The following is a 144179-nucleotide window of genomic DNA, read 5'->3' as shown; positions in this document are numbered from 1 at the left end:
ATACAGAGAGAGATAATTCCAAAAAGTATCTGAGATTTTTAAGGATTTTAAACTCTTTTAGTTTTTTATTTTTTGGGTTTTGTAATCATCGGAAGAGGGTGGACGGTGGGGGAGGGGGGTGGGGAGGTATTTTTTTCTGAGTGATGACTCCCAAATGATTAGTCATAACAAAAATTATAGTCGTTACACATCATTAATCGATCAAAATATTTACGATGATCTATGATTGTTAGGTGCGCTTTTTGTAAGATAGACAAAAAGTGTGTTGTTTGGCTCTGGTAAATATCCCACTGCATGTTAACTGGAGAATTTAATATTTTCTACTCCTTGAAATTTTTTTATCTTTAGGTCATTTGCATCTTCAACATGTTTCAGGCAAGCATATCCACCACATTTTAAACATGTTAGGATCAATTAGAAATCTCTTTCTTATTAAATTCCACCAAGCTATTAGGGGTTGTACTAGTGGAATTTCCCAAAAATGGATAACAAAACTTGTGTGTTCATTTTTAGTGTGTGAAATAATTTTCTTCACGTATATTTATTATATTTTCAAATTTTTTTGCATCCATAAACTCTAAAATTTTCATTTTGATGTGATCTATTTGCCTTATCTTTTTGTTTTTGATAAAAATGGGAGTGTCAAAACTCAAGTTTGGATTTGAAAAAAAATTGAACATCCAAAGTGGATATGCACAAATGCTGAGAGAGATAATTCCAAAATGTATCTGTCATTTTTAAGGATTGTAAACTATTTTATTTTTTTATATATAGGGTTTTGCAATCATCGGAAGAAGGGGAGAGGGTGGGGGGGGGGGGGGGGGGGGGGGGGGTGGAGGCATTTTTAACTGAGTGATGTCTCCCAAACCATAAGTCATTTCTAACAAAAATTGTAGCCGTTACACATCATTAATTGATTAAAATTATTTACGATGATCTATGATTGTTAGGTCGTCTTTTTGCAAAATAGGCAAAAAGTGGGTTGTTTGGTTCTGGTAATTATCACACCTCACATTTACTAGAAAATTTATTTTTTTCTACTTCTTGAAATTTTTGGATCATTAGGTGATTTGCATCTTCAACATTTTTCAGGCATGTATGTCCACAACATTTAAAACATGTCTGGATAAATTCGAAAACTCTTTTTTATAAAATTCCACCAAGCTATTAGGGGTTGTACTAGCGAAATTTCCCAAACATGGATTGCAAAACTTTGGTTTTCATTTTTAGTGAGTGAAATAATTTTATTCACTTAAATTTATTATAATTTTAAATTTTTTGCATACTTAAACTCTAAAATTTTCTTATGTTTTTTATCTAGTTCCCTTTTCTTTTTGTTTACGAGAAAAATGGGAGAGTGAAAACTCAAGTTTGAATTTGAAAAAAAATTGAACATTCAAAATTGAAATGCACAAATGCTGAGAGAGATAATTCCAAATAGTATCTATGATTTTTAAGGATTGTAAAGTCTTTTAGTTTTTTTTTATATATTGGGTTTTGCAATCATTGGAAGAAAGGGGGGTGAGGCATTTTTAACTGATTGTTGACTCCCAAACCATAAGTCATTTCTAACAAAAATTATAGCTGTTACACATCATTAATCAATCAAAACATTTACGATGATCTATGATTGTTAGGTCCGCTTTTTGTAAAATAGGCAAAAAGTGGGTTGTTTGGCTCTGGTAAATATCCCACCGCACGTTAAGTTGAGAATTTAATTTTTCTACTCCTTGAAATTTTTCGATCATTAGGTCATTTGCATCTTCTACATGTTTCAGGCATGCATATCCACCACATTTAAAACATATTAGGATCAATTTGAAATCTCTTTCTTATTAATTCGACCAAGCTATTAGGGGTTGTACTAGTGGAATTTCCCAAACATGGAGAAAAAACCTTTTGTGTTCATTTTTAGTGCTTGAAATAATTTTTTTCACTTACATTTATTATAGTTATCAAATTTTTATGCATACATAAACTCAAAAATTTCATTTTGTTGTGATCTGTTTGCCTTATCTTTTTGTTTACGAGAAAAATGGGACAGAGAAAACTCAAGTTTGGATTTGAAAAAAAATTGACCATCCAAAATGGAAATGCACAAATGTTGAGAGAGATAATTCCAAAAAGTATCTGTGAATTTTAAGGATTGTAAAGTCTTTCAGTTTTTTATATATTGGGTTTTGCAATCAACGGAAGAGGGAGGGGGGGGGGGGGGGGGGTGGGGGCATGGAATTTTTTACAGAATGATGACTCCCAAACCATAAGTCATAAAAAACATTATAGCCATTACACATCAATAATCGATCAAAACATTTACGATGATCTATGATTGTTAGTTCCACTTTTTGTTAAACAGACAAAAAGTGGGTCGTTTAACTTTTGTAAATATCCCACCGCACGTAACTGGAGAATTTAATATTTTCTACTCCTTGAAATTTTTGGATCATTTGGTCATTTGGATCTTCGACATGTTTCAAGCATGCTTATCCACCACATTTAAAACATGTTAGGATCAATAAGACATCTCTTTCTTATAAAATTCCATGAAGCTATTAGGGCTTCTACTAGTGGAATTTCCCAAACAAAGATAACAAAACTTTAGTGTTCATTTTTTGCGCTTCAAATAATTTTCTTCACTTACATTTATTATAGTTTTCAAATTTTTTTGCATACATAAACTCTAAAATTTTCAATTTGTTGTGATCAATTTGCCTTATAATTTTTTAACGAGAAAAATGGGTGAGTGAAAACTCAAGTTTGGATTTGAAAAAACATTGAACATCCAAAATGGAAATGCGCAAATGCTGAGAGAGAATTCCAAAATATATCTGTGATTTTTAAGGATTTTAAACTCTTTTAGTTTTTTTATATTGAGTTTTGCAATCATTGGAAGAGGGGGGTGAGGCATTTTTAACTGAGTGTTGACACCCAAACCAAAAGTCAATTCTACAAAAAATTATAGTCGTTACACATCATTAATCGATCAAAAAATTTACGATGATCTATGATTTTTAGGTGCGCTTTTTGTAAAATAGGCAAAAAGTGGATTGTTTGGCTCTTGTAAATATCCCACCACACATCAACTGGAGAATTTAATTTTTTATACTCCTTGAAATTTTTGGATCATTAGGTTATTTGCATCTTCAATGCGTATCCACCACATTTAAAACATGTTAGGATCAATTAGAAATCTCTTTCTTAAAAAATTCCACCAAGCTATTAGGGGTTGTACTAGTGGAATTTCCCAAACATGGATAACAAAACATTGGTGTTCATTTTTAGTGCGTGAAATAATTTCCTTCACTTACATTAATTATAGTTTTCAAATTTTTTTGCATACATAAACTCTAAAACTTTCATTTTGTTGTGATCTATTTGCCTTATCTTTTTGTTTACGAAAAAAATGGGAGAGTGAAAACTCAAGTTTGGATTTGAAAAAATATTGAACATCCAAAATGGAAATGCAAAACTTCTGAGAGAGATAATTCCAAAAAGCATTTGTGATTTTTAAGGATTGTAAACACTTTAAGTTTTTTTATATTGTCTTTTTCGATCATCGGAAGAGGGGCGGTGAGGCATTTTGAACTGAGTGTTGACTCCCAAATCACTTGTCAATTCTATAAAAAATTATAGCTGTTACACATCATTAATCAATCAAAACATTTACAATGATCTATCAATTGTAGGACCGCTTTTTATAAAATTGGCAAAAAGTGGGTTGTTTGGCTCTGGTAAATTTCCTACCTCTCGTTAACTTGAGAATTTAATTTTTTCTACTCCTTGAAGTTTTTGGATCATTAGGTCATTTGCATCTGCAACATATTTTAGGTATGCATATCCACCAGATTTAAAACATGTTAGGATCAATTAGAAATATCGTTCTTATAAAATTCCACCAAGCTATAAGGGGTTGTACTAGTGGAATTTCCAAACCTCGATATCAAAACTTGTGTGTTCATTTTTAGTGCGTGAAATAATTTTCTTCACTTACATTTATTATAGTTTTCAATTTTTTTTGCATACATAAACTCTAAAATTATCATTTTGTTATGATCTTTTTGCCTTATCTTTTTGTTTATGAGAAAAATGGGAGAGTGAAAACTTAATTTTGGATTTAAAAAAAATTAGAACAGCCAAAATGGAAATGCACAAATGTTGAGAGTGATAATTCCAAAATGTATCTTTTATTTTAAGGACAGTAAACTCTTTTAGTTTTTTATATAGTGGGTTTTGCAATCATCATAAGAGGGTGGGCGAGGCATTTTTAATTGAGTGATGACTCCCAAACCATAAGTCATTTCTAAAAAAAATTATAGTCATTACACATCATTAATGGATCAAAACATTTAAGATGATCTATGATTGTTAGGTCCGCTTTTTGTAAAATAGAAAAAAAGTCGGTTGTTTGGCTCTGGTAAATATCCCACCGCACGTTAACTTGAGAATTTAATTTTTTCTACTCCATGAAGTTTTTGGATCATTAGGTCATTTGCATCTTCAATATGTTTTAGGCATCCATATTCACCACATTTAAAACATGTTAGGATCAATTAGAAATCTCGTTCTTATAAAATTCCACCAAGCTATAAGGGGTAGTAGTAGTGGAATTTCCTAAACATGGATATAAAAACTTCTGTGTTCATTTTTAGTGCGTGAAATAATTTTCTTCACTTACATTTATTATAGTTTTCAAATTTTTTTTCTTACATAAAATCTAAAATTTTCATTTTTTTTTGTGATCTTTTTGCCTTATCTTTTTGTTTATGAGAAAAATAGGAGAGTGAAAACTTAATTTTGGCTTTAAAAAAATAGAACATCCAAAATGGAAATGCACAAATGCTGAGAGAGATAACTCCAAAAAGTATATTTTATTTTTAAGGACTGTCAACTCTTTTACTTTTTCATATAGTGGGTTTTGCAATCATCAAAAGAGGGAGGGCGAGGTATTTTTAACTGAGTGATGACTCCCAAACCATAAGTCATTTCTAACAAAAATTATAGCTGTTACACATCATTAATCGATCAAAACATTTAAGATGATCTATGATTGTTAGGTTCACTTTTGGTAAAATAGAAAAAAAGTGGGCTGTTTGGCTCGTGTAAATATCCCACCGCACGTTAACTTGAGAATTTAACTTTTTCTTCTCCATGAAGTTTTTGGATCATTAGGTCATTTGCATCTTCAACATGTTTTAGGCATCCATATCCACCACATTTAAAACATGTTAGGATCAATTAGAAATCTCGTTCTTATAAAATTCCACCAAACTATAAGGGGTAGTACTGGTGGAATTTCCTAAACATGGATATCAAAACTTGTGTGTTCATTTTTAGTGCGTGAAATAATTTTCTTCACTTACATTTATTATAGTTATCACATTTTTTTGCTTACATAAACTATAAAATTTTCATTTTGTTGTGATCTTTTTGCCTTATCTTTTTGTTTATCAGAAAAATGGGAGAGTGAAAACTTAATTTTGGATTTGAAAAAAAATAGAACATCCAAAATGGATATGCACAAATACTGAGAGAGATAATTCCAAAAAGTATCTTTTATTTTTATGGACTGTAAACTCTTTTAGTTTTTTATATATTGGGTTTTGCAATCATCGGAAGAGGAAGGGCGAGGCATTTTTAACTGAGTGATGACTCCCAAACCATAAGTCATTTCTAACAAAAATTATTGTCGTTACACATCATTTATCGATCAAAACATTTACAATGATCTATGATTGTTAGATCCGCTTTTTGTAAAATAGACAAAAGTGGGTTGTTTGGTTCTGGTAAATTCCCACCGCACGATAACTGGAGAATTTTATTTTATTACTCCTGGAAATTTTTTAATCATTAGCTCATTTGCATCTTGAACATGTTTCAGGCATGCATATCCACCACATTTAAAACATGTTAGGATCAATTAGAAATCTTTTCTTATAAAATTCCTCGAAGCTATTAGAGGTTGTACCAGTGGAATTTCCCAAACATGGATAACAAAACTTTGGTGTTCATTTTTAGTGCGTTAAAAGACTTTCTTCACTTAAATTTATTATAGTTTTCAAATTGTTTTGCTTACATAAACTCTAAAATTTTTATTTTGTTGTGATCTATTTGCCTTATCTTTTTGTTTACAAGAAAAATGGGAGAGTTAAAACTCAAGTTTGGATTTGAAAAAAAATTGAACATCCAAAATGGAAATGCACAAATGCTGAGAGAGATAATTCCAAAAAGTATCTATGATTTTTAAGGATTGTAAACTCTTTTAGTTTTTTTTATTTTGAGTTTTGCGATCATCGGAAGAGGGGGGTCGAGGTATTTTTAACTGAGTGTCGAGTCCCAAACCATACGTCATTTCTAAAAAAACTTATTGCCGTTACAAATCATTAATCGATCAAAATATTTATGAAGATCTATTATAGTTGGGTCCGCTTTTTGAAAAATAGGCAAAAAGTGGGTTGTTTGGTTTCGGTAAAGATCCCACCTCTTTTTAACTTGAGAATTTAATTTTTTCGAATCCTTGAAATTTTTAGATCATTAGGTCATTTGCATCTTCAACATGTTTCGGGCATGCATATCCACCACATTTATAACATGTTAGGATCAATTAGAAATCTCTTTTTATAAATTTCCAGGAAGCTATTAGGGGTAGTACTAGTGGAATTTCCCAAACATGGATAACAAAACTTTGGTGTTCATTTTTAGTGCATGAAAAAACTTTCTTCACTTACATTTATTATAGTTTTCAAATTTTTTTGCATACATCAACTCTAAAATTTTTATTTTGTTGTGATCTATTTGCCTTATCTTTTTGTTTACTAGAAAAATGGGAGAGTGAAAACTCAAGTTTGGATTTGAAAAAATATTGAACATCCAAAATGGAAATGCACAAATGCTGAGAGAGATAATTCCAAAAAGGATCTATGATTTTTAAGGATTGTAAACTCTTTTAGTTTTTTATAGATTGGGTCTTGCAATCATCGGAAGAGTGGGCGAGGCGAGGGGGCAAGGCGTTTTTAACTGCGTGTTGACTCCCAGACCTAAGCCATTTCTAAAAAAAATTATAGTCGTTGCACATCATGATTCGATCAAAACATTTCCGATGATCAATGATAATTAGGTCCGCTTTTTGTAAATAGACAAAAAGTGGGTTGTTTGTCTCTGGTAAATATCCCACTGGACGTTAACTGGAGAATTTAATTTTTTCTACTGCTTGAAATTTTTGGATCATTAGGTCATTTGCCTCTTCAACATGTTTCAGGCATGCATATCCACCACATTTAAAACAAGTTAGGATCAATTAGAAATCTCTTTCTGATAAAATTCCACCTAGCTATTAAGGGTAGTACTAGTGGAATTTCCCAAACATGGATAACAAAACTTTTTTGTTCATTTATAGTGCGTGAAATAATTTTCTTCACTTACATTTATTATAGTTTTCAATTTTTTTTGCATACATAAACTCTAAAATTTTCATTTTGTTGTGATCTTTTTGCCTTATCTTTTTTTTTTTGTGAGAAAAAATGGGAGATTGAAAACTCTAGTTTGGATTTGAAAAAATATTGAACATCCAAAATGGAAATGCACAAATACTGAGAGAGATGTTTCCAAAAAGTATCTGTGATTTTTAAGGATTGTAAACTCTTTTTGTTTTTTTATATTGAGCTTTGCTATCATCGGAAGAGGGAGAGCGAGGCATTTTTAACTGAGTATTGACTCCCAAACTACATGTCATTTATAACCAAAATTATAGCCGTTACACATCATTTACGATGATCTATGATTTTTAGGTCCATTTTTTGTAAAATAGGCAAAAAGTGGGTTGTTTCGCTCTAGTAAATATCCCATAGCACGTTAACTTGAGAATTTTATTTTTTCTACTCCTTGAAATTTTTGGATCATGAGGTCATTTGCATCTTCACATGTTTCAGGCATGCATATCCACCACATTTAAAACATGTTAGGATCAATTAGAAATCTCTTTCTTATAATATTCCACCAAGCTATAAGGGGTTGAACTACTGGAATTTCCAAAACCTGGCTAATAAAACTTGAGTGTTCATTTTTAGTGCGTGAAAATATTTTCTTCACTTTCATGTATTATAGTTTTCAATTTTTTTTCGATACATAAACTCTAAATTTTTTTTTTTGTGATCTATTTTCCTTTTCTTTTTGTTTACAAGAAAAATGAGAGAGTGAAAACTCAAGTTTGGATTTGAAAAAAAATTGAACACCTAAAATGGAATTTCACAAATACTGAGAGAGATAATTCCAAAAAGTATATGTGATTTTTAAGGATTGTTAACTCTTTTAGTTTTTTATATATTGGGTTTTGCAATCATCGGAAGAGGGAGGGCAAGGCATTTTTAACTGAGGGATGACTCCCAAACCATAAGTCATTTCTAAAAACAATTATAGCCGTTACACATCATTAATCGATCAAAACATTTACGATGATCTATGATTGTTAGGTCCGCTTTTTGTAAAATAAGCAAAAAGTAGGTTGTTTGGCTCTGGTAAATATCCCACCGCACATTAACTGGAGAATTTAAGTTTTTGTGCTCCTTGAAATTTTAGGATCATTAGGTAATTTCCATCTTCAACATGTTTTAGACATGCATATGCACGACATTTAAAACATGTTTGGATCAATTAGAAATCTCTTTCTTATAAAATTCCACCAAGCTATTAGGGGTTGTACTAGTGGAATTTCCTTAACATGGATAACAAAACTTTGGTGTTCATTTTTAGTGCATGAAATAATTTTCTTCACGCACATTTATTATAGTTTTCAAATTTTTTTGCATTCAAAACTCTAAAATTTTCATATGTTTTTGATCTATTTTCCTTATCTTTTTGTTTACGAGAAAAATGGGAGAGTGAAAACTCATATTTGGATTTGAAAAAAAATTGAACATCCAAAATGTAAATGCACAAATGATGAGATAGATAATTCCAAAAAGTATCTGTGATTTTTAAGCATTGTAAACTCTTTTAGTTTTTTTTTATATTGAGTTTTGCTGTCATAGGAAGAGGACAGGTGGGGTGTGGCGTGGCTTTGTTAACTGAGTGGTAACTCCCAAACCATAAGTCAATTCTCACAAAAATTATAACCGTTACACATCATTAATCGATCAAAATGTGTACGATTATCTATGATTGTTAGGTCGGCTTTTTGTAAAATAGGCAAAAAGTGGGTTGTTTGTCTCTGGTAATTATCCGACCACACGTTAACTGGACAATTTAATTTTTTCTACAATTTTAATTTTTTGAATTGTTAGGTGATTTGCATCTTCAACATGTTTCATGCATGCATATCCACCACATTTAAAACATGTTAGGATCAATTAGAAATCTCTTTCTTATAAAATTCTGCGAAGCTAATAGGGGTTGTACTAGTGGAATTTCCCAAACATGGATAACAAAACTTTGGTGTTTGTTTTTAGTGCGCGAAATAATTTTCTTCAGTTACATTTATTATAGTTTTCAAATTTTTTTGCATACATAAACTCTTAAATTTTTATTTTTTTGCTGTGTATTTGCCTTATCTTTTTGTTTACAAGAAAAATGGGAGAGTTAAAATTCAAGTTTGGATTTGAAAAAAAATTGAACATCCAAAATGGAAATGCACAAATGGTGAGAGAGATAATTCCAAAAAGTAGCTTTGATTTTTAAGGATTGTAAACTCTTGAAGTTTTTTTTTAGTTTTAGTTTTGCGATCATCGGAAGAGTGGGGGTGAGGCATTTTTAACTGAGTGTCGAGTCCCAAACCATAAGTCATTTCTAACTAAACTTATAGCTGTTAAACATCATTAATCGATCAAAAAATTTATGAAGATCTATTATAGTTAGGTCCACTTTTTGTAAAATAGGCAGAAAATGGGTTGTTTGGCTTCAGTCAATATCCCACAGCTCGTTAACTTGAGAATTTAATTTTTTCTACTCCTTGAAATTTTTAGATCATTAGGTCATTTGCATCTTCAATATGTTTTAGGCATGCATATCCACCACATTTAAAACATGTTAGGATCAATTAGAAATCTCTTTCCTATAAAATTCCACGAAGCTATTAGGGGTTGTACTAGTGGAATTTCCCAAACATGGATAGCAAAACTTTGGTGTTCATTTTTAGTGCGTGAAAAAACTTTCTTCACTTACATTTATTATAATTTTAAATTTTTTTTGCATACATAAAATCTAAAATTTTCATTTTGTTGTGATCTATTTGCCTTATCTTTTCGTTACTAGAAAAATGGGAGAGTGAAAACTCAATTTTGGATTTGATAAAATATTGAACATCCAAAATGGAAATGCACAAATGCTAAGAGAGATAATTCCAAAAAGGATCTATGATTTTTACGGATTGTAAACTCTTTTAGTTTTTTATTTATTGAGTTTTGCAATCATCGGAAGAGGGGACAAGGCGACGGGGCGAGGCATATTTAACTGAGCGTTGACTCCCAAACCATAAGTCATTTCTAACAAAAATTATAGCCGTTACACATCTTTATTCAATCAAAACATTTACGATGATCAATGATTGTTAGGTCCACTTTTTGTAAATAGGCAAAAAGTGGATTGTTTGTCGCTGGTAAATATCCCACCGCACTAACTGGAGAATTTAATTTTTTCTATTCGAAAATTTTGGATCATTAGGTCATTTGCATCATCAAGATGTTTCAGGCATGCATATCCACCACATTTAAAACAAGTTAGGATCAATTAGAAATTTTTTTCTTATAAAATTCCATCTAGCTATTAAGGGTAGTACTAGTGGAATTTCCCAAACATGGATAACAAAACTTTGGTGTTCATTTATAGTGCGTGAAATAATTTTCTTCACTTACATTTATTATAGTTTTCAAATTTCTTTCCATACATAAACTCTAAAATTTTCATTTTGTTGTGATCTTTTTGCTTTATCTTTTTGTTTACGAGAAAAATGGGAGATTGAAAATTCAAGTTTGAATTTGAAAGAATATTGAACATCCAAAATGGAAATGCACAAATACTAAGAGAGATAATTCCAAAAAGTATCTGTGATTTTTAAGGATTGTAAACTCTTTTAGTTTTATTTTATATTGAGTTTTGCAATCATCAGGAGGGGGGGGGGGTGACTTTTTAAACTGAGTGTTGAATCCCAAACCACATGTCATTTCGAACAAAAATTATAGCCGTTACACATCATTAATCGATGAAAACATTTACAATGATCTATGATGGTTAGGTCCGCCTTTTTTAAAATAGGCAACAAGTGGGTTTTTTCGTTCTGGTAATTATCCCACCGCACAAATGCTGAGGGAGATAATTCCAAAAAGTATCTTTGATTTTCATGGATTACAATATCTTTTAGTTATTTATATATTGGGTTTTGCAATCATCGGAAGAGGGGGCGAGGCATTTTTAACTGAGTGTTGACTCCCAAACAATAAGTCATTTTTAAAAAAAAATATAGCCGTTACACATCATTAATCGATCAAAACATTTACGATGATCTATGATTGTTTGGTCCACTTTTTGTAAAATAGGCAACAAGTGGGTTCTTTGGCTATGGTAAAGATCAGATCACACGTTATCATGAGAACTTTATTTTTTCTACTCCTAGAAATTTTTGGATCATTAGGTCATTTGCATCTTCAACATGTTTCAGGCATGCATATCCACCTCATTTAAAACATGTTAGGATCAATTAGAAATCTCTTTTTTATAAAATTCCATCAAGCTATTAGGGGTTGTACTAGTGGAATTTCCAAAACATGGATAACAAAACTTGCGTGTTCATTTTTACTGCGTGAAATAATTTAATTTCTTACTTTTACTATAGTTTTAAATTTTTTTTCATACATAAACTCTAAAATTTTCATTTTGTTCTGATCTATTTGCCTTATCTTTTTGTTTAAGAGAAAAATTGGAGAGTGAAAACTCAAGTTTGGATTTGAAAAAAAATTGAACATCCAAAATGGAAATGCACAAATGCTGAGAGAGATAATTCCAAAAAGTATCTGTGATTTTTAAGGATTGTAAACTCGTTATTTTTTTATATATTGGGTTTTGCAATCAACGGAAGAGGGGGAGGGCGAGGCATTTTTAACTGAGTGATGACACCCAAACCATAAGTCAGAACAAAAATTATAGCCATTACACATCATTTATCGATCAAAACATTTACGATGATCTATGATTGTTAGGTCCGCTTTTTCTAAAATAGGCAAAAAGTGGGTTATTTGGCTCTAGTTAATATCCCACCGCACGTTAACTTGAGAATTTAATATTTTCTATTCCTAGAAATTTTTGGATCATTAGGTCATTTGCATCTTCAACATGTTTCAGGCATGCATATCCAGAAATCTATTTCTTATAAAATTTCACAAAGTTATTAGGAGTCGTACTAGTGGAATTTCCCAAACATGGAAAATAAAACTTTGGTGTTCATTTTTAGTGCGTGAAATAATTTTCTTCACTTACATTTATTATAGTTTTAAAATTTTTTAGCATCCATAAACTCTAAAATTTTTATTTAGTAGAGATCAATTAGCCTTATATTTTAGTTTAAGAGAAAAATGGGAGAGTGAAAACACAAGTTTGGATTTGAAAAAATATTGAACATCCAAAATGGAAATGCACAAATTCTGAGAGAGATAATTGCAAATAGTATCTGTGATTTTTAAGGATTTTAAACTTTTTTAGTTTTTTATATATTGGGTTTTGTAATCATCAGAAGAGCGAGGCATATTTAACTGAGTGTTGACTCCCAAACCATAAGTCATTTCTATCAAAAATTATAGTTGTCACGCATCATTATTCAATCAAAACATTTATGATGATCTAAGATTGTTAGGTCCGCATTTTTTAAAATATGTAAAAAGTGGCTTGTTTGGCTTTGGTAAATATCCCACCGCACGTTAATTTGAGAATTTAATTTTTTCTACTCCTTGAAATTTTTAGATCATTAGGTCATTTGCATCTTCAACTTGTTTCAGGCATACATATCCACCACATTTGAAACATGTTAGGATCAATCAGAAATCTCTTTCTTATAAAATTCCACCAAGCTATTAGGGGTTGTACTAGGGAATTTCCCAAACATGGATAACAAAACTTGTGTGTTCATTTTTAGTGCGTGAAATAATTTTTTTTACTTACATTTACTATAGTTTACAAATTTTTTTGCTTCCATAAACTCAAAAATTTTCATTTTGCTGTGATCTATATGCCTTATCTTTTTATTTACGAGAAAAATGGGAGAGAGAAAACTCAATATTGGATTTAAAAAAAAATTGAACATCCACAATGGAAATGTACAAATACTGAGAGAGATAATTCCAAAAAGTATCTCTGATTTTTAAAGATTGTAAACTCTTTTAGTTTTTAATATATTGGGTTTTGCAATCAACGGAAGAGGGGGGGGGGGGGGGGGGGGGGGCAAGGAATTTTTAATTGAGTGATGACTCCCAAACCATAAGTTATTTCTAAAAAAAATTATAGCCGGTAAAAATCTTTTATTGATAAAAACATTTACGATGATCTATGATGTCTAGGTCTGCTTTTGGTAAAATAGGAAAAAAGTGGGTTGTTTGGCTTTGGTAAATATCCCACCACACGTTAACTTGAGAATTTTTTTTTTTCTAGTCCTTTAAATTTTTGGATCTCTAGGTCATTTGCATCTTCAACATGTTTCAGGCATGCATATCCATCACATTTAAAACATGTTAGGATCAATTTGAAATCTCTTTCTGATAAAATTCCACCAACCTATTAGGGGTTGTACTAGTGGAATTTCCCAAACATGGATAACAAAACTTATGTGTTCTTTTTTAGTGCGTGAAATAATTTTCTTCACTTACATTTATTATAGTTTTCAAATTTTTTTGCATACATAAACTCTAAAATTTTCATTTTCTTGTGATCTATTGTCCTTATCTTTATGTTTACGAGAAAAATGGGTGAGTGAAAACTCAAGTTTTGATTTGAAAAAAAATTGAACATCCAAAATGGAAATGCACAAATGCTGATAGAGATAATTCTAAAAGTATCTGTGGTTTTTAAGGATTCCAAACTGTTTTAGTCTTTTATATATTGGGTTTTGCAATCATCGGAAATGGGGGGGCGATGTATTTTTAACTCAGTGATGACTCCCAAACCATAAGTCATAACAAAAATTATAGCCGCTACACATCATTAATCAATCAAAACATTTACGATGATCTATGATTGTTAGGTCCGTTTTTTTTAAAATAGGCAAAAAGTGGGTTGTTTGGCTCTGGTAAATATCCTACAGCACGTTAACTGGAGAATTTAATATTGTCTACTCCTTGACATTTTTTGATCAATAAGTCATTTGCATCTTCAACATGTTTCAGACATGCATATCCACCACATTTAAAACATGTTAGGATCAATTAGAAATCTCTTTCCTATAAAATTCCACGATCCTATTAGGGCATGTACTAGTGGAATTTCTCAATCATGGAAAACAAAACCTTGGTGTTCATTTTTAGTAAGTGAAATAATTTTCTTCACTTACATTTATTATAGTTTTCAATTTTTTTTTCATCCATAAACTCTATAATTTTCATTTTGTTGTGATCTATTTGCCTTATGTTTTTTGTTGACGAGAAAAATGGGAGAGTGAAAACTCGAGTTTGGATTTGAAAAACAATTGAACATCCAAAATGGAAATGCACAAATGCTGAGAGAGATAATTGCAAAAAGTATCTGTGATTTTTAAGGATTGTAAACTCTTTAATTTTTTATATATTGGGTTTTGCAATCATCAGAAGAAAGGGGGGACGGGGGGGGGGGCTACCGGGCTAGGCTTTTTTAACATAGTGTTGAGTCCAAAACCATAAGTCCTTTCGAAAAAAAATTATAGCCCTTACACATCATTAATCGATCCTAACATTTACGATAATCTTTGATTTTTAGGTCCATTTTTTTTGTAAAATAGTCAAAAAGTGGGTTGTTTGGCTCTGGTAAATACCCCACCGCACGTTAACTTGAGAATTTAATTTTTTCGACTCCTTGAAATTTTTTGATCATTAGGTCATTTGCATCTTCAACATGTTTCTAGCATGCATATCCACCACATTTAAAACATGTTAGGGTCAATTAGAAATCTATTTCCTATAGAATTCCACAACTATTAGTGGTTGTACTAGTGGAATTTCCCAAACATGGATAACATAACTTTGGTGTTCATTTTTAGTGTGTGAAATAATTTTCTGCACTTATTTTTATAATAGTTTTCAATTTTTTTTGCATACATAAACTCTAAAATTTTAATTTTGTTGTGATCTATTTGCCTTATCTTTTTTTTTACGAGAAAAATGGGAGAGTGCAAACTCAAGTTTGGATTTAAAAAAAATTGAACATCCAAAATGGAAATGCACAAATACTGACAGAGATAATTCCAAAAAGTATATGTGATTTTTAAGGATTGTAAACTCCGTTACTTTTGTATATATTGGTTTCACAAACATCGGAAGAGGGGGGGCGAGACATTTTTAACTGAGTGTTGACTCCAAAACCATAAGTCATTTCTAACAAAAATTATAGCCGTTACACATCGTTAATTGATCAAAACATTTACGATGATCTATGTTGTTAGGTCCGCATTTTGTAAAATAAGCAAAAAGTCGGTTGTTTGGCACTGGTAAATATCCCACTGCACGTTAACTTGAGAATTTTAATTTTTCTACTCAAAAATTTTGGATCATTAGGTCATTTGCATCTTCAACATGTTTCTGGCGTGCACATCAACCACATTTAAAACATGTTAGGATCAATTAGAAATCTCTTTCTAATAAAATTCCACCAAGCTATTAGGGGTTGTACTAGTGGAATTTCCCAAACATGGACAACAGAACTTAGGTGTTCATTTTTAGTGCGTGAAATAATTTTCTGTACTTACATTTATTATAGTTTTATAATTTTTTTGGATGCATAAACTCTAAAATTTTCATTTTTTTGTGATCTATTTTCCTTATCTTTTTGTTTACGAGAAAAAAGGGAGAGTGAAAACTCAAGATTGGATTTGAAAAAAAATTGAACAACAAAAAAGGAAATGCACAAAAGCTGACAAAGATAATTCCAAAAAGTATCTGTGATTTTTAAGGATTGTAAACTCTTTTAGTTATTTATATAATGGGTTTTGCAATCAACGGAAGAGAGGGGAAGGGGGGGTGGAGGCATTTTTAATTGAGTGTTGACTCCCAAACCATAAGTCATATCTTATAAAAATTATAGCCGTTACACATCATTAATCGATCAAAACATTTACAATGATCTATGATTCTTACGTCCGCTCTTTGTAAAATAGGAAAAACGTGGGATGTTTGGCTCTGGTAAATATCCCACCGCATGTTAACTTGAGAATTTAATTTTTTCTATTCTTTGAATTTTTTTTATCATTAGGTCATTTGAATCTTCAACATGTTTCTGGTATGCATATCCACCACATTTAAAACATGTTAGGATCAATTATAAATCTCTTTCTTATAAAATTCCACCAAGCTATTAGGGGTTGTACTAGTGGAATTTCCCAAACATGGATAACAAAACTTTGGTGTTCATTTTTAGTGCGCGAAATAATTTTCTTCACTTACATTTATTATAGTTTTCTAATTTTTTTCATATATAAACACTAAATTTTCATTTTGTTGTGATCTATTTGCCTTAACTTTTTGTTTACAAGAAAAATGGGAGAGTGAAAACTCCAGTTTGGATTTGAAAAAAAAATTGAACATCCAAAATTCAAATGCACAAATGCTGAGAGATAATTCCAAAATGTATCTGAGATTTTTATGGATTGTAAACTCTTTTATTTTTTTATTAATTGGGTTTTTGCAATCATCAAAGGAGGACGGGCGGGGGGAGGGGGGGGGGGGGGGGGGGGGGGGGGGGGGGTGGGAGGTGTTGTTGTATTTTTCTACTGCTTGAAATTTTTCGATCATTTGATCATTTGCATATTCAACATGTTTCTGGCATGCATATCCACCAGATTTAAAACATGTTAGAATCAATTAGAAATATCTTTCTTATAAAATTCCACCAAGCAATTAGGGGTTATACTAGTGGAATTTCCCAAACATGGATAACAAAACCTTAGAGTTCATTTTTAGTGCGTGAGATAATTTTCTTCACTTACATTTATTATAGTTTTCAAATTTTTTTGCATACATAAACACTAAAATTTTCATTTTGTTGTGATCTATTTGCCTTATCTTTTTGTTTACAAGAAAAATGGGAGAGTGAAAACTCCATTTTGGATTTTAAAAAAAATTGAACATCCAAAATGGATATGTGCAAATGCTGAGAGATATAATTCTAAAAATTATCTGTGATTTTTATGGATTGTAAACTCTTTTAGTTTTTTATATATCTGGTTTTTCAATCAACCAAAGAGGAGTGGGGCGGGGGGGGTGGCGAGGCATTTTTGACTGAGTGTTGACTCCCAAACCATAAGTCATTTCTTACAAACATTATAGCCATTACACATCATTAATCAATCAAAATATTTATGATGATCAATGATTGTTAGGGCTGCTTTTTGTAAAATAGGCAAAAGTGGGTTGTTTGGCTCTGGTAAATATCCCACGTTAACTTGAGAAATTAAAATTTTCTACTCCTTGAAATCTTACGATCATTAAGTAATTTGCATCAACATGTTTCTGGCATTCATATCCACCACAGTTAAAACATGTTTGGATCATTTAGCAATCTCTTTCTTATAAAATTCCACCAAGCTATTAGAGGATGTACTTGGAATTTCCCAAACATGGATAAAAAAACTTTGGTGTTCATTTTTAGTGCGTGAAATAATTTTCTTCACTTACATTTATTTTAGTTTTCAATTTTTTTTGCATACATAAACTCTAAAGTTTTCATTTTGTTGTGATCTATTTACCTTATCTTTTTGTTTACGAGAAAAATGGGAGAGTGAAAACTCAAGTTTGGATGAAGTGCACAAATGCTGAGATATTTAAATCCAAAAAGTATCTGTGATTTTTAAGGGATGTAAACTCTTTTATTTTTTCATATATTACGTTTTGTAATCATCAGAAGAGGGATGAGGCATTTTTAACTGAGTGTTGACTCCCAAACCTTAAGTAATTTCTAAAAAAAATTATAGCCGTTACACATCATTAATCAATCAAAACATTTATGATGATCTATGATTTTTACGTCCGATTTTAGTAAAATAGGCAAAAAGTAGGTTATTTGGCTCTGGTTAATATCCCACTGCACGTTAACTTAAGAATTTAATTTTTTCTACTCCTTGAAATTTTTGGATCATTAGGTCGCTTGCATCTTCAACATGTTTCTGGCATGCATATCCACCACATTTAAAACATGTTTGGATCAATTACAATTCTCATTCTTACAAAATTGCACCAAGCTATTAGGGGTTCTACTAGTGGAATTTCCAAAACATGGATAACAAAACTTTGGTGTTCATTTTTAGTGAGTGAAAATAATTTTCTTCACTTACATTTATTATAGTTTTCTAATTTTTTTGCATACATAAACTCTAAGCTTTTCATTTTGTTGTGATCTATTTGCCTTATCTTTTTGTTTACGACAAAAATAGGAGAGTGAAAACTGAAGTTTGGAATTGAATAAAAATGGAACATCCAAAATGGAAATGTTCAAATTTTGAGAGAGATAGTTCCAAAACATATCTGTGATTTTGAAGGATTGTAAACTCTTTTAGTTTTTTATATATTGGGTTTTGCAATCATCGGAAGAGGGGGGGGGTGCATGGGATTTTGAACTGAGTGTTGACTCCCAATCCATAATTTATTCATCAATCGACCAAAATATTTACAATGATCTATGAATGTTAGGTCCGCCTTTTATAAAATAGGCAAAAAGTGGGTTGTTTGGCTCTGGTAAATATCCCACCGAAACTTGGATAACAAACCTTTGGTGTTCATTTTTAGTGCGTGAAAAAAGTTTCTTCACTTACATTTGTTATAGTTTTTGAAATTTTTTTGCTTACATAAACTCTAAAATTGTCATTTTTTTGTGATTTATTTGCCTTATCTTTTTGTTTACGAGAACATTGGGAGAGGCGGGGTGCGGCGGCGGTGTATCATTTTTAACTTAGTGTTGACTCTCAAACTATAATTCATTTCTAAAAAAACCTTTTAGCCGTTACACAACACACATCATTAATCGATCAAAACATTTACGATGATCTATGATTGTTAGGTCCGGTTTTTGTAAAATAGGCAAAAAATGGGTTGTTTGGCTTTGGTAAATATCCCACCACACGTTAACATGAAATTTTAATTTTTTCTACTCCTTGACATTTTTGGATCATTTGGTCATTTGCATCTTCAACATGTTTCTCACATGCATGTCCACCAATTAGAAATCTCATTCTTATAAAATTCCTCAAGGCTATTAGAGGTTGTACTAGTTGAATTTCCCAAACATGGATAACAAAACTTTGGTGTTCATTTTTAGTGCGTGAAAAATTTTCTTCACAAACATTTATTATAGTTTTAAAATTTTTTTGTATACATAAACTCTAAACTTTTCATTTTGTTGTGATCTATTTGCCTTATCATTTTGTTTATGAGAAAAATGGGAGAATGAAAACTAAAGTTTGGATTTGAAAAAAAATTGAACATCCAAAATGGAAAAGTACAAATACTGAGTGAGATAATTCATAAAAGTATCTGTGATTTTTAAGGATTTTAAAACTTTTTAGTTTTTTATATATTGGGTTTTGCAATCATCGGAAGAGGAGGGGGCGAGGCATTTTTAACTGAGTGTTGACTCCCAAACAATAAGTCATTTCTAACAAAAATTATAGCCATTAAACATCATTAATCGATCAAAAAATTTACGATGATCTATGATAGTTAGGTCCAATTTTTGTAAAATAGGCAAAAAGTGGGTTGTTTGGCTCTGGTAAATATCCCACTGCATGTTAACTTGAGAATTTAATTTTTTTCTACTCCTTGAAATTTTGGGATCATTAGGTCATTTGCATCTTCATCATGTTTTTGGCATGCATATCCACTAAATTTAAAACATGTTTGGATTAATTAGAAATCTCATTCATATAAAATTTCTCCAAGCTATTAGGGGTTGTCCTAGTGGTATTTCCCAAACATGGATAACAAAACTTTGGTGTTCATTTTTAATGCGTGAAATAATATTCTACACTTACATTTATTATAGTTTTCTAATTTTTTTGCATACATAAACTCTATGATTTTCATTTTGTTGTGATCTATTTGCCTTATCTTTTTGTTTACGAGAAAAATGAGAGAGTGAAAACTCAAGTTTGGATTTGAAAAAAAATTGAACATCCAAAATGGAATGCACAAATGCTGAGAGAGATAATTCCAAAAAGTATCTGTGATTTTTAAGGATTGTAATCTCTTTTAGTTTTTTATATATTGGGTTTTGCAATCATCGGAAGAGGGGGGGGGGGTGAGGGGCGTGGCATTTTTTACTGAGTGTTGACTCCCAAACCATAAGTCATTTCTAACAAAAATTATTATCGTTACACATCATTAATTGATCAAAACATTTACGATGATCAATGATTGTTAAGGTCGCTTTTTGTAAAATAGGAAAAAAGTGGGTTGTTTGGCTCTGGTAAATATCCCACCACATGTTAACTTGAAAATTTATTTTTTTTACTCCTTGAAATTTTTTGATCATGAGGTCATTTGATTCTTCAATATGTTTCTAGCATGCATATCCACCTCATTTAAAACAAGTTAGGATCAAATGATAAATCTCTTTCTTATAAAATTCCACCAAGCTATTAGGGGTTGTACAAGTGGAATTATCCAAACTTGGATAACAAACCTTTGGTGTACATTTTTAGTGCTTGAAATAATTTTCTTCACTTAAATTTATTATAGTTTTTAATTTTTTTTGCAAACATAAACTCTAAAATTTTCATTTTGTTCTGATTTATTTGCCCTATCGTATAGTTGATGACAGAATGGGAGAGAGAAAACTCAAGTCTGCATTTGAAAAAATTGATAATCCAAAATGGAAATGCACAAACATTGAGGGAGATAATTCCAAAAAGTTTCAGTGATTTTTAAGAATTTTAAACTCTTTTAGTTTTTTAAATTTGGGGTTTTGCAATCATCGAAAGAGGAGGGGGGGGGGGGGGGGGGGGGGGGTGCGAGGCGTTTTTAACTGAGTATTTACTCCCAAACCATAAGTCATTTCGAAAAAAAATTATAGCCATTGCGCATCATTAATTGATCAAAACATTTACAATGATCTATGATTGTTAGGTCCGCTTTTTGTAAAATAGGCAAAAGGTGGGTTGTTTGGCTCTGGTAAATATCCCACCGCACGTTAAGTTGAGAATTTAATTTTTTCTACTCGAAATTTTCCGATAATTGGGTCATTTGAATTTTCAACATGTTTCTGGCATGCGTATCGACCACATTTAAAACTTATTAGGATCAATTAGAAATCTCTTTCTTATAAAATTCCACCAAGCTATTAGGCGTTGTACTAGTGGAATTTCCCAAACATGGATCACAAAACTTTCGTGTTCATTTTTAGTGAGTAAAATAATTGTCTTCACTTATATTTATTATAGTTTCCAAATTTTTTTGCATACATTAACTTTAAAATTTTCTTTTTTTGTGATCTATTTGCCTTATCTTTTTGTTTACGAGAAAAATGGGAGAGTGAAAACTCAAGTTTAGATTTGAAAAAATATTGAACATCCAAAATGGAAATGCTTAAATGCAGAGAGAGATAATTCCAAAAAGTATCAAGGATTTTGTAACATTTTAAAGTCTTTTAATTTTTTATATATTGGGTTTTGCAATCAACAGAAGAGTGGGGGTGAGGTATTTTTAACTGAGTGTTGAGTCCTACACTATAAGTCATTTCTAACAAAAATTATAGCCATTACTGATCATTAATCGATCAAAACCTTTACGATGATCTATGATTGTTAGGTCTGTTTTTAGTAAAATAGGCAAAAAGTGGGTTGTTCGGGTCTTGTAAATATCCCACCGCACATTAACTTGAGAATTTAATTTTTTTTACTCGTTGAAATATTTGGACCATTAGATCATTTGCATCTTCAATAATTTTTTGGCATGCATATCCACCACATTTAAAACATTTTAGGATCAATTAGAAATCTTTTTCTTATAAAATTCCACTATGCAATTACAGGTTGTATTAGTGGAATTTCCGAAACAATGCTAAGAAAACTTTGGAGTTCATTTTTAGTGCATGAAATAATATCCTTCACTTACATTTATTATAATTTTAAAACTTTTTTGCATACATAAACTCTAAAATTTTCATTTTTTTGGTGATCTATTTGCCTTATCTTTTTGTTTACGAGAAAAATGGGAGAGTGAAAACTCAAGTTTGGATTTGAAAAAAAATTGAACATCCAAAATAAAAATGCAAAAATGCTGAGAGAGATAATTCCAAAAAGTATCTGTGATTTTTAAGGATTGTAAACTCTTTTAGTTTTTTATATATTGGGTTTTGCAATCATCGGAAGAGCGGGGGCGAGGCATTTTTAATTGAGTGTTGACTCCCAAACCATAAGTCATTTCTAACAAAAATTATTGCCGTTACACATCATTAATCGATCAAAACATTTATGAAGATCAATGATTGTTAGGGTCGCGTTTTGTAAAATTGGCAAAAAGTGGGTTGTTTGACTTTGATAAATATCCCACTTTCTTATGTGGGTTTAGGGGTTGAACAAGTGGAATTATCCAAACATGGATAACAAACCTTTGGTGTTCATTTTTAGTACGTGAAATAATTTCTTCACTTACATTTATTATAGTTTTAAATTTTTTTTGCCAACATAAACTCTGAAATTTTCATTTTGTTCAGATCTATTTGCCTTATCGTTTAGTTTACGACAAAACAGGAGAGTGAAAACTCAAGTTTAGATTTGAAAAAAATTGATAATCCAAAAAGAAAATGCACAAACACTGAGGGAGATAATTCCAAAAAGTATCAGTGATTTTTAAGGATTATAAACTCTTTTAGTTTTTTAAATATTGGGTTCTGCAATCATCGAAAGAGGGGGGGGGGGGGGGGGTGCGGGGTGCGAGGCATTTTTAACTGAGTATTTACTCCCAAACCATAAGTCATTTCTAAAAAACATTATAGCCGTTACACATCATTAATCGATCAAAACATTTACAATGATCTATGTTATGGTCCCTAGCCATGGATCTAGTAACTCGGCGAGTCAAATAAGGATCCAGCACTGTTAGAGGGTTTCTTAACACGTTTTTTGTGAAAAGAAACTCTCTTTTTCTTCCCTCACACGTTATAATTGAAAAGGAGTTTCCTTTTCTCAATTATAGATGCAACCAGCAAGTTAAAGGACTGTTTAAGCACTCAGATATGAAACCCCTCTTTTATGATTCATGTGAAGAGGGTTTTACTTGCTGTAATTACTCAAGAACAACCCCTTTCCCTTTACTGAATTCATTCCCCTTGAAAAGGAGTTTCCTTTTCTTAATTATGAATCCACCAATTCCAGCAAGAGACTGTTTTAAGGATCCAATTATGAAACCCCACTTTATACCTCACGTCAATGAGTAGGGTTTCTGAATTCATGCAACTACCAATGCTGAATGTAAAGAGGGCAGTCTCTAGCTCTTCTAAACTCGAAAAAGATAGATAAAAATACCTCTTGAAGACCTCCTTCAATTCAGCAACTCGAAAATCCCTTTCTTGATGCTAAGGCTCACACAAATCCTCCTTCCCTCACTGCTGGTTCGTGGAAGAGATGGATGACTATTGCAGCATGGAAGAGAAGGCTGATTCCTCCTCCTTTTCCTTCCAAGATCTCCTCAAAGACTCCCCAATGGATGCAGCAAACCCCCAAGATAGTTCACACCAAGAACCCTAGAATAGAGAGCCTAGAAGGAACCTAAATTACCCTAGTTTATGCTAATTCCGAACTTGCTTTATTTCTCAATCCTTACCCCTTAAATAGGGTAATTAACATCAACATAGGTTAGGGTTATAACACCCAATTCTACCCCTACCTTTAAGTCTTATTACAAATCAATAAAATTCGAAATTAAAAGCAACATAAATAATAAAAGTAAAGTAGATGCCTCAGTCTTATTGAGTCCATAACAATCTATGATTGTTAGGTCCGCTTTTTGTTAAATAGCCAAAAAGTGGGTTGTTTGGCTCTGGTAAATATCCCACCACACGTTAACTTGAAAATTTAATTTTTTCTACTGCTTGAAATTTTTGGATAATTAGGTCTCTTGAATCTTCAACTTGTTTCTGGCTTGCATATCGACCACATTTAAAACATATTAGGATCAATTAGAAATCTCTTTCTTATAAAATTCCAGCAAGCTATTAGGCGTTGTACTGGTGGAATTTCCCAAACATGGATAACAAAACTTTCGTGTTCATTTTTAGTGTGTAAAATAATTTTCTTCACTTACATTTATTATAGTTTCTAATTATTTTTGCATACATAAACTCTAAAATTTTCATTTTTTTGTGATCTATTTGCCATATCTTTTTGTTTATGAGAAAAATGGGAGAGTGAAAACTCAAGTTTAGATTTGAAAAAATATTGAACATCCAAAATGGAAATACATATATGCAGAGAGAGAGAATTCCAAAAAGTATCTATGATTTTGAAAGATTGTAAACTCTTTTAGTTTTGTATATATTGGGTTTTGCAATCAACCGAAGAGTGGGGGCGAGGTATTTTTAACGGAGTGTTGACTCCTAAACCATAAGTCATTTATAACAAAAATTATAGCCGTTAGTCATCATTAATCGATCAAAACATTTACGATGATCTATGATTGTTAGATCTGTTTTTAGTAAAATAGGCAAAAAGTGGGTTGTTCGGCTTTTGTAAATATCCCACCGCACGTTAACATGAGAATATAATTTTTTTTACTCGTTGAAATATTTGGATCATTAGGTCATTTGCATCTTATCGTATTTCTCCAGCACGCATATCCACCACATTTAAAACATGTTAGGATCAATTAGAAATCTTTTTCTTATAAAATTCCACCAAGCTATTACGGGTTGTACTAGTGGAATTTCTGAAATATTGATAAGAAAACTTTGGATTTCATATTTAGTGCGTGAAATAATTATCTTCACTTACATTTATTATAATTTTCAAACTTTTTGCATACATAACCTCTAAAATTTTCTTTTTTTTTGTGATCTATTTGCCTTGTCTTTTTGTTTACGAGAAAAATGGGAGAGTGAAAACTCAAGTTTGGATTTGAAAAAAAATTGAACATCCAAAATGAAAATGCACAAATGCTGAGAGAGATAATTCCAAAAAAGTATTTGTAATTTTTAAGGATTGTAAACTCTTTTAGTTTTTTATATATTGGTTTTTGCAATCATCGGAAGATTGGGGGCAAGGCATTTTTAACAGTGTGTTGACTCCCAAACCAGAAGTCTTTTCTAACAAAAATTATAGTCGTTACACAAAACATTTAAGATGATCTATGATTGTTCAGTTTACTTTTCGTAAAATAGGCAAAAAGTGGGTTGTTTGGCTTTGGTAAATATCCCACCGCACGTTAACTTGAGAATTTAATTTTTTCTACTCGAAATTTTTTGATCATTAGGTCATTTGCATCTTCAACATGTTTCTCCCATGCATATCCACCACATTCAAAACTTGTTAGGATCAATTAGAAATCTCTTTCTTATAAAATTCCACCAAGCTATTAGGGTTGTACTACTTGAATTTCCCAAACATGGATAACAAAACTTTGGTGTTCATTTTTAGTGCGTGAAAAATTTTCTGCACATACATTTATTATAGTTTTCAAATTTGTTTGCATGCATAAACTCTTAAATTTTCATTTTTTTGTGATCTATTTGCCGTATCTTTTTTTTTTTACGAGAAAAAAGGGAGAGTGAAAACTCAAGTTTGGATTTAAAAAAAAATTGAACATCCAAAATGGAAATGTACAAATGCTGAGAGAGATAATTCCAAAAAGTATATGTGATTTTTAAGGATTGAAATTTTTTTATTTTTTATATATTGGGTTTTGCAATCAGCGGACGAGGAGGGGGTGAGGCATTTTTAACTGAGTGTTGACTCCCAAACCATAAGTAATTTCTAACAAAAAATACAGCCGCTACACATCATTAATCGATCAAAACATTTATGATGATCTATGATTATTAGGTCCAATTTTTATAAAATAGGCAAAAAGTGGGTTGTTTGGCTCTGGTACATATCACACCGTATGTTAACTTGAGAATTTAATTTTTTCTACTCCTTGAAATTTTTGGATCATTAGGTCATTAGCATCTTCAACATATTTCTGGCATGCATATCCACCACATTTAAAACATGTTTGGATCAATTAAAAATCTCATTCTTATAAAATTTAACCAAGCTATTAGCTCCTAGTGGAATTTCCCAAACATGGATAACAAAACTTTTGTGTTCATTTTTAGTGCGTGAAATAATTTTCTTCACTTACATTTATTATAGTTTTCTTATTGTTTTGCATACATAAACTCTAAAATTTTCATTTTGTTGTGATCTATTTGCCTTATCTTTTTGTTTACGAGAAAAATGAGAGAGTGAAAACTCAAGTCTGGATTTGAAAAACAATTGAACATCCAAAATGGAAATGCACAAATGCTGAGAGAGATAATTCCAAAAAGTATCTGTGGTTTTTTAGGATTGTAATCTCTTTTAGTTTTTTATATGTTAGGTTTAGCAATCATCGGAAGAGGGGGGCGAGGCATTTTTTACTGAGTGTTGAGCCCAAACCATAAGTCATTTCTAACAAAAATTATTGTCGTTACACATCATTAATCCATCAAAACTTTTACGATGATCAATGATTATTAGGTTCTCTTTTTTTAAAAGAGGCAAAAAGTGGGTTGTTTGGCTCTAGTAAATATCCCACCGCATGTTAACTTGAGAATTTAATTTTTTATACTCCTTGAAATTTTTGGATCATTAGGTCATTTGCATTTTCAACATGTTTCTGGCATGTGTATCCACCACATTTAAATGTTAACTTGAGAATTTAATTTTTTCTACTCCTTGATATTTTTGGATCATTGGGTCATTTGCATCTTCAACATGTTTCTGGCATGCATATCCACCATATTTCAAACAAGTTAGGATCAAATGATAAATCTCTTTCTTATAAAAATCCACCAAGCTATTAGGGGTTGTACAAGTGGAATTATCCAAACATGGATAACAAACCTTTGGTGTTCATTTTAAGTGCGTGAAATAATTTTCTTCGCTTACATTTATTATAGTTTTCAATTTTTTTTGCAAACATAAACTTTTAAATTTTCATTTTGTTGTGATCTATTTTCCTTATCTTTTTGTTTAGGAGAAAAATGGGAGAGTGAATACTCATGTTTAGATTTGAAAAAGAATTGAACATCCAAAATGGAAATGCAGAAATGCTGAGAGAGATAATTCCAAAAAGTATCTATGAGTTTTTAAGATTGTAAACTCTTTTAGTTTTTTATCTATTGGGTTTTGCAATCATCGGAAGAGTGGAGGGCGAGGCATTTTTCACTGAGTGTTGACTTGAAAACCACAAGTCATTTCTAACAAAAATTATAGCCGTTACTCATCAATAATCGATGAAAACATTTATGATGATCTATGATTGTTAGGTCCGTTTTTAGTAAAATAGTCAAAAAGTGGGTTGTTCGGCTATGGTAATTATCCCACTGCACGTTAACTTGAGAATTAATTTTTCCACTGCAAGAAATATTAGGATCACTAAGTCATTTTCATCTTCAACATGTTTCTAGCATCACCACATTTAAAACATGTTAAAACATGTTAGGATCAAGTAGAAATATCTTTCTTATAAAAGTCCACCAAGCTATTACGGCTTGTACGAGTGGAATTTCCCAAACATGGATCACAAAACTTTGAAATTCATTTTTAGTGCATAAAATAATTTTCTTCACTTACATTTATTATAGTTTTAAAAAAAAATTCATACATAAACTCTAAAATTTTACTTTTGTTGTGATCTATTTGCTTTATCTTTTTGTTTACGAGAAAAATGGGAGAGTGAAAAGTCAAGTTTAGATTTGAAAAAAAATTGAACATCCAAAATGGAAATGCAGAATTGCTAAGTGAGTTAATTCCAAAAAGTATCTGTGATTTTTAAGGATTGTAAACTCTTTTAGTTGTTTATATATTGTGTTTTGCAATCATCGGAAGAGGGGGATTGAGGCTTTTTTAATTGAGTGTTGACTCCCAGACCATAAGTCATTTCTAACAAAAATTAGAGCCGTTAGATATCATTAATCGATCAAAACATTTACGATGATCTATGATTGTTAGGTCCGCTTTTTGTAAAATAGGAAAAAAGTGGGTTGTTTGGGTCTGGTAAATATCCCACCACACATTAACTTGAGAATTTAATTTTTTCTACTCCTTGAAAATTTTGGATCGTTAGGTCATTTGCATCTTCAACTTGTTTCTGGCATGCATATCCACCGGATTTAAAACATGTTAGGATCAATTAGAATCTCTTTCTTATAAAATTCCACCAAACTTTTAGGGGTTGAACTAGTGGAATTTCCCAAACATGGATCACAAAACTTTGGTGTTCATTTTTAGTGCGTGAAATAATTTTCTTCACTTACATTTAATATAGTATTCAAATTTGTTTGCATACATAAACTCTAAAATTTTCTTTTTGTTGTGATCTCTTTGCCTTATATTTTTATTTACGAGAAAAATGGGAGCGTGAAAACTCAAGTTTGGATTTGAAAAAAAATTAAACTTCCAAAATAGAAATGCAAAAATGCCAAGAGAGATAATTCCAAAAAATGTCTGTGATTTTTAAGGATTTTGCAATCATGGGAAGAGGCATTTTTCACTGAGTGTTGACTCCCAAACCATAAGTCAATTCTAACAAAAATTTAGCCGTTACACATCATTAATCGATCAAATCATATACGATGATCTATGATTGTTAGGTCCGCTTTTAGTAAAATAGGCAAATAGTGGGTTGTTTGGCTAAGGTAAATATCCCACCGCATGTTAACTTGAGAAATAAATATTTTCTACTCCTTGATATTATTGGATGACTAGATCATTTGCATCTTCAACATGTTTCTGGCATGCACATCCACCACTTTTAAAACATGTTAGGATCAACTAGAAATTTCTTTCTTTTAAAATTCCACCATGCTATTAGGGGTTGTACTAGTGGAATTTCCCAAACATGGATAACAAAACTTTGGTGTTCATTTTTAGTGCATGAAATAATTTTCTTCTCTAACATTTTTATAGTTTTTTAATTTTTCTGTATATATAAACTCTAAAATTTTTATTTTTTTGTGATCTATTTGACTTATCTTTTTGTTTACAAGAAAAATGGGAGAGTGAAAACTCAAGTTCGGATTTGAAAAAAAATTGAACTTCCAAAATGGAAATATACAAATGCAAAGAGAGATAATTCAAAAAAAATATCTGTGATTTTTAAGGATTGCAAACTTTTTTAGTTGTTTATATATTGGGTTTTGCAATCATCGAAAGAGGCATTTCTCACTGAGTGTTGACTCCCAAACCATAAGTCATTTCTAACAAAAATTATAGCCGTTACACATCATTAATCGATCAAACCATTTATGATAATCTATGATTGTTAGGTCCGCTTTTTTTTAAATAGGAAAAAAGTGGGACGTTTGGCTCTGGTAAATATCCCACCGCACATTAACTTGAAAATTTAATTTTTTCTACTCCTTGAAATTTTTGGATCATTAGATCATTTTCATCTTCAACATGTTTCTGGCATGCATATCCACCACATTTAAAACATGTTAGGATAAAGTAGAATCTCTTTCTTATAAAATTCCACCAAGTTATTAGGGGTTGTACTAGTGGAATTTCCTAAACATGGATCACAAAACTTTGGTGTTCATTTTTAGTGCGTGAAATAATTTTCTTCACTTACCTTTATTATAGTTTTCAAATTTGTTTACATAAATAAACTCTGAAATTTTCTTTTTGTTCTGATCTATTTGCCTAATCTTTTTGTTTACGAGAAAAGAGGGAGAGTGAAAACTCAGGTTTGGATTTGAAAAAAAATTGAACACCCAAAATGCACAAATGCTGAGAGAGATAATTCCACAAAAATATCTGTGATTTTTAAGGATTGTAAACCCTTTTAGTTTTTGTATATATTGATTTTTGCAGTCATCAGAAGAGGGGTGAGGGACGAGACATTTTTCACTGAGAGTTGACTCCCAAACCACAAGTCATTTCTAACAAAAATTATAGCCGTTACACATCATTAATTGATCAAAATATTTATGATGATCTACGATTGTTAGGTCCGCTTTTTTTTAAATAGGCAAAGTGTGGGTTGTTTGGCTCTGGTAAATATCCTTCCGCACGTTAACTTGAAAATTTAATTTATTCTTCTCCTTGAAAATTTTGGATCATTACGTCATTTGCATCTTCAACATGTTTCTAGCATGCAAATCCACCACATTTAAAACATTTGAGGATACATAAGAAATCTCTTTCTTATAAAATTCCACCAGGCTATTAGGGGTTGTACTAGTGGAATTTCCCAAACATGGATAACAAAACTTTGGTGTTCATTTTTAGTGTGTGAAATAATTTTCTTCACTTACATTTATTATTGTTTTCTAATTTCTTTGCATTCATAAACTCTAAAATTTTCATTTTGTTGTTATCTTTTTTACTTATCTTTTTTTTTACGAGAAACATAGGAGGGTGAAAACTCATGTTTGGATTTGAAAGAAAATTGAACTTCCAAAATGGAAATGCACAAATGCTGATAGATATAATTCCAATAAATGTCTGTAATTTTTAAGGATTGTTAAATCATTTAGTTGTTTATATATTGGGTTTTGCAATCATCGGAAGAGGCATTTTTCACAGAGTGTTGACTCCCAAACCATAAGTCATTTCTAAAAAAAATAATAGCCATTACACATCATTAATCGATCAAATCATTTACGATGATCTACGATTGTTAGGTCCGCTTTTTGAAAAATAGGCAAATAGTGGGTTGTTGGGCTATGGTAAATAGCCCACTGCACGTTAACTATAAAATTTAGTTTATTCTTCTCCTTGAAATTTTTAGATCATTAGGTCATTTGCATCTTGAACATGTTTCTGACATGCATATCCACCACATTTTAAAACATGTTAGGATCAATTAGAATCTCGTTCTTATAAAATTCCACCAAGCTATTAGTAGTTGTACTAGTGGAATTTCCCAAACAAAGATAACAAAACTTTGGTGTTCATTCTTAGTGCATGAAATAATTTTATTCACTTACATTTATTATAGTTTTCAAATTTCTTAGCATACATAAACTCTAAAATTTTCATTTTGTTGTGATCTATTTGCCTTATCTTTTTTTTTACGAGAAACGAGGGAGAGTGAAAACTCAGGTTTGGATTTGAAAAAAAATTGAACACCCAAAATGCACAAATTCTGAGAGAGATAATTCCACAAACATATCAGTGATTTTTAAGTATTTTAAAATCTTTTAATTTTTCATATATTTGGTTTTGAAATCATCGAAAGAGGAGTGGGGGCGAGGAATTTTTAAATGAATGTTGACACCTAAACAATAAGTCTTTTCTAAAAAAAATTATAGCCGTTACATATCATTAATCGATCAAATCATTTATGATGATCTATGATTGTTAGGTCCCCTTTTTGTAAAATAGGCATAAAGCGGGTTGTTTGACTCTGGTAAATATCCCACCGCACGTTAACTTGATAATTTAATTTTTTATTCTCCTTGAAAATTTTGGATCATTACGTCATTTGCATCTTCAACATGTTTCTAGCATGCAAATCCACCACATTTAAAACATTTTAGGATTCACAAGAAATCTCTTTCTTATAAAATTCCACCAAGCTATTAGGGGTTGTACTAGTGGAATTTCCCAAACAAGGATAACAAAACTTTGGTGTTCATTTTTAGTGCATGAAATAATTTTCTTCACTTACATTTAATATAGTTTTCTAATGTCTTTGCATTCATAAACACTAAAATTTTCTTTTCGTTGTGATCTAGTTGCCTTTTCTTTTTGTTTACGAGAAAAACGGGAGAGTGAAAACTCAAGTTTCGATTTGAAAAAAATTGAACTTCCAAAATGCAAATACACAAATGCTGAGAGAGATAATTCCAAAAAAATGTCTGTGATTTTTAAGTATTGTAAACTCTTTAAGTTGTTTTTATATTGTGTTTTGCAATCATCGTGAGAGGCATTTTTCACAAAGTGTTGACTCCCAATCCATAAGTCATTTCTATAAAAAATTATAGCCCATTACACATCATTAATCAATCAAATCATTTACGATGATCTATGATTATTTGGTCCGCTTTTTTTGTAAAATAGGCAAAAAGTAGGTTGTTTGGCTCTGGTAAATATCCAACCGCACGTAAACTTGTCAATTTAATTTATTCTACTTCTTGAAATTTTAGGATCATTAGGTCATTTGCATCTTCAACATGTTTCAGGCATGCATATCCACCACATTTAAAACATGTTTGGATCAATTAGAACCTCTTTCTTATAAAATTCCACCAAGCTATTAGGGGTTGTACTAGTGGAATTTCCCAAACATGGATAAAAAAAACTTTGGTGTTCATTTTTACTGCGTGAAATAATTTTCTTCACTTACATTTATTATAGTTTTCAAATTTGTTTGCATGCATAAACTCTAAAATTTTCATTTTGTTGTAATCTACTTGCCTTATCTTTTTGTTTACGAGAAAAGAGGGAGAGTGAAAACTCAGGTTTGGATTTGAAAAAAAATATAACACCCAAAATGCCCAAATACTAAGAGAGATAATTCCACAAACGTATTTCTGATTTATAAGGATTGTAAACTCTTTTATTTTTTTATATATTGGGTTTTGCAATCATCAGAAGAGGGGTGGGGGCGAGGTATTTTTAGCTAATTGTTGACTCCCAAACCATAAGTCATTTTAAAAAAAAATTCTAATCGTTACACATCATTAATCGATCAAAACATTTATGATGGTCTATGATCGTTAGGTCCGCCTTTTGTAAAATAGGCAAAAAGTGGGTTGTTTGGCTCTAGTAAATACCCCATTGCGTGTTCATTTTTAGTGCGTGAAATAATTTTCTTCACTTACATTTATTTATAGTTTTAAATTTTTTTTGCAAACATAAACTCTAAAATTTTCATTTTGTTGTGATCTATTTGGCTTATCTTTTTTTTTACGAGAAAAAGGGGAGAGTGAAAACTCATGTTTAGATTTGAAAAAAAATTGAACACCCAAATTTCACAAATGGTGAGAGAGATAATTCCACAAACGTATCTGTGATATTTAATTATTGTAAACTCTTTTAGTTTTTCATATATTGGGTTTTGCAATCATCGGAAGAGGGGTGGAGGGCGACGCATTTTTAATTGAGTGTTGACTCCCAAACCATAAGTCATTTTTAACAAAAATTATAACCGTTGCATATCATTAATTGATCTAAACATTTACGATGATCTATGATTGTAAGGTCCGCCTTTTGTAAAGTAGGCAAAAAGTAGGTTGTGGTAAATATCCCACTGCACGTTAACTTGAGAATTTAATTTTTTCTACTCCTTGAAATTTTTGGATCATTAGGTTATTCGCATCTTCAACATGTTTTTGGCATGCATATCCACCACATTTAAAAAATGTTAGGATCAACTAGAAATCTCTTTCTTATAAAATTCAACTAAGCTATTAGGGGTTGTACTAGTGGAATATACCAAACGTGGATAACAAAACTTTGGTGTTCATTTTGAGTGCGTGACATAATTTTCTTCACTTACATTTATTATAATTTTCTATTTTTTTGCTTACATAAACTCTAAAATTTTCATTTTGTTGTGATCTATTTGGTTTATCTTTTTTTTTTACGAGAAAAATTGGAGAGTGAAAGTTAGAGTTTGGACTTGAAAAAAATTTGAACCTCCAAAATGGAAATGCACAAATGCTGATAGAGATAATTCCAAAAAATGACTGTGATTTTTAAGGATTGTAAACTCTTTTATTTGTTTATATTTTGGGTTTTGCAATCATCGGAAGAAGCATTTCTCACTGAGTGTTGACTCCCAAACCATAAGTCATTTCTAACAACAATTATACCCGTTACACATCATTAATCAATAAAAATATTTATGATGATCTATGTTTGTTAGGTCCGCTTTTTGTGAAATAGGCAAAAAGTGGGTTATTTGGCTCTGGTAAATATCCCCCCGCATGTTAACTTGAGAATTTAATTTTTTCTACTCCTTGAAATTTTTGGATCATTAGGACATTTGCATCTTCAACATGTTCCTGACATGCATATCCACCATATTTAAAACATGTTAGGATCAACTAGAAATCTCTTTCTTATAAAATTCCACCAAGCTATTAGGGGTTGTAGTAGTGGAATTTCCCAAACATTGATAACAAAACTTTGGTGTTCATTTTGAGTGCGTGAAATAATTTTCTTTACTTACATTTATTAGAGTTTTCTAATTTTTTTGCATACATAGACACTAATATTTTCATTTTGTTGTAATCAATTTTCTTTATCTTTTTGTTTACGAGAAAAATGGGGAGAGAAAACTTAAGTTTGGATTTGAAAAAATATTGAACTTCTAAAATGGTAATGCACAAATGTTGAGAGAGATAATTCCAAAAAAAAGTCTGTGATTTTTAAGGATTGTAAACTCTTTTAGTTGTTTATATAATGGGTTTTGCAATCATTGGAAGAGCCATTTTTAACTGAGTGTTGACTCCCAAACCATAACTCATTTCTAACAAAAATTATAGCCGTTACACATCACTAATCAATCAAAACATTTACGATGATCTACGATTGTTAGGTCCGCTTTTTGTAAAATTGGCAAAAAGTGGGTTGTTTGGCTCAGGTAAATACCCCACCGCACGTTAACTTGAGAATTTAATTTTTTGTACTCCTTGAAATTTTTGGATCATTAGATCATTTGCATCTTCAACATGTTTCTGGCATGCATATCCACCACATTTAAAACACGTTAGGATCAATTAGAATCTCTTGCTTATAAAATTCCACAAAGCTATTAGGGGTTGTACTAGTGGAATTACCCAAACATGGATCACAAAACTTTGGTGTTCATTTTTAGTGCATGAAATAACTTTCCACACTTACATTTATTTGTAGTTTTCAGATTTTTTTCCATTCATAAACTCTAAAATTTTCATTTTTTTGTGATCTATTTGCATTATCTTTTTGTTTACGAGAAAAAACAAGAGAGTGAAAACACAGGTTAGAATTTGAAAAAAATTGAACACCCAAAATGCACAAATGTTGAGAGAGATAATTCCACAAACGTATCTGTGCTTTTTAAGGATTGTAAACATTTTTAGTTTTTCATATATTGATTTTGCAATCATCGGAGGAGGAGTGGGGGGCGAGGTATTTTTAACTGAGTGTTGACTCCCAAAATATAAGTGATTTTTAAAAAAAATTATAACCGTTACACATCATTAATCGATCAAAAAATTTATGATGATCTATGATTGTTAGGTCCTCTTTTGGTAAAATAGTGAAAAAGTGGGTTGTTTGGCTCTGGTAAATATCCCTCAACACGTTAACTTGAGAATTTAATTTTTTCTACATCTTCAAATTTTTGGATCTTTAGGACTTTTCATCTTCAACATGTTTCTGGCATGCATATCCACCACATTTAAAACATGTTAGGATGAACTTGAAATCTCATTCTTATAAAATTCCGCGAAGCTATTAGGGGTTGTACTAGTGGAATTTCCCAAACATAAATAACAGAACTTTGGTGTTCATTTTGAGTGTATGAAATAATATTCTTCACTTAAATTTATTATAGTTGTCTAATTTTATTGCAAACATAGACTCTAATATTTTCATTTTGTTGTCATCTATTTGTCTTATCTTTTTGTTTTCGAGAAAAATTGGAGAGAGAAAACTTAAGTTTGGATTTGAAAAAAAATTGAACTTCCAAAGTAGAAAAATTGAAGAGAGAAAACTTAAGTTTGGATTTGAAAAAAATTGAACTTCCAAAGTGGAAATGCACAAATGCTGAGAGAGATAATTCAAAAAAATGTCAGTGATTTTTAAGGATTGTAAACTTTTTTAGTTGTTTATATATTGGGTTTTGCAATCATTGAAAGAGGCATTTTTCACTGAGTGTTGACTCCCAAACCATAAGTCATTTCTAACAAAAATTTTAGCCGTTTCACATCATTAAACGATCAAAAAATTTACGACAATCAATGATTGTTAGGTCCTCTTTTTTTAAAATACGCAAAAAGCGGGTTGTTTGGCTCTAGTAAATATCCCTCTGCACATTAACTTGAGAATTTAATTTTTTTGACTCGAAATTTTTTGATCATTGGGTCATTTGCATCTTCAATATGTTTATGGGATGCCTATCCACCACTTTTAAAACATGTTAGGATCAATTGGAATCTCTTTCTTGTAAAATTCCACCAAGCTATTACGGGTTGTACTAGTGGAATTTCCCAAACATGGATAACAAAACTTTGGTGTTCATTTTTAGTGCGTGAAATAATTTTCTTCACTTACATTCATTTATTTTTTTCTAATTTTTTTGCATACATAAACTCTAAAATTTTCATTTTATTGTGATCTATTTGCCGTATCTTTTTGTTTACGAGAAAAAAGGGAGAGTGAAAACTCAGGTTTGGATTTGAAAACTAATGGAACACCAAAAATGCACAAATGCTGAGAGAGATAATTCCACAAACGTATCTGTGATTTTTAAGGATTGTAAACTCTTTTATTTTTTCATATATTCAGTTTTGCAATAATCGGAAGAGGGGTTGGGGTAAGGCATTTTTAACTGAGTGTTGCCTCCCAAACCATAAGCCATTTTTAGCAAAAATTATAACCGTTACACATCATTTAGCGATCAAAACATTTACGATGATCTATGATTGTTAGGTCCGCTTTTTCAAAAATAGGCAAAAAGTGGGTAGTTTTGCTCTGGTAAAAATCCCATTGCATGTTAACTTGAGAATTTAATTTTTTCTACTCCCTTAAATTTTTGGATCATTAGGTCATTTGCATCTTCAACATGTTTTCTAGCATGCATATCCACCACATTTAAAACATGTTACGATCAACTAGAAATCTCTTTCTTATAAAATTCCACCAAGCTATTAGGGGTTGTACTAGTGGAATTTCCCAAACATGGATAACAAAACTTTGGTGTTCATTTTGACTGCGTGAAATAATTTTCTTCACTTACATTTGTTATAGTTTTCTAATTTTTTTGCATACATAGACTCTAATATTTTCATATTGTTGCGATCTTTTTGCTTTATCTTTTTGTTTACGAGAAAAATGGGAGAGAGAAAACTCATGTTTGGATTTGAAAAATAATTGAACTTCCAAAAGGTAATACACAAATGCTGAGAGAAATAATTCCAAAAAATTTCTGTGATTTTTAAGGATTGTAAGTTGTTTATATATTGGGTTTTGCGATCATCGGCAGAGGTATTTTTCACTGAATATTGACTCCCAAACCATAAGTCATTTGTAACAAAAATTATTTTCGTTACACATCACTAATCAATTAAAACATTTACGATGATCTATGATTGTTAGGTCTGCTTTTTATAAAATAGGCAAAAAGTGGGTTGTTTGGCTCTGGTAAATATCCCACCGCATGTTAATTTGAGAATTTAATTTTTTCTACTCCTTGAAATTTTTGGATCATTAGGTCATTTGCATCTTCAAATGTTTCTGGCATGCATATCCACCACATTTAAAACATGTTAGGATCAACTAGAAATCTCTTTCTTATAAAATTCCACCAAGCTATTACGGGTTGTAGTAGTGGAATTTCCCAAACTTGGATAACAAAACTTTGGTGTTCATTTTGAGTGCATGAAATAATTTTCTTTACTTACATTTGTTAGAGTTTTCTAATTTTTTTGCATACATTGAATCTAATATTTTCATTTTGTTGTTATCAATTTTCCTTATCTTTTTGTTTACAAGAAAAATGGTAGAGAGAAAACTTAAGTTTGAATTTGAAAAAAAATTGAACTTCTAAAATGGTATTGCACAAATGCTGAGAGAGATAATTCAAAAAAAAGTCTGTGATTTTTGAGGATTTTAAACTCTTTTAGTTGTTTATATATTGGGTTTTGCAATTATCGGAAGAGGCATTTTTCACTGAGTGTTGACTCCCAAACCATAAGTCATTTCTAACAAAAATTATAGCCATTACACATCACTAATCAATCAAAAGATTTATGATGATCTATGATTGTTAGGTCCGCTTTTAGTAAAATTGGCAAAAAGTGGGTTGTTTGGCTCTGGTAAATATCCCACCGCACGTTAACTTGAGAATTTAATTTTTTGTACTCCTTGAAATTTTTGGATCATTAGATCATTTGCATCTTCAACATGTTTCTGGCATGCATATCCACCACATTTAAAACATGTTAGGATCAATTAGAATCTCTAGCTTATAAAATTCCACAAAGCTATTAGGGGATGTACTAGTGGAATTTCCAAAACATAGATCACAAAACTTTGGTGTTCATTTTTAGTGCAAGAAATAATTTTCCACACTTACATTTATTTGTAGTTTTCAGATTTTTTCCATACATAAACTCTAAAATTTTCATTTTGTTGTGATCTATTTGCATTATCTTTTTGTTTACGAGAAAAAAAGGAGAGTGAAAACACAGGTTGGGATTTGAAAAAAAATTGAACACCCAAAATGCACAAATGTTGAGAGAGATAATTCCACCAACGTATCTGTGCTTTTTAAGGATTTAAACACTTTTAGTTTTTCATATATTGGTTTTGCAATCATCGGAGGAGGAGTGGGGGCGAGGCATTTTTAACTGAGTGTTGACTCCCAAACTATAAGTGATTTTTAACAAAAATTATAACCGTTACACATCATTAATCGATCAAAACATTTACGATGATCTATGATTGTTAGGTCCTCTTTTGGTAAAATAGTGAAAAAGTGGGTTGTTTGGCTCTGGTAAATATCCCACAGCACGTTAACTTGAGAATTTAATGTTTTCTACATCTTCAAATTTTTGGATCTTTAGGACTTTTGCAATTTCAACATGTTTCTGGTATGCATATCCACCACATTTAAAACATGTTAGGATGAACTGGAAATCTCATTCTTATAAAATTCTGCGAAGGTATTAGGGGTTGTACTAGTGGAATTTCCCAAACATGGATAACAGAACTTTGGTGTTCATTTTGAGTGTATGAAATAATATTCTTCACTTAAATTTATTATAGTTCTCTAATTTTATTACAAACATAGACTCTAATATTTTCATTTTGTTGTGATTTATTTGTCTTATCTTTTTGTTTTCGAGAAAAATTGGAGAGAGAAAACATAAGTTTGGATTTGAAAAAAAATTGAACTTCCAAAATGGAAATGCACAAATGCTGAGAGAGATAATTCCAAAAAATGTCTGTGATTTTTAAAGATTGTAAACTCTTTTAGTTGTTTATATATTGGGTTTTGCAATCATCGAAAAAGGCATTTTTCACTGAGTGTTGACTCCCAAACCATAAGTCATTTCTAACAAAAATTATAGCCGTTTCACATCATTAATCGATGAAAAAATTTACAATGATCTACGATTGTTAGGTCCTCTTTTTTTAAAATACTCCAAAAGCGGGTTGTTTGGCTCTGGTACATATCCCACTGCACATTAACTTGAAAATTTAATTTTTTTGACTCAAAATTTTAGGATCATTAGGTCATTTGCATCTTCGATATGTTTATGGGACGCCTATCCACCACTTTTAAAACATGTTAGGATCAATTGGAATCTCTTTCTTGTAAAATTCCACCAAGCTATTACGGGTTGTACTAGTGGAATTTCCCAAACATGGATAACAAAACTTTGGTGTTCATTTTTAGTGCATGAAATAATTTTCTTCACTTACATTCATTTATATTTTTCTAATTTTTTTGCATACATAAATTCTAAAATTTTCATTTTGTTGTGATCTATTTGCCGTATCTTTTTGTTTACGAGAAAAAAGGGAGAGTGAAAACTCAGGTTTGGATTTGAAAAATAATTGAACACTTAAAATGCACAATTGCTAAGAGAGATAATTCCACAAACGTATCTGTGATTTTTAAGGATTCTAAACTCTTTTAGTTTTTCATATATTCGATTTTGTAATTATCGAAAGAGGGGTTGGGGTAAGGCATTTTTAACTGAGTGTTGCCTCTCAAACCATAAGCCATTTTTAACAAAAATTATAACCGTTACACATCATTAATCGATCAAAACATTTACGATGATCTGTGATTGTTAGGTCCTCTTTTTTAAAAATAGGCAAAAAGTGGGTAGTTTGGCTCTGGTAAAAATCCCATTGCATGTTAACTTGAGAATTTAATTTTTTCTACTCCTTTAAATTTTTGGATCATTAGGTCATTTGCATCTTCAACATGTTTTCTAGCATGCATATCCACCACATTTAAAACATGTTACGATCAACTAGAAATCTCTTTCTTATAAAATTCCACCAAGCTATTAGGGGTTGTACTAGTGGAATTTCCTAAACATGGATAACAAAACTTTGGTGTTCATTTTGACTGCATGAAATAATTTTATTTACTTACATTTATTATAGTTTTCTAATTTTTTTGCATACATAGACTTTAATATTTTTATTTTGTTGCGATCTTTTTGCTTTACCTTTTTGTTTACGAGAAAAATGGGAGAGAGAAAACTCATGTTTGAATTTGAAAAAAAATTGAACTTCCATAATGGTAATGTACGAATGCAGAGAGAAATAATTCAAAAAAATTTATGTGATTTTTAAGGATTGTAAGATGTTTATATATTGGGTTTTGCGATCATCGGAAGAGGCACTTTTCACTGAGTGTTGAGTCCCAAACAATAAGTCTTTTCTTACAAAAATTATAGCCGTTACACATCACTAATCAATCAAAACATTTACGATGATCTATGATTTTTAGGTCCGCTTTTTGTAAAATAGGCAAAAAGTGAGTTGTTTGGCTCTGGTAAATATCCCACCGCACATTCACTTGAGAATTTAATTTTTTGTACTCCATGAAATTTTTGGATCATTAGATCATTTGCATCTTCAACATGTTTCTGGCATGCATATCCACCACATTTAAAACATGTTAGGATCAATTAGAATCTCTTTCTTATAAAATTCCACCAAGCTATTAGGGGTTGTACTAGTGGAATTTCTCAAACATGGATCACAAAACTTTGGTGTTCATTTTTAGTGAATGAAATAATTTTCCACACTAACATTTATTTGTAGTTTTCAAATTTTATTTCATATATAAACTCAAAAATTTTCATTTTGTTGTGATCTATTTGCCTAATCATTTTGTTTACGAGAAAAAAGGGAGAGTGAAAACACAGGTTTGGATTTGAAAAAAATTTGAACACCCTAAATGTACAAATGCTGAGAGAGATAATTCCACAAACGTATCTGCAATTTTTAAGGATTGTAAACTATTTTAGTTTTTCATATTTTGGGTTTTGCAATCATCGGAGGAGGAGTGGGGGGCGAGGCATTTTTAACTGAGTGTTGACTCCCAAACTATAAGTCATTTTTAACAAAAATTATAACCGTTACACATCATTAATCGATCAAAATATTTATGATGATCTATGATTGATATGTCGGCTTTTGGTAAAATAGTGAAAAAGTGGGTTGTTTGGCTCTGGTAAATATCCCACAGCACGTTAACTTGAGAATTTAATTTATTCTACATCTTGATATTTTTGGATCTTTAGGTCTTTTGCATCCTCAACATGTTTCTGGCATGCATGCGTATCCCCCACATTTAAAACATGTTAGGATGAACTGGAAATCTCATTCTTATAAAATTCCACGAAGCTATTAGGGGTTGTACTAATGGAATTTCCCAAATGTGGATAACAAAACTTTGGTGGTTATTTTGAGTGCGTAAAATAGTTTTCTTCACTTACATTTATTATAGTTTTCTAATTTTCTTGCATACATAGACTCTAATATTTTCATTTTGTTGTGATCTATTTGTCTTATCTTTTTGTTTACGAGAAATATTGGAGAGAGAAAACTCAAGTTTGGATTTGAAAAAAAATTGAACTTCCAAAAAGGAAATGCACAAATGCAGAGAGAGATAATTCCAAAAAATGTCTGTAATTGTTAAGGATTGTAAACACTTTTAGTTGTTTAAATTTTGGATTTGGCAATCATCGAAAGAGGCATTTTTCACTGAGTGATGACTCCCAAACCATAATTCATTTCAAACAAAAATTTTAGCCGTTCCACATCATCAATCGATCAAAACATTTAAAATGATTTAATATTGTTAGGTCCTCTTTTTGTAAAATACGCAAAAAGCAGGTTGTTTGGCTCTGGTAAATATCCCACTGCACGTTAACTTGAGAATTTAATTTTTTCTACTCCTTGAAATTTTTGGATCATTAGGTCATTTGCATCTTCAACATGTTTCTGGGATGCATATCCACCACATTTAAAACATGTTAGGATCAATTAGAATCTCTTTCTTATAAAATTCCCCCAAGCTATTACGGGTTGTACTAGTGGAATTTCCCAAACATGGATAAAAAAACTTTGGTGTTCATTTTTAGTGCGTGAAATAATTTTCTTCACTTACATTCATTTATTATTTTCTAATTTTTTTGCATACATAAACTCTAAAATTTTCATATTGTTGTGATTTGTTTGCCGTATCTTTTTATTTACGAGAAAGAAGGGAGAGTGAAAACTCAGGTTTGGATTTGAAAAATAATTGAACACCCAAAATGCACAAATGCTGAGAGAGATAATTCCAAAAACGTATCTGTGATTTTTAAGGATTGTAAACACTTTTAGTTTTTCAAATATTCGATTTTGCAATCATCGGAAGAGGGGAGGGGCTAAGGCATTTTTAACTGAGTGTTGACTACCAAACCATAAGTCATTTTTAACAAAAATTATAATCGTTACACATCATTAATCGGTCAAAACATTTATGATGATCTATGATTGTTAGGTCCGCTTTTGGTAAAATAGTGAAAAAGTGGGTTGTTTGGCACTGGTAAATATCCCACAGCTTTAACTTAAGAATTTAATTTTTTCTACATCTTGAAATTTTTGGATCTTTAGGTCTTTTGCATCTTCAACATGCTTCTGGCATGCATATCTACCACATTTAAAACATGTTAGGATGAACTAGAAATCTCCTTCTTATAAAATTAGAATAAACTATTAGGGGTTGTACTAGTGTAATTTCCCAAACATGGATAACAAAACTTTGGTGTTCATTTTGACTGCGTGAAATAATTTTCTTCACTTACATTTATTATAGTTTTCTAATTTTTTTGCATACATAGACTCTAATATTTTCATTTTGTTGTGATCGATTTTCCATATCTTTTTGTTTACCAGAAAAATGGGAGAGAGAAAACTCAAGTTTGGATTTGAAAAAAAATTGAACTTTTAATATGGTAATGCACAAATGCTGAGAGAGATAATTCCAAAAAATTTCTGTGATTTTTAAGGATTGTAAACTCTTTTATTTGTTTATATATTGGGTTTTGCAATCATCGGAAGAGGCATGTTTCACTGAGTGTTGACTCCCAAACAATAAGTCAATTCTAACAAAAATTATAGCTGTTACACATCACTAATCAATCAAAACATTTACGATGATCTATGATTGTTAGGTCCGCTTTTTGTAAAATAGGCAAAAAGTGGGTTGTTTGGCTCTGGTAAATATCCCACCGCACGTTTACTTGAGAATTTTATTTTTTGTACTCCTTGAAATTTTTGGATCATTATATCAATTGCATCTTCAACATGTTTCTGGCATGCATATCCACCACATTTAAAACATGTTAGGATCAATTAGAATCTCTTTCTTATAAAATTCCACCAAGCTATTAGGGGTTGTACTAGTGGAATTTCCCAAACATGGATCACAAAACTTTGGTGTTCATTTTTAGTGCATGAAATAATTTTCCACACTTACATTTATTTGTAGGTTTCAATTTTTTTTGCATACATAAACTCTAAAATTTTCATTTTGTTGTGATCTATTTGCCTTTTCTTTTTTGTTTATGAGAAAAAAGGGAGAGTGAAAACACGGGTTGGGATTTGAAAAAAAATTGAACACCCAAAATGCACAAATGCTGAGAGAGATAATTCCACAAACGTATCTGTGATTTTTAAGGATTATAAACTCTTTTAGTTTTTCATATATTGGGTTTTGCAATCATCGGAGGAGGAGTGGGGGACGAGGCATTTTTAATTGAGTGTTGACTCCAACACTATAAGTCATTTTAAACAAAAATTATAACCGTTACACATCATTAATCGATAAAAAACATTGACGGTGATCTATGATTGTTAGGTCCGCTTTTGGTAAAAGAGTGAAAAAGTGGGTTGTTCGGCTCTGGTAAATATCCCACAGCACGTTAACTTGAGAATTTAATATTTTCTACATCTTGAAATTTTTGGATCTTTAGGTCTTTTGCATCTTCAACATGTTTCTGGCATGCATATCGACCACATTTAAAACATTTTAGGATGAATTGGAAATCTCCTTCTTATAAAATTCCACGAAGCTATTAGGGGTTGTACTGGTGGAATTTCCCCAAACATGGATAACAAAACTTTGGTGTTCATTTTGAGTGCGTGATATAATTTTCTTCACTTACATTTTTTATAGTTTTCTAATTTTATGGCATACATAGACTCTAATATTTTCAATTTGTTCTGATCTATTTGTCATATTTTTTTGTTTACGAGAAAAATTGGAGAGAGAAAACTCAAGTTTGGATTTGAAAAAAAAATGAACTTCCAAAATGAAAATGCGCAAATGTGGAGAGAGATAATTTCAAAAAATGTCTTTGATTTTTAAGGATTGTAAAATATTTTAGTTGTTTATATATTGGGTGTTGACACCGAAACCAAAAGTCATTTGTTACAAAAAATTATAGCCGTTTCACATCATTAATCGATCAAAACATTTACGATGATCTATGATTGTTAGGTCCTCTTTTGGTAAAATACGCAAAAAGCAGGCTGTTTGGCTCTGGAAAATATCCCACTGCACGTTAAGTTGAGAATTTAATTTTTTCTACTCCTTGAAATTTTTGGATCATTAGGTCATTTACATCTTCAACAAGTTTCTGGCATGCATATCCACCACATTTAATACATGTTAGAACCAATTAGAATCTCTTTCTTATAAAATTCCACCAAGCTATTACGGGTTGTACTAGTGGAATTTCCCAAACATGGATAACAAAACTTTGGTGTTCATTTTTAGTGCATAAAATAATTTTCTTCACTTACATTCATTTATTGTTTTCTAATTTTTTTGCATACATAAACTCTAAAATTTTCATTTTGTTGTGATCTATTTGCCGTATCTTTTTGTTTACGAGAAAAAAGGGAGAGTGAATACTCAGATTTGGATTTGAAAAATAATTGAACACCCAAAATACAAAAATGCTGAGAGAGATAATTCCACAAACGTATCTGTGATTTTTAACGATTGTAAACTCTTTTAGCTTTTCATATATTTTGTTTTGCAATCATCGGAAGAGGGGTGGGGGGTGAGGCATTTTTAACTGAGTGTTGACCCCCAAACCATAACCCATTTTTAACAAAAATTATAACCGTTACACATCATTAATCGATCAAAACATTTACAATGATCTATGATTATTAGGTCCTCTTTTTTTAAAATAGGCAAAAAGTGGGTTGTTTGGCACTGGTAAAAATCCCATTGCACGTTAACTTAACAATTTAATTTTTTCTACTCCTTCAAATATTTGGATCATTAGGTCATTTGCATCTTCTACGTGTTTCTGGCATGCATATCCACCACATTCAAAACATGTTAAGATCAACTAGAAATCTCTTTCTTATAAAATTCCTCCAAGCTATTAGGGGTTGTACTAGTGGAATATCCCAAACATGGATAACAAAACTTTGGTGTTCATTTTGACTGCGTGAAATAATTTTCTTCACTTACATTTATTATAGTTTTTTAATTTTTTTGCATACATAGAGTCTAATATTTTCATTTTTTTGTGATCTATTTGCCTTATCTTTTTGTTTACGAGAAAAATGGGAGAGAGAAAACTCATGTTTGGATTTGAAAAAAACTTTTACTTCCAAAATAGTAATGCACAAATGCTGAGAGAAATAATTCCAAAAAATGTCTGTGATTTTTAAGGATTGTAAGTTGTTTATATATTGGGTTTTGCAGTCATTGGAAGAGGCATTTTTCACTGAATGTTGACTCCCAAACCATAAGTCATTTGTACCAAAAATTTATAGCCGTTACACATCACTAATCCATCAAAATATTTACGATGATCTATGATTGGTCGGTCTGCTTTTTGTAAAATAGGCAAAAAGTGGGTTGTTGGGCACTGGTAAATATCCCACCGCACGTTAACTTGAGATTTTAATTTTTTCTACTTCATGAAAATTTTGGATCATTAGGTCATTTGCATCTTCAACATGTTTCAGGCATGCATATCCACCACAATTAAAACAAGTTAGGATCAATTAGAATCTCTTTCTTATAAAATTCCACCAAGCTATTAGGGGTTGTACTAGTGGAATATCCCAAACATGGATCACAAAACATTGGTGTTGATTTTTAGTGCATGAAATAATTTTCTACTCTTACATTTATTTGTATTTTTCAAATTTTTTTGCATCCATAAACTCTATAATTTTCATTTTGTTTTTGCCTTATCTTTTTGTTTACGAGAAAAAAGGGAGAGTGAAAACACATGTTTGGATTTGAAAAAAAATTGAACACCCAAAATGCACAAATGCTGAGAGAGATAATTCCACAAATGTATCTGTGATTTTTAAGGTTTGTAAACTCTTTTAGTTTTTCATATATTGGGTTTTGCAATAATCGAAAGAGGGGTGGGAGGAGAGGTGTTAACTCCCAAACCATATGTCATTTTTATCAAAAAATATAACCATTACACATCATTAATCGATAAAACCTTTTATGATGATCTATGATTGTTAGATTCTCTTTTTGTAAAATAGGCAAAAAGTGGGTTGTTTGGCTCTGGTAAATATCCCACTGCACGTTAACTTGAGAAATTAATTTTTTCTTCTCCTTGAAATTTTTGTATCATTAGGTCATTTTCATCTTCAACATGTTTCTGGCATGCATATCCACCACATTTAAAATATGTTAGGATCAATTAGAATATCTTTCTAATAAAATTCCATAAAGCTATTACGGGTTGTACGAGAGGAATTTCCCAAACATGGATCACAAAAGTTTGGTGTTCCTTTTTAGTTCGTGAAATAATTTTCTTCACTTACATTTATTTATAGTTTTCTTTTTTTTGCATACATAAACTCTAAAATTTTCATTTTGTTGTGATCTATTTGCCTTATCTTTTTGTTTACGAGAAAAAAGGAAGAGTGAAAACTCAGGTTTGGATTTGAAAAAAAATTGAACTCCCAAAATGCACAAATGCTGAGAGAAATAATGTCACAAATGTCTCTGTGATTTTTAAGGATTGTAAACTCTTTTAGTTTTTAATATATTGGGTTTTGCAATCATCGGAAGATGGGTGGGGGGCGAGGCATTTTTAATTGAGTGTTGACTCGCAAACCATAAGTCATTTTTTACAAAAATTATAACCTTTACACATCATTAATTGATCTAAACATTTACGATGATCTATGATTGTTAGGTCCGGTTTTTGTAAAACAGGCAAAAAGTGGGTTGTTTGGCTGTGGTAATCCCACAGTACGTTAACATGAGAATTTAATTTTTTCTACTCCTTGAAATTTTTGGATCATTAGGTCATTTGCATCTTCAACATGTTTCTGGCATGCATATCCCCCACATTTAAAACATGTTAAGATCAACTAGAAATCTCTTTCTTATAAAATTCCACCATGCTATTAGGGGTTGTACTAGTGGAATTTCCCAAACATGGGTAACAAAACTATGGTGTTCATTTTGACTGCGGGAAATAATTTTCTTCACTTACATTTATTATAGTTTTCTAATTTTTTCCATACTTAAACTCTAAAATTTTCATTTTGTTGTGATCTATTTGGTTTATCTTTTTTGTTTACGAGAAAAATGGGACAGTGAAAACTCAAGTTTGGATTTGAAAAAAAAATTGAACTTCCAAAATGGAAATGCACAAATACTGAGAGAGATAATTCAAAAAAATGTCTGTGATTTTTAAGGATTGCAAACTCTTTTAGTTGTTTATATATTGGGTTTTGCAATCATCGGAAGAGGCATTTTTCACTGAGTGTTGACTCCCAAACCATAAGTTATTTCTAACAAAAATTATAGCCGTTACACTTCATTAATCGATCAAAACATTTATGATGATCTATGTTTGTTAGGTCCGCTTTTTCTAAAATAGACAAAAACAGGGTTGTTTGGCTATGCTAAATATCCCACCACAGATTAACTTGAAAATATAATTTTTTCTACTCCTTGAAATTTTTGGATCATTAGATCATTTGCATCTTCAACATGTTTCTGGCATGCTTATCCACCACATTTAAAACATGTTAGGATCAATTAGAATCTCTTCCTTATAAAATTCCACGAAGCTATTAGGGGTTGTACTAGTGGAATTTCCCGAACAGGGATCACAAAACTTTGTTGTTCAATTTTAGTGTCTGAAATAATTTTCTTCACTTACATTCATTATAGTTTTCAAATTTTTTTGCATACATAAACTCTGAAATTTTCATTTTGTTGTGATCTATTTGCCTAATATTTTTGTTTACGAGAAAAGAGGGGTAGTGAAAACTCAGGTTTGGATTTGAAAAAAAATTGGACACCCAAAATGCACAAATGCTGAGAGAGATAATTCCACAAACATATCTGTGATTTTTAAGGATTTTAAACTCTTTTATTTTTTCATATATTGGGTTTCGTAATCATCGGAAGAGGGGTGGGGGGGGCGAGGCATTTTTAATTGAGTGTTGACTCTCAAACCATAAGTCATTTCTAAACAAAATTATAGTCGTTACACATCATTAATTTATCAAATCATTTACGATGATCTATGATTGTTAGGTCCGCTTTTTGTAAAATACGCAAAAAGTGGGTTGTTTGGCTCTGGTAAATATCCCACTGCACGTTAACTTGATAATTCAATTTTGTATAATCCTTGAAAATTTTGGATCATTATGTCATTTGCATCTTCAACATGTTTCTAGCATGCATATCCACCACATTTAAATCATGGTAGGATCAACTAGAAATTTCTTTCTTAAAAAATTCCACCAAGCTATTAGGGGTTGTACTATTGGAATTTCCCAAACAAGGATAACAAAACTTTGGTGTTAATTTTTTTTTTTGTGAAATAATTTTCTTGACTTACATTTATTATAGTTTTCTAATTTCTTTGCATTCATAAACTCTAAAATTTTCATTTTGTTGTGATCTTTTTTCCTTATCTTTTTTTTTACAAGAAAAATGGGAGAGTGAAAACTCAAGTTTCGATTTGAAAAAAAATTGAACTTCCAAAATGGAAATGCACAAATACTGAGAGAGATAATTCAATAAAATTTCTATCATTTTTAAGGATTTTAAACTCTTTTAGTTGTTTATATATTGGGTTTTGCAATCATCGGAGAAGGCATTTTACCGTAAGTGTTGACTCCCAAACCATAAGTCATTTTTATAAAAATTTATAGCCATTACACATCATTAATCAATCAAATTATTTACGATGATCTATGATTGTTAGGTTATTTTTTGTAAAATAGGCAAAAAGTGGGTTGTTTGGCTCTCGTAAATATCCCACCGCACGTAAACTTGAGAATTTAATTTATTCTACTCCTTGAAATTTTTTCATCATTAGGTCATTTGCATCTTCAACATGTTTCTGGCATGCATATCCACCACATTTAAAACATGTTAGGATCAATTAGAATCTCATTTTTATCAAATTCCACCTAGCTATTAGGGGTTGTTCAAATGGAATTTCCCAAACATGGATAAAAAAACTTTGGTGTTCATTTTTAGTACATGAAATAATTTTCTTCACTTAAATTTATTATAGTTTTCAAATTTGTTTGCATACATAAACTCTAAAATTTTCATTTGGTTGTGATCTATTTGCCTTATCTTTTTGTTTACGAGAAAAAAGGGAGAGTGAAAACTCAAGTTCGGATTTGAAAAAAAATTGAACACCCAAAATGCACAAATGCTGAGAGAGATAATTCCATAAAAGTGTCTGTGATTTTTAAGGATTGTAAACTCTTTTAGTTTTTCATATATTGGGTTTTGCAATCATCGGAAGAGGGGTGGGGGGTGAGGCATTTTTAACTGAGTGTGAACTCCCAAACCATAAGTCATTTTAACAAAAATTTTAACCTTTACACATCATTAATCGATCAAAACATTTACGATGATCTATGATTGTTAGGTCCGCTTTTTAGTAAAATAGGGAAAAAGTGGGTTGTTTGGCTCTGGTAAATATCAGACTGCACGTTCACTTGAGAATTTAATTTTTTCTCCTCGAAATTTTTGGATCATTAGGTCATTTTCATCTTCAACATGTTTCTGGCATGCATATCCACCACATTTAAAACATGTTAGGATAAACTAGAAGTCTCTTTCTTGTAAAATTCCACCAAGCTATTAGGGGTTGTACTAGTGGAATTTCCCAAACATGGATAACAAAACATTAATGTTCATTTTTAGTGCGTGAAATAATTTTCTACACTTACATTTATTTATAGTTTAAATTTTTTTTTTGCATACATAAACTCTAAAATTTTCATTTAGTTGTAATCTATTTGCCTTATCTTTTTGTTTACGAGAAAAAGGGAGAGTGAAAACTCAGGTTTGGATTTGAAAAATAATTGAACACCCATAATGCACAAATGTTTAGAGAGATAATTCCACAAATGTACCTGTGATTTTTGAGGATTGTAATCTCTTTTAGTTTTTCATATATTGGGTTTTGCAATCATCGGAAGAGGGGTGAGGGGCAAGGCATTTTTAACTGAGTGTTGACACCCAAACCATAAGTCATTTTTACAAAAAATTATAACCGTTACACATCATTAATCGATCAAAACATTTATGATGATCTATGATTGTTAGGTCCGCTTTTTGACAAATAGGCAAAAAGTGAGTTGTTGGGCTCAGGTAAATATCCAACTGCACGTTAACTTGACAATTTAACTTTTTCTACTCCTTGAAATTTTTTGATCATTAGGTTATTTGCATCTTCAACATGTTTCTGGCATGCATATCCACCGTATTTAAAACATGTCAGGATCAACTAGAAATCTCTTTCTTAGAAAATTCCACCAAGCTATTAGGGATTGTACTAGTGAAATTTTCCAAACATGGATAACAAAACGTTGGTGTTCATTTTGACTGTGTGAAATAATTTTCTTCACTTACATTTAGTATAGTTTTCTAATTTTTTTGCATACATAGACTCTAATATTTTAATTTTGTTGTGATCTATTTGCCTTGTCTTTTTGTTTACGAGAAAAATGGGAGAGAGAAAACTCTAGTTTGGATTTGAAAAAAAATTGAACTTCCAAAATGTTAATGCACATATGCTGAGAGAGATAATTCCAAAAAATATTGGTGATTTTTAAGGATTTTAAACTCTTTTAGTTGTTTATATATTGCGTTTTTCAATCATCGGAAGAGGCATTTTTCACTGAGTGTTGACTCCCAAACCATAAGTCATTTCTAACTAAAATTATAGCTGTTGCACATCACTAATTGATCAAAACATTTACGATGATCTATGATTGTTAGGTCCACTTTTTTTAAAATAGGCAAAAAGTGGGTTGTTTGGCTCTGGTAAATATCCCACCGCACGTTAACATGAGAATTTAAGTCTTTCTACTCCTTGAAAATTTTGGATCATTAGGTTAATTGCATCTTCAACATGTTTCTGGCATGCATGTCCACCACATTTAAAAAGTGTAAGGATCAATTAGAATCTCTTTCTGATAAAATTCCACCAAGCTATTAGGGGTTGTACTAGTGGAATTTCACAAACATGGATCACAAAACTTTGGTTGTCTTTTTTAGTTCGTGAAATAATTTTCTACACTTACTTTTATTTATAGTTTTCTAATTTTTTTGCATACATAAAATCTAAAAATTTTATTTTTTTGTGATCTATTTGTCTTATCTTTTTGTTTACGAGAAAAAACGGAGAGTGAAAACCGAGGTTTGGATCTGAAAAAAATTTGAACACCCAAAAAACACAAATGCTGAGAGAGATAATTCCACAAGCGTATCTGTGATTTTTAAGGATTGTAAACCCTTTTAGTTTTTCATATATTGGGCTTTGCAATTATTGGAAGAGGGGTGGAGGGCGAGGCATTTTTAACTGAGTGTTGACACCCAAACCATAAGTCATTTTTAACAAAAATTATAACCGTTACACATCATTAATCGATCAAAACATTTACGATGATCTATGATTGTTAGGTCCGCTTTTTATAAAATAGGCAAAAAGTGGGTTGTTTGGCTCTGGTAAATATCCCACTACACGTTAACTTGAGAATTTAATTTTTTCTAATCCATGAAATTTTTGGATCATTAGATCATTTGTATCTTCAACATGTTTCTAGCATGCATATCCACCACATTTAAAACATGTTAGGATCAACTAGAAACCTCTTTCTTATAAAATTCCACCAAGCATTTAGGGGTTGTACTATTGGAATTTCCCAAATATGGATAACAAAACTTTGGTGTTCATTTTGAGTGAGTGAAATAATTTTCCTCACAAACATCTATTATAGTTTTAAATTTTTTGCTAACAAAAATTCTAAAATTTAGTTTTTGTTGTGATCTGTTTTCCTTTTATTTTTGTTTCCAAAAAAAATGGGAGAGTGGAAACTCATGTTTGGATTTTAAAAAAAAATTGAACATCCAAAAAGGAAATGCACAAATGTTGAGAGAACTAATTCCAGAAAGTATTAGTGATTTTTATGGATTGTAATCTTTTAGTACTTAATATATTAGGTTTTGCAATCTTCGGAAAAGGGGGGCGAGGCATTTTCAACTTAATGTTGTCTCCCAAACCAAAAGTCATTTCAAACAAAAATTATAGCCATTACACAATTTAATTGCTCAAAACATTTACTTTGATCTATGATTGTTAGGTCCGCTTTTTGTGAATTGGCAAAAAGTGGGTTGTTTGGCCCTGGTAAATATCCCACTGCAACTTAACTTAAGAATTTAATCTTTTCTACTCCTTGAAAGTTTTGGATAATTTGGTCATTTGCATCTTTAACATGTTTCAGGCATGCATATCCATATTTAAAACATGTTAGGATCAATTAGAAATCTCTTTCTTATAAAATTCCACCAAGCTATTAGGGGTTGTAATAGTGGAATTTCCAAAAAATGGATAACAAAACTTTGGTGTTCATTTTTAGCTCATGAAATAATTTTCTTCTCTTAAATTTATTATATTTTTCAATTTTTTGCATACATAAATTCCAAAATTTTTATTTTTTTGTGATCTATATGCCTTATCTTTTTGTTTACGAGAAAAATGGGATAGTGAAAACGCAAGTTTGGATTTGAAAAAAAATTGAACATCCAAAATGGAAATGCAAAAATTCTGAGAGAGATAAATCCAAAAAGTATCTGAGATTTTTAAGGATTGTGCACTCTTTTAGTTTTTGCAATCATCGAAAAGGGGGGGGGAGGGGGCGGCGAGGCATTTTTAATTGAGTGTTGACTCCCAAACCATCAGTCATTTCTTACAAAAATTAAAGCCGTTACACATCATTAGTAGATCAAACATTTACGATGATGTATGATTGTTAGGTCTGCTTATTGTAAAAAGGCAAAAACTGGGTTGTTTGGCTCTGTTAAATATCCCACCGCACGTTAACTTGAGAATTTAATTTTTTCTACTGCTTGAAATTTTTGGATCATTAGGTCATTTCCATCTTCAACTTGTTTCAGGCATGCATATCAATTTTTAAAACATGTTAGGATTAGTTAGAAATCTCTTTCTTATAAAATTCCGCCAAGCTATTAGGGGTTGTAATAGTGGAATTTCCCATACAATGGTAACAATACATTGGTGTTAATTTTTAGTATGTGAAATAATTTTTTTCACTTAAATTTATTATAATTTTAAATATTTCCATACTGAAATTTTTAAATTTTCATTTTGTTGTGATCTATTTGCCTTATCTTTTTGTTTACGAGAAAAATTGGATAGTGAAAATTCATGGAAATGAACAAATGGTGAGAGTGATAATCCCAAAAAGTTTGTGTGATTTTTATGGATTGTAAACTCTGTTAGTTTTTAATATATTAGGTTTTGCAATCATCGGAAAAGGGGGGGCGAGGCCTTTATAATTGAGTGTTGACTCCCAAACCATAAGTGATTTCTAAGAAAAATTATAGTCGTTACATATTATTAATCAACAAAAACATTTACGATGATCTATGATTTTTCGGTCCGCCTTTTGTAAATAGGCAAAAAGTGGGTTGTTCGGCTCTGGTAAATATCCCAACACATGTTAACTTGAGAATTTAATTTTTTTCTACTCCAAATTTTTGGATCATTAGGTCATTTGCATCTTCAACATGTTTTAGGCACGCATATCCATATTTAAGACTTGTTAGGATCAATTAGAAATCTCTTTCCTATAAAATCCCACCAAGCTATTAGGGGTTGAACTAGTGGAATTTCCCAAACATGGTTAACAAAACTTTGGTGTTCATTTTTAGTGGGTCAAATAATTTTCTTCACTAACATTTATTATACTTTTCAATTTTTTTCATACATAAACTGTAAAATTTTCATTCTGTTGTGATCTATTTGCCATATCTTTTTGTTTACAAGAAAAATGGCAAAGTAAAAACTCATGTTTGGATTTTAAAAACAAATGTAATATCCAAAATGGAAATGCACAAATGATGAGAGTGATAATTCCAATAAGTTTCTGTGATTTTTAAGGATTGTAAACCTTTACAATGATCAATGATTGTTAGGTCCGCTTTTTGTGAATTGGCAAAAAGTGGGTTGTTTGGCCCTAGTAAATATCCCACCGCACATTAACTTGAGAATTTAATTTTTTCTACTCCTTGAAATTTTTGGATTATTAGGCCGTTTGCATCTTCAACATATTTTAGGCATGCATATCCATATTTAAAACATTTTGGGATCAATTAGAAAACCCTTTCTGATAAAATTCCACCAAGATATTAGGGTTATACTAGTGAAATTTCCCAAACAAGGACAACAAAACTTTGGTGTTCATTTTTAGTGCGTGAAATAATTTTCTTCACTTACATTTATTATATTTTTCAATTCTTTGCATAAAAAACTCTAAAATTTTAATTTTGTTGTGATCTATTTGCCTTATCTTTTTTTGTTTATGAGAAATATGAGTGAGTAAAAACCAATGTTTGGATTGGAAAAAAATATTGAACATCCAAAATGAAAATGTACAAATGCTGAGAGAGATAACTCCAAAAAGTATCAAAGATTTTTATGGATTTTAAAATCTTTTTGTTTTTTATATATTAGGTTTTGCAATCTTCGGAAAAGGGGGGGCGAGGCATTTTCATCTGAGTGTTGTCTCCCAAACCAAAAGTCATTTCTAACAAAAATTATAGCCATTACACAATTTAATTCATCAAAACAGTTATGATGATCTATTATTGTTAGGTCCGCTTTTTGTGAATAGGCAAAAAGTGGGTTATTTGGCTATGGTAAATATCCCACCGCACGTTAACTTAAGAATTTACTTTTTTTTACTCCTTGAAATTTTTGGATCATTAGGTCATTTGCATCTTCAACATATTTAAGGCATGCATTTCCATCTTTAAACCATGTTAGGATTAATTAGAAATCTCTTTCTTATAAATTCCACTGAGCTATTAGGGGTTGTACTAGTGGAATTTCCCAAACATTGATAACAAAACTTTGGTGTTCATTTTTAGTGTTTGAAATAATTTTTATGACTTACATTTATTATAGTTTTCAATTTTTTGCAGACATAAACTCTAAAATTTTCTTTTTGTTGTGATCTCTTTGACTTATCTTTTTGTTTTCGAGAAAAATGGGTGAGTAAAAACTCTGGTTTGGTTTTCAAAAAAAATTGAACATCCAAAATGGATTTGCACAAGTGTTTAGAGAGATAATTACAAAAAGTATCTGAGATTTTTAAGGATTTTAAACTCTTTTAGTTTTTTATGTATTAGGTTTTGCAATAATCGGAAAAGGGGGGCGTGACATTTTTAACAGAGTGTTGACTCCCAAACCATCAGTCGTTCCTAAAAAAAATTGTAGTCGTTACAAATCATTAATCTATCAAAATATTTACGATGATGTATGATTGTTAGGTCCGCATTTTTCTAAAAAGGTAAAAACTGGGTTGTTTGGCTCAGGTAAATATCCCACCCAACGTTAACTTGAGAATTTAATTTTTTTCTACACCTAGAAATTTTTGGATCATTAGGTCATTTGCATCTTCAAAATGTTTCAGGCATGCATATCCATATTTAAAACATGTTAGGATCAATTAGAAATCTCTTTCTTATAAAATTCCACCAATTTATTAGGGGTTGTAATAGTGGAATTTCCCAAACATGGATAACAAAACTTTGGTGTTCATTTTTAGTGAGTGAAATAATTTTCTTCACTTATATTTATTATAGTTTTCAATTTTTGCATACTTAAATTCTAAAATTTTCTTTTTGTTTTGATCTTTTTGCCTTATCTTTTTGTTTACGTAAAAAAAATGGGAGAATAAAAATTTATGTTTGGATTTAAAAAAAAATTTGAACATCCAAAATGGAAATGCACAAATGCTAGGAGAGATAATTCCAAAAAGTATCAATGATTTTTATAGATTGTAAAATCTTTTATTTTTTTATATATTAGGTTTTGCAATCTTCGTAAAAGGGGGGGGGGGGGGGGGGGGGGTGATGCATTTTTAGTTGTGTTGACTCCCAAACCATAAGTCATTTCCAACAAAAATTATAGCCATTACAAACATGTGGAAATCTCATTCATGTAAATTCCACCAAGCTATTAGGGGTTGTACTAGTGGATTTTTCTAAACTTGGATATCAAAACTTTGATGTTCATTTTTCGTGCGAGAAATAATTTTCTGCACTTACATTTGTTATAGTTTAAAATTTTTTACATACCTAAATTCCAAAATTTTCATTTTGTTGTGTTCTATTTGCCTTATCTTTTTTTTTACGAGAAAAATGGGATAGTGAAAACTCATGTTAGGATTTGAAAAAAAATTGAAGATCCAAAATGGAAATGCACAAATGCTGAGAGAGATAATTCCAAAAAGTATCAGTGATTTTTATGGATTGTAAACTCTCTTAGTTTTTTTATATATTACGTTTTGCAATCTGCGGAAAAGGGGGGGCGAGGCGTTTCCAACTAAGTGTTGTCTCCCAAACCAAAAGTCATTTCTAACAAAAATTATAGCCGTTACACATTATTAATCAATCAAAACATTTACGATGATCTATGATTGTTTGGTTCGGTTTTTGTAAATAGGCAAAAATTGGGTTGTTAGGCTCCGGTAAATATCCCAACACACGTTAACTTGAGAATTTAATTTTTTCTACTCCAAATTTTTGGATCATTAGGTCATTTGCATCTTCAACATGTATTAGGCATGCATATCCATATTTAAAACTTGCTAGGATCAATTAGAAATCTCTTTCTTATAAAATTCCACAAAGGTATTAGGGGTTGTACTAGTGGAATTTCCCAAACATGGATACAAAACTTTGGAGTTCATTTTTAGTGCGTGAAAATATTTTCTTCACTTACATTTATAAGAGTTTTCAATTTTTACATTTATCATAGCTTTCAATTTTTTGCATACATAAAGTCTAAAATTTTCATTTTGTTGTGATATATTGACCTTATCTTTTTGTTTATGAGAAAAATGGGGGAGTAAAAACTCATGTTTGGGTTTTAAAAAAAAATTGAACATTCAAATTGGAAATGCGCAAATGCTGAGAGTGATAATTCCAAAAAGTATCAGTGATTTTTATGGATTGTAAACTCTTATATTTTTTTATATATTAGGTTTTGCATTCTTTAGAAAAGCAGGGGCAAGGAATTTTCAACTGAGTGTTTTCTCCTAAACCAGAAGTCAGTTCTAACAAAAATTATAGCCATTATACAATTTAATTGATCAAAGCATTTATGATGATCTATGATTGTTAGGTCCGCTTTTTGTGAATAGGCAAAAAATGGGTTGTTTAGCTCAGGTAAATATCCCACCGCATGTTAACTTCAGAATTTAATTTTTTCTACTCCTTGAAGTTTTTGGATCATTAGGTCATTTGCATCTTCAACATATTTCAAGCATTCATATCCATATTTAAAACATGTTAGGATCAATTCGAATTATCTTTCTTATAAAATTCCACCAACCTATTAGGGGTTGTACTAGTGGAATTTCCCAAAATGGATAACAAAACTTTTCTGTTCATTTTTAGAGCGTGAAATAATTTTCCTCTCTTACATTTATTATATTTTTCAATTTTTTGTATACATAAACTCTAAAATTTTCATTTGGTTTTGATCTATTTGCCTTATCTTTTTGTGTACGAGAAAAATGGAAGCGTGAAAACTCAAGTTTGGATTGTAAAACAAATTGAAGATCCAAAATGGAAATGCACAAAGGCTGAGAGAGATAATTTCAAAAAGTATCTGTGATTTTTAAGGATTTTAAAGTCTTTTAGCTTTTTATTAATTAGATATTGCAATCATCAGAAAAGGGAGGGGGGGGGGGGGGGGGGGGGGGGGGGGGGGGGGGGGGGGGACGAAAAATCTGAGTGTTATCTCCCAACCAAATGTCATTTCTAACAAAATTTTAGCCATTACATAATTTAATCGATCAAAACGTTTATGATGATCTATGATTGTTAGATCCGCTTGTAAAAAGGCACAAAGTGGTTTGTTTGGCTCCAGTAAATATCCCATCGCACGTTAACTTGAGAATTAAAACTTTTCTACTTTTTAAAATTTTTGGATCATTAGGCAATTGCATCTTCAACATGTTTCTGGCATGCATATCCATATTTAAAACATGTTAGGATCAATTAGAAATCTCTTTCCTATAAAAATCCACCAAGTTATTAGGGGTTGTACTAGTGGAATTTCCCAAACATGGATAAAAAACTTTGGTGTTCATTTTTACCACGTGAAATAATTTTCCTCACTTACATTTATTATAGTTTTCAATTGTTTCCATACATAAACTCTAAAATTTTCATTTGGTTGTGATCTATTTGTCTTTCATTTTGTATACGAGAAAAATGGGAGAGTGAAAACTCAAGTTTGGATTTGAAAAAAATTGAATATCCAAAATAGAAATGCACTAATGCTGAGAGAGATAATTCAAAAAAGAATCTGATATTTTAAGGACTATAAACTCTTTTAGTTTTTTATATATTAGGTTTTGCATTCATCGAAAATGGGGAGCGAGGCAATTTCAACTGAGTGTTGTCTCCCAAACAAAAAGTCATCTCTAACTAAAATTATAGCCGTTACACAATTTAATTGATCAAAGCATTTTCAATGATCTATGATTGTTAGTCCGCTTTTTTGTGAAAAGGCAAAAAGTGGGTTGTTTGGCTCTGGTAAATATCCCACCGCACATTAGCTATAGAATTTAATTTTTTCTACTCGAAATTTTTGGTTCATTAGGTCATTTTCATCTTCAACATGTTTCAGACATGCATATCCATATTTAAAACATGTTAGGATCAGTTAGAAATCTCCTTCTTTTAAAATTCCACCAAGCTATTAGGAGTTGTACTAGTGGAATTTCACAAACAAGGATAACAAAACTTTGGTATTCATTTTTAGTGCGTGAATTAATTTTCTTCACTTAGATTTCTTATAGTTTTAATTTTTTTGCGTACATAAACTCTAAAATTTACACGTTGTTGTGATCTACTTGACTTATCATTTTGTTTACCAAAAAAATGGGAGAATGAAAACTCAAGTTTGGATTTCAAAAAAAATTGAACATCCAAAATAGAAATGCTCTAATGCTGAGAGAGATAATTCAAAAAAGAAACTGTTATTTTTAAGGATTGTAAATTGTTTTAGTTTTTTATATATTAGGTTTTGCATTCTTCGGAAATGGGGAGCGAGGCATTTTCAACTGAGTGTTGTCACCCAAACCAAAAGTCATTTCTAACTAAAATTATAGTCGTTAAACATCATTAATCGATCAAAACATTTATGATGATGTGTGATTGTTAGGTCCGCTTTTTGTAAAGTCAAAAACTGTGTTGTTTGGCTCTAGTAAATATCCCACCGCAAGTTAACTTGAGAATTTAATTTTTTCTACTCCTTGAAATTTTTCGATCATGAGGTCATTTGCTTCTTCAACATGTTTCAGGCATGCATTTCCATATTTAGAACATTTCATGATCAATTAGAAATCTCTTTCTTATAAAAATCCACCAACCAATTAGGGGTTGTACTAGTGGAATTTCCCAAACATGGATAATAAAACTTTGGTATTCATTTTTAGTGCGTGAAATAATTTTCCTCACTTACATTTATTATAGTTTTCAATTTTTTGTATACATAAACTCTGAAATTTTCATTTGGTTGTGATCTATTTGCTTTATCATATTGTTTACGAGAAAAGTGAGAGAGTGAAAACTCAAGTTTGGACTTGAAAATAAAATTGAACATCGAAAATTGAAATCCACTAATGTTGAGACAAATAATTCAAAAAAGAATCTGTTATTTTAAAGGATTTTAAACTCTTTTAGTTTTAAATAGAATAGGTTTTGCATTCTTCGGAAATGGGGAGCGAGGCATTTTCAACTGAGTGTTGTCTCCCAAACCAAAATTCATTTCTAACTAAAAGTATAGCCGTTAAACAATTTGATTGATCAAAGCATTTACGATGATCTATGATTGTTAGGTCCTCTTTTTGTGAATAGGCAAAAAGTGGGTTGTTTGGCTCTGATAAATATCCCACCGTACTTTGACTTGAGAATTTAATTTTTTCTACCACTCAAAATTTTTGGATCATTAGGTCATTTGTATTTTCAACATGTTTCAGGCATGCATATCCAAATTTAAAACATGTTAGGATCAATTAGAATTCTCTTTCTTGTAAACTTCCACCAAGCTATTAGGGGTTGTACTAGTGGAATTTCACAAACATGGATAACAAAAGTTGGGTGCTCATTTTTAGTGCGTGAAATAATTTTCTTCACTTAGATTTATTGTAGTTTTAAATTTTTTGCATACATAAACTCTAAAATTTACATGTTGTTTGATCTATTTGCCTTATCATTTTGTTTACGAGAAAAATGGGAGAGTGAAAACTCAAGTTTAGATTGTAAAAAAAGTTGAACATCCAAAATGGAAATACAACAATGCCGAGAGAGATAATTCAAAAAAGTATTTGTGATTTTTAAGGATTGTAAACTCTTTTAGCTTTTTATATATTAGGTTTTGCAATCATTAGAAAAGGGGGGGGCGAGGCATTTTTATCTGAGTGTTGTCTCCCAACCAAAAGTCATATCTAACAAAAATTATAGCCGTTACATAATTTAATCGAATAAAACTTTTACGATGATCTATGATTGTTAGGTTCGCTTTTTGTAAATAGGGAAAAAGTGGGTTGTTTGGCTCCTGCAAATATCCCACCGCATGTTAACTTGAGAATTTAATTTTTTCTACTAGAAATTTTTGGTTCATTAGGTCATTTGCATCTTCAACATGTTTGAGGCATGCATACCCTTTTTTAAAACATGTTAGGATCAATTAGAAATCTCTTTCTTATAAAATTCCACCAAGCTATTAGGAGTTGTTCTAGTGGAATTTCCCAAAGATACATAACAAAACTTTGGTGTTCATCTTTTGTGCGCGAAATAATTTTGTTCACATACATTTATTATAGTTTTCATTTTTCTACGTACAAAAACTCTAAAATTTTCATTTGGTTGTCATCTATTTGCCTTATGATTTTGTTTACTAGAAAAATGGGAGAGTGAAAAACTCAAGTTTGGATTTGAAAAAAAATTGAACATCCAAAATGAAATGCACTAATGCTGAGAGAGATAATTCCCAAAAGAATCTGTTATTTTTAAGGATTGTAAACTCTTTTAGCTTTTTATATATTAGTTTTTGCAATCATCGGAAAAGGGGGTGTGACACATTTTTAACTGAGTGCTGACTCCCAAACCATCAGCCATTTCTAAAAAACATTATTGCCGTTACACCTCATTAATCGATCAAACCATTTACGATGATCTATGATTGTAAGGTCTGCTTTTTGTAAATAGGCAAAAAGTGGGTTGTTTGGGCTCTGGTATACATCCCACAGCACGTTAAGTTGAGAATTTAATTTTTTCTACTCCTTGAAATTTTTGAATCATTAGGTCATTTGCATCATGAACATGTTTCAGGCATGCATATCCATATTTCAAACATGTGAAGATCAATTAGAAATATATTTCTTATAAAATTCCGCCAAGCTATTAGGGGTTGTACTAGTGGAATTTTCCAAACATGCATAACAAAACTTTGGTGTTCATTTTCAGTGCGTGAAATAATTTTCTTCACTTACATTTATTATAGTTTTCAATTTTTAGCATACATAAATTCTTAAAATTTTATTTTGTTGTGATCTATTTGCCTTATCTTTTTTTTACGTAAAAAATGGGTGAGTGAAAAATCAAGTTTGGATTAAAAAGGAAATTGAACATCCAAAATAGAAAAGCACAAAATCTGAGAGAGATAATTCCAAAAAAGTATCTATGATTTTTAAGGATTTTAAACTCTTTTAGTTTTTTATATATTTGTTTTCGCAATCATCTGAAAAGAGGGGGCGAGGCATTTTTATCTGAGTTTTGTCTCCCAACCAAAAGCCATTTCTTACAAAAATTATAGCCGTTACACAATTTAATCGATCAAAACATTTACGCTGATCTATGATTGTTAGGCCCGCTTTTTGTAAATAGGCCAAAAGTGGGTTGTTTTGCTCTGGTAAATATAGCACCGCACATTAACTTGAGAATTTAATTTTGTCTACGACTTGAATTTTTTGGTTCATTAGGTCATTTGCATCTTCAACATGTTTCAGACATGCATATCCATATTTAAAACATGTTAGGATCAATTAGAAATCTCTTGCTTAGAAAATTCCTCCAAGCTATTAGGGGTTGTACTAGTGGAATTTCCCAAACATGGATAACAAAACTTTGGTGTTCAATTTTAGTGCGAGAAGTAATTTTCTTCACTTACATTTATTATAGTTTTCAAGTTCTTGCATACATAAACTCTAAAATTTTCACATCGTTGTGGTCTACTTGCCTTATCTTTTTGTTTACGAGAAAAATGGGAGAGTAAAAACTCAAGTTTGGAATTGAAAAAACACTGAACATCCAAAATGGAAATGCACAAATGTTTAGAGAGAGAATTCCAAAAAGTATCTGTGATTTTTAAGGATTGTAAACTCTTTTAGTTTTTTATATATTAGGTTTTGCAATCATCGGAATAGGCGGGGCGAGAAAATTTTAACTGAGTGTTGTCACCCAGACCATCAGTCATTTCTAACAAAAATTATAGTTGTTGCACATCATTAATCGATCAAACCATTTACTATGATCTATGATTGTAAGGTCTGCTTTATGTAAATAGGCAAAAAGTGGGTGGTTTGGCTATGCTAAATATCCCACCGCATGTTAACTTGAGAATATGACTTTTTTACTCCTTAAAAATTTTGAATCATTAGGTCATTTGAATCTCCAACATGTTTCAGGCATGCATATCCATATTTGAAACATGTTAGGATTAGTTAAAAATCTCTTTCTTGTAAAATTCCTTCAAGCTACTAGGGGTTGTACTAGTGGAATTTCCCAAACATAGATAACAAAACTTTTGTGTTCATTTTTAGTGCGTGAAATAATTTTATTCACTTAAATTTATTATAGTTTTCAATTTTTTGTAGACATAAACTCTAGAATTTTCATTTTTTAGAGACCTATTTGCCTTAACTTTTTGTTTACGAGAAAAATGGAAGAGTGAAAACTCATGTTTGGATTTAAAAAAAATCGAACCTCCAAAAAGAAAATGCACAAATGCTGAGAGAGATAATTACAAATGGTATCTGAGAATTTTAAGGATTTTAAACTCTTTTAGTTTTTTATATATTAGGTTTTGCTATCATCGAAAAAGGGAGCGAGGCATTTTTAACTGAGTGTTGTCTCCCAAACCACTAGTCATTTATAACAAAAATTATAGCCGTTAAACATCAGTAATCGATCAAAATATTTACGATAATCTATGATTGTTAGGTCCTCTTTTTGTACATAGGCAAAAATTGGGTTGTTGGGCTCTGCTAAATACCCACCGCATGTTAACTTGAGAATTTAACTTTTTCTACTCCTTGAAATTTTTGGATCATTAGGTCAGTTGCATCTTCAACATGTTTCAGGCATGCATATCCATATTTAAAACATGTTAGGATCAATTAGAAATCTCTTTCTTATAAAATTTCACCAAGCTATTAGGGATTGTACTAGGGCAATTTCCCAAACATGGATAAAAAAACTTTGTTGTTCATTTTTATTGCATGAAATAATTTTTTTCACTTACATATCTTTTGGTTTTCAATTTTTTACATACATAAACTATAAAATTTTCATTTGGCTGTAATCTATTTGCCTTATCATTTTGTTAATGAGAAAAATTGGTGAGTGAAAACTCAAGTTTGGATTTTAAAAAAAATTGACCATCCAAAATGGAAATGCACAAATGCTTAGAGAGATAATTCCAAAAATTATCGGTGATTTTTATGGATTGTAAAATCTTTTAGTTTTTTATATATTCGGTTTTGCAATCATCCAAAAAGGGGGGGGGGGAGGTATATTCAACTGCGTGTTGTCTCCCAAACCAAAAGTCATTTCTAATTAAAACTTATAGCCGTTATACAATTTAATCGATCAAAATATTTACGTTGATCTATGATGGTTAGGTCCGCTTTTTGTGAATAGGCAAAAAGTGGGTTGTTTGGCTCTGGTAAATATCCCACCGCAAGTTAACTTGAGAATTTAATTTTTTCTACTCAAAATTTTTGGATCATTAGGTCATTTGCATCTTCAACATGTTTTAGGCATGCATATCCATATTTAAAACATGTTAGGATCAATTAGAAATCTTTTTCTTATAAAATTCCTCCAAGCTATTAGGCGTTGTACCGGTGGAATTTCCCAAACGTGAATAACAAAACTTTGGTTTTCATTTTTAGTGCATGAAATAATTTTCTTCACTGACATTTATTATAGTTTTTAATTTTTTGCATACATAAACTCTAAAATTTTCATATCGTTGTGATTTATTTGCCTTATCTTTTTGTTTACGAGAAAAATGGGAGAGTTAAAACTCAAGTTTGAATTTGAAAAAAAATTGAACATCCAAAATGGAAATGTACAAATGCTGAGAGAGATAATTCTAAAAAATATCTATGATTTTTAAGGATTGTAAACTCGAGAGAGGGGGGGGGGCATTTTTAACTCTGTGTTGTCTCCCAAACCATCAATCATTTCAAACAAAAATTATAGCCGTTACACATCAGTAACTGATCAAAATATTTATCATGATGTATGATTGTTAGGTCCGCTTTTAGTAAATAGGCAAAAAGTGGGTTGTTTGGCTTTGTTAAATATCCCACCGCACGTTAACTTGAGAATTTAAGTTTTTCTACTCCAAATTTTTGGGTCAGTAGGTCATTTGCATCTTCAATATGTTTTAGGCATGCATATCCATATTTAAAACATGTTAGGATCAATTAGAAATCTCTTTCTTATAAAATTCCATCAAGCTATTAAAGGTTGTAAAAGTGGAATTTCCCAAACATGGATAACAAAACTTTGGTGTTCATTTTTAGTACGTGAAATAATTTTTTTAACTCATATTTATTATAGTTTTCATTTTTTTTGTTTTGTTGTGATCTATTTACCTTATTTTTTTGTTTCTGAGAAAAATGGGAGAATGAAAACTCAAGTTTGGATTTTGAAAAAAATTGAACATCAAAAATGGAAATGCACAATTGTTGAGGGAGATAATTCCAAAAAGTATCTTTGATTTTTAATGATTAGAAACTCTTTTAGTTTTTTGTATATTATGTTTTGCAATCATCGAAAAAGGGCGGTGTGAGGCATTTTCAACTGAGTGTTGTCTCCCAAACCAAAAGCCATTTTTAACAAACATTATAGCCATTACACAATTTAATCGATCAAAACATTTACGATGATATATGATTGTTACATCCGCTTTTTGTGAATAGGCAAAAAGAGGGTTATTTGGCTATGGTAAATATCCCACCGCACGTTAACTTGAGAATTTAATTTTTTCTACTCCTTGAAATTTTTGGATCCTTAGGTCATTTGCATCTTCAACATGTTTCAGCCATGCATATCCATATTTAAAACAGGTTAGGATCAATTAGAAATCTCTTTCTTATAAAATTCCTCCAAGCTATTACGGGTTATACAGGTGTAATTTCCAAAACATGGATAACAAAACTTTGGTGTTCATTTTTAGTGTGTGAAATAATTTTCTTCACTTACATTTATAATAGTTCTCCATTTTTTGCATACATAAGCTCAAAAATTTTCATATCGTTGTGATGTATTTGCCTTATTTTTTTGTTTACGAGAAAAATGGGAGAGTGAAAACTCAAGTTTGGATATGAAAAAAAATTGAACAAACAAAATGGAAATGCACAAAATCTAAGAGAGATAATTCAAAAAAGTATATGTGATTTTTAAGGTTTGTAAACTGTTTTAGTTTTTTATATATTACGTTTTTCAATCATCGAAATAGGGGGAACGAGACATTTTTAACTGAGTGTTGTCTTCCATACCATCAGTCATTTCTAACAAAAATTATAGTTGTTACACATCATTAGTCCATCAACATATTTCAGGCATTCATATCCATATTTAAAACATGTTAGGATCAATTAGAAATCTCTTTCTTGTAAAATTCCTCCAAGCTATTAGGGGTTGTACTAGTGGAATTTCCCAAACATGGATAACAAAACTTTGGTGTTCATTTCTAGTGCAGGAAATAATTTTCTTCACTTATATTTATTATAGTTGTCAATTTTTACATAGATAAACACTAAAATTTTCATTTCATTGTGATCTATTTGCCTTATCTTTTTGTTTATGAGAAAAATGTGAGAGTGAAAAATCAAGTTTGGAATTTAAAAAAAGTTTAACTTCCAAAATGGAAATGCACAAATTCTGAGAGAGATAATTCCAAAAAGTATCTGTGATTTTTAAGGATTGTAAACTCTTTTAGTTTTTTATATATTATGTTTTGCAATCATCGAAAAAGAGGGCAAGGCATTTTCAACTGAGTGTTGACTCCCAAACCATCAGTCATTTCTAACAAAAATTATAGTCGTTAGACATCATTAATCCATCAAAACATTTACGATGATCTATGATTGTTCGGTTCGCTTTTTGTAAATAGGCAAAAAGTGGGTTGTTTGGCTCTGGTAAATATCCCACCGCACCTTAACTTGAAAATTTAATTTTTTTTACTCCAAATTTTTGAATCATTAGGTCATTTGCATCTTCAACATGGTTCAGACATGCATATCCATATTTAAAACATGTTAGGATCAATTCAAAATCTCTTTCTTATAAAATTCCACGGAGCTCTTAGGGGTTGAACTAGTGGAATTTCTCCAAGATGGACAACAAAACTTTGGTGTTCATTTTTAGTGTGAAATAATTTTCTTCACTTACATTTATTATATTTTTCAATTTTTAACATACATAAACACTAAAATTTGTTTTTTCTTGTGAATGTTTTGCCTTATCTTTTTGTTTACAAGACAAATGGGAAAGTCAAAACTCAAGTTTGGATTTGAAAAAAAATTGATCATCCAAAATGGAAATTGACAAATGCTGAGAGGGATAATTCCAAAATGTATATTTGATTTTTAAAGATTGTAAACTCTTTTAGTTTTTATATATTAGGTTTTGCAACCATCAAAGAAGAGGGGTTGCGGCATTTTTAACTGAGTGTTGACTCCCAAACCATAAGTCATTTCTAAACAAAATTATAGCCGTTACACATCATTAATCGATCAAAACATTTACGATGATCTATGATTGTTAGGTCCGCTTTTTGTAAATAGGCAAAAATTGGGTTGTTTGGCTCTGGTAAATATCCCACCGCAAGTTAACTTGAGAATTTTATTTTTTCTACTCCTTGAAATTTTTGGATCATTAGGTCATTTGCATCTTCAACATGTTTTGAGGCATGCAAATCCATATTTAAGACAAGTTAGGATCAACTATAAATTTATTTCTTATAAAATTCCTCCAAATAATTAGGGGTTGTACTAGTGGTATTTCCCAAACATGGATAACAAAACTTTGGTGTTCATTTTTAGTGCGTGAAATAATTTTCTTCACTTAAATTTTTTATAGTTTTCAATTTTTTGCATACATAATCTCTAAAATATTTTATTTTTTTGTGATCTATTTGCCTTTTTTTTTTTTTGTTTACGAGAAAAATGGGAGAGTGAAAATTCAAGTTTGTATTTGAAAAAAAATTGAACATCCAAAATAGAAATGCAAAAATTTTGAGAGAGATAATTACAAATAGTATCTATGATTTTAATAGATTGTAAACTCTTTTAGTTTTTTATATATTAGGTTTTGCAATCATAGGAAAAGGGGGGTGAGGCATTTTTAACTGAGTGTTGACTCCCAAATCATCAGTCATTTCTAACAAAAATTATAGTCGTTACACATCATTAATCCATCAAAACATTTATGGTGATCTCTGATTGTTAGGTCCGCTTTTTGTTAATAGGCAAAAAGTGGGTTGTTTGGCTCTAGTAAATATCCCACCACACCTTTACTTGAGAATTTTATTTTTTCTACTCCTTGAAATTTTTGGATCATTAGGTCATTTGTATCTTCAACATGTTTCAGGCATGAATATCAATATTTAAAACATGTTAGGATCAATTAGAAATCTCTTTGTTATAAAATTCCACAAAGCTATTAGGGGTGGTACTAATGGAATTTCCCTAACATGGATAAAAAAACTTTGGTGTTCATTTTTAGTGCGTGAAATAATTTTCTTCAGTTACATTTAGTATATTTTTAAATTTTTTGCATATGTAAACTCTAAAATTTTGATTTGGTTGTGATCTATTTGCCTTATATTTTTGTTTACGAGAAAAATGGGAGAGGGAAAACTCAACTGTGGATTTGAAAAAAAATTGAACATCCAAAATGGAAATGCACAAATGCTGAGAGGGATAATGCCAAATAGTATATGTGATTTTTTAGGATTGGAAACTCTTTTAGTTTTTTATATATTAGGTTTTGCAATCATCGAAAAAGATGGGGCGAGGCAGTTTTAACTGAGTATTGACTCCCAAACCATAAGTCATTTTTAACAAAAATTATACCCGTTACACTTCATTAATCGATCAAAACATTTACGATGATCTATCATTGTTAGGTCCGCTTTTTGTTAATAGGCAAAACGTTGGTTGTTTGGCTCTGGTAAATATCCCACCGCACCTTTACTTGAGAATTTTATTTTTTCTACTCCTTGAAATTATTGGATCATTAGGTCATTTGTATCTTCAACATGTTTCTGGCATGCATATCCATATTTAAAACATGTTAGGATCAAATAAAAATCTCTTTCTTATAAAATTCCACCAAGTTATTAGGGGTTGTACTAGTGGAATTTCCCAAACATGGATAACAAAACTTTGGTGTTCATTTTTAGTGCGGGAAATAATTTTCTTCACTTAAATTTATTATTGTTTTTAAATTTTTTCATTCATAAACTCTAAAATTTTCATTTTGATGTGATCTATTTGCCTTATCTTTTTGTTTATGAGAAAAATGGGAGAGTGAAAACTCAAGTTTGGATTTGAAAACAAATTGAACATCCAAAATTGAAATGCACAATGAAATACTCTAATTACAAAAAGTTATTGATGTAAATGAAGTATTTCACTTTTACATAAGTTCAACTTGGTATCAGAGCAGGTTCTGTGAGTTGACTTGGTCAACTTACGGAGGTAATGTGATCCTTTTCTCTAAACCCTAAAACCTAGGTCTAGGTTCGTAGTTATTTTTTTTAGTACCTACACTCGTAGATTCCTTTAAGTGTTTTACCTCCATATGGAGTTTTTAATATTTAAAATTATATATTGAAGGAAATATATTTGAGTATACTTTCCAAAGAATAACAATTTCTTCCAATCGGAGGTATATACAATGACTTATCGATATTTGAATAAGAGAAGGACAGATTGCAAAAAGGTTCGAGTAGTAGCAGCAATCTTCAGATTCCGATGTATTTTTTGCTAATAAGAACTAGATTTTATATGAAGAAATATATATCAACAAAATATCTATAAGTCTATTCTTTTACCTATTTAACCAATTTTTTATCTGAGTTATGTACAAAGAGAAATCGATATTTGAAGGAGCAAAGGTCAGATTCAAAAAGAGGTTCGATCGGCAGCAGAAAGCCTCAACTTCCGAGGTATTTTAAGCTATCAAGAAAAAGATTTTATATGGATAATTATAAATCAAGAGAAATATATGTAAGTCTATTTTCTTACCTATTCAACCAATTCTCGATACGATTTTTTTATAAGGAGATATTTATCTTGGAAGAGTTAATGGTCGTTCTGAAAAAACAAGAGAAACGGAACTTAGATTGGCCAGATGACAAAGACTGAAACCTATCAGATTATTTATCTTCTGATATTTATATTTTATGAAGAGATGTTATATTATGATAAAATTTATTTAATTCTAACTTCATAAGGAAAAAATTTCATGTTAATCTGATCTATAATCAAAGATATATTTGAATTGGAAGAATCAAAGGTCATGCTAGTATTCTGTTGTATTGAAAAATCCGAATTTATGCCAATTGTTTTGCGTCACTTCTCCCTGGTTTGAGGGCTTATTTATAAATCTCTTTTATTTTGGTTTATAGCTACATCTATGATATTTCGTTCAAGTTGGGATCATTGCCATTACCTCCCATCTTGAGAGGGAGAAGTAGAACAAGAACAAGAAAGAGGTATTTTATTCCTTATGTTGTGGATAAGTTTATGAGACCAAAATATTCAAGAAAGGGGGAGCACAAAAGATGAAGCCTGTGCATCAAAGAAGAAATTTTTATATCAGATTATTTCATGGGTTATTTGACAAAGTTTACTATCTGGTTCGTGTTATATGTGTTGGAAGATGCTCGTGTTATATTCGGTTGCAGATATTATGTCTCATTGGGAACATTATTATTGAATAAGAGGTGGCCTCATGTCATCATTTATTTGACCCCGTCAAAACGATCAAAAATTTTTGTGGTTGGGAGTCCACAATAGAGGAACTTCATCCCCATCAAAAAGATGAAAATTATTTGTGGTTGGAAGTCCATGACGAAGGAACTTCATCCCCGTTAAAAAGATGAAAATTGTTGGTGGTTGGGAGTCCAGGACGGAGGAACTTCATCCTAGTCAAAATAGATGAAAATTATTTGTGGTTGGGAGTCCATGATGGAGGAACTTATGATTACATCTTTTTTATCCTCACCACCCCACCCCCCCCCCCCCCTGTAATGGCTTTTATGTCTCCTACTGATAGATGCTATATTCTGACATGAGAACTAAGTTAATTATAATAGAATAACCTTTATAATTGTGTTATAGGTGGTTATTTATCGGTTTTCAAATGAAATGAGCATTTATTGAATTTGGCATTAATCACAGTCGATATTGCATATTTTTCTCTCCTGAATTATATTTCATTGTTTTTAAGGTTTATTTCTTTCTGAAATGCTTTTTATAGATTTAATTATGGAATTTTAGGAGAATTATGGTGGAAAATGAGATATTTACCAAAATGCCCTTAGTGAAATGGAGATGATTTTTAGGTCAAATCGTTTTAAAGTAAATAAGATGGTATTTAAAGCAAAAGGGGGGCGTCGAAAGAGAGGGGTCGAAAGGGGACCCGAGAGGGGAGACCCGAAGGGAGAGGAGCGTGAAGAGAAGAGAAACAGAGACCAAAAGAGAGGACTTTGACCGGAAACAGGGGAGGACCCGAGAGGAGTTCCCCACCGCTGTTCGCCGGCCAATACCTTTCGCCGCCCCACCGTCGTCCACCGCCGTCCACCGCCGTCCACCGCCGTCCAGCAACTGAGAACAAACCCGAGGAGAGCTCGAGACAATCTCCGTCGAGGTGAGTTCGACAGTCGCTCGCCAGGCCGAGAAGTGATCCGAGAGGGCTTCTCCGGTGCCACTTCCGCTTTCCGACCATCTTCCGGCGTCGTTTACATATTCCGACCAGTCCCGGAGCTATTCCGACTCCAACCGAGACTCGAGAGAGCCGGTTAGAGAACGTCAGCTCTGTTTCGCTCTTCGCCGGACATTACCTTCGGCCGTCGGCTTCTAACCGTCGTCGTCGGCGTCGTCTCTACCTCCGGCCATTCACTATTGCTACCCGACGCCACCAATTTCCGGAAATTGCAGCACCCGTGAGAACGAGTTGCTGCCCGAGCGAGAGGAGGAAGAAGGGGAGTAATTCGTCATTATTGAATTTAATTTTTCATATAGTTTGAACTTAAGTTTTGAATGTTAATTGAATCTGATTTGATAATTAAGGTTTATTTAAGATTTGTTTTCTTGATATTTGATTAAATTAGCTAATTAGGTAAGATTATAATTGAGGTTGGATTTTGGTATTTTAATCCGATTTCTGTCTTTAACTCTAGGCGCCCGAGAGGGGCTAGACGTAAGGATTGAGAATCCGGATTCGTGATTACGTGGCGCTCAAGAGAGGCACGAATCACGGTAAAATCCAAAGTTGATAATTTTAGCATCATCACAATAGGAAATTGATTCTATGCATTCTATTGTAATCCGATCTTTGTCATTAACTCTAGGCGCCCGAGAGGGGCTAGACGCAAGGATTGAGAATCCAGATTCGTGGTTACGTGGCGCTCGAGAGAGGCACGAATCACGATAAAATCTAGAGTTGACGTTTCCTGTTGTGCAAGTAGTTAATTAAATTATTGCTTGATAATTTAGGAAGTAGTTAATTAGATTATTGTTTGATAATTTAGGATATAATTAGTGTTTAGTTCAGATTAATTCATCATATTTGGTTAGGCTAGTTGACTGAAGAATACACAAAATTCAATCCTCCCTGTGGATATGACCCTCGCTTACTGCTAAATTACATGAACGATTTGTACGCTTGCGAGGTATTAAAGCCGATGTAACTAAATTCTACATCAAGTTTTATGTGACCAAAATATTCAAGAAAGGGGGAGCACAAAAGATGAAGCTTGTGCATCAAAGAAGAAATTTTTATATCAGATTATTTCATGGGTTATTTGACAAAGTTTACTATCTGGTTCGTGTTATATGTGTTGGAAGATGCTCGTGTTATATTCGGTTGCAGATATTATGTCTCATTGGGAACATTATTATTGAATAAGAGGTGGCCTCATGTCATCATTTATTTGACCCCGTCAAAAAGATCAAAAATTTTTGTGGTTGGGAGTCCACAATAGAGGAACTTCATCCCCATCAAAAAGATGAAAATTATTTGTGGTTGGAAGTCCATGACGAAGGAACTTCATCCCCGTTAAAAAGATGAAAATTGTTGGTGGTTGGGAGTCCAGGACGGAGGAACTTCATCCTAGTCAAAATAGATGAAAATTATTTGTGGTTGGGAGTCCATGATGGAGGAACTTATGATTACATCTTTTTTATCCTCCCCCCCCCCCCCCCCCCCCCCCCCCCCCCCCCCCCCCGCTGTAATGGCTTTTATGTCTCCTACCACTTGAGATTCGTTGTCCTGTGGAGGGACACGGTGGTGGACTCTTCAAAGCAATGCCGATAGACACACTACCGATAGCAGTGGATTGTGCCCTACATCCGGCATTAAGACTGGAGTATGAAGCAATGGCTTACCAGCTAGGAGTGATTTTTAATCTCACTTATAATGCTGCAGGGCCTCATGGAAGGACGCAACAGTGTGAGGGGGAATGTTGGAAGATGAAGGCATATTGGAAGATGTGACATTTTATACAAAAAATATTTTTTACATCATTTGCAGCAAGCAGGAAGTTCATGTTATTATCTCACCCCCAATTGAGGGGGAGTGTTGGAAGAAAAGATCAAGCCCAAAAAACCAATGAAGGCCCACATATGTTAGATTATTATAAGATGGGCCACATGACTAAGGATTGCCCACAAGATGGGCCCAAGCCCACAAGAAGTAGGACCCACAATGATTACCAAGAGCAGGCATCCTTATCATATCAGTTAGAAGATCAAGAAGGACTCACAAAAGTATCTTTATCTTAAGGTCACGACCGAGAAGAGTTTTAGTTTAAGTAATATTTGTCTTTTATCAATATTGAGTTACCTAATTATGTTAGGACTTACCTTAAGTGTTAGAGTTTGGGTGTAATTGGGACAAGGGTAGTTTTATTGTAATTGGACTCTACTACCTTCCTCTATTATAAATAGAGGTTCAAGTACTCTGATTACAATAAGTTATTGAAGTCAATGAAGTATTTCACTTTTCCATAAATTCAACATTTACAAAAAGCGGACCTAACAAATATAGATCGACTTTTGATCGATTAATGATGTGTAACGACTATAATTTTTGTTAGAAATTACTTATGGTTTGGGAGTCTACACTCAGCTAAAATGCCTCCCCCCCCCCGCCCTCTATTTACCGATGATTGCAAAACCTAATATATAAAAAACTAAAAGTGTTTACAATCCTTAAAAATCACAGATACTTTCTGGAAATATCACTCTCAGCATTTGTGCATTTCCTTTTTGGATGTTCAATTTTTTTTCAAATCCAAACTTGAGTTTTCATTCTCCCATTTTTCTCGTAAACAAAAAGATAAGGTAAAAAGATCACAAAAAAATGAAAATTTTGGAGTTTATGTATGCAAAAAATTGAAAACTATAATAAATGGAAGAGCAGAAAATTATTTCACGCACTAAAAATGAACACCAAAGTTTTGTTATCCATGTTTTGGAAATTCCACTAGTACAACCCCTAATAGCTTGGTGGAATTTTATGAGAAAGTGATTTCTAATTGATCCTAACATGTTTTAAATAAGGATATGCATGCTTGAAACATGTTGAAGATGCAAATGACCTAATGATCCAAAAATTTCAAGGACTAGAAAAATTAAATTCTCAAGTTAACGTGTGGTGGGATATTTACCAATGCCAAACAACCCAATTGTTGCCTATTTACAAAATGAGGATATAACAATCATAGATCATCATAAATATTTTGATCGATTAATGATGTGTAATGGCTAAATTTTTTGTTAGAAATGACTTATGGTTTGGGAGTCAACACTCAGTTAAAAATGCCTCACTTCTCCTTTTCCAATGATTGCAAAACCTTATATATAAAAAACTAAAAGAGTTTACAATCCATAAAAATCACAGATACTTTTTGGAATTATCTCTCTTAGAATTTGTACATTTCTATTTTGGATGTTAAATTTTTTTTTCAAATCCGAACTTGAGTTTTCACCCTTCCAATTTTCTTGTAATAAAAAACATAAGGCAAATACATCACAACAAAATGAACAGTTTAGATTTTATGTATGCAAAAAATTGAAAAAAATAATAAAATGTAAGTGAAAAAAATTATTTCATGCACAAAACATGAACACCAAAGTTTTCTTATCCATGTTTGGGAAATTCCACTATTACAACCCTTAATGGCTTGGTGGAATTTTAAAGAAAGAAATTTCTAATTGATCCTAACATGTTTTAAATATGAATATGCATGCATGAAACATTTTGAAGATGCAAGTGACCTAATGATCCAAAAATTTCAAGGACTAGAAAAATTAAATTCTCAAGTTAACGTGCGGTGGGATATTTACCAGAGCCAAACAACTCACTTTTGCCTATTTACAAAAAGAGGACCTAACAATCATAGATAATCGCCAATGTTTTGACCAATTAATGATGTGTAACGGCTATAATACTTTTTATAAATGACTTATGGTTTGGGAGTGAACACTCAATTAAAAATGCCTCACTTCTCCTTTTCCAATGACTGCAAAACCTTATATATAAAAAACTAAAAGAGTTTACAATCCATAAAAATCACAGATACTTTTTGGAATTATCTCTCTCACCATTTGTACATTTCTATTTTGGATATTAAATTTTTTTTTCAAATCCAAACTTGAATTTTCACCCTTCCAATTTTCTCGTAATAAAAAACATATGGCAAATACATCACAACAAATTGAACAGTTTAGATTTTATGTATGCAAAAAATTGAAAACAATAATAAAATGTAAGTGAAGAAAATTATTTCATGCACAAAACATGAACACCAAAGTTTTCTTATCCATGTTTGGGAAATTCCACTGTAAACTCTTTTAGATTTTTATATATTAGGTTTTGCAATCATCGAAAAAGGGGAGGCGAGGCATTTTTAATTGAGTGTTGACTCCGAAGCCATAAGTCTTTTCTAACAAAAATTATAGCCGTTACACATCATTAATCGATCAAAATGTTTACAATGATCTATGATTGTTCGGTCAGCTTTTTCTAAATGCGCAAAAAGTTGGTTGTTTGGCTCGGTTGAATATCCCAGTTTTTAGTTCATTAAGTCATTTGCATATTAACATGTTTCAGGTATGCATATCCATATTTAAAACATGTTTGGATCAATAACAAATCTCTTTCTTATAAAATTTCAAGCTATTTGGTGTTGTGCTAGTGGAATTTCCCAAACATGGATAACAAAAACTTTGGTGTTCATTTTTAGTGCGTGAAAAAAATTTCTTCACTTACATTTATTATAGTTTTAAATTTTTTACATATATAAACTCTAAAATTTTCATTTTGTTGTGATCTATTTGCCTTATCTTGTTTACGAGAAAAAAGGGACAGTGAAAACTCAAGTTTTGATTTGAAAAAAAATTTAACATCCAAAATGGAAATGCACAAATGCTGAGTGAGATAATTCCAAAAAGTATCTATAATTCTTATGGATTTTAAACTCTTTTAGTTTTTTATATATTAGGTTTTGTAATCATCGAAAAAGGGGGGCGAGGCATTTTTAACTGAGTGTTGACTCCCAAACCATAAGTCATTTCTAACAAAAATTATAGCCGTTACACATCGTTAATCGATCAAAATCTTTACGATGATCTATGATTGTTACGTCAGCTTTTTGTAAATAGGCAAAAAGTGGGTTGTCTGGCTCTGGTAAATATCCCACCGCACATTAACTTGAGAATTTAATTTTTTCTACTCCTTGAAATTTTGGATCATTAGGTCATTTGCATCTTCAACATGTTTCAAAATTGCATATCCATTTATAATACATGTTAGTATCAATTAGAAATCTCTTTCTTATAAAATTCTAAGCTATTAGGGGTTGTACTAGTTGAATTTCCCAATCATGGATAACAAAACTTTGGTGTTCATTTTTACTACTTGAAAAAAAAATTCTTCATTTAGTTTCTATTTGCCTTATCTTTTTGTTTACGAGAAAAAAGGGAGAGTGAAAACTCAAGTTTGGATTGGAAAATAAATTGAACAACCAAAATGGAAATGTAAAAATGCAAATAAAGATAATTTGAAAATGTATTTGTGATTTTTTGGGATTGTAAACTCTATTAGTTTTTTTATATAAAAGGTTTTGCAATCAACGGAAAAGGGGGGTGAGGGATTTAAACTAAGTGTAGACTCTCAAACCATAGGTCAGTTCTAACAAAAATTATAGCCGTTACACATCATTAATCGATTAAAACATTTATGATTATCTATGATTGTTTGGTTAGCTTTTTGTAAATGGGTAAAAAGAGGGTTGTTCGGCACAAGTAAATATCGCACCGCACATTAACTTGAGAATTTAATTTTCTCAACCCCTTGAGATTTTTGGATCGTTTGGTTATTTGCATCTTCAATATGTTTTAGGGATGCATATCCATATTTAAAACATGTTAGGATCAATTAGAAATCTATTTCTTATAAAATTCCAAGCTATTAGGGGTCGTAATAGTGAAATTTCCCAAACATGGATAACAAAACTTTGGTGGTCATTTTTACGGGGTGAAAAATTTTTCTTCACTAACATTTATAATAGTTTTCAATTTTTTCCATACATAAACTCTAAAATTTTCATTTTGATGTGATCTATTTGTCATATCTCTTTGTTTACGAGAAAAAAGGGAGAGTGAAAACTCAAGTTTGGATTTGAAAAACAATTGAACATCCAAAATGGAAATGCGCAGAAAGATAATTCGTCAAAGTATCTTTGATTTGTGTGGATTGTAAACTCTTTTAGTTTTTTATATATTAGGTTTTGCAATCATCGAAAAAGGGGGGGCAAGGGATTTTTAACTGAGTGTTGACTCCAAAACCATAAGTCATTTCTAAAAAAAATTATAGCCATTACGCATCATTAATCGATCAAAACATTTACGATGAATAATGATTGTTAGGTCTGCTTTTTGTAAATGAGCAAAGAGTGGGATGTTTGGCTCGGACGAATATCACATTGCACGTTAACATGAGAATTTAATTTTTTCTACTCCTTGAAATTTTATGGCCATTAGGTCATTTGCATCTTCAACATGTTTCAGGCATGCATATCCAAATTTAAAACATGTTAGGATCAATTAGAAATCTCTTTCTTATAAAATTCCAAGCCTTTAGATGTTGTGCTAGTGGAACTTCTCAAACATGGATAACAAAAACTTTGTTGTTCATTTTTAGTATGTGAAAATTTTTTCTACATTTACATTGATAATAGTTTTCAATTTTTTGCATACATAAACTCTAAAATTTTAATTTTGTTGTGATTTATTTGCCTTATCTTTTTGTTTACGAGAAAAAAGGGACAGTGAAAACTCAAGTTTCGATTTGAAAAAAAATTGAACATCCAAAATGGAAATGCTCAAATGCTGAGAGAGATAATTCCAAAAAGTATATGTGATTTTTAAGGATTTCTAACTCTTTTAGTTTTTTATATCTTAGGTTTTGCAATCATCGGAAAAGGGTGGGCGAGGCATTTTTAACTGAGTGTTGACTCCCAAACCATAAGTCATTTCTAACAAAACTTATAGCCGTTACACATCATTAATATATCAAAATCTTTATGATGATCTATGATTGTTAGGTCCACTCTTTTTAAATAGGCAAAAAGTGGGTTGTTTGGGTTTGGTAAATATCCCACCACACGTTAACTTGAGAATTTAATTTTTTCTACTCCTTGAAATTTTTGGATCATTAGGTCATTCGCAATTTCAACATGTTTCAGGCATGCATATCCGTATTTAAAACATGTTAGGATCAATTAGAAATCTCTTTCTGCTAAAATTCCACCAAGCTATTAGGTTTTGTACCAGTGGAATTTCCCAAACATGGATAACAAAACTTTGGTGTTCATTTTTAGTGCGTGAAATAATTTTCTTCACTTACATTTACTATAGTTTTCAATTTTTTTCATACATAAACTCTAAAATTTCCTTTTTGTTGTGTTCTATTTGCCTTATCTTTTTCTTTACGAGAAAATAGGGAGAGGGAAAACTCAAGTTGGGATTTGAAAAAAAATTGAACATCCAAAATGCAAATGCACAAATGCAGAGAGAGACAATTCAAAAAAGTATCTACGATTTTTAGGGGTTGTAAACTCTTTTAGTTCTGTATATATTAGGTTTTGCAATCATCGAAAAGGGGGGGTGACGTATTTTTAACTGAGTGTTGACTTCCAAATCATAAGTCATTTCTAACAAAAATTATAGCCATTACACATCATTAATCTATCAAAATGTTTATGATGATCTATGATTGTTAGGTCAGCTTTTTTTAAATGCACAAAAAGCGGGTTGTTTTGCTCGATTGGATATCCCACCACACGTTGAAATTTTTATTTTTTATACTCCTTGGAATTTTTGGATCATTTGGTCATTCGCATCTTCAACATGTTTCAGGCATGCATATCAAAATTTAAAACATTTTAGGATTAATTAGAAATCTCTTTCTTATAAAATTCCAAGCTATTAGGGGTTGTACTAGTGGAATTTCCCAAACACGGATAACAAAACTTAGGTGTTCATTTTTAGGGCGTCAAAAAATTTTCTTTACTTACATTTATTATAGTTTTCAATTTTTTGCATACATAAACTCTAAATTTTTCTTTTTGTTGTGATCTATTTACCTTATCTTTTTGTTTACAAGAAAAAAAAAAAGGAGAGTGAAAACTCAAGTTTGGATTTGAAAAAAAAATTGAACATCAAAATGCAAATGCACAAATGCAGAGAGTGAGAATTCCAAAAAGTATCTGCGATTTTTAGGGGTTGTAAACTCTTTTAGTTTTTTATATATTAGGTTTTACAATCATCGAAAAAGGGGGGGCGAGGCATTTTTAACTGAGTGTTGACTCCCCAACCATAAGTCATTTCTAAAAAAAATTATATCCGTTACACATCATTAATCGTTCAAAACCTTCACGATGATATATGATTATTAGGTCCGCTCTTTGTAAATAGGTAAAAATTGGGTTGTTTGGGTCTGGTAAATATCTCATAGCACGTTTACTTGAGAATTTAATTTTTTCTACTCGAAAATTTTGGATCATTAGGTCATTTGCATCTTCAACATGTTTCAGCCTTGCATATCTATATTTAAAACATGTTAGTATCAATTGGAAATCTCATTCTTATAAAATTCCAAGTTATTAGGGGTTGTACTAGTGGAATTTTCCAAACATGGATACAAAACTTTGGTGTTCAGTTATAGTGCATGAGAAAAAATTCTTCACTTACATTTGTAATAGTTTTCAATTTTTTGTATACATAAACTCTAAAATTTTCATTTTGTTGTGCTCTATTTGCCTTATCTTTTTGTTAACGAGAAAAAATGGAGAGTGAAAACTCAATTTTGGATTGGAAAATAAATTGAACATCCAAAATGGAAATGCACAAATGCAGAGAAAGATAATTCCAAAATGTATCTGTGATTTTTAGGGATTGTAAACTCTATTAGTTTTTATATATTAGGTTATGCAATCAACGGAAAAGGGGGGCGAGGGATTTAAACTGAGTGTTGACTCTCAAACCATAAGTCAGTTCTAACAAAAATTATAGTCGTTACACATCAATAATAGATCAAAACCTTTCCGATTATCTATGATTGTTAGGTTAGCTTTTTGTAAATGGGCAAAAAGTGGGTTGTTTGGCTCGAGTAAATATCCCACCGCATTTTAACTTGAGAATTTAATTTTATCTACTCTTTGAAAATTTTGGATCATTTGGTCGATTGTATCTTCAATATGTTTCAGGGATGCATATCCATACTTAAAACATGTTAGGATCTATTAGAAATTTATTTCTTATAAAATTCCAAGCTATTAGGGGTTCTAATAGTGGAATTGCCCAAACATGGATAACAAAACTTTGGTGGTCACTTTTAGTGGGTCAAAAAAATTTATTCATTTACATTTATAATACTTTTACATTTTTGCATACATAAAATCTAAAATTTTAATTTTGTTGTGTTCTATTTTCTTTATCTCTTTGTTTACGAGAAAAAAGCGAGAGTAAAAACTCAAGTTTGGATTTGAAAAAAAATTGAACTTCCAAAATGGAAATGCACAAATGCTGAGAGAGATAATTCCAAGAATGTTGAATTTATGGAAAAGTGAAATACTTTATTGACTTCAATAACTCTTTGTAATCAGAGTACATGAACCTCTATTTATAATAGAGGAAGGTTGTAGAGTCCAATTACAATAAAACTACCCTTGTCCCAATTGCACCCATACTCAGACACTTAAGGTAAGTCCTAACATAATTAGGTAACTCAATATTGATAAAAGACAAATATAACTTAAACTAAAACTCTTCGTGGTCTTGATCCTAAGATAAAGTTACTTTTGTGAGTCCTTCTTGATTTTCCAACTGATGTGATAAGGATGCCAGCTCTAGGTAATCATTGTGGGTCCTACTTCTTATGGGCTTGGGCCCATCTTGTGGGCCTTCCTTGGTCATGTGGCCCATATTATAATAATCTTATATATGTGAGCCTTCCTTGGTCGTTTGGGCTTGATCTTATCTTCTAACACTCCCCCTCAAGCTGGGTGTTAGAGAACAACAGGAACTCCCAACCTACTGCAAACGATGTATAAAATATTTTTGTATAAAATGGCACATCTTCCAATATGTCTTGATCTTCCAACATTCCTCTCATGCTGTTGCATCCTTCTATGAGGCTCTGCGGCATTATAAGTAAGAGTAAAAATCACTCCTAGCCGGTAAGCCATTGTTTCATACTCCAGTTTTAATGCTAGATGTAGGGAACACTCCACTGCTATCGGTAGTGTGTCTATCGGCATTGCTTTGAAGTGCCCACCATCGTGTCCACCCATAGGACAACGACATTGATGTAATCATAAGTTGCTCCATCATGGACTTCCAACCACAAATAATTTTCATCTTTTTGATGGGGTTGAAGTTCCTCCGTCATGGACTTCTAACCACAAATAATTTTCATCTTTTTAACGGGGATGAAGTTCCTCCGTCGTGGACTCCCAACCATAAACAATTTTGATCTTTTTGACGAGGTAAAATAAATGATGACATGAGGCCACCTCTTATTCAATAACAATGTCCCCAAAGAGACATAATAGTTGCAACTGAATATAACACGACTATCTTCCAACACATATAACACAAACCAAATAATAAACTTTGTAAAAGAACCCATGAAAAAATCCGATATAAAATTTTTGTCATTGATGCACAAGCTTCATCTTTTGTGCTTCACCTTTTCTTGAATATTTTGGTCACATAAACTTATCAACAACATAAGGAATAAAATATCTCTTTCTTGTACTTCTTGTACTTCTCCCTTCAAGCTGGGAGGTAATAGCAGTGATCCTAGCTTGAACCAAATATCAAAGATGTAGCAATAAGCCCAAATAAAAAAGATGTATAAATAAGCCCTCAAACTAGGGAGAAGTGAGATATTTTCTTGATATATCAACTCAAAAAGTGATGCAAAAAATTGGCATAAATTCGAATTTTTCAATATAATAGAATACTAGCATGACCTTTGATTCTTCCAATTCGAAAATATCTTTCAATATAGATCAGATTGACATGATATTTTTCCATATTAAAGTAGAATTAAATACATTTCATCCAAGTATCATTTAACTTCATAAAATATAATTTCAGAAGATAAATAATCTGATATATTTCGGTCTCTGTCATCTGACCGAACTAAATACTATTTTTCCAGAATGATCATTGACTCTTCAAAGATCAATTTATCCTTATAAAAAGATCATATTGAGGATTGGTTGAATATTTAAGAAAATAGATGTACGTATCTTTATTTTGATATATAATTATCCTTATAAAGTCTTTTTCTTTATAGCATCAAATACCTCGGAATTTAAAGCTTTCTGCTGCCGCTCAAACCTCTTTTTCAATCTGACCTTTGCTACTTCAAATATCAATTTCTCTTTGTAGATACCTCAGATAAAAAATTGGTTGAATAGGTAAAAGAATATACTTACAGATATTTCTTTTGATATATTTTTCTCCATATAAAGTCTAGTTCTTGATAGGAAAAAATACCTCATAATCCAAAGATTGTTGCTGCTGCAAGAACCTTTTTTTTAATCTGACATTTGCTTATTCAAATATTGATATCTCTCTATAGATAACTTCGATTGAAACAAATCCTTTTGCTTTGGAAAGTAGACTCAATTTTATTTCCGTAAATATATATATTGCAATATGAAAACTATGTATAGAGGTGAAAATCGCAAATAAAACTACAGGTGTAGGGACTAAAAAAAAAAACTACGAACCTAGACCCAGGCTTTAGGGTTTAGAGAAAAGGATCACATTACCTCGGTGAGTTGACCAAGTCAACTCACAGAACCTTCTCTGATACCATGTTGAATTTATGTAAAATTCAAATACTTCATTGACTTCAATAACTTGTGTAATCAGAGTACATGAACCTCAATTTATAATAGAGGAAGGTTGTATAGTCCAATTACAATAAAACTATCCTTGTCCCAATTACACAAGAACTCTAACACTTAAGGTAAGTCCTAACATAATTAGATAACTCAATATTGATAAAAGACAAATATAATTTAAACTAAAACTCTTCTTTGTCGTGACCCTAAGATAAAGTTACTTTTGTGAGTCCTTCTTGATCTTCCAACTGATGTGATAAGGATGCCAATTGGGTCCTACTTCTTATGGGCTTGGGCCCATCTTGTGGGCCTTCCTTGGTCATGTGGCCCATCTTATAATAATCTTACATATGTGGGCCTTCCTTGGTCATTTGGGCTTGATCTTATCTACTCCAAAAAGTATATGTGATTTTTAAGGATTGTAAACTTTTTTAGTTTTTATATATTAGGTTTTGCAATCATCGAAAAAGGCGGGGCGAGGGATTTTGACTCAGTGTTCACTCCCGAACCATAAGTCATTTCTAAAAAAAATTATAGCCATTATGCATCATTAATCGATCAAAACCTTTACGATGATCTATGATTGTTAGGTCTGCTTTTTTTAAATGGGCAAAAAGTTGGTTGTTTGGCTCGGGTGAATGTCCCACTGCACGTTAACTTGAGATTTTAATTTTTTCTACTCGAAAATTTTTAGTCATTAGGTCATTTGTATCTTCAACATGTTTCAGGCATGCATATCTATATTTAAAACATCTTAGGATCAATTAGAAATCTCTTTCTTATAAAATTCCAAGCTATAAGGTGTTGTGCTAGTGGAATTTCCCAAACATGGATAACAAAAACTTTGGTGTTCATTTTTAGTGCGTGAAAAAATTTTATTCTCTAAAATTTAGTAGAGTTTTCTATTTTTTGCATACATAGATTCTATAATTTTCATTTTTGTGCTATTTATTTGCCTTATCTTTTTGTTTACGTGAAAAATGGGAGAGTGAAAACTCAAGTTCGGATAATAAAAAAATTGAACATACAAAAAGGAAATGCACAAATGCTGAGAGAGATAATTCCATAAAGTATGTGTGAATTTTAAGGACTGTAAACTCTTTTAGTTTTTATATATTAGGTTTTGCAATCACTGAAAAAGGTGGGTGTAGGGGGGGTTGCGAGGCGTTTTTAACTGAGTTTTGACTCCCAAACGATAAGTCATTTCTAACAAAAATTATAGCCGTAACACATCATTAATCGATCAAAACCTTTACGATGATCTAGGATTGTTAGGTCCATTTTTTTTAAATAGCTAAAAAAGTGGGTAGTTTGGGTCTAGTAAATATCCCACCGCACGTTATCTTGAGAATTTAATTTTTTCTACTCGAAATTTTTGGATCATTAGGTCATTTTCTTCTTCAACATGTTTCAGGCATGCATATCCATCTTTAAAACATGTTAGGATCAATTAGAATCTCTTTCTTATCAAATTCCACCAGGCTATTAAGGGTTGTACTAGTAGAATTTCCTAAACATGGATAACAAAACTTTGAAGTTCATTTTAGTGCGTGAAATAATTTTCTTCACTTACATTTATTATAGTTTTCAATTTTTTGCATACATAATATATTAGGTTTTGCAATCATCAGAAAAGGGGGGGCGAGGAATTTTTAACTAAGTATTTAATCCCAAACCATAAATCATTTTAAAAAAAATTATAGCCATTACGCATCATTAATCGATCAAATCTTTATGATGATCTATTATTGTTAAGTCCGCTTTTGTAAATGCGCAAAAACTGGGTTGTTTGGCTCTGTTGAATATCCCACCGCACGTTAACTTGAGAATTTAATTTTTTATACTCCTTGAAAATTTTGGATCATTAGGTCAATTACATCTTCAACATGTTTGAGGCATGCATATCCATATTTAAAACATGTTACGATCAATTACAAATTTCTTTCTCATCAAATTCCAAAGGTATTAGGGATTGTACAAGTGGAATTTCGCGAACATGGATAACGAAACTTTGGTGTTCATTTTTAGAGAGATAAAAAATTTCTTCACTCACAGTTATTATAGTTTTCAATTTTTTACATACGAAAACTCTAAAATTTTCATTTTGTTGTGTTTTATTTACCATATCTTTTTGTTTTCGAGAAAAAAGGAGAGTGAAAACTCAAGTTTGGATTGGAAAATAAATTGAACATCCAACATGGAAATGAACAAATGTAGAGAAAAATAATTCCAAAAAGTATATATGATTTTTAGGGATTGTAAACTCTATTAGTCTTTTAAATATTAGGTTTTGTAATCAACGAAACACGGGAGCGAGGGATTTAAACTGAGTGTTGACTCTCAAACCATAAGTCAGTTCTAACAAAAATTATAGCCGTTACACATCATTAATCAAGCAAATCCTTTACGATTATCTATGATTGTTAGGTTGAATTTTTGTAAATGGGCAAAAAGTGGGTTGTTCGGCTAGAGTAAATATCCCACCGCACGTTAACTTCAGAATTTAATTTTTTTTACTTGAAATTTTTGGATCTTTTTGTCATTTGCATCTTCAATATGTTTCAGAGATACATATCCATATCTAAAACATGTTAGGATCAATTAGAAACCAATTTCTTTTAAAATTCCAAGCTCTTAGGGGTTGTAATAGTGGAATTTCCCAAACATGGATAACAAAAGGTCATTGTTAGTGGGTGAAAAAAATTTCTTCACTTACATTTATAATAGTTTTCAATTTTTTGCATACATAAACTCTAAAATTTTCATTTTGTTGTGATCTATTTGCCTTATCTCTTTGTTTACGAGAAAAAAGGGAGAGTGAAAACTCAATTGAACATCCAAAATGGAAATGCACAAATGCTGAGAGAGATAATTCAGAAAAGTATCTGTGATTTTTAAAGATTGTAAACTCTTTTAGTTTTTTATAGGTTAGGTTTTGCAATCATCGGGGGGGGATTTGATATATTTTTAACTAAATGTTGACTCCCAAACCATAAGTCATTTCTAACTAAAATTATAGCTATTACGCATCATTAATCGATCAAAACCTTTACGATGATCTATGATTGTTAGGTCTGCTTTTTGTAAATGGGCAAACAGTGGGTTGTTTGGCTCGGGTGAATATCCCACTACATGTTAACATGAGAATTTATTTTTTCCTACTCCTTGAAATTTTTTGGTCATTAGGTCATTTGCATCTTCAACATGTTTTAGGCATACATATCCATATTTAAAACATGTTAGGATCAATTAGAAATCTCTTTCTTATAAAATTCCAAGCTATTAGGTGTTCTTCTAGTCGAATTTCCCAAACATGGATAACAAAAACTTTGGTGTTCATTTTTAGCGACTCAAAAAATTTTCTTCACTTACATTTATTATAGTTTTCAATTTTTTACATACATAAACTCTGAAATTTTAATTTTTTTGTAACCTATTTTCCTTATCTTTTTGTTTACGAGAAAAAACGGAACATGAAAACTCAAGTTTGGATATGAAAAAAAATTGAGCATCCAAAATGGAATTGTATAAATGCTGAGAGAGATAATTCCAAAAAGTATCTGTGATTTTTAAGGATTGTAAACTCTTTTAGGATTTTTATATTGTAGGTTTTGCACTCATCGGAAAAGGGGGGCGAGGCATTCTTAACTTAGTGTTGACTCCCAAACCATAAGTCATTTCTAACAAAAATTATAACCATTACACATCATTAGTAGATCATAACGTTTACGATGATCTATGATTGTTAGGTCCGCTTTATGTAAATAAGTAAAAATTGGGTTGTTTCTTCTCTGGTAAATATCCTACCGCACGTTAACTTGAGAATTTAATTTTTTCTACTCCTTGAAATTTTTGGATCATTAGGTCATTTGCATCTTCACCATGTTTCAGGCATGCATATCCATATTTAAAACATGTTAGGATCAATTAGAAATCTCATTCTTATAAAAATTTCACCAAGCTATTAGGGGTTCTACTAGTGGAATTTCCCAAACATGGATAACAAAACTTTGGTGTTCAATTTGAGTACGTGAAAATTTTTTCTTCACTTACTTTTATTATTGTTTTCAATTTTTTGCATACATAAACTCTAAAATTTTCATTTTGTTGTTATATATTTGCCTTATCTTTTTGTTTACGAGAAGAAAGGGAGAGTGAAAACTCAAGTTTGGATTTGAAAAAAAATTGAACATCCTAATTGCAAATGCACAAATACAGAGAGAGATAATTCCAAAAAGAATCTGTGATTTTTAGGGATTGTAAACACTTTTAGTTTTTTATATATGAGGTTTTGAAATCATCGAAAAAGGAGGGGCGAAGCATTTTTAATTGAGTGTTGACTCCCTATCCATAAGTCATTTCAAACAAAAGTTATAGCCATTCACATCATTAATCGATCAAAACCTTTACGATTATCTATGATTGTTATGTCAGCTTTTAGTAAATGGGCAAAAAGTGGGTTGTTTGGCTCTGGTAAATATCTCACCTCACGTTAACTTGAGAATTTAATTGTTTCTACACCTTGAAATTTTTGGATCATTTGGTCATTTGCATCTTCAAAACGTTTCAGCCTTGCATATGCATAATTAAAACATGTTAGTATCAATTAGAAATCTCTTTCTTATTAAATTCCATGCTATTAGGGGTTGTACTAGTGGAATTTCCCAAACATGGATAACCAAACTTTGGTAGTCATTTTTAGTGGGTGAAAAATTTTTCTTCACTTACATTTATAAAAGTTTTCAATTTTTTACATATAAAAACTCGAAAATTTTCATTTTGTTGTGATCCATTAACCTTATCTCTTTGTTCAGGAGAAAAATGGGAGAGTGAAAACTCAAGTTTGGATTTAAAAAAAAATTGAACATCCAAAATGAAAATGCACATATGTTGAGAGAGATAATTTCAAAAAGTATCTGTGATTTTTAAGGATTGTAAACTCTTTTAGTTTTATATATATTAGGTTTTGCAATCATCGGAAAAGGAGGAGCAAGGCATTTTTAACTGAGTGTTGACACCCAAACCATAAGTCATTTCTAACAAAAATTATAGCCATTACACATCATTAATTGATCAAAACATTTATGATGATCTATGATTGTTAGGTCCACTTTTTGTAAATAGGCAAAAAGTGGGTTGTTTGGCTCTGGTAAATATCCCACCACACGTTAACTTGGGAATTTCATTTTTTTCTACTCCTTGAAATTTTTTGGATCATTAGGTCATTTGCATCTTCAACATGTTTCAGGCATGCATATCCATATTTAAAACATGTTAGGATCGATTAGAAATCTCTTTCTTATAAAATTCCAACAAACTATTTGGGGTTGTACTAGTGGAATTTCCCAAACATGGATAACAAAACTTTGGTGTTCATTTTTAGTGTGTGAAATAATTTTCTTCACTAACATTTATTGTAGTTTTTAATTTTTTGCTTACATAAAATCTAAAAATTTCATTTTGTTGTGATCTATTTGTCTTATCTTTTTGTTTATGAGAAAAAAAGGGAGTAAAAACTCAAGCTTGGATTTGAAAAAAAATTGAACATCCAAAATGGAAATGCACAAATGCAGAGAGAGCTAATTCCAAAAAGAATCTATGATTTTTAGGGATAGTAAGCTCTTTTAGTTTTTTATATATTAGGTTTTGCAATCATTAAGGAGGGGCGGGGCATTTTTTACTGAGAGTTGACTCCCAAACTATAAGTCATTTCTATAAAAAATTATAGCTGTTAGACATCATTAATCGATCAAACCTTTACGATGATCTATGGTTGTTCCGTCAGCTTTTTGTAAATACACAAAAAGTGGGTTGTTTGGCTCTGGTAAATATCCCACCACACGATAACTTGAGAATTTAATTTTTTTTACTCCTTGAAAATTTTGGACCATTAGGTCATTTGCATCTTCAACATGTTTCAACCTTGCATATCCATATTTAAAACATGTTAGTATCAATTAGCAATCTCTTTCTTATAAAATTCCAAGCTATGAGGGGTTGTACTAGTGGAATTTCCCAAACAAGGATAACAAAACTTTGGTAGTCATTTTTAGTGGGTGAAAAAATTTTCTTCACTTATATTTATAATAGTTTTCATTTTTTGCATACATAAACTCTAAAATTGACATTTTTTTGTGGTCGATTTGACTTGTTTACGAGAAAAAAGGGAGAGTGAAAACTCAAGTTTAGATTTGAAAAAAAATTGAACATCTAAAATGGAAATACACAAATACTGAGAAAGATAATTCCAAAAAGTATCTGTGATTTTTAAGGATTGTAAACTCTTTTAGTTTTTTATATATTAGGTTTTACAATCATCGAAAAAGGGGGGGGGGGGGGGAGGGTTGTGGGATTTTTAGCTGAGTGTTTACTCCAAAACCATAAGTCATTTCTAACAAAAACTTTTGCCATTACGTATCATTAATTGATCAAAACCTTTATGATGGTCTATGATTATTAGGTCTGCTTTTTTGTAAATAGGCCAAAAGTGGGTTGTTTGGTTCGGGTGAATATCCCACTGCATTTTAACATGAGAATTTAATTTTTTGCCTTATCTTTTTGTTTGAGAGAAAAATGGGAGAGTCAAAAGTCAAGTTTGGATTTGAAAAAAAATTGAACATCCAAAATGGAAATGCCCAAATGCTGAGAGTGATATTTCCAAAATGTATCTATGATTTTTAAGGATTGTAAACTCTTTTAGTTTTTTATATATTAGGTTTAGCAATCATCGGAAAAGGGGGGTCGAGGCATTTTTAACTGAGTGTTGACTCCCAAATCATAAGTCATTTCTAACAAAAATTATAGCCGTTACACATCATTAATCGATCAAAACCTTTTCGATGATCTATGATTGTTAGGTCCGCTTTTTGTAAATAGTCAAAAAGTGGGTTGTTTGGGTCTGGTAAATATCCCTTTGCACGTTAACTTGAAAATTTAATTTTTCTACTCCTTGAAAATTTTGGATCATTAGGTCATTTGCATCTTCAATAAGTTTCAGGCATGCATATCCATATTTAAAACATGTTTGGATCAATTAGAAATTTCTTTCTTATCAAATTCCACCAAGCTGTTAGGGGTTGTACTAGTGGAATTTCCCAAACAAGGATAACTAAACTTTGGTGTTCATTTTAAGTGCGTGGAATAATTTTCTTCACTAACATTTATTAAAGTTTTCAATTTTTTCATACATAAACTCTAAAATTTTCATTTTTTTATGATCTATTTTCCTTATCTTTTTGTTTACGAGAAAAAAGGGAGAGTGAAAACTCAAGTTAGCATTTGAAAAAAAACTGAACATCCAAAATGCAAATGCACAAATGCAGAGAGAGATAATTCCAAAAAGTATCTACGATTTTTAGGGATTGGAAACTCTTTTAGTTTTTTATATTTTAGGTTTTGCAATCATCGAAAAAGGGGGCTGATGCATTTTTAACATAGAGTTGACTCCCAAACCATAAGTCATTTCTAATAAAAATTCTAGCAGTTACACATCATTAATCGATCAAAACCTTTACGATGATCTATGATTTTTACGTTAGCTTTTTTTAAATAGGCAAAAGGTGGGTTGTTTGGCTTCCGTAAATATCCCACCGCACGTTAACTTGAGAATTTTATTTTTTCTACTCCATGAAATTTTTGGATCATTAGGTCATTTGCATCTTCAACATGTTTCAGGCATGCATATCCATATTTAAAACATGTTAGGATCAATTACAAATCTCTTTCCTATAAAATTCCACCAAGCTATTAGGGGTTATACTAGTGGAATTTCCCAAACAAGGATAACAAAAAAATAGTAGAAGAGAACGATTGATTTAGCCTTGGCTGAGAAGGAAGAGGAGAAAAAAAAAGAGAAAAAAAAATGAATGACTGTTTCCCTGTTCGTTCAGTTGCCGAAGAAGGAGGTTCTTCTGCGCCATTGCTGAAGAAAAAAAAAAAGAAAGAAAGATGACTCTGTTGTTGAGGCTCATGAAAGAGGAGTGGAGTTTAGCTGCTCTCTGTTTGTACATTTTCGAAGAAGTAGAAGTCTTCACGACGCCGTCGCCAGAGAAGAAGAAGCTCTTTTCGGCACCGTTACCGAAGAAGACAAAGAAAAAAAAAACTTTATGCCGATGAAGACGACGGCCTCTAAGCACATTGGATTATCACCGAGCTTTTGGGAAGCAAGACTGATGTTCATTTATCATCGAAAAACCACTGGGGGTGCGGTCTTTGGTTTTGGTGCGTGAGGAACATGAAGACCGTCTCGGTGCCATGAGGAAGACGAGGACTGCTCTGTTCGGTGCATGAGGAAGATGAAGACTGTCTCGGTGCCGTGAGGAAGACGAACACCTCTCTGTTTGGTGCCGTGAGAAAAAAAGACAACCATCGCCGGCCATATTCGGTGCCGTGAAGGAAGGATCAGCTGTTGACAAGGATTCCAAACTTACCGACGCCCGCATTGTTTGGAATCAGCAGAAGGAAAAGGTTGCCGATTAAAATTTTTTCGAACTAAACAACGCCTACACTGTTCAGGATTGGCAAAAGGAAGAAGGTTGTCAATTAAAAAAATTTCCTAAGTTAGTAAAAGTTAATCAGCGCCGGGTCACGCCTCTTCAACTCAGTGAGCTGAGTTTCACGCTAGACAGAGGCGACTGAACCGAGTCAACCCAGGCCAATTCGGACTGGGCCCACTCGGCTAAAAAAAAAAAGGAGTGCTGGACCCAGTCTTTTTTCCATATTATTCTAACCTTGTTTGCAGATTTTTAATCATGTCACATGATCAAGAGATTCCATCATCCTGTGTTCCGAATCTGCAATTGCAAGCATTAATGGGGGAGATGAGATGGATGATGAGGGAGGAGTTAAAAGAAATACTTGGGAGGTTGGATAGGGCAGAAAAGGGAGCACAACGGGTAGAACTATCATTTGTTCCGAATATCCCAAGGAGGAACAAGTTGTACAAAAGGGAAGTTGAGGATATGGGCAAACATGACGATTTCGAGGAGTATGATAGGATGTAAGTGGCCAGCCATAGGAGATATGACCGAAATCAAGAAGCTAGGAACTGGGTAGATAACAACTTGAGAAGTATGAAGATGAAAATTCCTACGTTTCAAGGAAGAAGTGATCCTGAAGCATACCTCGAGTGGGAAAAGAAGATGGAGTTGGTTTTTGATTGTCACAACTACTTCGAATTCAAGAAGATAAAACTTGCTACGATTGAATTTACTGATTATGCTATTGTGTGGTAGGACCAGTTGTGCATCAACAGGAGATGGAATGGAGAACGTTCTATTGAAAATTGGATGAGATGAAGAAAGTGACGAGACGACGATATGTGCCAAGTCATTACTATCGGGATCTATACCTCAAACTGCAGGTCTCTATCAAGGTAATCGAAGCCTTTATTATTATTATCAAGCGATGGAGATCGCTATGATTGGAGCCAATGTGGAGGAGGATCTGGAGGTGACAATGGCTAGATTTTTGAATGGAAAAAATCGAGATACACCATTATGTGGAATTGGCTGATTTGGAGCATATGGCAATCAAAGTTGAGAGACGACTTAAGAGGGGTGGTATACGGCCAAGACCGGCTCCACAGAATTCAAGTACAACACCTTGGAGGTCAACCTACCCAAATAAAGAAGAAACTTCATCCACCTTCATGGCCAACCATGAGCCCAACATAGACACCACTACCATGGATTATCAAGGTAAGTCAGCCCCAATTTTGACTCGTTCTAGTGAGATTAAATGTTTCAAATGTCAGGAGAGAGGACACATAGCTAGCCAATGTCCAAACCAGCAAGTTATAAAGATCCAGGAAAATGGTGACATTGATTCCGAAGACAAACTGATATAGATGACATGCCACCATTGGAGGACGCTCCTGTTATGGACTCAATAGCCGAATGAGTCATCCAAAGGCGACGTGGTGGAAGGGCGACGCAGATCACTCAATTAATTAGAACTTATGTTTGGTTTATTTCAGAAATTACTAATAACTTATGTTTGAATTATTTCAGCTCATTGAGCGTGTAAGCCATAATGGCACTTTTGTAAAACTATTTTGGTCCTCAGCGAACAGCTTAAGAGGAGCAGCAAAAATGAAAATGGGTATGTCGAATTTGAAAACAGAATACGGTTAAGGTTCTCCTCCGATGAACCTAGGTTGCGGACTCCCTCAGAGCCGTAGGTTACGGTCTCCTTCAGAACCGGGTTATCATCTACCCCCTTCATCCATTTCCGATCACTCTTCTTTTCCCCTTCTCTCTCGTCATTCACCCTGAATTCAGAAACATAGGCAGGCCAAGACGTCAACAGCACCCTGGTGCTGAACCTGAGCTGGATGCAGATGTCTAATTCCATCGGATTACTCGGTCCATGGTCAAAGACCATAACACATTTGGTATCAGAGTGGGGAAATATGGGAGAGACATCAGGCTAGGAAGAGTGGTTTGAAAGGTTCAGGTAAGAGATGCAAATCAGGCAGGACGAAGCAGAGGGTCTCTTGGTAAAAACTTGATGTGAAATTTAATTACACCGGCTTTTATACCTCGCAACCGTACGAATCATTCCTGTAATCTAGTGGGAAGTGAGGGTCATATCCACAAGGAGGACTGAATTTTGTGTATTCTTCAGTCAACTAGCCTAACCAAATATGATGAATTAATCTGAACTAAACACTGATTATATCCTAAATTATCAAGCAATGATCTAATTAACTACTTGCACAACAAGAAACGTCAACTCTGGATTTTACCAGGATTCGTGCCTCTCTCGAGTGCCACGTAACCACGAATCTAGATTCTCAATCCTTGCATCTACCCCCTCTCGGGCTCCTAGAGTTAAAGAAAAAGATTGGATTATAATACCAGAATCCAACCTAAATTATAATCCTGCTCTAACTAGAAAATTACTTAAAAAATTCAGAAAAAAATATTCGATAAACATTAATTCTCAAATCAAATTTAATAAACATTCAAACCTAAGTTCAAACTATAGGAAACTAATTAAATTAAAAAATGATGGATTACTCCCCTTCTTCTTCCTCTCGCTCAGGCAGCAATTATGTTCTCATGGTTGCTGTAATTTCCAAAAATTAAAGGCTTCGGGTTGCAGGAGCAAGCAGCCGAAAGTGGAGGCGACGTCGGCGAAGAGGAATTGAAATCGGCATAAGTGGAGGTGGTACGGCGGAAGACGAGATGAAAGCAAAATCCTCTGACCGGCTCTCTCAAGCTTCGGTCGGAGTCAGACTAGGCTCAGGAAGTGGTCGGAAATCGGTAATTGACGTCGGAGGATGGTCGGAATACGGAATCGGCACCCGAGGAGCCCTCTAGGCTCACCTCTCGGCCTGGAGAACAGAAAATGACAGTGTCAAACTCACTGCAATGGAGACTCTCTCGAGCTCTCCTCAGGTATGTTCTCGGTTGCCGGACGGTGGTGGACAACGGTGGCGCGATGAACGATGGCTGGAAATCCTCTCAGGTCTCCCTTCTTTCGGTCGACGGCCTCTCCCCTTCTCCCCCCCCTGGAGCTCCCTCTTCTATTGATCGATTTTGCCCTAAAAGTCCCTCTCTTTCACTAATGGAATTTTTGTAAATATCTCATTCTCTACCAAAATTCTCCTGAAGTTCCATAATTGAATCCATAAAAATCATTTCTGGAAGAAATAAACCCTAAAAGCAATAAAATATAATTCAAGAGAGAAAAATATACAATATAAGCAGTGATTAATGCCAAATTCAATAAATGCACGTTTCATTTGAAAACCGATAAATAACCACCTATAACACAATTATAAGGATTATTCTATTATAATTAACCAGTTCTCATGTCAAAATCTAGCATCTATCACACCCCCAAACCTAATCTTTGCTAGTCCCTAGCAAAACAACAACATAACCAAAATTAAGCCTAAGAAAACAAAATGTCACTTTCGTAGGGAACACGATTGCATTTAGCGTATGCAACAAGCCATTAAACCCCTACTTTACGGTAGTGGACGAGTTGTGTCTCGTGAGGGTTTGCATGGAATTTACCCACAAAATTCATCTAAATCAACAATATAAAAAGAAAACTAAAAAAAATCTACTCGTCATTAGCATATGGCTAACACTTAGTATCGTAAAATGTCTTAAAATCATTTGCAACCCTGCTCAATTTGAAAACCTGTGTAAAATATAACACATTATCAATACAAATACACTCACCGGTACTCCACCTAAACCAATGTGACCCATAAACAATTACTTCAACATAACAAAGAGGCAACAGATAACAATAAAATCCTGGTCACATCACAATTAAGAGAAAATAGTAGAGTAAGCCTGTTGTATAACAATCTCACAAAAGAAGTATACATATTTCAATCTTGACCTGCAACTTTCTTCAACTTACAATTCATCATCAAAGTTAAGGAAACTCATTGCTTCCAGATTTAAACCCATTTTTCGCTATTACCAGCATAATAATTGTTTTTCACTGAATTCTTTTGGTATTACCACCATTTTGTATTCGTCCTCACTGCACATGCACTTATTTTTTAAGTAACAGACTATTCCGGTGCATGTCCTTGGGTTTGCCCAGGCTGTTTATGAGGTTATCTGTCTTTTGAAAGCAAAGGCATTTCAATTTGCATTCATACATTACAACAAAGAATTTCACTGAGATGTAAAAAAGAATAAGATCAAATAGGCATACAAGACTATTCAGACTAACATAGATCGACACTAGATTTACATGTTCTCTTTTGAAAATAAGTTCCAAGTCTAATGCAATAGTAAGTTATCCCACTGAATTCTCATGGATCACAACAAATGATATCAGATTTCTAATATGCATATTCTACACAGTTTTTTCCACATACTAAGAACCACATTTGAGCAACTTATTTTAACTCGACTAAAGTTAACCACATACTCAGAGGAGTAATTTGAAAACCACAAACAAAAATAAAATCATTTATAAGACATAAAAGAATTGTTGTCTAGCCCCCCCCCTCCCCCCCCCCCCCCCCCCCCCCCCCCCCTCGCCAAACCTAAACCTGACATTGTCCTCAATGGGGAAAAGTTAAAACACCAAAAAAACCAACTAATAATCACTAAAATATCTGATTATACTCCAGTTGACTCACAACTTAGCTGGTTATACTCCAGCAGAGTAAGGGTTAAGCTCCCTCAAGGCTCCTAAATCCATAGGTGGGTCCATATGTGTTTGGTCATCAACAATAATACCGAAGAGTCAATAAAGACCCCCGGGAATGATACATAGTCTCCTTCGAAGAAGGTTTACTCATATCAGCCGTACCCGTAGGTAAGCCGTAGATGAAACCGCTATCCCACATCACACTTTGAAGAAATCTCCATGTGACTGGCCACTGAAGGCAGCATGAATCACGCGCTGAATACAAGTCCTTGAGTTACTCACCATAAGGTTTTCATTCAATACATCAAGATCGAACTAGTCAATCCTAGAATAGTTGTTTAAGTACAGACCGCTCAAACTAGGGACCAAAAGTCTGGTCATCGACTACCGGAACCATATATGCTCTTGGCCGACAGGAGAGTACCCTGAGTCCATGATGGGGTCGGCATCGCCGAGGGACCTCCAATCAATCAAGACCAGAGTACACCAAAGGTTATCCCAATAAGAATGAATAAACCAAAAATAAAAACTGTAATGTACAAAGGGATAGAAACGTGGGGATTGCCCACAATGTACTAAGCTTATAGTCGTAAGCAAGACTCTGACGCCGTCAAGATGAATAGACAGGTTCCTCCAAGAAAATCACCATCACCTCCTCCGGTGTGGGGACATTCCCAAGATACGGTTTCAGCCTCTGACCGTTAACTTTGAAGACCATCCCATCTCCATGATTGCGGATATCAACAGCGCCATGAGGAAACACCTGTGTAACCTCAAATGGACCTGACCACCTGGATCTCAGCTTCCCTGGAAACACATGCAATCATGAGTTATAACGTAAAACATTCTGCCCAACAGTAAAAGACTTGCGAAAAATAGATTTATCATGTAAAAGCTTTGTTCGCTCCTTATACAGTTTGGCATTATCATAAGCATCATGACGTATCTCCTCCAACTCATTTAATTGCAATTTCCTCTCCTCACCCACTTGAGTCAAATCAAAATTCAAAGCCTTAATGGCCCAATAAGCTCTATGCTCAAGCTCAATAGGTAGATGAAATGCTTTGCCGAACACTAGGCGAAATGGAGACATCCCAATAGGAGTCTTATAAGCGGTTCGATAGGCCCATAAAGCATCGTCCAATTGAGTGGACCAATCTTTCCTATCAAAGCGAACCGACTTCTCCAAAATCCGTTTGATCTCCCTATGAGAGATTTCCACTTGACCACAAGTTTGCGGGTGGTACGGAGTGGACACCCGATGAGTGATGGAGTATTTCTTCAACAAGGTCTCAAATGCTCTGTTACAAAAATTAGATCCCCCATCACTGATGATCGCTCTCGGGGTACCAAACCGATTAAAGATTTTTTATTTTAAAAACTTTACCACCACTTTGTGATCATTTGTCTTACATGCAATAGCTTCAATCCATCTAGAGGCATATTCAACAGCAACAAGGATGTATTGATAGCCGAACGAGACAGGAAAATGACCCATGAAGTCAATACCCCACACATCAAACAATTCAACAATAAGAATGGGGTTAAGAGGCATCATGTTCTTCCTAGACAAACAACCAGCCCGTTGGTATCTATCACACACACGACAAAACTCATGGGCATCTCTAAATAATGAAGGCTAATAGAAACCACATTGCAAGACGTTAGCCACGGTCTTTCTAGCACCAAAATGTCCACCACATGCGTGGGAATGACAAAATTTAAGAATGTTGGCAAAGTCTTGCGCAGGTACACAACGCCTAATGACTTGGTCAGGACACACCTTGAACAAATAAGGGTCATCCCAAAAAAAATATTTGACTTGGGAAAAGAATTTCAACCGATCTTGTTTACTCCAATAATCAAGAATCTTACAAGTTACAAGATAGTTGACTATGTCAACAAACCAAGGCAACTGGGATACTTGGAGAAGTTGTTCATCAGGGAAGGAATCATTTAAAGGAAGGGATCCTTCCTGAGGTGCTACACAGATCCTAGATAGATGATCAGCAACAACATTCTCACAACCCTTCTTATCTCGAATCTCAACGTCAAATTCTTGCAATTGCAAGATCCATCTAATCAAGCGAGGTTTAGTGTCCTTGATGGATAATAAGTACTTCAAAGCAGAATGATCAGTGAACACTATAACCTTTGACCCTAACAAATATGATCTGAATTTGTTAAAGGCAAACACAACAGCTAGCAACTCCTTCTCAGTGGTAGTGTAATTCAATTTAGCATCATGAAGAGTGCGGCTAACATACTGAATGACACAGGGAATTTTATCCATCTTTTGTCCCAAAACAGCCCTCAATGCATAATCAGAGGCATCACACATCAACTCAATGTTTCAGCCTCTCATATCCATCTATAAAACATGTTAGTATCAATTAGAAATATTTTGCTTATAAAATTCCAAGCTATTAGGGGTTGTACTAGTGTAATTTCCCAAACATGGATAACAAAAATTTGGTAGTCATATTTAGTGGGTGAAAAAATTTTCTTCACTTACATTTATAATAGTTTTCGATTATTTGCATACTTACACACTAAAATTTTCATTTTGTTGTGATCAATTTGCCTGATCTCTTTGTTTATGAGAAAAAAGGAAGACTGAAAACTCAAATTTGGATTGGAAAAATAATTGAAAGTCCAAAATGGACATGCACAAATGCTGAGAGTGATAATTCCAAAAAGTATATGTGATTGTTAAGGCTTGTAAACTCTTTTAATTTTTTATATATTAGGTTTTGCAATCAACGGAAAAGGGGGGCGAGGGATTTTTAACTGAGTGTTACCTCCCAAACTATTAGTCATTTCTAACAAAAATTATGGTCGTTACACATCATTAATCGATCAAAACCTTTTACGATGATCTATGATTTGTACGTCAGTTTTTTGTAAATAGGCAAAAAGTGGGTTGTAAATATCCCACCACACGTTAACTTGAGAATTTAATTTTTTCTTCTCCTTGAAAATTTTTGTTCATTAGGTCATTTGCATCCTCAACATGTTTCAAACATGCATATCCATATTTAAAACATGTTAGGATCAATTAAAAATCTCTTTCTTATAAAATTCCACCAAGCTATTAGTCGTTGTACTAGTGGAATTTCCCAAACATCGATAACAAAACTTTGTTGTTCATTTTTATTGTGTTAAATAATTTGCTTCACTTACATTTATTACAATTTTTTATTTTTTGCATACATAAACTCTAAAATTTTCATTTTGTTGTGATCTATTTGCCTTATCTTTTTGTTTACGAGAAAAAAGGGAGAGTGAAAACTCAAATTTGGATTTGAAAAAAAATTGAACATCCAAAATGCAAATACACAATTGTAGAGAGAGATAATTCCAAAAAGTGTCTGCGATTTTAAGGGAATTTAAACTCTTTTAGTTTTTTATATATTAGGTTTTGCAATCATCGGAAAAGGAGGGGGGGAGGCAATTTTAACTGAGTGTTGACTCCCAAACCTTAAGTCATTTCTAACAAACATTATAGCCATTACGCATCATTAATCCATCAAAATGTTTACGATGATCTATGGTCGTTAGGACAGCTTTTTGTAAATGCGCAAAAGGTGGGTAGTTTGGCTCGGTTGAATATCCCACCGCACGTTAACTTGGGAATTTAATTTTTTCTACTCCTTGAAATTTTTGGATCATTAGGTCATTTGCGTCTTCAACATGTTTTTGGCATGCATTTTCATATTTAAAACAAGTTAGGATCAAGTAGAGATCTCTTTCTTATAATATTCCAAGCTATTAGGGGTTGTACTAGTGGTATTTCCCAAACATGGATAACAATACTTTGGTGTTCATTTTTAGTGCGTCAAAAAATTTTCTTCACTTATATTTATTATAGTTTTCAATTTTTGGTGTACATAAACTCTAAAATTTTCATTTTGTTGTGATCTATTTGCCTTATCTTTTTGTTTACGAAAATCAAGGGAGAGTGAAAACTCAAGTTTGGATTTGAAAAAAAATTGAACATTGAAAATACAAATGCACAAATGCAGAGAGAGATAATTCCAAATAGAATCAGTGATTTTTAGGGATTGTAAACTCTTTTAGTTTTTTATATATTAGGTTTTTCAATCATTGGAAAAGAGAGGGTGAGGCATTTTTAACTGAGTGTTGACTCCCAAACCATAAGTCAATTCTAACAAAAATTATGGCCGTTACACATCAACAATCGATCAAAACATTTACGTTGATCTATGATTGTTAGGTCCGATTTTTTTAAAATAGGCAAAAAGTGGGTTGTTTGGCTCTGGAAAATATCCAACTGCACGTTAACTTGAGAATTTAATTTTTTCTACTCCTTGAAATTTTAGGGTCATCAGGTTATTTGCATCTTCAACATGTTTTTAGCATGCATATCCATATTTAAAACATGTTACGATCAATTAGAAATCTCTTTCTTATCAAATTTTAGGCTATTAGGGGTTATACTAGTGGTATTTCCAAAACATGGATAACAATACTTCGGTGTTCATTTTTAGTGTGTCAAAAAAATTTCTCACTTACATTTATTATAGTTTTCAATTTTTGGCATACTTAAACTCTAAAATTTTCGTTTTTTTTTATCTTTTTGCCTTATCTTTTTTGTTTACGAGAATAAAGGGAGAGTGAAAACTCAAGTTTGGATTTGAAAAAAAATTGAACATCTAAAATGCAAATGCTGAAATGAAAATGCTCAAATGCAAAATGAGATAATTCCAAATAGAATCAGTGATTTTTAGGGATTGTAAACTATTTAGGTTTTGCAATCATCAGAAAACGGGGGGCGATGCATTTTTAACTGAGTGTTGACTCCCAAACCATAAGTCATTTCTAACAAAAACTATGGCCGTTACACATCATTAATCGATCAAAACCTTTACGTTGATCTATGAGTGTTACGTCAGCTTTTTGTAAGTAGGCAAAAAAGGGGTTGTTTGGCTCTAGTAAATATCCCATCGCACATTAACTTGAGAATTTAATTTTTTCTACTCCTTGAAATTTTTGGATCATTAGGTCATTTACATCTTCAACATGTTTCAACCTTTTTTATTCATATTTAAAACATGTTAGTATCAATATGAAATTTATTTCTTATTAAATCCTAAACATGGATAACAAAACATTGGTAGACATTTTTAGTGGGTGAAATTTTTTTCTTCACTTACCTTTATAATAGTTTTCAATTTTTTGCATACATAAACTCTAAAATTTTCATTTTGTTGTGATCTATTTGCCTTATCTCTTTATTTTCAAGAAAAAAGGGAGAGTGAAAACTCTTGTTTTGATTTGAAAAAAATTGAACATCCAAAATGGAAATGTACAAATGCTGAGAGAGATAATTCCAATAAGTATCTGTGATTTTTAAGGATTGTAAACTATTTTAGTTTTTTATATATTAGGTTTTGCAATCATCGGAAAAAGGGGGGGGGGGGGGGGGGGGGGTGGGGGGGAGGGGTGAGGGATTTTTAACCGAGTGTGACTCCCAAACCATAAGTCATTTCTAAAAAAAATTATAGCCATTATGCATCGTTAATCAATCAAAACCTTTACAATGATCTACGATTGTTCGGTCTGGTTTTTGTAAATGGGCAAAAAGTTAAGTTGTTTGGCTAAAGTGAATATCCCACTGCACGTTAACATGAGAATTTAATTTTTTCTACTCCTTGAAATTTTTTGGTCAGTAGGTGATTTGAATCTTCAACATGTTTCAGGCATGCATATCCATATTTAAAACATGTTAGGATCAATTAAAAATCACTTTCTTATAAAATTCCAAGCTATTAGGTGTTGTGCTAGTGGAATTTCCCAAACATGCATAACTAAAACTTTGGTGTTTATTTTTAATGCGTGAAAAAAATGTTCACTTTCATTTATTATAGTTTTCAATTTTTTGCATACATAAACTCTTAAATTTTCATTTGTTGTGATCTATTTGCCTTATCTTTTTGTTTACGAGAAAAATGGGAGAGTGAAAAATCACGCTTGGATTTGAAAAAAAATTGATAATCCAAAATGGAAATACAAAAATGATGAGAGAGAAAATTCCAAAAGGTATCTGTGATTTTTAAGGATTGTAAACTCTTTTAGTTTTTTATATATTAGGTTTTGCAATCATCGGAAAAGGGGGGCGTGGCATTTTTAACTGAGTGTTGATTCCCAAACCATAAGTCATTTCTAACAAAAATTATAGCCGTTACACATCATTAATCGATCAAAACCTTTAGGATGATCCATAATTTTTAGGTCCACTTTTTGTAAATAGGCAAAAAGTGGGTTTTTAGGGTCTTGTAAATATCCCACCGCACGTTGACTTGAGAATTTAATATTTTTTACTCCAAATTTTTGGATCATTAGGTCATTTGCATCTTCAACATGTTTCAAGCATGGATATCCGTATTTAAAACATTTTAGGATCAATTAAAAATCTCTTTCTTATAAAATCCTTCAAGTTATTACGAGTTGCACTAGTAGAATTTCCCAAATATGAATAATAAAACTTTGGTGTTCATTTTTAGTGCGTTAAATAATTTTCTTCACTTGCATTTATTATAGTTTTCAATTTTTTGCATCCATAAACTCTAAATTTTTTATTTTGTTGTGATCTATTTGCCTTATCTTTCTGTTTACGAGAAAAAAGGGAGAGTGAAAACTCAAGTTTGGATTTTAAAAAAAATTGAACATCCAAAATCCATACACACAAATGCAGAAAGAGATAATTCCAAAAAGTATCTGCGATTTTTAGGGATTGTAAACTCTTTTAGTTTTTTATATATTAGGTTTTGTAATCATCGGAAAAGGAGGGCGAGGCATTTTTAATTGAGTGTTGACTCCCAAACCATCAGTCATTTCTAACAAAAATTATAGCTGTTACACATCATTAATCGATCAAAACCTTGACGATGATCTATGAGTTTTAGGTCTGCTTTTTGTAAATAGGCTAAAAGTAGGTTGTTAGGGTCAGTTAAATATCCCACCGCACTTTAACTTGAGAATTTAATTTTTCTTCTCCTTCAAATTTTGGATCATTAGGTCATTTGCATCTTCAATATGTTTCAGGCATGCATATCCGTACTTAAAACATGTTAGGATCAATTAAAAATCTCTTTCTTATAAAATCCACCAAGCTATTACTGGTTGTACTAGTAGAATTTTCCAAATATGGATAACAAAACTTTGGTGCTCATTTTTAGTGCGTGAAATAATTTTCTTCACATACATTTATTATTGATTTCAACTCTTTGCATACATAAACTCTAAAATTTTTATTTTATTGTCATCTATTTGCCTTATCTTTTTGTTTACTAGAAAAAAGGGAGAGTGAAAACTCAAGTTTAGATTTGAAAAAAAATTGAACATCCAAAATGCAAATGTACAAATGCAGAAAGAGATAATTCCAAAAAGTATCTGCGATTTTTAGGGATTGTAAACTCTTTTAGTTTTTTATATATTAGGTTTTGCAATCATCGGAAAAAGGGGGGCGAGGCATTTTTTACTGAGTATTGACTCCCAAACCATAAGTCATTTCTAACAAAAATTATAGCCGTTACGCATCATTAATCGATCATAACATTTACTATGATCTATGATTGTTAGGTCAGCTTTTTGTAAATGTGCAAAAAGTGGGTTGTTTGGCTTGGTTGAATATCCCACCGCATGTTAACTTGGGAATTTAATTTTTTTCTACTCCTTGAAATTTTTGGATCATTAAGCCATTTGCATCTTCAAAATGTTTCAAGAATGCATATCCATATTTAAAACCTGTTAGGATCAATTAAAAATCTCTTTCTTATCAAATTCCAAGCTATTTGCTACTAGTGGAATTACCCAAACACCGATAACAAAACATTGGAGTTCATTTTTTGTCCGTGAAAAACTTTTCTTCACTTACATTTATTATAGTTTTCAATTTTTTTCATACATAAACTGTAAAATTTTCATTTTGTTGTGATCTAGTTCCCTTCTCTTTTTGTTTACGAGAAAAAAGGGAGCATAGAAACTCAAGTTTGGATATGAAAAAAAATTGAACATCCAAATTGCAAATGCACAAATGCAAAGAGAGATAATTCCAAAAAGAATCTGTATTTTTTAGGGTTTGTAAACTCTTTTTTTTTTTATATATTAGGTTTTGCAATCATCGAAAAAGTGGGGGCGAGGCATATTTAATTGAGTGTTGACTCCCAAACCATAAGACATTTTTAACAAAAATTATAGCCGTTATACATCATTAATTGATCAAAACATTTACGATGATGTATGATTGATAGGTTAGCTTTTTGTAAATGAGCACATAGTGGGTTGTTTAGATCGGTTGAATATCCCACCGCACGTTAACTTGAGAATTTAATTTTTCTTCTCCTTCAAATTTTGGATCATTAGGTCATTTGCATCTTCAATATGTTTCAGGCATGCATATCCGTACTTAAAACATGTTAGGATCAATTAAAAATCTCTTTCTTATAAAATCCACCAAGCTATTACTGGTTGTACTAGTAGAATTTTCCAAATATGGATAACAAAACTTTGGTGCTCATTTTTAGTGCGTGAAATAATTTTCTTCACATACATTTATTATTGATTTCAACTCTTTGCATACATAAACTCTAAAATTTTTATTTTATTGTCATCTATTTGCCTTATCTTTTTGTTTACTAGAAAAAAGGGAGAGTGAAAACTCAAGTTTAGATTTGAAAAAAAATTGAACATCCAAAATGCAAATGCACAAATGCAGAAAGAGATAATTCCAAAAAGTATCTGCGATTTTTAGGGATTGTAAACTCTTTTAGTTTTTTATATATTAGGTTTTGCAATCATCGGAAAAAGGGGGGCGAGGCATTTTTTACTGAGTATTGACTCCCAAACCATAAGTCATTTCTAACAAAAATTATAGCCGTTAAGCATCATTAATCGATCAAAACCCTACGATGATCTATGCTTGTGTGGTCAGCTTTTTGTAAATGCGCAAAAAGTGGGTCGTTTGGCTCGGGTTAATATCCCACAACAAGTTAACCTGAGAAATTAATTTTTTCTACTCCTTGAAATTTTTTGATCATTAGGTCATTTGCATCTTCAACATGTTTCAAGCATGCATATCCATATTTAAAACATGTTAGGATCAATTAGAAATCTCTTTCTTATTAAATTCAAAGTTATTACTACTACTTGAATTTCCCAATCGATAACAAAACTTTGGTGTACATTTTGAGTGCGTGAAAATTTTTTATTCACTTACATTTATTATAGTTTTCAATTTTTTTCATACATAAACTCTAAAATTTTCATTTTGTAGTGATCTATTATCCTTATCTTTTTGTTTACGAGGAAAAAGGAAGAGTGAAAACTACAGTTTGGATTTGAAAAAAATTGAACATCCAAAATGCAAATGCACAAATTCAGAGAGTGATAATTCCAAAAAGAATATGTTATTTTTAGGGATTGTAAACTCTTTTAGTTTTTTATATATTAGGTTTTTCAATCATCAGAAAAGGGGGGCGAAGCATTTTTAACTGAGTGTTGATTCCCAAGCCATAAGTCATTTCTAACAAAAATTATAGCCGTTACACATCATTAATCGATCAAAACCTTTACGATGATCTATGATAGTTACATCAAATTTTTGTAAATAGGCAAAAAGTGGGTTGTCTGGCTCTGGTAAATGTTCCACTACACGTTAACTTGAGATTTTAATTTTTTCTACTCCTTGAAATTTTTGGATCATTAGGTCATTTGCATCTACAACATGGTTCAGCCTTGAATATCCATATTTAAAACATGCTAGTATCAATTAGAAATCTCTTTCTTACAAAATTCCCAGCAATTAGGGGTTGTACTAGTGGAATTCCCAAACATGGATAACAAAACTTATGTAGTCATTTTTAGTGGGTGAAAAAAGTTTCTTCACTTACATTTATAATAGTTTTCAATTTTTTGCATACTTAAACACTAAAATTTTCATTTTTTTGTGATCTATTTGCCTGATCTCTTTGTTTGTGAGAAAAATGGGAGAGTGAAAACTCAAGTTTGGATTGAAAAAAAAATTAAAAATCCAAAATGGACATGCACAAATGCTAAGAGAGATAATTCCAAAAAGTATCTGTAATTTTTAAGGCTTGTAAACTCTTTTAGTTTTTTATATATTAGGTTTTGCAATCATCCAACAAGGAGGGGGGGGGGGGGGGGGGGGGGGGGGGGGGGTGTGATTTTTAACTAAGTGTTGACTCCCAAACAATGAGTCATTTCTGAAAAAAATTATAGCCATTACACATCATTAATCGATCAAAAACTTTACGATGATCTATGATTGTTAGGTCTGCTTTTTTGTATATAGGCAAAATATGGGTTGTTTGGCTCGGTTGAATATCGCACCGCACGTTAACTTGAGAATTTAATTTTTTCTACTCCTTGAAATATTTGGATCATTATGTCATTTGCATCTTTAACATGTTTCAGGCATGTATATCCATTTTTAAAACATGTTAGGATCAATTAGAAATCTCTTTCTTATCAAATTCCAAGCTATTAGGGGATGTACTAGAGGAATTTCCCAAACATGGATAACAGAACTTTGGTGTTCATTTTTTGTTCATCAAAAAATTTTCTTCACTCACATTTATTATAGTTTTCAATTTTTGGCAAACATAAACTCTTAAATTTTTATTTTGTGGTGATCTATTTGCCTTATCTTTTTTTTACGAGAAAAAAGGGAGCGTGAAAACTAAAGTTTGGATTTGAAAAAATTGGACTTCCAAAATGCAAATTCACAAATGAAGAGAGAGATAATTACAAAAATAATCTGTGATTTTTAGGGATTTTAAACTCTTTTAGTTTTTTATATATTAGGTTTGCAATCATCGGAAAAGGGGGGGCGAGGATTTTAACTGAGTGTTGACTCCCAAACCATAAGTCATTTCTAACAAAAATTATAGCCGTTACACATCATTAATCGATCAAAACCTTTACGATGATCTATGATTGTTACATTAACTTTTTGAAAATTGGCAAAAAGTGGGTTGTCTGGCTCTGGTAAATATCCCACCGCACGTTAACTAGAGAATTTAATTTTTTCTACTACTTGAAATTTTTTTTATCATTAGGTCATTTGCATCTTCAAATTGTTTCAGGCATGCATATACATATTTAATATTGTTGAACTTTGAAAAAGTGAAAATACTTCATTGACATCAATAACTTGTTGTAATCATAGTACATGAACCACTATTTATAATAGAAGAAGGTAGTAGACTCCAGATCTTGGTAATCATAGTGGGTCCTACTTCTTATGGGCTTGGTCCCATCTTATCTTCTAACACTCCCCCTCAAGCTAGGGGTGAGAGAACAACATGAACTCCTAGTTTGTTGCAAATGAGGTATAAAATAATTTTGTATAAAACGGCACATCTTCCAATAAGCCTTCATCCTCCAACATTCCCCCTCACGCTGTTGCGTCTTTCCATGAGGCCCTGCGACATTATAAGTGAGAGTAAAAATCACTCCTAGCCTGAAAGCCATTGCTCCATACTCCAGTCTTAATGCTGGATGTAGGGCACACTCCACTGCTATCGGTAGTGTGTCTATGAGCATTGCTCTGAAGTATCCACCACCGTGTCCCTCCACAGGACAAGGACTCTCAAGTGGTAGGACACATAAAAGCCATTATAGGGGGGTTGGGGGGATAACATAGATGTAATCATAAGTTCCTCCATCATGGAATTCCAACCACAAATAATTTTCATCTTTTTGACGGGGTTGAAGTTCCTCCGTCGTGGACTCCCAACCAAAAATAATTTTTATCTTTTTGATGGGGATGAAGTTCCTCCGTCATGGACTTCCAACCACAAATAATTTTCATCTTTTTGACGGGGATGAAGTTCCTCCGTCGTGCAATCCTAATCACAAATAATTTTCATCTTTTTGATGGGGATGAAGTTCCTCCTTTGTGGACTCCCAACCACAAACAATTTTGATCTTTTTGACGAAAACAATTTTGATCTTTTTGACAGGGTAAAATAAATGATGACATGAGGTCACCTCTTATTCAATAATAATGTCCCCAAAGAGACATAATAGCGGTAGCTGAATATAACATGACCATCTTCCAACACATATAACACGAATCAAATAGTAAACTTTGTCAAAGAACCCATGAAATAATCCGATATAAAAATTTCCTCTTTGATGCACAAGCTTCATCTTTTTTTCTCCCCTTTTCTTGAATATTTTGGTCACATAAACTTATCCACCACATAAGGAATAAAATACCTCTTTCTTGTTCTTCTTCTACTTCTCCCTCTCAAGTTGGGAGGTAATGGCAGTGATCCCAGCTTGAACCAAATATCATAGAAGTAGCAATAATCCTAAATAATAGAGATTTGTAAATAAGTCCTCAAACCAGGGAGAAGTGAGATATTTTCCTGATATATTAACTCAAACAGTGACGCAAAACAATCGGCATAAATTCGGATTTTTCAATACAACAGGATACTAGCATGACCTTTGAATCTTCCAATTCGAATATATCTTTCAATATAGATCAGATTGAAATGAAATATTTTCCTTATGAAAGTAGACTTGAATAAATTTCATCAAATTATAACATCTCTTCACAAAATATAATTATCATAAGATAAATAATCTGATAGGTTTTGGTCTTTGTCATCTGGCCGAACTAAGTTCTGTTTCTCCTTCTTTTCCAGAACGACCATGGACACTTACAAGATCAATATCTCTTTATAAAAAAATCATACCGAGAATTGGATGAATAGGTCAGAAAATAGACTTACATAGCTTTATCTTGATATATAATTATCCATATAAGGTCTCTTTATTGATAGCTTAAAATACTCGGAAGTTGAGGCTTTCTGATGCCACTCAAACCTCATTTTCAATCTGACCTTTGCTGCTTCAAATATCGATTTCTCTTTGTACATAACTCAGATAAAAAAATATTTTGAATAGGTAAAATAATAGACTTACATATTTTTCGTTTTATATATATTTATCCATATAAATTCTAGTTCTTGATAGCAAAAAATACCTCAGAATCTGAAGATTGCTGATGCTGCTTGAAAATTTTCACAATCTGACTTTCTCTCATTCAAATATCGATATCTCTCTGTAGATAACTCTGATTTGAACAAATCGTTCTTCTTTGGAAAGTAGACTCAAATATATTTCCATTAATATATAACTTACAATATTAAAAACTACTATAGAGGTTAAAATCCAAACAAAAACTATGGGTGTAGGGACTAAAAAAAATAACTTCGAACCTAGACCTAGGGTTTAGGGTTTAGAGAAAAGGATCACATTACCTCCGTGAGTTGACCAAGTCAACTCACAAAACCTGCCCTGATACCATGTTGAATTTATGGAAAAGTGCAATACTTCATTGACATCAATAACTTGTTGTAATCATAGTACATAAACCTCTATTTATAATAGAGGAAGGTAGTAGATTCCAAAATAAAACTACTCTTGTCCCAATTACACCCAAACTCTAACACTTAAGGTAAGTCCTAACATAATTATGTAACTCAATATTGATAAAAGACAAATATAACTTAAACTAAAACTCTTCTTGGTCGTGACCCTAAGATAAAAATACTTTTGTGAGTCCTTCTTGATCCTCCAACTGATGTGATAAGGATGCCAGCTCTTGGTAATCATTGTGGGTCCTACTTCTTATGGGTTTGGGCCCATCTTGTGGGCCTTCCTTGGTCATGTGGCCCATATAATAATAATCTTACATATGTGGGCCTTCCTTGGTCGTTTGGGCTTGATCTTATCTTCCAAAAAAAATATGTTAGGATCAATTAGAAATGACTTTCTTATAAAATTCCACCATGCTATTAGGGGTTGTACTAGTGGAATATTCCAAACATGGATAACAAAACTTTGGTGACCATTTTTGGTGCGTGAAATAATTTTGTCCTCTTACATTTATTATAGTTTTCGATTTTTTGCATACATAAACTCTAAAATTTTCATTTTGTTGTGATCTATTTGCCTTATCGTTTACGAGAGAAAACTCAAGTTTGGATTTGAAAAAAAATTGAACATCGAAAAAGAAAATGCACAAAAGCAGAGAGAGGTAATTCCAAGGATTGGAAACTCTTTTAGTTTTTTATCTATTAGGTTTTACAATCATCAGAAAAGGGGGGCGAGGCATTTTTAATTGAGTATTGACTCCCAAACCTTAAGTGATTTCTAACAAAAATTATAGCCGCTACGCATCATTAATCGATCAAAACATTTACGATGATCTATGATTGCTAGGTCAGCTTCTTGTAAATGCATAAAAAGTGGGTTGTTTGGCTCGGTTGAATATCCCACCGCATGTTAACTTGAGAATTTAATTTTTTCTAGTCCTTGAAATTTTTGGATCATTAGTTCATTTGCATCTTCAACATGTTTTATGCATGCATAAAACATGCATATCCATATTTAAAACATGTTAGGATCAATTAGAAATCTCTTTCTTATCAAATTCCAAGCTATTAGGGGTTCTACTAGTGGAATTTCCCAAACATGGATAACAATAATTGTGTGTTCATTTTTAGTGCGTCAAAAAAATTTCTTCACTTACATTTATTATAGTTTTCAATTTTGGAAAACATAAATTCTTACATTTTCATTTTGTTGTGATCTATTTGCCTTATCTTTTTTTTTACAAGAACAAGGGAGAGTGAAAACGCAAGTTTGGATTTGAAAAAAAAATTGAACATCCAAAATGCAAATGCACAAATGTAGAGAGAGATAATTCCAAAAAGAATTTGTGATTTTTTGGGATGGTAAACTCTTTTAGTTTTTTATATATTAGGTTTTGCAATCATTAGAAAACAGGAGGCGAGGAATTTTTAACTGAGTGTTGACTCCCAAACCATAAGTCAATTCTTACAAAAAGTATAGCCGTTACACATCATTAATCGATCAAAACCTTTACGATGATCTATGATTGTGATGTCAGCTTTTTGTAAATAGGCAAAAAGAGGTTGTTTGGCTCTGGTAAATATCCCACCACATGTTAACTTGAGAATTTAATTTTTTCTACTCCTTGAAATTTTAAGATCATTAGGTCATTTGCATCTTCAACTTGTTTCACCCTTGCATATCTATATTTAAAACGTGTTAGTAACAATTAGGAATCTATTTCTTATAAAATTCCAAGCTGTTAGAGGTTGTACTAGTATATTTCCCAAACATGGATAACAAACTTTGGTAGTCATTTTTAGTGGGTGAAAAAAATTTCTTCACTTTCATTTGTAATAGTTTTCAATTTTTTGCATAGATAAACTCTAAAAGTTTCATTTTGTTGTGATCTATTTGCCTTATCTCTTTGTTTACGAGAACAAAGGGAGAGTGAAAACTCAAGTTTGGATTTGAACAAAAATTGAACATCCAAAATAGAAATGCACAAATGCTGAGAGAGATAATTCCAAAAAGTATCTGTGATTTTTAAGGATTGTAAACTCTTTTAGTTTTTTATATATAAGGTTTTACAATCAACGGAAAGGGGGGGGGGGGGAAATTATAGGCATTACGCACCATTTATTGATAAAAAATTTTACGATGATCTATGATTGTTAGGTCTGCTTTTTGTAAATGCGCAAAAAGTAGGTTTTTGAGCTCAGGTGAATATCCCACTGCACGTTAACATGAGAATTTAATTTTTTCTACTCCTTGAAATTTTTTGGTCATTAGGTCATTTGCAACTTCAACATGTTTCAGGCATGCATATCCACATTTAAAACATGTTAGGATCAATTAGAAATCTCTCATTTATAAAATTCCAAGCTATTAGGTTTGTGCTATTGGAATTTCCCAAACATAGATATCAAAAAGTTTGGTGTTAATTTTTAATGCTCAAAAAAAATTTCTTCTCTTACATTTATTATAGTTTTTTTATTTTTTGCATACATAAACTCTTAAATTTTCATTTTGTAGTGATTTATTTGCCTTATCTTTTTGTTTACGAGAAAAATGGGAGGATGAAAACCCTAGTTTGGATTTGAAAAAAAATTGAACATCCAAATGGAAATGCACAAATACTGAGAGAGATAATTCCAAAAATTATCAGTGATTTTTAAGGATTGTAAACTCTTTTAGTTTTTTATATATTAGGTTTTGCAATCATGGGAAGAGGGGGGGGGCTTTTTTACCTGAGTGTTGACTCCCAAACCATAAGCCATTTCTAACAAAAATTTTAGCCGTTACAAATAATTAATCGATCAAAACCTTTACAAAGATCTATGTTTGTTACGTCAGCTTTTTGTAAATAGGAAAAAGTGGGTTGTTTGGCTCTGGTAAATATCCCGATGCACGTTAACTTGAGAATTTAATTTTTTCTACTCCTTGAAAATTTTGGATCATTAGGTCATTTGCATCTTCAACATATTTTAGGCTTGCATATCCATATTTAAAACATGTTAGGATCAATTAGAAATCTCTTTCTTATAAAATTCCACAAAGCTATTAGGAGTTGTTCTAGTTAAATTTCCAAAACATGGATAACAAAACTTTGGTGTTCATTTTTAGTCTATGAAATAATTTCTTCACTTACATTTATTATAGTTTTTGATTTTTTTGCATACATAAACTCTAAAATTTTCATTTTGTTGTGATCTATTTGCCTTATCTTTTTGTTTACGAGAAAAAAGGGAGAGTAAAAACTCAAGTTTGGATTTGAAAAAAAATTAAACATCAAAGATGCAAATGCATAAATGTAGAGAGAGATAAATCCAAAAAGTATCTGCGATTTTTAGGGAATGTAAACTATTTTAATTTTTTATTTATTAGGTTTAGCAATCATAGTAAAGGGGGGGGGGGGGGGGGGGTGCGAAGCATTTTTTACTGAGTGTTGACTCCTGTTGAATTTATGGAACAAAGAAATACTTCATTGACTTCAATAATTTCTTGTAATCAGAGTACATGAACCTCTATTTATAATAGTGGAAGGTAGTAGAGTCCAATTACAATAAAACTACCCTTTTCCCAATTACACCTAAACTCTAACACAAAAAGATAAGTCCTAACATAATTAAATAACTCAATATTGATAAAAGACAATTATAACTTAAACTAAAAATTTTCTTGGTCGACCTTATGATAAAGATACTTTTACGAGTCCTTCTTGATCTTCCAACTGATGTGATAATCAGGCCAGCTCATGGTAATCATTGTGGGTCCTACTTATGGGCTTGGGCCCACCCATCTTGTGGGCCTTCCTTGGTCATGTGGCCCATCTTATAATAATCTTACATAAGTGGGCTTTCTTGGTCATTTGGGCATGATTTCTTCTTCTTTGATGCACAAGCTTCATCTTTTGTGCTCCCCCTTTCTTGAATATTTTGGTCACATAAACTTATCCACAACATAAGGAATAAAATACCTCTTTCTTGTTCTTGTTCTACTTCTCCCTCTCAAGCTGGGAGGTAATGGCAGTGATCCCAGCTTGAACCAAATATCATAGAAGTAGCAATAATTCAAAATAACAGATATTTGTAAATAAGCCCTCAAACTAGGGAGAAGTGAGATATTTTCCTGATATATCAACACAAACAGTGATGCAAAACAATCGGCATAAATTCAGATTTTTCAATACAACAGGATACTAGCATGACCTTTGATTCTTCCAATTCGAATATATCTTTCAATATAGATCAGATTGACATGAAATGTTTTCCTTCTGAAACTAGACTTAAATAACTTTCATCCAAGTATAACTTCTCTTCATAAAATATAATTATCAGAAGATAAATAATCTGATAGGTTTCGGTCTTTGTCATACTTTGTTTCTCCTATTTTTCCAGAATGACCATTGACTCTTCCAAGATCAATATCTCCTTAAAAAAATATTATTCCATGAATTGGTTGATTAGGTAATAATATCTTGCTTTTGATATATAATTCTCCATATAAATTCTCTTTCATGATAGCATAAAATATCTCAGAATTTGAGGCTTTCTGCTGCCGAACTTCTATTTAAATCTGACCTTTGCTGCTTCAAATATCGATTTCTCTTTGTAGATAACTCAAATAAAACATTGGTTGATAGGTAAAGAATAGACTAACAGATATTTATTTTTATATATATCTCTCCATATAAAGTTTAGTTCTTGATAGAAAAACATACCTAGTAAACTGAAGCTTTCTACTGTTGCTCGAACCATTTTTGCAATCTGAATTTGCTCATTCAAACATGAATATCTCTCTATATATAACTCCGATTGGAAAAAATAGCTTTTCTTTGGAAAGTAAAATAAAATTTTTTTACGAAAATATATAATTTTAAATATAAAAAACTATGTAAAGAGGTAAAAAACGCAAAAAATCTACCAGAGTAGGGACTAAAACAAAATAACTACGAACCTAGACCTAGGGTTTAGGGTTTAGAGAAAAGGATCACATTACCTCCGTGAGTTGACCAAGTCAACTCACAGAACCTATTCTGATACCATGTTTATTTATTCAAAAGATAAATACTTCATTGACTTCAATAACTTCTTGTAATAAGAGTACATGAACTTCTATGTATAATAGAGGAAGGCAGTAGAGTCCAATTACAATAAAACTACACTTGTCCCAATTACACCCAAACTCTAACACTTAAAGATAAGTCCTAACATAATTAAATAACTTGATATTGATAAAAGACAAATATAACTTAAAGTAAAACTCTTCATGGTCGTGACCTTAAGATAAAGATACTTTTATGAGTCCTTCTTGATCTTCCAACTGATGTGATAATGATACACGCTCATGGTAATCATTGTGAGTCCTACTTCTTATGGGCTTGGGCCCATCTTGTGGGCCTTCTTTGGTCATGTGGCATATCTTAGTCATTTGGGCTTGTTCTTATCTTCCAACAACTCCCAAACCATAAGTCATTTCTAACAAAAATTATAGCCATTACGCATCATTAATCGATCAAAACGTTTATGATGATCTAAGATTGTTAGGTCAACTTTTTGTAAATGCACAAAAAGTGGGTTGTTTGGCTCGGTTGAATATCCCACTGCACGTTAAATTGAGAATTTAATTTTTTCTACACCTTGAAATTTTTGGATCATTAGGTCATTTGCATCTTCAACATGTTTTAGGCATGCATATCCATATTTAAAACATTTTAGAATCAATTAGAAATCTCTTTCTTATAAAATTCAAAGCTATTTGGGGTTGTACTAGTGGTATTTCCCAAACATGGATAACAATACTTTGGTGTTCATTTTTAGTGCGTCAAAAAACTTTCTTCACTTACATTTATAATAGTTTTCAATTGTTGGCATACGTAAACTCTAAAATTTTCATTTTTTTGTGATCTATTTGCCTTATCTTTTTGTTTACGAGAATAAAGGGAGAGTGAAAACTTAAATTTGGATTTGAAAAGAAATTGAACATCCAAAAAGCAAATGCACATATGCAGAGAGTGATAATTCCAAAAAGAATCAGTGATTTTTAGAGATTGTAAACACTTGTAGTTTTTTATATATTAGATATTGCAATCATCAGCAAACGGGGCGAGGCATTTTTAACTGAGTGATGACTCTCAAACCTTAAGTCATTTCTAACAAAAATTATAGCCATTATGCATCATTAATCGATCAAAACATTTACGATGATCTAAGATTGTTAGGTCAGCTTTTTTAAATGTGCAAAAAGTGGGTTGTTTGGCTCGGTTGAATATCCCACCGCACGTTAACTTGAGAATTTAATTTTTTCTACGCCTTGAAATTTTTGGATCATTAGGTCATTTGCATCTTCAACATGTTTTAGGCATGCATATCCATATTTAAAACATGTTAGGATCAATTAGAAATCTCTTTCTTATTAAATTCGAAGCTATTAGAGGTTGTTCTAGTGGAATTTCCCAAACATGGATAACAAAACTTTGGTAGTCATTTTTAGTGGGTGAAAAAAATTTCTTCACTTACATTTATAATAGTTCTATATTTTTTGCATACATAAAATCTAAAAATTTCATTTTGTTGTGATCTATTTGCCTAATTTCTTTGTTTACGAGAAAAAAGGGAGAGTGTAAACTCATGTTTGGATTTGAAAAAAAATTGAACATCCAAAATGGAAATGCACAAATGTTGAGAGAGATAATTCCAAAAATTATCTGTGATTTTTAAGGGTTGTAAAATCTTTTTGTTTTTTATATATATTAGGTTTTGTAACCATCGAAAACGAGGGGGGGGGGGGGGGGGGGGGTGAGGGATGTTTAACTGAGTGTGACTCACAAGCCATAAGTTATTTCTAACAAAAATTATAGCCATTACTCAACATTAATACCCCAAAACCTTTAAGATGATCTATGATTGTTAGGTCTACTTTTTTTAAACGGGCAAAAAGTTAGGTTGTTTGGCTCGGGTGAATATCCCACTACACGTTAACATGAGAATTTAATTTTTTTTTCTCCTTGAAATCTTTTGGTCATAAGGTTATTTGAATCTTCAACATATTTCAGGCATGCATATCCATATTTAAAACATGTTAGGATCAATTAGAAATCTCTTTCTTATAAAATTCCAAGCTATTAGGTGTTGTGCTAGTGGAATTTCCCAAACATGGATAACAAAGCTTTGGTGTTCATTTTAAATGCATGAAAAAAAATTCACTTACATTTATTTTAGTTTTCAATTTTTTTCATACATAAACTCTAAAATTTTCACTTTGTTGTGATCTATTTGCCTTATCTTTTTGTTTACGAGAAAAATGGGAGAGTGAAAACTGAAGTTTGGATTTGAAAAAAAATTGATCATCCAAAATGGAAATGCACAAATTATGAGAGAGAAAATTCCAAAAAGTATCAGTGATTTTTAAGGATTGTTAACTCTTTTAGTTTTTGATATATTAGGTTTGCAATCATTGGAATTGGGGGGGGGGGGGGGGGGGGGGGGGGGGGGGGGGGGGGGGGGGGGGGGGGGGGGGGGGGCGTTTAGGGTCCTACCAATTATAAATCATCGTAATGGTTTTGATCGATTAATTTAGGGTTTAGGGTCTGGTAAATATCCCATTGCATGTTAACTTGAGAATTTAATTTTTTCTACTCCTTGAAATTTTTGGATCATTAGGTCATTTGCATCTTCAACATGTTTCAGGCATGCGTATCCATATTTAAGACATGTTAGGATCAATTAGAAATCCCTTTCTTATAAAATTCCAAGCTATTAGGTGTTGTGCTAGTGGAATTTCCCAAACATGGATAACAAAAACTTTGGTGTTCATTTTAAATGCGTGAAAAAAAAATTTCACTTACATTTATTTTAGTTTTCAATTTTTTGCATACATAAACTCTAAATTTTTTATTTTTTTGTGATCTATTTGCCTTATCTTTTTGTTTACGAGAAAAACGGGAGAGTTAAAACTCAAGTTTGGATTTGAAAAAAATTGATCATACAAAATGGAAATGCACAAATGATGAGAGAGAAAATTCTAAAAAGTATCAGTGATTTTTAAGGATTTTTATCTCTTTTAGTTTTTTATATATTAGGTTTTGCAATCATTGGTGGAAGGGGGCGAGGCATGTTTAACTAATGGTTGCTCCCAAACCATAAGTCATTTCTAACAAAAATTATAGTCGTTACACATCATTAATCGATCAAAACCATTACGATGATCTACGATAGTTAGGTCCGCTTTTTGTAAATAGGCAAATAGTAGGTTGTTAGGGTCTGGTAAATATCCCACCGCACGTTAACTTGAGAATTTAATTTTTTCTACTTCTAGAAATTTTTGGATCATTAGGTCATTTGCATCTTCAACATGTTTTAGGCATGCGTATCCGTATTTAAAACATGTTAGGATCAATTAGAAATCATTTTTTTATTAAATTCCACGAAGCTAGTACGGGTTGTACTAGTAGAATTTCCCAAATATGGATAACAAAACTTTAGTGTTCATTTTTAGTGCATGAAATAATTTTCATCACTTACATGTATTATAGTTTTCAATTTTTTGTATACATAAGCACTACAATTTTCATTTTGTTGTGATCTATTTGCCTTATCTTTTTGTTTATGAGAAAAAAGGGAGAGTGAAAATGTTATGGTCTCTGACCATGGGCCTTGTAATCCGACGGGAAGGAGGCTCTACATCCAACACAGGTTCAACACCAATGTGCTGTAATCGTCCAGGTCTGCCTATGATGGCGAAATGTGGGTGAATTGGATGATGGAAAGGAGAAAAGTGAAGAGCTTGGAAGGAATGGAGGGAAGGAAGGGTAACCCGGCTCTAAGGGAGACCGTAACCTGTTGCTCGTGAAAGGAGACAACAACCTGGTTCGTCAAGAGGGGAACCTCCCTGTCGTGTTCTGTTTCTGGGTTCAAAATTTCTGTCCTTCTCATTTCAATTTGCCCCTACTTAAGTAATTCGAAGAGGAACCAAAAATATTACATGTGTTGCCATTATATGGCTTACATAAGCTGCCTTTATGTGGCTTACATGCCTAAGGCTGAAACACACAAGTTGAGCTACGTTGCTGCATCACTCAATAGTACAAAAATAGCCCTCAAGACTTACACGCTCAACATGCTGACTCTGCTGAGCTTCTGAAATAGTTGCTGATTTGCTGACTTAATTCCTATACAAAACACTTCAACTGCGACGCCTTTGGATGACTCGTTCAGCTATCGAGTCTATAACATCACTCCCCGCTTTGAAAGAGAGTTTGTCGTCAAGCTTCAATGAAGGATACACGTGCTGAAACACCTATAAATCTTCCCACGTGGCCTCTATGGAATCAGTATGCGACCATTGAACCAAAATCTGGGTGTTGTCATGGAGCTGCCTAGACTGCAGAATTTTGACCGGAGTGAGAGAGACCTTACTGTCTTCAACCGGTAGCAGATCAGGGATGGACTGAGGTGCTGGGCCCTTGAGAGGCTTGAGCAGTGAAACATGGAAAACATCGTGGATTTGAGACTCCGGTGGCAGCTGGAGCTGATATGCAACTTGTCCCACTCGCCGCAGAATTTTGTATGGCCCAAAGTATTTGGGGGATAGCTTGTGGCGTGTCCCGGCAATGGAGTGCTGGCGATATGGCTTGAGGCGGAGCCAAACAAAATTGTCGGGGTGATACTGCACATCCCGGTGGTGCTGATCATACTGGAGCTTCATACGGGCTTGAGCTTGCCGGAGCCGAGCGAGAGCATTTGCTAACCACTGATCTCTATTGTGCAAGGCTTGATCAACTGCGTCCACATGAGTGGACCCTGTGGTGTAGGAAAGTAGACGAGGTCGTCTGACCTGCTGTAATTTTCTGGGACTGCTGCTGTAATTCAATAGTGGACTGGTGCCCCGGACGTACGGCCTCTAGCAGCAGTGGTGTGAGGTGATTGATGGCGGCAATTTGCAGTGCGGCGTCTGACCGACGGGAGAGAGCATCTGCTGCTCGGTTCAAGGGCCCTGGTTTGTATTCCACTGCAAAATCGAAGCCCATGAGTTTGCGGAGCCAGTGTTGCTGAGTTGGCGTGGAGATGCGTTGGTCCAGCAAGAACTTGAGGCTGGAGTGATCAGTGCCGATGCGATAGAAACGGCCCCACAAATAAGGCCTCCACTGTTGCATGACCTTTGCTAAGCTGATTAATTCTCGCTCGTAAGCTGGCAATTGATGATGGTAGAGGGCGAGTTGCCCGCTGAAATATGCAATGGAGTGCTGGGATTGATGTAGGACTGCACCAATTCCACTGCCAGAGGCATCACATTCCAGCACAAAGTCGTCTTCAAAATTTGGTAGCTGCAGCACCGGTGCTGAAGTGAGAGCCTGTTGGAGCACGCTGAAGTAGTTCTCTGTGGCCTCCGTCCACTGGAAGGCATTTTGGCGCAGCAGGTTGGACAAGGGGCCCTGCGAGGTGGGCGTAATTCTGTAAGAACTTTCTGTAATACCCGGCTAAGCCCAGAAAACCTCCTATGGTGGCTACATTGTGGGGTTGTGGCCACTACATGATCGCCTCAATTTTGGTTGGATCCATAGTGACACCGGAGGCTGGAATCACATGCCCCAAATAGGCCACCTGTGGCTGACCAAAAAAAGCACTTGGAGCGCTTCAAGTATTAGTGGTGAGTCCGGAGGAGGCTGAAGACCCTACTCAGGTTATGGAGATGTTGCACCCAACTCTTGCTGAAAATCAGGATATCGTCAAAGAAAACAAGGACAAATTTTCTTAGAAATGGGTGAAATACCTCGTTCATCAATGCCTGGAAGGTGGATGGCGCCTTGGAGAGGCCGAAGGGCATGACAATGAACTCGATGTGGCCATGGTAAGTGCGGAAGGCTGTTTTCTCGATGTCCGGAGGATGCATGTGGACCTGATGATAGCCAGACAGCAAGTCGAGCTTGGTGAAAAATTGTGCCCCGTGGAGTTCATCTAGGAGTTCATCCACCACCAGAATGGGAAACTTGTCCATAACGATCTTGGCATTTAATTCCCAGTAATCAACACAAAACCGCCACATGTGGTCCTTTTTCTTCACCAGCAAGATAGGGGACGAGAATGGAGAGGTGCTCGGCCTTATGAGGCCCTGGTCAAGCATGGCAGCACATTGCCTTTCAATCTCATCTTTTTGGAGGTGGGGGTATCGATAGGGCCGCACCACCACAACTTTGGAGCCAGCCTTCAAACGGATTCTGTGATCACAGTGGCGCAAGGGAGGTAGGCTGCCGAGCGGGAGAAATAGATCAGCAAATGCTTCTAGCAATGAGTCCAACGTGTGGACAGTGGACTGCTGCTGGATGGTATGCAGTTGTGCTGCACCTTCTGTAGCACGGCCTTGCATTGTGACTCTGAGGTGCTGCGAGTCAAAGCTCATGGTAAGGGCAGTGAAGTCCCATAGTATTACCCCTAATGTCTGGAGCCACTTCACACCGAGCACGAGATCAAAACCAGCGAGTGGTATGATGTAAATATCTGCAGCAAAGTGGTGTCCAGCAATGGCGAACCGGACAGACTTGTTGACCCCATATCTCAGTACCTTGTCCCCATAGGCAACGGACACTGAAGCGGTTGGCTGGGATTGTACCGGAAGTTGCAAATACTTGGCGGTGGTAAGGCAGATGAAATTGTGGGTGCTGCCTGAGTCCACTAGAGCCACCAGTGGCTGGGCGTCAACTAGCACACAGAGCGGCATTGTTGTGGTGGTCTGAAGGCTGGTAATGGCATGGATGGAGACCTCTGGTTTGTCAGTAGCAACCTCTTCCACTATCAGTGCTTCCTCTTCATCTTCTTCTTCCAGTTCCACCCAAAAATGTTTCTTGCAACGGTGTCCGTGGGTGTAGTGTTCATCACAATTGAAGCATAAACCTTGTTCTTTACGGGATTCCATTTCTACTCCGGTGAGTTTTTTGATTGCTAGTTTCTGTGCTTGAGGGGTTTTTGGGTGGGAGGGAGGACTGCTGTGCCAAGGAGAGGCGTTGGATGACCCTCCCGAGGTGGTTTTCCTCGCTGGCCAAACTGTCTTCCTGTTTTGAAATTTGTGTTTGGCCTCCAAAGTGCGAGCGAAATTCATAGCTCGGGTCAAGTCGGGGGGGGGGGGGGGGGGGGGGGGGGTAGGAGGCATGTGTTCTGCTTCCAACCAACCGCAAGGCCTCATTTAATCCTGCTATGATCTACTTGGACCACGTGGCTAGGACAGGCTAACTTTTTCTGAAATATATTCAGGTACTCAGCAACATTGCCGCTCTGTTCTAAGAGGATGAGATCACTCAATGGGTTGGTGTGGGTGGAAGGCCCAAACTGGATAGTGCATTGTTTTGTAAATTCTTCCCAACCGATGCCCGGGTGCTCTCTTTCCACTTGGTGGTCCCACAGCTGCGCTTCATCGAGCATGTGTAAGGCGGCCAACCCCATTCTATCCAATGCAGCAATACATTGACGGAGAAAAAATTTCTCGCATCGGTAGATCCAAATTAAAGGGTCCTCTGACCCGCTAAAGATTGGAAATTCCATTTTGGTGTACCTTGGAATTGTGGTAGGCTCTGGATGTCCTCCATCGGGGCTGAAGTTTTATGTGCATCCCCCATTTGGGGTGGGTGTCCTTCGAATCAGTGTTGAGAGCTCTTCAACCTGCTAAGACAGTTGCTGATTCGCCTGAGCTATTGAACGAGAGACTGTGGAGCATGCTTGCTAGTCAACCCTCTGTCTCATGTAGTTCTTCTCTGACTTCTTCTCTGAACCTTTCGAACCTCTCTTTTTGGTTTGATGTATCTCCCATCGTTCCGCACTCTGATATCAACGTGTTATGGTCTTTGACATTGGACCTTGTAATCCGACGGGAAAGAGGCTCTGTGTCCAGCATAGGTTCAGCACCAGTGTGCTGCAATCATCCAGGTCTGCCTATGATGGCAAAATCTGGGTGAATTGGATGATGGAAAGGAGAAAAGTGAAGAGCTTAGAAGGAATGGAGGGAAGGAAGGGTAACCCGGCTCTGTGGGAGACCGTAACCTGCTGCTCGTGTAGGGAGACAGCAACCTGGTTCGTCAAGAGGGGAACCTCCCTGTCGTGTTCTGTTTCTGGGTTCAAAATTTCCATCCTTCTCATTTCATTTTGCCCCTACTTAAGTTGTTCGAAGAGGAGCCAAAAATATTACATGTGTTGCCAATATATGGCTTACAAAAGCTGCCTTTATGTGGCTTACATTAGTAAGGCTGAAACACACAAGTTGAGCTACTTTGCTGCATCACTCGATATTATAAAAATAGCCTTCAGGACTTACACGCTCAGCATGCTGACTCTGCTGAGCTGCTGAAATAGTTGCTGAATTGCTGACTTAATTCCTATACAAAACACTTCAACTGTGACTCCTTTGGATGAGTAGTTCGGCAATGGAGTCTATAACAGAAAATTCAAGTTTGGATTTGAAAAAAAAATGAACATCCAAAATGCAAATGCACAAATGCAGAGAGAGATAATTCTAAAAAGTATCTGCGATTTTTACGGATTGTAAACTCTTTAATTTTATATATATTAGGTTTTGCAATCATCGGAAAAGAGGGGGGCGAGGCATTTTTTTACTGAGTGTTGACTCCCAAACCATAAGTCATTTCTAACAAAAATTATAGTCGTTACGCATCATTAATCGATCAAAACGTTTACGATGATCTATGATTGTTAGGTCAAGTTTTAGTAAATGTGCAAGAAGTGGGTTGTTTGACTTGGTTGAATTTCCCACCGCACGTTAACTTGAGAATTTAATTTTTTCTACTCGAAATTTTTGGATCATTAGGTCATTTGCATCCTCAACATGTTTCAGGCATGCATATCCATATTTAAAACATATTAGGATCAATTACAAATCTCTTTCTTATCAAATTCCAAGCTATTAGCTACTAGTGGAATTGCCCAAAATTTGATAACAAAACATTGGTGTTCATTTTTTGTGCGTGAAAATTTTTTTTCCACTTACATTTATTATAATTTTCAATTTTTTGCATACACAAACTTTAAAATTTTCATTTTTTTGTGATCTAGTTGCCTTATCTTTTTGTTTATGAGAAAAAAGGGAGAGTGAATACTCAAATTTGGTTTTGAAAAAGAATTGAACATCCAAAATGCAAATGCACAAATGCAGAGAGAGAGATAATTCCAAAAATAATATGTATTTTTTTGGGATTTTAAACACTTTTACTTTTTTATATATAAGGTTTTGCAATCATCAGAAAAAAAAAGGGGGGGGGGGGGATGCATTTTTAACTGCGTGTTGACTCTCAAACCATAAGTCATTTATAAAAAAAACATTATAGTCGTTACACTCGATGAAAATATTTACGTTGACCTATGATAGCAAGGTCCGCTTTTTTGTAAAATAGGCAAAAAGTGGGTTGTATGGCTCTGGTAAATATCCCACTGTACGTTAACTTGAGGATTTAAAATTTTCTACTCCTTAAAATTTTTGGATAATTAGATCATTTGCATCTTCAACATGTTTCAGGCATGAATATCCACATTTAAAACAATTTAGGATCAATAAGAAATCTCTTTCTTATAAAATTTCACCAAGCTATTGGCGTTGTACTAGTGAAATTTCCCAAACATGGATAACAAAACTTTGGTGTTCATTTTTAGTGTGTGAAATAATTTTCTTCACTTATATTTATTATAGTTTTCAATTGTTTACATAGATAAACTCTAAAATTTTCTTTTTGTTGTGATCTATTTGCCATATTTTTTTGTTTACGAGAAAAATGGGAGAGTGAAAACTCAAGTTTGGATTTGAAAAAAAATTGAACATCCAAAATGGAAATGCACAAATGCTGTCAGAGATAATGCTAAAAAGTATCTGTGACTTTTAAGGATTGTAAACTCCATTAGTTTTTCATATATTAGGTTTTTGTAATCATCGGAAAAGAGGGGAACGAGGCATTTTTAACTGGGTGTTGACTCCCATTCCATAAGTCATTTCTAAAAAAAATTATAGTCATTACACATCATTAATCGATCAAAACATTTACGATGATCTATGATTGTTAGGTCCGCTTTTTGTAAAATAGGCAAAAATGGGTTGTTTGGCTCTGGTAAATATCCCACCGCACGTTAACTTCAGAATTTAATTTTTTCTACTCCTTGAAATTTTTGGATCATTAGGTCATTTGGATCTTCAACATGTTTCAGGCGTACATATCCATATTTAAAATATGTTAGGATCAATTAGAAATCACTTTCTTATAAAATTCCAAGTTATTAGGGGTTGTACTAGTGGAATTTCCCAAACATGGATAACAAAACTTTGGTGTTCATTTTTAGTGTGAGAAATAATTTTCTTCACTTACATTTATTATAATTTTCCTTTTTTTTGCATACATTAACTCTAAAATTTTCATTTTGTTGTGATTTATTTGCTTTATCTTTTTGTTTACTAAAAAAAAGGGAGAGTGAAAACTCAGATTTGGATTTGAAAAAAAAATTGAACATCTAAAATGCAAATGCACAAATGCAGAGTGAGATAATTCCAAAAAGTATCTGTGATTTTTAGGGATTGTAAACTCTTTTAGTTTTTTATATATTAGGTTTTGCAATCATCAGAAAAGGGAGGGCGAGGCATTTTTAACTGAGTGTTGACTCCCAAACCATAAGTCATTTCTAACAAAAATTATATCCATTACGATCATTAATCGATCAAAATGTTTATGATGATCTATGCTAGTTAGGTCAGATTTTTGTAAATGCGCAAAAAAGTGTGTTGTTTGGCTCGATTGAATCTCCCACCACACGTTAACTTAAGAATTTAAATTTTTCTACTGCTTGAAATTTTTAGATCATTAAGTCATTTGCATCTTCAACATGTTTCAGGCATGCATATCCATATTTAAAACATGTTAGGATCAATTAGAAATCTCTTTCTTATCAAATTCCACCAAGCTCTTAGGGGTTGTACTAGTGGAATTTCCCAAACATGGATAACAAAACTTTGGTGTTCTATTTTAGTGCGTGAAATAATTTTTTTCACTTACATTTATTATAGTTTTCAATTTTTTGCATCCATAAACTCTAAAATTTTTATTTTGTTGTGATCTATTTGCCTTATCTCTTTGTTGACGAGAAAAAAGGGAGAGCGAAAACTCAAGTTTGGATTTGAAAAAAAATTGAACATCCATAATACAAATTCACAAAAGCAGTGAGAGATAATTCCAAAAAGTATCTACAATTTTGAGGGATTGTAAACTCTTTTAGTTTTTTATATATTAGGTTTTGCAATCCTCGGAAAAGGGAGGGTGAGTCATTTTTTACTGAGTGTTGTCTCCCAAACCATAAGTCATTTCTAAAATAATTTATAGCCGTTATACATCTTTAATCGATCAAAACATTTACGATGATCTTTGATAGTGAGGTCAGCTTTTTGTAAATGCGCAAAAAGTTGTTTGTTTGGGTTGGTTGAATATCCCACCACACGTTAACTTGAGAATTTAAGTTTTTCTAGTCCTTAAAATTTTTGGATCATTAGGTCTTTTGCATCTTCAACATGTTTCAGGCATACATATCCATATTTAAAACATGTTAGAATCAGTTATAAATCCCTTTCTTATCAAATTCCAAAATATTAGCTACTAGTGGAATTTCCCAAACATCGATAACAAAACTTTGGTGTACATTTTGAGTGCATGAAAAAATTTTCTTCACTTACATTTATTATACTTTTCAATTTTTTGAATACATAAACTCTATAATTTTCATATTGTTGTGATATATTTGTCTTATCTTTTTGTTTACGAGAAAAAAGGGAGAGTGAAAACTCAAGTTTGGACTTGAAAAATAATTGAACATCCAAAATTCAAAAGCACAAATTCGGAGAGAGATAATTCCAAAATGTATCTGTGATTTTTAGGGATTTTAAAATCTTTTAGTTTTTTATATATTAGGTTTTGCAATCATCGAAAAAGGGGGGGGGGGGGGGGTGAGGCATTTTTAACTAGGTGTTGACTCAAAAACCATAAGTCATTTCTAAAAAATAATTAAAGTCGTTACACATCATCAATCATTCAAAACCTTTACGACGATCTATAATTGTTACGCCAAAAAATGGGTTGTTTGGCTCTGGTAAATATCTCACCACATGTTTACTTGAGAATGAAATGTTTTCTACCCATTGAAATTTTTGGATCATTCGGTCATTTGCATCATCTTCATGTTTCAGCCTTGCATATCCATATTTAAAACATGTTAGTATCAATTAAAAATCTCTTTCTTATCAAATTCCAAGCTATTAGGGGTTGTACTTGTTGAATTCTCAAACATCGATAACAAAACTTTGGTGTTCATTTCATTTTTAGTGCGTCAAAAAAATTTCTTCACTTACATTTATTATAGTTTTCAATTTTTGGCATAAATAAACTCTAAAATTTTCATTTTGTTGTAATCTATTTGCCTTATCTTTTTGTTTACGAGAAAAAAAGGGAGAGTGAAAGCTAAAGTTTAGATTTGAAAAAAAAATGAACATCCAGAATGCAAAAGCACAAATGCAGAGAGAGATAATTCCAAAAAGAATATGGGGGGCAAGGCATTTTTAACAGAGTGTTGACTCCCAAACCTTAAGTCATTTCTTACAAAAATTATAGCCGTTACACATCATTAATCGATCAAAACCTTTACGATGATCTATGATTGTAATGTTAGCTTTTTGTAAATAGGCAAAAAGTGGGTTATTTGGCTCTGGTAAATATCCCACTGCACGTTAACTTGAAAATTTAACTTTTTCTACACATTGAAATTTTTGGATCATTCTGTCATTTGCATTTATTTATGTTATGGCCTTGCATATCCATATTTAAAACATGTTAGTATCAATTAGAAATCTCTTTCTTATAAAATTCCACCAAGCTATTAGGGGTTGTACTAGTGGAATTTCCCAAACATGGATAACAAAACTTTAGTGTTCATTTTTAGTGCGTGAAATAATTTTCTTCACTTACATTTATTATAGTTTAGGATTTTTTACATACATAAACTCTAAAATTTTCATTTTGTTGTGATCTATTTGCCTTATCTTTTTATTTACGAGAGAAAAGGGAGAGGGAAAACTCAGGTTTGGATTTGAAAAAAACTGAACATCCAAAATGCCAATGAACAAAAGCAGAGAGAGATATTTCCAAAAGTTATCTGCTATTATAAGGGATTGTAAAGACTTTTAGTTTTTTATATATTAGGTTTTGCAATCATCTTGTGGGTCTTCCTTAGTCATGTGGCCCATCTTATAATAATCTTCCATATGTAGGCCTTCCTTGGTCATTTTGGCTTGATCTTATCTTCCAACTCTTCCCCTCAAGCTGGGGGTGAGAGAACAATATGAACTCCCAGCTTGCTGCAATTGATGTATAAAATATATTGGTATAAAATGGCACATCTTCCAATATGCCTTCATCTTCCAACATTCTCCCTCATGTTGTTGCGTCCATCATTGAGGCCCTGCGGTATTATATAAGTGAGAGTAAAAATCACTTCTAGCCAGTAAGTCATTGCTTCATAATCCCGTCCTAATGTTGGATGTAGGCACACTCCATTGCTATCGATAGTGTGTCTATCGGCATTGCTCTGAAGTGTCCACCACCATGTCCCTCCACAGGACAACGACTCTCAAGTGGTATTCCTCCGTCATGGTCTTCCAACCACAAATAATTTTCATCTTTTTGATGAGGATGAAGTTCCTCCGTCGTGGACTCCCAACCACAAATAATTTTCATCTTTTTGATGGGGATGAAGTTCCTCCGTCATGGACTTCCAACCACAAATAATTTTCATCTTTTCACGGGGATGAAGTTCCTCCATCGTGGACTCCCAACCACAAATGATTTTCATCTTTTTGATGGGGATGAAGTAAATGATGACATGAGGCCACCTCTTATTCAATAATAATGTCCCCAAAGAGACATAATAGCTACAACTGAATATAACACGAACCAAATAGTAAACTTTGTCAAAGAACCCATGAAATAATCCGATATAAAAATTTCTTCTTTGATGCACAAGCTTCATCTTTTGTGCTCCCCCTTTCTTGAATATTTTGGTCACATAAACTTATCCACAACATAAGGAATAAAATACCTCTTTCTTGTTCTTCTTCTACTTCTCCCCCTCAAACTGGGGGTTAATAGCAGTAATCCCAGCTTGAACCAAATATCATAGAAGTAACGATAATTTAAAATAACAGAGATTTGTAAATAAGCCCTCAAACCCGGGAGAAGTGAGATATTTTCCTGATATATCAACTCAAACAGTGACACAAAACAATCGGCATAAATTCGGATTTTTCAATACAACATGATACTAGCATAACCTTTGATTCTTCCAATTCGAATATATCTCTCAATATAGATCAGATTGACATGAAATTTTTTCCTTATAAAAATATACTTAATTAAATTTCATCCAAGTATGACATCTCTTCATTAAATATAATTATCAGAAGATAAATAATCTGATAGGTTTCAGTCTCTGTCATACGGCTGAACTAAGTTTTGTTTCTCCTATTTTTCCAGAACGACCATTGACTCTTCCAAGATCAATATCTCCTTATAAAAAAATTATTCAGAGAATTGGTAATAAAATATACTTACATATCTTTCTTTTGATATATAATTCTCCATATAAATTCTCTTTTTTAATAGCATAAAATATCTCGGAATTTGAGGCTTTCTGCTGCCGAACCTCTTTTTAAATCTGACCTTTGCTGCTTCAAATATCGATTTCTCTTTGTAGATAACTCAAATAAAAAATTGGTTGAATAGGTAAAAGAATATACTAATAGATATTTCTTTTAATATATATCTCTCCATATAAAGTCTAGTTCTTGATAGCTAAACATACCTTGAAATCTGAAGCTTTCTGCTGTTGCTCGAACCACTTTTGTAATCTGACCTTCGCTCATTCAAACATCAATATCTCTCTGTATATAACTCTGATTGGAACAAATAGCTTTTTTTTTGGAAAGTAGACTCAAATATATTTCCGTAAATATATAATTTGATGTATAAAAAACTATTTATAGAGGTAAAAAACGCAAAACAATCTACTAGTGTAGGGCCTGAAAAAAATAACTACGAACCTAGACCTAGGATTTAGGGTTTAGAGAAAAGGATCACATTACCTCCGCAAGTCAACTCATAGAACCTACTCTGATACCATGTTTATTTATGGAAAAGATAAATTACTTCATTGACTTCAATAACTTCTTGTAATCAGAGTACATGAACCTCTATTTATAATAGAGGAAGGTAGTAGAGTCCAGTTACAATAAAACTACCCTTGTCCCAACTACACCCAAACTCTAACACTTAAAGATAAGTCCTAACATAATTAAATAACTCAATATTGATAAAAGACAAATATAACTTAAACTAAAATTCTTCTTGGTCGTGACCAAAGATACTTTTATGAGTCCTTCTTGATCTTCCAACTGATGTGATAATGATACACGCTCATGGTAATCATTGTGAGTCCTACTTCTTATGGGCTTGGGCCCATCTTGTGGGCCTTCCTTGGTCATGTGGCCCATCTTATAATAATCTTACATATGTGGGCCTTCCTTAGTCGTTTGGGTTTGATCTTATCTTCCAACAACTCCCAAACCTTAAGTCATTTCTAACAAAAATTATAGCCATTACGCATCATTAATCGATCAAAATGTTTACGATGATCTAAGATTCTTAGGTCTATTTTTTTTAAATGCACAAAAAGTGGGTTGTTTGGCTCGGTTGAATATCCCACCGCACGTTAACTTGAGAATTTAATTTTTTCTCCGCCTTGAAATTTTTGGATCATTAGATCATTTGCATCTTCAACATGTTTTAGGCATGCATATCCATATTTAAAACATGTTAGGATCAGTTAGAAATCTCTTTCTTATCAAATTCCAAGCTATTTGGGTTGTACTAGTGGTATTTCCCAAACATGGATAACAATATTTTGGTGTTCATTTTTAGTGCGTCAAAAAATTTTCTTCACTTACATTTATAATAGTTTTCAATTTTTGGCGGACATAAACTCTAAAATTTTCATCTTGTTGTGATTTATTTGCCTTATCTTTTTGTTTACGAGAATAAAGGGAGAGTGAAAACTCAAGTTTGGATTTGAAAAGAAATTGAACATTCAAAAGGCAAATGCACAAATGCAGAGAGTGATAATTCCAAAAAGAATCAGTGATTTTTAGAGATTTTAAACTCTTTTAGTTTTTTATATATTAGGTTTTGCAATCATCACAAAACGGGGGGCGGGGCATTTTTAACTGAGTGTTGACTCTCAAACCATAAGTCATTTCTAACAAAAATTATTACACATCATTAATCGATAAAAAATTTTACGATGATTTATGATTGTTACGTCAACTTTTTGTAAATAGGAAAAAAGTGAGTTGTTTGGCTCTGGTAAATATCCCACCGCATGTTAACTTGAGAATTTAATTATTTCTACTCCTTGAATATTTTGGATCATTAGGTCATATGCATCTTCAACATATTTCAACCTTCCATATCTATATTTAAAACATGTTAGTATCAATTAGAAATATATTTCTTATTAAATTCCAAGCTATTAGGGGTTGTACTAGTGGAATTTCCCAAACATGGATAACAAAACTTTGGAAGTCATTTTTAGTGAGTGAAAAATTTTCTTCACTTACATTTATAATAGTTTTCAATTTTTTGCATATATAAACTCTAAAATTTTCATTTTTTTGTGATCTATTTGCCTTATCTCTTTGTTTACGAGAAATAAATAGAAAGGCACAAATGTTGAGAGAGATAATTTCAAAAAGTATCTGTGATTTTTAAGGGTTGTAAACTCTTTTAGTTTTTTATATATTAGGTTTTGCAATCATTGGAACAGGGGGGGGGCGAGGCATGTTTAATTGAGGGTTGACTCCCAAACCATAAGTCATTTCTAACAAAAATTATAGCCGTTACACATCATTAATCAATCAAAACTATTACGAAGATTTATGATTGTTAGGTCTGCTTTTTCTAAATAGGCAAATAATGGGTTGTTAGGGTTTGGTAATTATCCCACCGCACGTTAACTTGAGAATTTAATTTTTTCTACTCCTTGAAATTTTTGGATCATTAGGTCATTTGCATCTTCAACATGTTTCAGGCATGCATATCCGTATTTAAAGCATGTTAGGATCAATTAGAAATCACTTTTTTATAAAATTCCACCAAGCTATTACAGGTTGTACTATTAGAATTTCCCAAATATGGATAACAAAACTTTGGTATTCATTTTTAGTGCGTGAAATAATTTTCTTCACTTACATTTATTATAGTTTTCAATTTTTTGCATACATAAACTCTACAATTTTCATTTTGTTGTGATCTATTTGCCTTATCTTTTTGTTTACGAGAAAAAAGGGAGAGTGAAAATGTTATGGTCTCTGACCTTGGGCCTTGTAATCCGATGGGAAGGAGGCTCTGCGTCCAGCACAAGTTCAGCACCAGTGTGCTGTAATCGTCTAGGTCTGCCAATGATGCCGAAATCTTGGTGAATTGGATGATGGAAAGGAGAAAAGTGAAGAGCTTGGAAGGAATGGAGGGAGGGAAGGGTAACCCGGCTCTGAGGGAAACCGTAACCTACTGCTCGTGAAGGGAGACAGCAACCTAGTTCGTCAAGAGGGGAACCTCCCTGTCATGTTCTATTTCTGGGTTCAAAATTTCCATCCTTCTCATTTCATTTTGCCCCTACTTAAGTTGTTCGAAGAGGTGCCAAAAATATTACACGGGTTGCCATTATATGGCTTACATAAGCTGCCTTTATGTGGCTTACATGCCTAAGGCTGAAACACACAAGTTGAGCTACGTTGCTGTGTCACTCAATATTACAAAAATAGCCCTCAAGACTTACACGCTCAGCATGCTGACTCTGCTGAGCTGCTGAAATAGTTGCTGAATTGCTGACTTAATTCCTATACAAAACACTTCCATAAAACACTTCAACTGCGATGCATTTGGATGACTCGTTCGGCTATCGAGTCTATAACATCACTCCCCCCTTTGAAAGAGAGTTTGTCCTCAAACTCAAATGAAAGATACACGTGCTGAAACACCTATAAATCTTCCCACATGGCCTCTGTGGAATCAATATGCGACCATTCAACCAAAATCTAGGTGCTGTCCTGGAGCTGCCTAGACTGCAGAATCTTGACCGGAGTGAGAGAGACCTTACCATCTTCAACCGGTGGCAGAGCTGGGATGGACTGAGGTGTTGGGCCCTTGAGAGGCTTGTGAAGTGAAACATGGAAAACATCGTGGATTTGACTCGGGAATGCCATGCAAACGGACAATTTTGTCAACAAAAATTTGGGCGACTGTGGCTGCTGTATACGGATGGGCCATGGGCATGAAGTAGGCATATTTGGACAGCCGATCAACCACAACTAAAAGGATGGATTTACCCGCTGCTCTTGGTAATCTTTCAATAAAATCCATGGAGAGGTCGGACCATACCTGAGTAGGAAGGTAGAGGGGCTGGAGCACCCCAGCCGGAGACAAATGGCCAGCCTTGTTACGCTAGCAGATCAGGCAGGCAGCAACATATTCAGCAACATGAGACCTCAACCCAGCCCAAAAGAAATCGCTGCGTATCTTCTGTCCCGTTTTCTGGAGCCCTTCATGTGCGCTGTCATGTAGGCTGAGAAAATTTGCAGCACCAATGGAGATGAAGGTAGGATGTAAATGCGCCGCTTGTACAAGATGATGGGGTCCAGGATAGACCAGTGTGGCGTCACCTGACCTGCTGTAATTTTCTGGGACAGCTGCTGTAATTCAACGGTGGACTGGTGCTCCTGATGTACGGCCTCTAGCAGCAGTGGTGTGAGGTGACTGATGGTGGCGAGTTGCAGTGTGGCATCTGACCTACGGGAGAGAGCATCCGCTGCTCGGTTCTAGGGCTCTGGTTTGTGTTCCACTACAAAATCGAAGCCCATGAGTTTGCTGAGGTGGCATGGAGATGCGTTGGTCCAACAAGAACTTGAGGCTGGAGTGATCAGTGAGGATGCGAAAGAAACGGCCCCACAAATAAGGCCTCCACTATTGCATGGCCTTTGCTAAGCCGATTAATTCTCGCTCATAGGATGGCAATTGATGATGGTGGAGGGCGAGTTGCCTACTGAAATATGTAATAGGGTGCTGGGATTGATGTATGACTGCCCCAATTCCACTGCCAGAGGCATCACATTCCAGCACAAAGTCGTCTTCAAAATTTGGTAGCTGCAGCACCGGTGCTGAAGCGAGAGCCTGTTTGAGCATGCTAAAGGAGTTCTCTGTGGCCTCCGTCCACTGGAAGGCGTTGTGGCGCAGCAGGTTGGACAAGGGCACTGTGAGGTGGGCGTAATTCTGTATGAACTTTTTGTAATATCCGGCAAGCCCAGAAAACATCGTAAGGCAGCAACATTGTGGGGAGGGGGGGGGGGAGTGGGTAGCCTCTGCGTGGTCGCCTCAATTTGGGTTCGATCCATAGTGACACCGGAGGCTGTAATCACATGCCCCAAATAGGCCACCTGTGGCTGACCAAAAAAAGCAGTTGGAGTGCTTCAAGTATTAGTAGTGAGTCCGGAGAAGGCTGAAGATCCTACTCAGGTCATGGAGATTTTGCACCCAACTCTTGCTGAAAATCAGGATATCGTCAAAGAAAACAAGGACAAATTTTCTGAGAAATGGGCAAAATACCTCGTTCATCAATGCCTGGAAGGTGGATGGAGCATTGGAGAGGCCGAAGCGCATGACAATGAACTCGAAGTGACCATGGTGAGTGCGGAAGGCTGTTTTCTTAATATCCGAAGGATGCATGTGGACCTGATGATAGCCGGACAGCAAGTCGAGCTTGGTGAAAAATTGTGCCTCGTGGAGTTCATCTAGGAGTTCATCCACCACCGGAATGGGAAACTTGTCCTTAACGGTCTTGGAATTTAATTCCCGGTAATCAACACAAAACCGCCATGTGTGGTCCATTTTCTTCACCAGCAAGACAGGGGACGAGAATGGAGAGGTGCTCGGCCTTATGAGGCCCTGGTCAAGCATGGCAGCACATTGCCTTTCAATATCATCTTTTTGGAGGTGGGGGTATCGATAGGGCCGCACCACCACAACTTCGGAGCCAGCCTTCAAACGGATTATGTGATCCCAGTGGCACAAGCGAGGTAGGCTGCTGGGTGGGAGAAATAGATCAGCAAATGCTTCTAGCAATGAGTCTAACGTGTGGACAGTGGGCTGCTGCTGCTGGATGGTATGCAGCTGTGCTGCACCTTCTGTAGCACGGCCTTGCAGTGTGACTCTGAGGTGCTGCAAGTCAAAGCTCATGGTAAGGGCAGCGAAGTTCCATAGTATTGGCCCTATTGTCTGGAGCCACTTCACACCGAGCACGAGATCAAAACCAGCGAGTGGTATGATGTAAAAATCTGCAGAAAAGTGGTGTCCAGCAATGGCGAACCGGAGAGACTTGCTGACCCCATAGCTCGGTACCATGTCCCCATTGGCAACAAACACTGAAGCGGTTGGCTGGGATTGTATCGGAAGTTGCAAATACTTGGCAGCGGTAAGGCAGATGAAATTGTGGGTGCTGCCTGAGTCCACTAGAGCCACCAGTGGCTGAGCGTCAACCAGCACACAGAGCTGCATTGTTGTGGTGGTCTGAAGGCCGGTAATGGCATGGATGGAGACCTATAGTTCGTCAGTAGCAACCTCTTCCACCGGCGGTACTTCCTCTTCATCTTCTTCTTACAGTTCCACCCAAAAATGTTTCTTGCAGCGGTGTCCGCGGGTGTAGTGTTCATCACAATTGAAGTATAAACCTTGTTCTTTTCGGGCTTCCATTTCTGATCCGGTGAGTTTTTTGATTGCTAGTTGCTATGCTTGAGGGGTTTTTGGGTGGGAGGGAGGACTGCTGCGCCAAGGAGAGGGGTTGGATGACCCTCTCGAGGTGGTTTTCCTCGCTAGCCAAAGTGGCTTCCTATTTTGAAATTTGAGTTTGGACTCCAAAGTGCGAATGAAATTCATAGCTCGGGCCAAGTCCAGGGGGGTGGGGGGGTTGTTGGGGTTGCATGAGTTTTATTTCCAACTGCAAGGCCTCATTTAATCCCGCTGTGAAGAAGCTAACATGCTGACCTACTTGGACCACATGACTAGCATGGGCTAATTTTCCTGCAATAGTTTCTGGTACTCAGCAACATTCCGGTCTGTTTTAAGAGGATGAGACCACTCAATGGGTTGGTGTGGGTGGAAGGCCCAAACCGGAGAGTGCATTGTTCTGTAAATTCTTGCCAACCGAAGCCCGAGTGCTCTCTTTCCAGTTGGTGGCTCCACAGCTGCGCTTGGTCGAGCATGTGGAAGGCGGCCAACCCCACTCTGTCCACTGCAGCAATACGTTGATGGAGAGAGAATTTCTCGCATCGACAGATCCAAATTAAAGGGTCCTCTGACCCGCTAAAGACTGGAAATTCCATTTTGGTGTTCCTTGGAATTGTGGTAGGCTCTGGACGTCCTCCATTGGGGCTGAAGCTTTTTGTGCGTCCCCCATTTGGGGTGGGTGTCCTTCGAATCAGTGTTGAGAGCTCTTCAACCTGCTGAGTCAGTTGTTGATTCGCCTAAGCTACTGAATGAGAGACTGTGGAGCATGCTTGCTATTCGACCCTTTGTCTGATGTAGTTCTTCTCTGACATCTTCTCTGAACCTTTCCAACCTCTCTTCCTGGCTTGATGTTTTTCCCATTGTTCCCCACTATGATACCAACGTGTTATGGTCTCTGACATCGGACCTTGTAATCCGACGGGAAGGAGGCTCTGCATCCAGCACAGGTACAGCACCAGTGTGCTGTAATCATCCAGGTCTGCCTATGATGGCGAAATCTGGGTGAATTGGATGATGGAAAGGAGAAAAGTGAAGAGATTGGAAGGAATGGAAGGAAGGAAGGCTAACCCGGCTCTGAGGGAGACCGTAACCTGCTGCTCGTGAAGGGAGACAACAACCTGGTTCGTCAAGAGGGGAACCTCCCTGTTGTGTTCTATTTCTGGGTTCAAAATTTTCCATCCTTCTCATTTCATTTTGCCCCTGCTTAAGTTGTACGCAGAGGAGCCAACAATATTCTATATGTTGCCATTATATGGCTTACATAAGCTGCCTTTATGTCGCTTACATGCCTATGGGTGAAACACACAAGTTGAGCTACGTTGTTGCATCACTCAATATTACAAAAATAGCCCTCACGACTTACACGCTCAGCATGCTGACTCTGCTGAGCTGCTGAAATAGTTGCTGAATTGCTGGCTTAATTCCTATACAAAACTCTTCCATAAAACACTTTAACTGCGACGCCTTTGGATGACTCGTTCGGCTAGCGAATCTATAACAGAAAACTCAAGTTTGGATTTGAAAAAAAATTGAACATCCAAAATATAAATGCACAAATGCAGAGAGAGATAATTCTAAAAAGTATTTGCGATTTTTAGGGATTGTAAAATCTTTTAGTTTTTTATATATTTGGTTTTGCAATCATCGGAAAAGGGGGGCGAGCATTTTTTTACTGAGTGTTGACTCCCAAACCATAAGTCATTTCTAACAAAAATTATAGCCGTTACACATCATTAATCGATCAAAATGTTTATGATGATCTATGATTCTTAGGTCAGCTTTTAGTAAATGCGCAAAAAGTGGGTTGTTTCGCTTGGTTGAATTTCCCACCGCATGTTAACTTGAGAATTTAATTTTTTCTACTCCTTGAAATTTTTGAATCATTAGGTCATTTGCATCTTCAACATGTTTCAGGCACGCATATCCATATTTAAAACATGTTAGGATCAATTAGAAAGCTCTTTCTTATCAAATTCCAAGCTATTAGCTACTAGTGGAATAGCCCAAACATTGATAACAAAACATTGGTGTTCATTTTTTGTGCGTGAAAATTTTTTATTCACTTACATTTATTATAGTTTTAAATTTTTTGCATACATAAACTCTAAAATTTTCATTTTTTTGTGATCTAGTTGCCTTTTCTTTGTGTTTACGAGAAAAAAAGGGAGAGTGAATACTCAAGTTTGGATTTGAAAAAAAATTGAACATCCAAAATGCAAATGCACAAATGCAGAGACTGATAATTCCAATTAGAATCTGTATTTGTTTGGGATTGTAAACACTTTTACTTTTTTATATATTAGGTTTTGCAATCATTAGAAAAAGGGGGGGGGGGGGGATTGCATTTTTTACTGAGTGTTGACTTCCATAGCATAAGTCATTTCTAACAAAGGTTATAGCCATTACATATTATTAATCGATCAAAACATTTACGATGACCTATGATTGTTAGGTCTGCTTTTTGTAAAATAGGCAAAAAGTAGGTTGTTTGGCTCTGGTAAATATCCTACCGTACATTAACTTGAGAATTTAATTTTTTCTACTCCTTGAAATTTTTGGATCATTAGGTCATTTTACATCTTCAACATGTTTCAGGCATGGATATCCACATTTAAAACAAGTTAGGATCAATTAGAAATCTCTTTCTTATAAAATTCCACCAAGCTACTAGGCGTTGTACTAGTGAAATTTCCCAAACATGGATAACAAAACTATGGTATTCATTTTTAGGGTGTGAAATAATTTTCTTCACTTACATTTATTATAGTTTTCAATTTCTTACATAGATAAACTCTAAAATTTTCATTTTGTTGTGATCTATTTGCCTTATTTTGTTTTTTACGAGAAAATGGGAGAGTGAAAACTCAAGTTTGGATTTGAAAAAAAATTGAACATAAAAAATGGAAATGCACAAATGCCGTGAGAGATATTTCCAAAAAGTGTCTGTGATTTTTAAGAATTTTAAACTCATTTAGTTTTTCATATGTTAGTTTTTGTAATCATCGGAAAAGGGGGGGCGAGTCATTTTTAACTAAGTGTTGTCTCCCATTCCATAAGTCATTTCTAAAAAAAATTATAGTTGTTACACATCATTAATTGACCAAAATATTTACGATGATCTATGATTGTTAGGTCCGCTTTTTCAAAAATAGACAAAAAGTGGTTTGTTTGGCTCTGGTAAATATCCCACCGTACATTAACTTGAGAATTTAATTTTTTCTACTCCTTGAAATTTTTGGATCATTAGGTCATTTGGATCTTCAACATGTTTCAGGCATACATATCCATATTTAAAACAAGTTAGGATCAATTAGAAATCTCTTTCTTATAAAATTCCACCAAGCTATTAGGGGTTGTACTAGTGAAATTTCCCAAACATGGATAACAAAACTTTAGTGTTCATTTTTAGTGCAAGAAATAATTTTCTTTACTTACAATTATTGTAGTTTTCAATTTTTTTGCGTACATTAACTCTAAAATTTTCATTTTGTTGTGATTTATTTGCCTTACCTTTTTGTTTACTCGAAAAAAGGGAGAGTGAAAACTCAAGTTTGGATATGAAAAAAAAATTTAATATCCAAAATGCAAAAGCACAAACGCAAAGTGAGATAATTCCAAAAAGTATCAGCAATTTTTAAGGATTGTAAGCTCTTTTAGTTTTTTATATATTAGGTTTTGCAATCATCGGAAAAGGGAGGGCGAGGCATTTTTAACTGAGTGTTGATGCGCAAACCATGAGTCATTTCTAACAAAAATTATATCCATTACGCATCATTAATCGATCAAAATTTTACGATGATCTATGATAGTTAGGTCAGCTTTTTGTAAATGCGCAAAAAGTGGGTTTTTTGGCTTAGTTGAATATCCCACCTCACGTTAACTTAAGAATTTAATTTTTTCTACTGCTTGAAATTTTTGGATTATTATGTCATTAACATGTTTCAGGCATGCATATCAAATTCCACCAAGCTCTTAGGGGTTGTACTAGTGGAATTTCCCAAACAAGGATAACAAAACTTTGGTGTTCTATTTTAGTTTGTGAAATAATTTTCTTCACTTACATATATTATAGTTTTCAATTTTTTGCATCCATAAACTCTGAAATTTTCATTTTGATGTGATCTATTTGCCTTATCTTTTTTTTTACGAGAAAAAAGGGAGAATGAAAACTCAAGTTTGGATTTGAAAAAAAATTGAACATCCATAATACAAAATCACAAAAACAGAGAGAGATAATTCCAAAAAGTATCTACAATTTTGAGGGATTGTAAACTCTTTTAGTTTTTAATATATTAGTTTTTACAATCATTGGAAAAGGGAGGGAGAGGCATTTTTAACTGAGTGTTGTCTCCCAAACCATAAGTCATTTCTAACAAAAATTATAGCCGTTATGCATCTTTAATTGATCAAAACATTTACGATGATCTTTGATAGTGAGGTCAGATTTTTTTAAATGTGCAAAAAGTTGGTTGTTTGGCTCTATTGAATATCCCACTGCACGTTCACATGAGAATTTAATTTTTTCTCGTCCTTACAATTTTTGGATAATTAGGTCATTTGCATCTTCAACATGTTTCAGGCATGTATATCCATATTTAAAACATGTTAGAATCAGTTATATTTCTTATCAAATTCCAAGAAATTAGCTGCTAGTGTAATTTCCCAAACATCGATAACAAAACTTTGCTGTACATTTTGAGTGCGTGATTGTTAGGTCCGTTTTTTGTACGATAGGCAAAAAATGGGTCGTTTGGCTCTGGTAAATATCCCACCGCAAGTTAACTTGAGAATATAATTTTTTCTTCTCCTTGAAATTTTTGGATCATTAGGTCATTTGGATCTTCAACATGTTTCAGGCATACATATCCATATTTAAAACAAGTTAGGATCAATTAGAAATCTCTTTCTTATAAAATTCCACCAAGCTATTAGGGTTTGTACTAGTGGAATTTCCCAAACATGGATAACAAAACTTTGGTGTTCATTTTTAGTGCGAAAAATAATTTTTTTTACTTACATTTATTATAGTTTTCAATTTTTTGCATACATTAACTCTAAAATTTTCATTAGGGGTTGTACTATTAGAATTTCTCAAACATCGATAACAAAACTTTGGTGTTCATTTTTAGTGCATCAAAAAATTTTCTTCACTCACATTTATTATAGTTTTCAATTTTTAGCATAAATAAACTCTAAAATTTTCATTTTGTTTTGATCTATTTGCCTTATCTTTTTGTTTACGAGAAAAAAGGGAGAGTGAAAACTAAACTTTGGATTTGAAAAAAAATTGAACATCCAGAATGCAAAAGCACAAATGATGAGAGAGATCATTCCAAAAAGAGTCTGTGATTTTTAGGGATTGTAAACTCTTTAGTTTTTTATATATTAGTTTTTGCTATTATAAAAAAAGGTGGGCAAGGCATTTTTAATAGAGTGTTAACTCCCAAACCATAAGTCGTTTCTAACAAAAATTATAGCCGTTACACATCATTAATCGATCAAAACCTTTACGATGATCTATGATTGTTACGTCAGCTTTTTGTAAATAGGCAAACAATGGGTTGTTTGGCTCTGGTAAATATCCCACCGCACGTTAACTTGAGAATTTAGTTTTTCCTACACATTAAAATTTTTGGACTATTCGGTCATTTGCATCTTCTTCATGTTTCAGCCTTGCATTTCCAAATTTAAAACATGTTAGTATCAATTAGAAATCTCTTTTTTATAAAAATCCACCGAGCTATTCGGGGTTGTACTAGTGGAATTTCCCAAACATGGATAACAAAACTTTGGTGTTCATTTTTAGTGCGTGAAATAATTTTCTTCACTTACATTTATTATAGGTTTGGATTTTTTACATACATAAACTCTAAAATTTTCATTTTGTTGAGATCTATTTGCCTTATCTTTTTGTTTACGAGAGAAAAGGGAGAGGGAAAACTCAAATTTGGATTTGAAAAAAAATTGAACATCCAAAATGCAAATGAACAAAAACAGAGAGAGATATTTCCAAAAATTATTTGCTATTTTAAGGGATTGTAAACTCTTTTAGTTTTTTATATATTAGGTTTTGCAATCATCGGAAAAGGGGGGGCGAGGCATTTTTAACAGTGTGTTGACTCCCAAACCTTAAGTCATTTCTAAGAAAAATTATAGCCATTACGCATCATTAATTGATCAAAATGTTTACGATGATCTAAGATTGTTAGGTCAGCTTTTTGTAGATACGCAAAAAGTGGGTTGTTTGGCTCGGTTGAATATCCCATAGCATGTTAACTTGAGAATTTAATTTTTCCTACTCCTTGAAATTTTTGGATCATTAGGTCATTTGCATGTTCAACATGTTTCAGGCAGGCATATCCATATTTAAAACATGTTAAGATCAATTATAAATCGCTTTCTTATCAAATTCCAAGCTATTAGCTACTAGTAGATTTATCAAAACATCGATAACAAAACTTTGGTGTACATTTTTAGTGCGTGAAAAAAATTTCTTCACTTACATTTATTACTGTTTTCAATTTTTTGCAGACATAAACTCTAATATTTTCATTTTGTTGTGATCTATTTGCCTTATCGTTTTGTTTACGAGAAAAAAAGTGAGAGTGAAAACTAAAGTTTGGATTTGAAAAAAAATTGAACATCCAAAATGCAAATGCACAAATGCAAAGAGAGATAATTCCAAAAATAATATGTGATTTTTAGGGATTGTAAACTCTTTTAGTTTTTTATATATTAGGTTTTGCAATCATTGGAAAAGGGGGGGCTATGCATTTTTAACTGAGTGTTGACTCCCAAACCATAAGTGATTTCTAACAAAAATTATAGCCTTTACACATCATTAATCGATCAAAACCTTTACAATGATCTATGATTGTTACGTCAGCTTTTTGTACATAGGAAAAAAGTGGGTTGTTTGGCTCTGGTACATATCCCATCGCACGTTAACTTGAGAATTTAATTTTTTCTACTCCTTGAAATTTTTGGATCATTAGGTCATTTGCATCTTCAACATGTTTTAGTCTTGCATATCCATATTTTAAATATGTGAGTATCAAGTAGAAATCTCTTGGCGGGCGGACACTAAGATGGAATAGGCCCGCTAATATGCCCAATGTCCCCACTACAATATGATGGGAGGCTATTCCCCCCGGAACAAAAGGATCAAAACCTTCTGCCCCCCACGCTGGATTTACAGGTTGTACTTTTCCGGTTAGGCCATAGGGGTCGGACACCCATATTCCAGGACCATACAAGCCTGTTACATGAAATGCACCAAAACCAAAGCAAGCCAACCCTGAGAGAAAGAAATTAATTCCAAAGATGTTGGGCAAATCCAAGGAGAGTTTTCCCGTACGTTCATCACTTATAAAATTTTGAGCTTTTAGGGATTGTATTAGTGGAATTTCCTAAACATGGATAAAAAAACTTTGGTAATCATTTTTGTGGATTGTACTAGTGGAATTTCCTAAACATGGATAAAAAAACCTTGGTAGTCATTTTTGTGGGTGAAATTTTTTTCTTCACTTACATTTATTATAGTTTTCAATTTTTTACATACATAAACTCTAAAATTTTCATTTTGTTGTGATCTATTTGGCTTATCACTTTGTTTACA

General features: G+C 33.0%; 1 protein-coding gene across 1 annotated transcript; it reads right to left on the bottom strand.

The window, feature by feature from the left end:
• Window positions 1-122828: 122828 nt before the first annotated feature.
• On the bottom strand, window positions 122829-123188 carry LOC137951175 (uncharacterized). The gene has a single exon (XM_068797763.1). The coding sequence runs from the start codon at window positions 123186-123188 to the stop codon at window positions 122829-122831; it is 360 nt and encodes a 119-aa protein (XP_068653864.1).
• Window positions 123189-144179: the final 20991 nt, after the last annotated feature.

This window comes from Aristolochia californica, unplaced genomic scaffold (genome assembly GCF_029961685.1).
Source record: "Aristolochia californica isolate CCGP_79_NKW_82.1479 unplaced genomic scaffold, dmAriCali1.0.hap1 SCAF_15, whole genome shotgun sequence".
NCBI classification, from domain to species: Eukaryota; Viridiplantae; Streptophyta; class Magnoliopsida; order Piperales; family Aristolochiaceae; genus Aristolochia; species Aristolochia californica.
The sequence above is the reverse complement of the archived record's forward strand: the minus strand, read 5'-3'. Positions and strand labels throughout refer to the sequence as shown.

What these genes read in the sequence shown, in the direction of transcription:
- LOC137951175 (XM_068797763.1), bottom strand. Translation starts at nt 123,188, where the DNA reads ATGGAATTTCCAATCTTTAGCGGGTCAGAGGACCCTTTAATTTGGATC.